The following is a 129,640-nucleotide window of genomic DNA, read 5'->3' as shown; positions in this document are numbered from 1 at the left end:
GGGAGAGGGCAGGTGAGTGGGATTAGCTAAATTGCTCTTACAGTGAGCTGACACAGACTTGACAGACCGAATGGTCTATGCTGTAAACATTCTATGATTCTGTGGACTCCAAGCTCAACAAACGGTGTGCCAACCAATTCTAGTGATTGCTATTAGTAGAGGGAGGCAGCCATCCATCGGAGAGCCATACAGGAAAGAACTTGCACTTAGAATCATAAAATAGCTACAGCACAGGAGACCATTCGGCTTGTCATGCCTATGCCAGCTCTCTGCAAGACCAACTCACTAGGCTCATGCCCCCACTTTTCCCTGTAGCCCTGTAGATATCTTCGAGAAATTATCTAAGTCTGTTTTGAAAATCACGATTGAATCTGCCTCTGCCACATTTTTAGGCAGTCCGCTCCAGATCCAAACCTCTTGCTGTGTAAAAAATGTTTTTCCTCATGTCGACGTTGTTTCTTTTGCCAATCACCTTAAATTGGCCTCCATTGGTTCTCCATCCTTCCAACAATGGGAACAGTTTCTCAAGGGAGAGGGAGGGATAGAAGTAGAGAGGGAATAACAGAGATCACAAGAACGCAAGAATTAGGAGCTGGAGTAGGCCATTCGGCTCCTTGAGACTCCAGTTTATAAGATCATGGCTAATCTGACTGTCACCTCAACTCCACTTTCCTGTCTGCTTCCCCAATAACCCTTAATTCACATGTCTATTAAATTTTGTCAAACTCAGCCTTGAATATATTCAATGACCCAGCCTCTGCTGCTCTCTGGGGAAGAGAATTGCACAAACTAATGACCCTTTCACAAAACCATATTATGATTTTCCTAATGTCCTGCTACTAACTTCGTAATAATAGGTTCTAGCATTTTCCCTATGACAGATGTTAGGCTAATTGGTCTATAGTTTCCTGCTTTCTATCTCCCTCCTTTCTTGAATAGAGGTGTTACATTTGAGATTTTCCAATCTGCTGGGACCTTTCCGAATCTAGGGAATTTTGGAAGATCGCAACCAATGCTTCTACTATCTCTGCAGCCACTTCTTTTAAGACCCTGGGATGCAGACCATTAGGTCCAGAGGATTTGTCAGCTTTTACTTCTAATGGTTTTCCCCAGTACCTTATCCCTAGTGAGTGTGATTATTTTTACCTCCTCCCTCCCCTTTACCTCTTGATTTTCAAGTATTCTTGGGAATAGCAGGGCGAGGGAGAGGGGAAGGGATAGAAATGGAGAGGGAATAACAGAGAAAGAGGGAGGGATAGCAATGGAGAGGGAATATCAGAGAGAGAGAGGGAATAATGCAGAGAGAGGGAGGACAGGAATGGATAGACAGAGTACCTGAGAGAAAGGAGAAGAGACTGGGATGTAGTATGACAGCTGTGGCTCAGTAAGCAGTAATCTTGCCCACGAGTCAGATAATTGTGGGTTCAGGACCCGGGTCCAGGGACTTGAGCAAAAAAACCAAGACTGGCACTCCAGTGTTAATATTGAGGAATAGCTGCACTGTTGGAGATGCTGCCTTTCAGATGAGATGTTAAACCCCATCTGCCTTCTCAGGTGGACCTTGGGGCAGCCATTTAGGATTGAGATGACAGGAATTTCTTCACTCAAAGGGTAGTGAACCTTTGGAATTCTCCACTGCATAGAGTTGTCCATGCTCAGTTGTTGAGTTTATTCACGTCAGAGATTGATAGCTTTTTGGATACAAAGGAAGTTTATGAATATGGGGATAATACGGGAGGTGTAACTGAGGTAGAATATCAGCCATGATCTTATTGAATGGTGGAGTGAGCTCAAAGGGCCAAATGACTAACTCCAGTTCCAATTTCTTATGTTCTTCTGTCATCCCGAATCTCCCACTCTAACCCGCATGGGTTTCTCTAATCTTCCAGAAGGCAGGCTGATGAGCACTAGTGAAATGAGACAACTTGTAAACCAACAAAAGCAAAATACTGCAGATGCTGCAAATCTGAAATCAAAACAGAAAATGCTGGAAATACTCAGCAAGTCAGGCAGCATTAATGGAGAGAGAAACAGAGTTAACGTTTAGGGTTGGTGATCTTTCATCAGAACTCAGAATTATTGTAAGTCAACTCACAAGTTTATTTATTTTAACATACTTAATCTTTGAAGAAACAGTATAAAATTGACAGCGAATTTTAATCTACTCAATAACGTTCCTCATAACATGGAAAATAACAAAGCAGGCAGGATCAGTGGGCTGCAGTTACTTCACTGACTAACCAACCTGTGAAACTAGTTGGCCCTAACTTTAAGGTAATACTCCTTTCCTACCCTTTGGGAGAATTTTAACTGTCAAGCTCATGTGGTTTCGGGTGTGGACGGAGTTTAAAGCACTGGAAGTGACATCATGTTGAAAACCCGACATGAACCCCCACAATTCTGATTGAACGTGGGTGGGTTTGCAGGTGAGCAGGGAGACCCCCCCCACCTACTCCACAACTCTCCATAGAGCTGTCGGCTAAATAATTAAAATATAGAACTGGCCAATTAACTGAAGATTTAACCCAGCATTCTGAGCTTAATGGCCAGCTCCACAGGACTCCCGAGCTGTGTGCAACTTGCCAGGTCAACGAGATGACAGCACAGCAAGAGTCATTGATCAATGAAATAAACAGGCTGAGAAGTCTTTAAAGAGTGAAATTGCCAAGCTTGTGGCCAGGCACAGTGAAAGGCTTGTGTTCACAGGATTGTCCTTAGAGGCTGAATGCACTGCTTTGAAATTCACTTCCAATTGTTTGGAAGTAATTTCTCCTATCTTAGAGTTTACTCACCTTTATCACAATTTCCCTGTTGTCAGCCTTCAATACATAAGAACAGAAGAAATAGAAGCAGGAGTAGGCCATTCCACCCCTCAAGCCTGCTCCACCATTCAATAAGATCATAGCTGATCTGATTGTGACCTCAACTCCACTTTCCTTCCTATCCCCTATACCTTTTGACTCCCTTGAGAGAGTTCTAAAGATTCACAACCCTCAGAGAAAAACATTTCCTCTCATCTCCGTCTTAAATGGGAGACCCTTTATTTTTAAACTGTGTCCCCTAGTTCTAGTCTCTCCCACAAGGGGAAACATCCTTTCAGCATCGACCCTGTAAAGTCCTCTCAGGATCTTATATGTTTCAAAAAGATTGCCTTTCATTCTTCTCAACTCCAATGTATGCAGGCCCAGTCTGTCCAACCTTTCCTCATAAAATAACCCCGACATCCCAAGTACTAGTCACGCAAGCCTTCTCTGAATTGCTTCTAATGCAATTTGTCTTTTCTGAAATAAGATGACCAAAACTGTACATAGTACTCCAAATGTGGTCTCACCAATACCCTAGACAATTGATATATTCCATTCCCCTTGCAATAAGCGACAAAATTCCATTTGCTTTCCTAATCACTTGATGTATTTGCATGCTAACTTTTTGATATTCATGTACCAGGATACCCTGATCCCTCTGTACCTCAGAGTTCTGCAATCTCTCCCCATTTAAATAACATGCTGCTTTTTTATTCTTCCTGCCAAAGTGGGTGAGTTCACATTTTCCCACATTATACTCCATCTGCCAAATTTTTGCCCATTTGCCTAACCTACCTATATCCCTTTGCAGACTCCTCATGTCCTCTTCACAACTTACTTTTCTACCTACCTTTGTGTTATCAGCAAATTTAGCAATCATACATTTGGTCCCATCATCCAAGTCATTGATATAAATTGTAAATAGTTGAGGCCCCAGCACTGATTCCTGTAATACTCCACTCGTAACATCTTGCCAACCTGAAAATGACCCATTTATGCCTACCATTAACTCACCAGGCCTCTATCCATGCTAATATATTACCCCCTAAACCACGAGCTCGTATTTTGTGTAGTAACCTTTGATGTGGCACCTTATTGAAGACCTTTTGGAAATCCAAATACACTACATCCACAGGTTCCCCTTTATTTGCATTGCTTGTTACTTTCTTAAAGAACTCTAATAAATTAGACAAATATAATTTCCCTTTCACAAAACCATGTTGACTCTGCCCGATTGCACTGAGATTTTCTAAATGCTCTGCTATAACCTCCTTAATAATAGATTCCAGCATTTCCCCATGACAGATGTTAAGCTAACTGGCCTGTAGTTTCCTGCTTTCTGTCTCCCTCCTACCTTGAATGCAGGAGTTACATTCGCTATTCTCCAATTTGATGGGACCTTTCCAGAATCTAGGGAAATTTGGAAAATTAAAACCAATGCATCTACTACCCCAGCAGCTAATCCTTTTAAGACCTGAGGATGAAGCCCATCAGGACCTGGGGACTTAGCAGTTTTTAGTTCTAATAATTTTCTCAGTACCCTTTCCCTGGTGATTGTCATTGTTTTAATTTCCTCCCTCTCGCCTTTTCACCTCTTGCTGAACACTTACTTCTGTGAGGTTATTTGTATTCTCTATAGTGAAGACAAATGCAAAATATCTTTTCAATTAATCCACCATTTCCTTATTTTCCATTACTAATTCCCCATTCTCACAAAGAGGATTGATGCTCACTTTACTTACTCTTTTCCTTTTTAAATACCTGTAGAACCTCTTACTATCGGCTTTTATATTTCTATCTGGTTTTCTCTTATAATCTAATTTCTCTCTTTTTTTTTTTAGCCATTCTTTGCTGTTTTTTATATTCTGACCTATCTTCTAACCTGCTGCTAATCTTTGTTGAATTGTACTCTTTTTCTTTCAATTTGATACTATTTCTAATTTTCTTAGTTAGCCACAGATGGTACATCCTTCCCCTAGAGTCTTTCTTTCTCACTGGAATGTATCTTTGCTGGGTGTTATGAAATATCCCCTTAAATGTCTGCCTCTTCATATCAACTGACTTATCCCTTAACCTAATTTCCTAGTCCATTTTAGCCAGCTCTATCTTCATACCCTCATAATTGCACTTATTTAAGTTCAAAATACTAGTCTTAGGCCCAATCTTCTCTCCCTCGAACTGAATGCTAATTCAATCATGTTTCGATCACTACTATCTAGGAGTGCCTTTACTATGACGTAATTAATTAATCCTGTCTCTTTGCACGTTAACAGATCTAGTATAGCCTGCTCTCTGGTTGGCTCTAGCACGTGCTACTCTGAGAAATTGTCTTGAAAACACTCTATGAACTCACCTTGCAGGCTACCTTTGCCAATCTGATTTGCCCAATGTACGTAGATTAAAATCATCCATGGTAATTGCTACACCTTTCTCATAAGCCCTCATTATTTCTTTCTGTATATCCCATCCTACAATGTGGTTACTGTAGGGGGCCTGTAACCTACCCACACAAATGACTTTTTACCTTTAACTATTTCTTATCTCTACTCAAACATTCTACATCTCGATCTTTAGAACTAAGGTTATCTCTCTATTATGCTACTGTTATCCTTAATTATCAGAGCTATCCCTCCAACTTCTCATAGTTTCCTGTCCTTCCAAAATGTTACACACCCTTGAATATTAAGGTCCCAATATGTGTCATCCTGCAACCATTTCTCTGTAATGGCTACCAGATCATACCTATTTATTTATTTCTATTTGAGCTGTCAATTCATCTGTTTTCTTACAAATGCTACATGCATTCAGATACAGAGTCTTTTATTCTGTCTTTTTACCATTTTTGCAATCACTGGCCTTACCTGCTGGCATACTCTTAAGTTTGTATGCTCTGTTCATTCCTGCCATGCTCTGATTATCATTTCCCTTATTATTTCAAAGGGGATGGAGTATAAAAATAAGAAAGTCTTGCTAAAACTATACAAGGCACTAGTTAGACCACACCTAGAATACTGTGAACAGTTTTGGTCCCCTTATCTAAGGAAAGATACACTGGCATTGGAGGCAGTCCAGAGAAGGTTCACTAGGTTGATCCCGGGTATGGAAGGATTTTCTTATGAGGAGAGGTTGAATAGGTTGGGCCTGTGTTCATTGGAGTTTAGAAGAATGAGAGGCGACTTTATTGAAACATATTAGATTCTTAGGGGGCTTGACAGATGCTGAGAGGTTGTTTCCCCTTGTGGGAGAGTCTAGGACCAGAGGGCATAATCTCAGAGTAAGGGGTTGCCCATTTAAGACAGATGAGGAGGAACTTTTTCTCTCAGACAGTGGCGAATCTCTGGAATTCTTTACCGCAGAGGGCTCTAGAGGCTGGATTGTTAAGTATATTCAAGGCTGAGATAGACTGATTTTTAATAAGGTAGGGAATCAAGGGTTATGGGAAAAAGGCAGGAAAGTGGAGTTGAGGATTATCAGATCAGCCATGATCTCATTGAATGGCGGAGCAGACTCGATTGGGCCGAATGGCCTACTTCTGCTCCTATATCTTATGGTCTACTACCTTGCTCTCTTGCGTTGTCTTCTCTGTTTAATTGATCACATCTTCCCACACTTGATCTCTTGTGGTATGGAAAGAACCTCTACAGCAGTAGCGTGGACTTCCGATACAACAACAAATTGAATTCATAGAGCGCCTTTAATGTATTAAAATCTACCAAGGCACTTCATAGGAGCATAATAAAAATATCCGAGACTGAGCCAGATTAGGAGCTATGAGGTCAGATGACCAAAAGCTTGGTCAAAAAGGTAGATATTGAAGAATGTCTTAAAAGCAGAATATGAGGTAGAGAGGCACGGAGGTGACGAGAGGGAATTCCAGAGCTTAACTGTAGGCACGGCCACCAGCAGTGCAGTAATTAAGATCGGAGATGCTCAAGAGGCCAGAATTAGATAAGCACGAAAATCTTGGGTGGTCTTGGAGGTGGAGGGATGAAGAGATAGGGAGGGGTGAGGTCATGGAGGGAATCAAAATCAAGGATAAGAATTTTTAAAATTAAGGCTTTGCTTGACTGGGAGCCAAAGAAGGTTAGCGAGTAGCAGGACAATAGCTGAATGGGACTTGGTATGAGTCAAGACATGGGCAGCAGAATTTTGGATATCTACAAGTTCATGGAAAATAGAATGTGAGAGACAAACCAGGAGTGCATTGGAATAGTCAAGTGCGGAGTGCACAAAGGCATGAATGAGGATTTCAGTATCAGATCAGCTGAGACATGGGGTGAAATCTGGCAATGTTACAGAGGTTGGAAATTGGCTATTTTAATGGTTTCACAAACATGTGGTTAGCAGCTTATCTCGAGGTAAAATATGACACCAAGGTTGTGAATAGGCTACTTTAGCCTTAGACTGTTGCCAAAGGTGGTAGCGAGGGAACAGAGTTTGGAGTGGAGACAGAAAACTATGGCCCGAATCTTCCTGTCTCTGGATATTTGGAGATGGGATGAACGTCAGAAGATGGGCATCAGAGTTAGACATATATGAGAATTGTCCAGGAAGTTTAACCTCCGATGGGCTAATTCTCTGCTGGCCGGGACCCTCCGCGAATGTCTCTGACCCTAAACTCAGGGTTGAGACTTGGGCTAGGTGTGTGGGACTTAGCTGTGTTCTTACCCTGGAAATGTTAGGCAGTTTAATACCTGGTCTAACAGTTGTGTAACTTCACGACCGACCTCCCCAACCCCAATCACCCCCGACACCCGAAGACCCCTGACATGATCCAACGACCCCTCAACCACCCAGTGAACCCCCGACCTAATCCGACTGCCCCCCTCCACCTGACCTGACTACCCCTCAACATGACCCGACTATCCCCCAACATCATCTGATGACCCCCCCAACCACCTCGAATACCCACCCAACCCAACCTCCCTCCTGACCTGACCTGACTACCCCTCCCTCGGTCCTATCCAACAACCCCCCGACTACTCGACTACTCCCCAACCCGACTCAACTACCCTCACGACTCGACTACCCCCTTGAGCACCCAGCAACCCACTTGACTACCACACCCACCGCCCGCCTGTGCCCACCCCCCACCCCCCAACCAGACTACATCACCCTCCTACCCACCTTATCCACCAGCTCACTCACCCATTCACTGACCCACACTTATTCATTAAAAGATTTGGACCTTTATAAACTTACCAGAATATGGCAGCTACTGTCTCTTCTTCTTCCTGACTCTACTATGCTCACTGGACTTACGCGGGAGACACTGCACTGCCTATTTCTGCTTCATGCAGCATCAGAAAATCTCAGATGAAATGGGCAGTATCATCGGGTCAGTAAAAGCTTTGCAGGAGATGGCAATGTGCCCAACATTGCAACTGACGGGAAAATCTAGGCCAATGGCTTTTGTCTTCCCAATATTTAACTCAAGGAAATTTCTGCTTATCCAGTACTGGATGTCGCACAAGCACTCTGATAATTTAGCAACAATGGAAGAGTCGAGAGAGATGGTGATGAGGTAAAGCTGGATGTCATCAGCGAACATGTGGAAACTAAGACTGTGATTCTGGACGATATCGCTGAGATTTGAAATAAGAGGGGCCAAGAATAGATCCTTGGGGGATACCTAAGGTAATGGTACAGGAGCAGGAAGAGAAACCATGGAGCCTGGAACCATGAAACCATGGAACACCCAGCCAGGAGTTAGTGATGACATGGGGAAAGGTTTCCAACTCGACATAGTGCATATCATGACATTTCAGTTAGTAGTGACATGAATTCTACACAAGTGCCTGTTAAGTGCCAAGAGGCATTGAAATAGCTACTGCTGTCACCAGGTCTCTAGTCCACTCACATCTCTCCATCAAGGTGCTCTCCTCCAATGTGGTCACAATGGCTAAGGCTGCAGGGTCACCGCCCCCCACCTCACCCCGATCCTCTACCTCTTCCTGCAGTTGTGAGCTCTCTTGCAATGAGAGAAAGCCGAGAAGGGTTCAAAATACACAGGACCAGCGGCGAATTTGCCCTCGAAAGCCCCCAAAAAGCTTGGGAAAATGCAATCACGGGGAGGACCAATTAGAGAAATGCATCCACGTATGTGGAAGAGACGGAATCTGTGAAGAGCTGCTCTTCCAATCACAGATTCTGTCTCTCCCATGCTTGCTGCTCCAGTTCATCCAATCACAGGTTTACTCCCTCCTGCTCTTGGTGCTCCTCCAGAGACAGAATCTAAGATTATAGGAGCTGCAAGGTCAGGAGGGAGGTAACCTGTGATTGGAGCTTGAGGAGCAATTAACCTGGCTGATCCCACTGCCACCATGCAGGAGACTGTCAGCTGCAAGGAGAAGCAGCAAAAGAAACAAAGAGGGGGGGGATGTAAAGAGGCCAGGCGCAGGACCGGGAGAGCCACTTATACCAAGATGCTTTCCATGGGCAGCAGCCAGTGGAGAGAAGTTACATCTCATTTTAATTTGTTTTTAAAACCAACATTAGGCTATCATTCTGGGAGAGGCCTGTATCTATGGCAACAGAGGGCTAAAATATGCAAAGTGATTCCCATTGGAACTGTGCACGTTAAAACGAGCACACTGACACTGTGGAAATAGAGCCTGTAGGCTGTGGTAGGCCTCAGGCCTGTGATGATGGTGGATAGATGATCACCGGTCACCTTGAGGCTTCTCACATACTAGGAACCCTAGACCCCATATTCGATGAGAAATGATTCATAGGTCCTGTCTGTTTCCCAGCGAGTTCGAGGGAGTGGGTCATGACCTTAGACACTGAGACATTGTCCAGATCCACCACTACGATTGGTCTCTGACCCTCTTTTTCTGTGGAGACTACAATTTAAAATAAAAACAATGATTGTTAATGAGCCCCCTGGCCCCACATGATGCACTTCCAAAATTGCCTTGCTGTTAGAACTTGGTCCAAGCCCTCCTTTATGATGAAAAAGGTTGTGTGGAAGGTTATTGATTTTACAGGAAATTGATGTTCTGCCATTAAGGTTAGTGTGTAAATGTATGCCCATACACCTGTTGGCTGAATCCCACTGACATAGCCAAAGATAAAAGTTGATACGAGGTGATGTTGCACGGCTGAAAAGGACCTCTGAATTGGTTACACTTCATAAGTCATAAACTTTAAAGAAACACTAAACTGGACCAGATGTAACCATTTCATAGAATTCTACAGCACAGGAGGAGGCCATTTAGCCCATCATGTCTATGCCAACTCCATGAAGGAGTTATCCAATGAGTTCTAGACCTCTGCTGCTTTCTGGTGTTTTTTAATTCATTTCCCATTTAAAAATATTTATCCCATACCCTTTTGAAGATTTCTATTGAATCTGCTTCGAGTGCATGAGGAATAAAAGATTTAATAATTATATAATCTTATCCATCTAAAGGAAACTATAAAATAATCAACACAAATCCAGAAGGTAATGTTTCTAAGTGACTGCATCACCTAATAAAAGAATTAGTGAGAATGAAAAAGGAGGCCCTGAAAACCAAAAAGTATACCTTGATAAAATCTCAAAAAGAGCGTTAAAAAAAAAAACAATTTTGACCCCCCCCAAAGTCAAGATTAATGAGTGTGAGAAGTGGAATTTGTGATAAGGATAGAATGAGAACATTTGTGGAGGCAGACTGTGAGGGAGGTGGTGTTGCCAACCCTTCAGGATTGGCCTGGATTCTCCAGGAATGGAAGATCAATCTCCAGGATACTGCTCTGTGCAACTCTGGAGAAAAATCATCAGGACATTCAAAGATGATTGGGTTTTTTTGTCATTTTCTTGGAACATTTCTCTTTACCAGATATAAAAACATTGAAAATGAGGGGAAAAGGCTGTTGACTGACAGTCAAGCGTCATCCAATTGGGTAATGAGTCTTTTTGCTTTCCAATTGGCGTAGGAAGGCAGTCCTTCACAAGGATGAATGTGTTGGCTAACTAATGGCTGGAATGTGGGGACAAGTTATAAGATGAAACCTGCAGGAATACATTTGATATGGCTGGCAACTGTAGAGGGATGGGTGTGAGAGGACAATGGGTTAATGGTGAGTCTGAGTGTTGGCTCTTCAGATGGAAATTTGAGGAGGTATCTGGAGAGAAAGGAGTGTGTGGAACTGCATGGTGTGTCGGTCAGAAGAGTGCTGGACAGGAGAATGTTGGAAAAGGCAGATAGCGATGGATGACACTCACCTTTCCTGGCCTGAGGAGGTCATTAAGCCTTTTCCAACACTGTATTCAGGTCCTGGACACCACACTCTTGTTACTGGCAGTCTCTCAGCTTGCAGCCACGCTGGTTTAGTTTGGGTGGCTGGTCTCTTCCTCCCATCCAGATGAAAGAGCATCACCCTTCTGATCTTCATTGCCTATAGCATCACCTCCAGAGAAGAGGCAGAGAACCAGGGGTCAGTCTTTCGTCCAATTCCTTCACTAACCTTTCCAAACATAGTTTCTTACAGCTATTCTGATCCCTGTACTGGGATTCCCTCAGTTTGGGAAAGTGAGGGAGGGTCAGGCCAGAGGCAACTCTGCGTTTCCATAGCAACAGGTGCAGCATCAGTTTCCGGTAAGCAGCCGGCCGCGGTGCTTACTGGGAGATATAGTCCTCCTCCAGACAGGAGGCCGGGGTTACTATCCCACAATGCAGCGCAGAAGTCTGCCGCTGCGCATGCTGGGAGTTGTAGTCCACTCTGGCCCCCATTTTCCTAAGGCCGGGCGGCGAGAACCCGAGCTCAGGACTACAAATCCCGGCATGAGCCGAGAGTTCGTCGAAGTGGAGCTAGGCACGGAGCGGAGCTTGTCCCACAGCCCGTGGCGGGTGAAGGAGGAGCTGGTGACTGGGCTTAGCCCCTCCTGGTCCTGCCCACTCCTCTCCCCAGCCTTCCCCCGACCCCGGCAGCTTGTAGTCAGCGCCAGGCCGAGCCTCGGCTTCACTTCCGCTTCCCTCCCTCCGCCATTCGGCTGCTGCTTGCCCTGTGTGTCCCTGTCCGCCCGCTTCAGGGGAGTCCCAAGGCTACACAGCCCCTACAGCCGGAGACACAGCCCTGCAGTTTGGGTGAGTTTGGGCCTCCGCCCGCTGAGGGGCACCTCATTTACCGGCACCTGCCCCACTGGTGTGAAAGAGCCCGCGGGTCAGGGAGGGAGGGGAGAGGAAAACCCGGCGCCCTGGCGGAAATTGGAGGGACCGGTCCCTGGAGGCCATGTGAGGGTGCGGGTGTGGGGGGAGAGCGGGTGTTGGGGTGAGGCTTGGGGGGGGTGGGGTAGAGCGGGTGTTGGGGTGAGGCTTGGCGGGGGGGCGGTGGTAGAGCGGGTGTTGGGGTGAGGCTTGGGGGGGGGTGGGTAGAGCGGGTGTTGGGGTGAGGCTTGGGGGGGGGTGGGTAGAGCGGGTGTTGGGGTGAGGCTTGGGGGGGGGTGGGTAGAGCGGGTGTTGGGGTGAGGCTTGGGGGGCGGTGGGTAGAGCGGGTGTTGGGGTGAGGCTTGGGGGGGGGGTGGGTAGAGCGGGTGTTGGGGTGAGGCTTGGGGGGGGGTGGGTAGAGCGGGTGTTGGGGTGAGGCTGGGGGGGGAGAGAGCGGGTGTTGGGCTGAGGTGGTGGGAGTGGGTGTTGGGGTGAAGCTGGGTGGGGAGTGAGTGGGTATTGGGCTGAGGCTGGTGGGGGGAGCGCAGGTGTTGGGCTGAGGCTGGGTGGGGAGAGCGGGTATTGGGGTGAGGCTGGGTGGGGAGAGAGCAGGTGTTGGGGTGAGGCTGGTGGGGGAGAGAGCGGGTATTGGGCTGAGGTGGGGGAGAGCGGGTGTTGGGGTGAGGCTGGGGGGGAAGAGCGGGTGTTGGGCTGAGGTGGTGGGAGCGGGTGTTGGGGTGAGGCTGGGGGGGGAGAGAGCGGGTATTGGGCTGAGGCTCGGGGGTGGGGAGAGAGTGGGTATTCGGCTGAGGCTGGGGGGGAGCGTGGGTGTTGGGCTGAGGCTGGGGGGGAGCGTGGGTGTTGGGCTGAGGCTGGGGGGGAGAGAGCGGGTATTGGGCTGAGGCTGGGGGGGGGAGAGAGCGGGTGTTGGGCTGAGGTGGCGGGAGTGGGTGTTGGGGGAGGCTGGGTGGAGAGTGAGTGGGTATTGGGCTGAGGCTGGGGGGGGAGCGCGGGTATTGGGCTGAGGCTGGGGGGGAGCGCGGGTGTTGGGCTGAGGCTGGGGGGGAGTGCGGGTGTTGGGCCGAGGCTGGGGCGGGAGCGCGGGTGTTGGGCTGAGGCTGCAGCGGGAGGGCGGGTGGTGGTGTGAGGCTGCGAGGGGGGTCGGGTGTTGGGGTGAGGCTGCGAGGGGGGGCTGGGTGTTGGGGTGAGGTCGCGGGGGGGTGGGGAGAGCGGGTGTCGGAGTGAGGCTTGGGGGGGGTGGGGTAGAGCGGGTGTTGGGGTGAGGCTTGGCGGGGGGGCGGTGGTAGAGCGGGTGTTGGGGTGAGGCTTGGGGGGGGTGGGGTAGAGCGGGTGTTGGGGTGAGGCTTGGGGGGGGGTGGGTAGAGCGGGTGTTGGGGTGAGGCTGGGGGGGGAGAGAGCGGGTGTTGGGCTGAGGTGGTGGGAGTGGGTGTTGGGGTGAAGCTGGGTGGGGAGTGAGTGGGTATTGGGCTGAGGCTGGTGGGGGGAGCGCAGGTGTTGGGCTGAGGCTGGGTGGGGAGAGCGGGTATTGGGGTGAGGCTGGGTGGGGAGAGAGCAGGTGTTGGGGTGAGGCTGGTGGGGGAGAGAGCGGGTATTGGGCTGAGGTGGGGGAGAGCGGGTGTTGGGGTGAGGCTGGGGGGGAAGAGCGGGTGTTGGGCTGAGGTGGTGGGAGCGGGTGTTGGGGTGAGGCTGGGGGGGGAGAGCGGGTATTGGGCTGAGGCTCGGGGGTGGGGAGAGAGTGGGTATTCGGCTGAGGCTGGGGGGGAGCGTGGGTGTTGGGCTGAGGCTGGGGGGGAGCGTGGGTGTTGGGCTGAGGCTGGGGGGGAGAGAGCGGGTATTGGGCTGAGGCTGGGGGGGGGAGAGAGCGGGTGTTGGGCTGAGGTGGCGGGAGTGGATGTTGGGGGAGGCTGGGTGGAGAGTGAGTGGGTATTGGGCTGAGGCTGGGGGGGGAGCGCGGGTATTGGGCTGAGGCTGGGGGGGAGCGCGGGTGTTGGGCTGAGGCTGGGGGGGAGTGCGGGTGTTGGGCCGAGGCTGGGGCGGGAGCGCGGGTGTTGGGCTGAGGCTGCAGCGGGAGGGCGGGTGGTGGTGTGAGGCTGCGAGGGGGGTCGGGTGTTGGGGTGAGGCTGCGAGGGGGGGCTGGGTGTTGGGGTGAGGTCGCGGGGGGGTGGGGAGAGCGGGTGTCGGGGTGAGGCTGCGAGAGGGGGGGTCGGGTGTTGGGGTGAGGCTCTGCGGGGAGGTCGGGTGTTGGGGTGAGGCTCTGCGGGGAGGTCGGGTGTTGGGGTGAGGCTCTGCGGGGAGGTCGGGTGTTGGGGTGAGGCTCTGCGGGGAGGTCGGGTGTTGGGGTGAGGCTCTGCGGGGAGGTCGGGTATTGGGGTGAGGCTCTGCGGGGAGGTCGGGTGTTGGGGTGAGGCTCTGCGGGGAGGTCGGGTGTTGGGATGAGGCTCTGCGGAGAGGTCGGGTATTGGGGTGAGGCTCTGCGGGGAGGTCGGGTGTTGGGGTGAGGCTCTGCGGGGAGGTCGGGTGTTGGGATGAGGTTGCGGGGGGGGTTCGGGTGTTGGGGTGAGGCTCTGCGGGGGTGGTAGGATTGTGGGTGTGTCTGCGGTGGGGGGGGGGGGGATTGGGTGGGGGGGGGTGCGTTAGTTGTGATGCTTGGGCCAGGTGGCGTGTGTGAGGGCAGGAGGGACAAAGGATGGGACAGGAGGATGTGAGGTGGGGTTTGGGGAAGGAGATGAAGTGAAGGGGTCAAAGGGGTGTGGTCATGAGTTGGTCCTGATTGTGGCGGTTTGAGGAGTTCTTGAGGTTGGGAAGAGGGCAAACAGACTCTCTTGGTCGTGATGTGGGGCATATTTGGGCTAGGGAGAGCTTGTTTTCTTTGGTGGGGGGGAAGATTGTGTATCGATCTTGGGTTTGGGGAGGGTGTCTTTCAATCAGTGATGATGTTCTGGTGGGTTTTATGTAGGAGGAGCGAAGTGGGGGGTGTCTCAGAATTAGGAGTAAACTGATAAGGTATCTCCTGTTGAGAGGGAGTGAGTTGGTTAGGGACAAGTTAGGGAGAGATTAGAGAAACCGCTATCTCTGCTCCGGTCTTGAGAAACAATTTTGAAATTCAGGTATTTGTACCTGCAAACTGCATAGAATCAGTGTCTACAATTTCCTGACTACAGCACTGGGAAACTTTGAGCGGAAGTGCAATAGAGCTGAGTAGCTGTTTCTTTCTGAATATGAGGAGATGCAGCTTTTGAAACTTGTGCTGAAAATTGTGGCAAGTGACTAGAATTCTTCTAAAGGAAGTGGTTAATATATTATTCAGTGCTGTGTATGTAATAGATATGAAAGATTCGTAGTGTTTAACTGGGATGCCATAAATTTATTTGGTCTGATTGTTAGTGTTTGTAGTTACGCTATCTGAAACATTCACTTTGAAGGGTTGATATGATTTGAGCATGTGCTAGTTTTATCAAGAAATGTGATTTTGATTGAAAGCTGAAGCTGGGAGTAGCAGTCTGACCAGGGGAAGTTCAGGATTTGCCAATACTGTACATGTAAAAGCATTCCTTGAAGGCTGACTGTCTCCCTTCAGCCTGCTAGTCATAGGCAGAAAGTACGTGGTGACTGACACCTTGCTCATTAATCACAGAATCTTAACGGCACAGAAGGAGGCTATTCGGCCCATCATGTATGCACCAGCTCTTGGGCGTGAGTGCTTGAGCTGATAAGCAGGACTATAATTTGTGGCAGCAGGTACTGGTGTTAGGCATGGAGCAAAGCAGAGGTTTCATGTTCAGTCAAGACTCTAATATTTGGTAAATTCCAGCCAAGCCATACAGGCCTGAACCTGCTCTCTTTGAGTTAGTTCCTCAAATTTTCATGGGCAACTTCTCTTCAGAATACAAAGATGTGAAAATGAAGGGGCTGAAATCCCCCATTTCTACTCATTTTAGTGTAAACTGTGACTGTTTATTGACTTGGATTAGAAAGTGTATTGATGCATTGAAAGAACAAATGTTTATATACAAGGCCTTTTGCATCCTCCTGGTCCCAATGAAGAATTTTAATGCGCTGCTTTTATAAATGTTGTACTGAGGTCCTACAGACAACAGTGAGATCATTGACAGTTCATGTTTTCTTCAGTGCTGTTGGTTAAGAGAGTAATGTTCTCCAGGACAACTTTAATAATGAAATGGGGTCATTAATATCCACCTGACCAGGCAGATGGGGCCTCAGTTTAACATCTCACTGGAAAAAAGGCACCTCTGACAGTGCAGCAACCTCTCAGTACTGTAGTGAGGTGCTAGTCTTGATGGTGTGCTTATTTGCTTATAGTGAGGCTTGGATTGTAGCTTCCTGACTCTGCAAGTGGTGCAGACTGAGCCAAGCTGGTGTTATAAGATCATAAAATGGTTACAGCACAGAAGGAGGCCATTTGGCCCATCATGTCCATAGAACCATAGAAAAGTTACAGTGCAGAAAGAGGCCATTCAGCGCATTGTGCCTGTGCCGGCCAAAAAAAAAGAAACCAGCCACTCATTTTTAATCCCACTTTCCAGCAGCTGGTCCATAGCCTTGCAGGTTACAGTACTTAAGGTGCAGATCCAGGTACCTTTTTAAATGAGTTGAGCATTTCAGCCTCGACCACCAATTTAGGCAGTGAATTCCAGATGCCCACTACACACGGGTGAAAAATCTTTTTCCCCGTGTCCCCTCTAATCCTTCTGCCAATCACATTAAATCTATGTCCCCCTGGTAACTGACCCCTCAGCTAGGGGAAACAAGTCTTTCCTGTCTAGGCCCCTAAATTAGGTCACCCCTCAGTGTCCTCTGTTCTCAGGAAGAAATCTGAACCTATCCCATCTTTCCTCACCGCTCCAATTTTCAAGCCCTGGCAACGTTCTTGTAAATCTCCTCTGTACTGTCTCCTGGGCAGCTATGTCCTTCCTGAAATGTGACCAGAAATGTGTACACAATTCCTGCTGTGGCCTAACCAGCCACAGCTACTGTTCCATCATTACATCCCTGCTTTTGTATTCACTATCTCATCCAACAAAGGGAAGCATTCCATGTTTTCTTTACCACCTTATCCACCTGTCCTGCCACCTTCAGGGACCTGTGGACATGCACTCCTTACTTCTTCAATCCCTCTCAATATCCTCCCATTTATTGACACTAGGAAGTTCTGAGGAACAAAGGGACCTTGGCGTGTGTGTCCATAGATCTCTAAAGGTAGAGGGGCATGTTAGTGGGGTGGTGAAAAAGGCATATGAGACACTTGCCTTTATCAATCAAGGCATAGATTACAAAAGTAGGGAGGTCATGTTGGAGTTGTATAGAACCTCGGTGAGGCCACAACTGGAGTACTGTGTGCAGTTCTGGTCACCACATTATAGGAAGGATGTGATTGCACTGGAGGGGGTGCAGAGGAGATTCACCAGGATGTTGCCTGGGATGAAACATTTAAATTATGAAGAGAGGTTGGATAGACTTGGGTTGTTTTCGTTGGAGCAGAGAAAACTGAGGGCGACCTGATCAAGGTGTACAAGATTATGAGGGGCATGGACAGGGTGGATAGGGAGCAGCTGTTCCCCTTAATTGAAGGGTCAGTCACGAGGGGACACAAGTTCAAGGTGAGGGGCAGGAGGTTTAGGGGGAATGTGAGGAAAATCTTTTTTACCCAGAGGGTGGTGACGGTCTGGAATGCACTGCCTGGGAGGGTTGTGGAGGCGGGTTACCTCACATCCTTTAAAAAGCACCTGGATGAGCACTTGGCACGTCATAACATTCAAGGCTATGGGCCAAGTGCTGTTAAATGGGATTAGGTAGGTAGGTCAGGTGTTTCTCACGTGTCTGTGCAGACCCGATGGGCCGAAGGGCCTCTTCTGCACTGTCTGATTCTGAGTATTCCCTTGCTTTGTTTGCCCTCCCCAAATGCATTACTTCACTTTCCCAGATTGAATTCCATTTGCCACTTTTCCCCCCACTCAACCAAACCATTGATATCATTCTGGAAACCTGAGCTATCCTCTTCACTATCAACTGCACGGACAATTTTTGTGTCATCTGCAAATTTCCCAATTATATCTTGCACATTTATGCCCAAATCATTAATGTATACAACAAACAGGAAGGACCCCAACACTGAGCCCTGTGGAACGCTACTGGAAACCGCTTTCCATTCGCAAAAAATCCATCGACCGTTACCCTTTTCCTGTCACTGAGCCAATTTTGGATCCAACTTGCCATCTTCCTCTCTATCCCATGGGCTTTCACCTTTCTGACCAGTTTGCCATTTGGGACCTTGTCAAATGCCTTACTAAAATCCATGTAGACAACATTCACTGAGCTACCCTTATCAATCCTCCTTGTTGCTTCCTCAAAAAATTCTATTAAGCTCATAAGTCACGATATTCCCCAAACAATGCTGACTGTCCCTGGTCAATCGTGCCTTTCTAAGTGACAGTTTACCCTGTGTCTCAGAATTGTTTCCAATAATTTGCCCGCCACTGAAGTCAGACTGACCGGCCTATAATTTTCTGGCCTATCCCTCACACCTTTTTAAAATGTTGTTACAATGTTTGCAGACCTCCAATCCCCTGGCACCTCGCCTGTATCTAGTGAGGATTGGAAAATGATCCTCAGAGCATCCACTGTTTCCTCCCTGGCTTCATTTAACAGCTTGGGATACAATCCATCTGGCCCTGGTGAGTTATCCACCTTCAAAGATGTCAGTCCCTCCAGTACTTTCTCTCTCACTATGCTTATTGTATCTAATATTTCACACTCCTCCTCTTTAACTAGAATGTCTGCATCATCTCTCTACTTAGTGAAGATGGAAACAAAGTACTCATTGAGAACCCTGCCCACATCTTTATCAGAGCACGTTATCATGTCCATCTCTGATAGGCTCTTCCCTTTCCTTAATTATTCACTTGCTCTTAATGTAAAACATCTTCATGTTTCCTTTGATTTTACTTGCTAAAATTTTTTTGTATCCTCTTTGCTCTCCTGATTTCCTTTTTTATTTCACCCCTGTACTTTCTATACTCCTCTAGGCTTTCTATAGCATTAAACTTTTTGTGACTATCATAAGCTTTCTTTTTCTGCTTTATCTTGCCCTGTCCGCCTCTGGATAACCAGGGGGCTCGTGATTTGGCAGTATCACTCCTTTTTTTTGTGGGGACATATCTACACCGTAGAATCTTGCTTTTGAATGCCTCCCACTGATTTGACACTGTTCTCTCTTCTATTAGCTGTACCCAGTCCACTCTCGCCAGCTCACCTCTAGGCTTTGTAAAATTTGTCTTCCCCCATTTTAGAATTTTACTCCTGTTCTATCTTGGTCCTTTTCCATAACAATGCTAAATCTAACTATATTATGGCCACTCTTTCCAAAATGGTCCCCCACTGCTACTTCATCCACTTGCCCAGCTTCATTTCCTAAGATTAAATCTAGAATTGCACCCCCTCTCATTGGGTTTCTGTGCTGGCTAAAAAAGTTCTCTTGAGTGCAGTTCAAGAACTTTGTGCCCTCTGTGCCCTTCACACTGTTCGTAACCAATTGATATTAGAGTAGTTGAAGTCCCCAATTATTACTGCCCTCTTGTTTTTACACTCAGAAATTTGCCGACATATTTTGCTGTTCTAACTCCTTCCACCTTTTGGGGGTCTATAGTACACTCCTAGCCCCTTTTTTATTTCTGAGTTCAACCCATATGGCCTTATTTGAGGCCTCATTTAGTAGATCACTCCTCCTCACAGCTGTAATTGATTATTTAAGCAACAATGCTACATATCCACCTTTTTTCATCCCTCTCTCTATCCTGCCTGAAAACTATATCCAGGGATGTTGAGCTCCCGTTTTTGCCCCTCTTTAAGCCAAGTTTTCTTTATAACGATGATATCATGCTGCCATGTATCTATCCGTGCCCTCAGCTCGTCAACTTTATTTGCTACACTCCTTGCATTTACATATATACCTTTTAACACGTCCAAGATCCTGTGCTGTCCACTTTTTAACCTGTGCTGCTTCTGTCTTTCAGAGTCACTCACTAATACTCCATCTCCTGTTTCCTGCTCTGAATTTGCCCTCAGGTTCCCACCCTCCTGCCAATCTAGTTTAAACTGCCCCACCCCCCCTCCCCCCAACAGCACTATCAAACACCCTTGCAGGGATATTTGTCCAAGTCCTGTTCAGGTGTAGTCTGTCCTGCTTGTACAGGTCCCAGCTTCCCCAGAGCCGGTCCCAATGCCTCAGAAATCTGATGTCCTTCCTCCTACTCCAGCTTTCCAGCCATGTGTTTGATCGCTCAATTACACGTGGGACTGGGAGTAATCCTGAGATTACTGCTTTAGAAGCCGTGCTTTTCAATCTCCTTCCTAGCTTCCTAAAATCTGCTTTCAGGACGTCATCCCCTTTCTTGCCTAAGTCATTGGCACCAATGTGGACCATGACCTCTGGCTGATCATCCTCCCCAGAAGAATGACCTGCAACCACTCCATGACATCCCTGACCCTGCTTGTGTTAGCCATCTGAAGGAGCAATTCACCTAGTGCCACTGCCCTGCTTTTTTCCTGTACCTCTGCAAATTTTTCAATAATTTTACTTCCTGTCTCATCACCTTTATCCTTGTGTTAATCTGTCCTTGAGTTGTTCAACGGTGTGTTTTGAAGGCTTTAGTTTGATACCTGGTCTTGTGCCTCAGTTAGTGAGCGCACTATGTTTGCAAGGCCCAATCTTGGTCTGCCTTAAGTTGTGTGTTCTCAAAAAGGCAGAGGTAGGTTTGCTATGATTAGCCTGAGTATTCATGAGCTGGGTGCGAAGGGAGAATGTCCATCGTGGTTGATGTTTATCTGGCTTTGATCCAAAACTCCTTTTTTAAAAAAATGTTCTGGACAACCCACTTTTTAAAATTGCAAAGCAGACATCAAAAGTCTTCTCTCAATTGAAGTTCTCTATTTTTCTCCACTCCTGTGAACTCGAGGTACCTTTGGTCCCAGCAACATTTATTGTTGCCTGGGAAGGTAAGAATTTTCTGACAGTGTGCGCTGTTATTCTTGGGAAAGGTGGCTGCTACATTTCACATGAGCTCTGGCGGCCTTTTGAAGTACAACATGTAAAGATTCTGCTCAGTCCAGCCTTCAACACCAAAGGTGCATGACCTCTGCCACTGTGTCTGCATGTGTGTGTTGGCAGGGTGGGGTGTGAGGGATCAGCATTGCCTAAGGACTGGAGTGGATTTATTATGACTTCTGCAATCATGGAGCACGGCAAGAGGCCATTTGGCCCTTTATGTTTATGCTGGCTCTTTGAAAGACCTGCAAATGTATTCCCATTCCTCTGCTCTTTCATTGACCTGCAAGAGTCTCCTTTTCAAACAAATATCTAATTCTCATGCTCCCTGTGATCAAAACGCCTGCCATCACTCAGTGGACTTGTATTTAGGTAGGGCACCTGCAGTGATGTGTCCCAGCATGAGTCCTTCCATCAGAAGTTGGGGATGGGGGAAGGGGTGCAGTTGAGAAAGTTGCTACGTCTAAAACCAGAGAGGCCTGGAGAAAGCATCCAGGTTTTTGCCCAGTTGGGACTGGGGATGTCATAAAAAATGCGCCTAATGTTCTACAGATTGAAGGGAAGCACCTAGCTGTGTGGGACAGTCTGAAAGGACGCCGACAGTAGAGATCCCACCACATAACCCAAGCATGGGCACTGGACTGTCAATGCTTGGTATCATGAGCTAGTTAGTCCAGATGGTTGAATCCTGCTTTATTTCTGTCATTTCCTTTATTACAACAGTGATTACAGTTCAGAAGTTTTCCAGTGGCTACAAAACGCTTTGGGAATGCCCTGAAGTTGTGAAAGATACTATATAAATGCAAGTGTTTTTTCCTAATGCAAGAGGAGTGCTTTGGGGCAGTGCTACCCTTGCAGGAATTAGCATTTAAGCCTCTATTTCCTCCTGCCCATCCAATAGCATGATAAAACAATGTGCTGTTCCATTCCTTATGGCCAACTGTGGTTAGTCAACAAAGGTTCACTGGTTGAATTCTGCGATGAAGGGGTGAGATGAGGAAAGGCTTAGCAGGTTGGGCCTATACTCATTGGAGTTTAGAAGAATTAGAGGTGATCTTATTGAAACATCTAAGGTTCTGATGGGGCTTAAAAGGTTGGATCTGAGAGAATGTTTCCTCTTGTGGGGGAACCTAGAACCAGGAGGCACAGTTTCAAAATAAGGAATCTCCCATTCAAGATGGAGATGAGGAAGGATTTATTTTCTGAGGGCCACTAGTCTGAGGAATTCTCTTCCCAGAGCGCTTTGGAGGCTGGATCATTGAATATATTCAAGGCCAAGTTAAACAGATTTTTTTATTGACAAGGGAGTCCAGGGTTATAGGGGACAGACAGGAAAGTGGACCTCATCGGATCAACCAAGGTATTATTGACTGGCAGAGCAGGCTGGAGGGGCCGACTGGCTGCCTCAAGATTCTATTTCCTATGATCTTATGTTCTTGACGATTGTGGTAATGTTGAGATCACTGCTTACAGCACCAGGGTACGGGGGGACTGACTGTGGTAATCAGGTACTAAGGACTGTTTGTGACGAGCAGGCTCATTGGGGTTTTGGTTACATTCCAGATAGTGATGATGCCAGCTGATGGAATTTGGCAGAAGCATGGGGCCATGGAACCGGTGCTGAGCATGTTTCAGTTTGGTCTGAGGTGTTGCAGTTTGATGCAGATGCCTGGAAGTAAATACTGTAATGACACAGCCGATAGTAAATGCTGCGCTGCTCAAATCCCTGAGGGAAACTTGCAACAACTGCCTCAACTTGTTTTACAATTTGTATAAATTTCGAGATCCGTGCCTTGAATTCAGTAGTAATAAGACCACCAAGCCTCATAGGTTTCTTACAAAACTAAATTAAACCTTTATTAATAAAATAAATGATTTTAAATACATAGATCTACAAATTACTACGATGATAACTTCTAAAATCCCCTAATCAATCTAACTCCCAATTACACTTTTGTTGATGCAACAGTAAGGCGCACAGATTTTAAAAGGCCCAGGCAAGGTGACACGCAACACCCTGAACCAGTCAAATTCAAAGTGAGTTTTCTTAAGTGAGTTCTTTGTAAACAGCAGCTTGAGGCGCAGATGCCTTTTTTTTTGAAAAATATACTTTATTCAAAAAATAGCTGAAAGAACATTACAAAACATTTCAAAATGGCCATCACAAAATGTGCAATCGTATTCAAGTTTTCCACATAGATCATGAGGTGCTTCAATACAATCAATGAACATTGCAGACATTTCTTGAGGCTTAGATGCTGGACTTTTCACACTTGTTTAGATCTTAGAAAGCCTAACCTTACACACAGCCTTTGCTCCTGTATACATATTTTCCCCTTTGAATGCAAATTCCCATTGTTTCACTGTGTCTTTGAACTTTACTTCTCTGATAATAAAAATCTCATCCTACTAATGTTACCAGTAATCTTTGGGAAAAATAAACACAGTTTCAGGACTTCACCTGGCTAGGTGACACATTTCACCCCTCCTTTGAAAACAATTTAGTCTGGTTTATTTAAAAATGTAAATGTTCCTTTTACACCTGTGTCCACCTACTTAACATTTCAAACCTAGCTTATCTTTTTTTAAAACCATTCACAGGATGAGGGCTTCACTGGCTGGGCCAGCATTTATTGCCCATCCCTAGTTGCCCTTGAGGAGGTGGTGGTGGGCTGCCTTCTTGAACCACTGCAGTCCATGTGGTGTAGGGTACACCCACAGTGCTGTTAGGGAGTTCCAGGATTTTGACCCAGCGACAGTGAAGGAACGGCAATATATTTTCAAGTCAGGATGGTGAGTGACTTGGGGAGCTTGCAAGTGGTGGTGTTCCCATCTATCTGCTGCCCTTGTCCTTCTAGATGGTAATGGTCGTGGGTTTGGAAGGCGCTGCCGAAGGAGCCTTGGTGAACTCCTGTAGTGCATTTCGTAGATGGTATACACTGCTGCTACTACTGTGCGTCGGTGGTGGAGGGAGTGAATGTTTGTGGATGGGGCGCCAATCAAGCGGGCTGCTTTGTCCTGGATGGTGTCAAGCTTCTTGAGTGTTGTGGAAGCTGCACTCATCCAGGCAAGTGGGAAGTATTCCATCATGCTCCTGACTTGTGCTTGTAGGTGGTGGACAGGCTTTGGGGAGTCAAGAGGTGAGTTACTCGTTGCACGATTCCTAGCCTCTGACCTCTTGTAGGCACAGTATTTATATGGCTCATCCTGTTCAGTTTCTGGTCAATGGTAACTCCCAGGATGTTGCTAGCGAGGGATTCAGTGACGGTAATGCCATTGAACATCAAGGGGCGATGGTTGGATTCTCTCTTGTTGGAGATGGTCATTGCCTGACACTTGTGTGGCGCGAATGTTACTTGCCATTTGTCAGCCCAAGCCTGGATATTGTTCAGGTCTTGCTGCATTTGGACATGGACTGCTTCAGTATCTGAGGAGTCTCAAATGGTGCTGAACATTGTGCAATCATTAACGAACATCCCCATTTCTGACCTTATGATGGAAGGAAGTTCATTGATGAAGCAGCTGAAGATGGTTGCGCTGAGGAACCCCTGCAGTGATGTCCTGGAGCTAAGATGATTGACCTCCAACAACCATAACCATCTTCTAAGTGCTAGTTATGATTCCAACCAGTGGAGAGTTTTCCTCCTGATTCCCATTGACTCCAGTTTTGCTAGGGCTCCTTGATGCCACACTCGGTCAAATGCGGCCTTGATGTCAAGGGCAGTCACTCTTGCCTCACCTCGGGAGCTCAGCTCTTTCGTCCATGTTTGAACCAAGGCTATAACGAGGCCAGGAACCGAGTGGCCCTGGCAGAACCCAAACTGAGCGTCAATCAGCAGGTTATTGTAAGCAACTGCCACTTGTTAACACTGTTGATGACCCCTTCCATTACTGATGATGGAGAGTAGACTGGGGCAGTAATTGGCTGGGTTGGATTTGTCCTGCTTTTAGCGTACAAGACATACCTGTGCAATTTTCCACATAGCCAGGTAGATGCCAGTGATGTAGCTGTACTCGAACAGCTTCACAAGGAGTGCACCAAGTTCTGGAGCACAAGTCTTCAATACTATTGCCGGAATATTGTCAGGGCCCACAGCCTTTGCATTATCTAGTGCCTTCAGCCATTTCTTGACATCATGTGGAGTGAATCTAATTGGCTGAAGATTGGCATCTGTGATGCTGGGGACCTCTGGAGGAAGTCGAGATGGATCATCCACTCAACACTTCTGGCTGAAGATTGTTGCAATTCCTTCAGCCTTATCTTTTGCATGATGTGCTGGGCTCCCCCATCATTGAGGATGGGGATATTTGTGGAGCCGCCTCCTTCCAGTGAGTTGTTTAATTATCCACCACCATTCATGACTGGATGTGGCAGGACTGCAGAGCTTGGATCTGATCCGTTGGTTGTGGGATCACTTAGCTCTGTCTATCACTTGCTGCTTATGCTGTTTGACATGCAAGTAGTCCTGTGTTGTAGCTTCTTCAGGTTGATATCTCATTTTTAGGTATGCCTGGTGCTGCTCCTGGCATGCCCTCCTGCACTCTTCATTGAACCAGGGTTGATCCCCTGGCTTGATAGTAATGGTAGAGTGGGGGATATGCCGGATCATGAGGTTACAGATTGTGTTCGAGTGCAATCCTGCTGTTGATGGCCCACAGCGCCTCATGGATGTCATGGCCCAGTCTTGAGTTGCTAGATCTGTTCGAAATCTATCACATTTAGCACGGTGGTAGTGCCACACAACACAATGGAGGGTATCCTTAATATGAAGATGGGATTTCGTCTTCACAATGACTTTGTGCAATGACCACTCCTATCGATACTGGTTTCATGGACAGATACATCTGCGGCAGGCAGGTTGGTGAGGTCAGGTATGTTTTTCCCTTTTGTTGGTTCCCTCACCACCTGCCGCAGACCCAGTCCAGCAGCTATGCCCTTGAGGACTCGGCCAGCTCGATCAGTAGTGGTCCCCCACCCAGAGTACATTCTGCACCCTTAGTGCTTCCTCCAAGGAATGTTCAACATGGAGGAGCACTGATTCATCAGCTGAGGGAGGGTGGTACGTGGTAATCAGGAGGTTTGACCTGATGCCATGGGGTTTGGAGTCGATGTTGAGGACTCCCAGGGCAACTCCCTCCTGACTATACCACTGTACCTCCAACCCTGCTGGGTCTGTGGGGCATACCCAGGGATGGTGGTGTCTGGGACATTATCTGTAAGGCATGATTTCGTGAGGATGACTAGTCTGTGGGACAGCTCTCCCACTTTTGACAGTAACCCCCAGAGGACTTTGCATGGTCGACAGGGCTGTGATTGCTGTTATCGTTACTGGTTTATATCTGGTTTCATTCCTTTTTTATTGGACTTCATTCCTTGGACTTTGTAGTGGTTTATTACAACTGAGAGTCAATCACATTGTTGTGGATCTGGAGTCACATTGACAATGGCTTCATGGTCATCATTAGACTTTTAATTCCAGATTTCTATTGAATTCCACCATCTGCTGTGGCAGGATTCGCGCCCGGGTCCCCAGTGCATTACCCTGGGTCTCTGGATTACTAGTCTAGTGACAATACCATTATGCCATCGCCTCCCTCTATCACATCAAAGCCTTCAGATCAGCTGCCTTCAATTCAATTAAATCTCACACACACACAGACATAGACACAGACCCCACTATCACGCTACTTGTCATAATGCGATTGGAATTTATTGTTAATTATTATTTCTTCCTGACAAATACCAAGGCAGTGTTTGCAGAATGTGCTGGAACTTTGAGTGGGCAGAGTTCAGGGTCATTCAACAATAGCTTGTATAGCACCTTTAACATAATGAAATATCTCAATGGGCTTCACTGGAGTGTTATAAAAAGCAAAGTATGGCGCTGTGTCACATAAGGAGATATTAGGTCAGATGACCAAAATCTTGGTCAAAGAGGTAGGTTTTAGAAAGAGTCTTGAAGGAGGAAAGTAAGATAGAGAGAGTGTATAGACAGAACTTCAGGGCTTGGGCCCATGCAATTGAAGGCACGGCCACCGATGGTGGAGTAATCATGATTGGGAATGTACAAGAGGCCAGAATTAAAGGAATGTAGATATCTCAGAGGGTTGTGGGGCTGGCAGAGAGTAGAGATAGGAAGAGGCAAGGCCATGGAGGGAATTGAAAACAAGGATGAGAAGTTTAAAATCAAGGCGTTGCTTGACCGGGAGTCAACGTAGGCCAGTGAGCCCAGGGGTAGTTGGGGAGCAGGACTTGTTATGAGTTAAGACACAAGCAGCAGAGTTTTGGGTGACCTCAAGTTTACGGAGGGTTGAATGTGGGAGACCATCCAGGAGTGTGTTGGAATGGTCGAGTCTAGAGGTAACGAAGGGATGATGCTGGTTCGGGTGCTGGTTTGATTTATTACTGGGAATGGAAGGTGTGAATCAGCCTCAGCACATGGCTTGTGAGGGTGCCAAAAGTGTTGTGCCGTTGATTGCAGTCTCTCTGCTGTACCTAATGCAGTTTTGTTGCTGTGCCTGGGCAGGATGTCATTAACAGGAACTGACGGCTCTCTGTGCTGTTGTGTACTCACACAGCTTCCTCTTTGGCCTCCCTTGCACAAGTGGAGAGTTTTTGAGAGTAGGAAGTGAAGTTCAGAAGAAATGTTGATCGTTTACCTGGAGGCAGCCAGAGGAAGTCTGAACGACAGAAACTCCCCTTGGACTTTGTGCAGTTCAAAACGACATGCGTAACTTGCTTGCTTGACTGCCGAACCTCCTCTATTCCTAGCTCTGTTTGAGTGAACAACTTCCTCTTGTCTTTAGGAACCTGCTAATACATATTTTGAGTCAAACTATTCTCCTTGCCAAAGGTCAGTATTTTCTAACAACAGTTTTCAGGCAATGTTTGAAAGAGAAGGACTGTCTAACATCAGTTAGGCCCATATCCTGTCAGCAACAAGCTAATTGCTTACTGATTGTTATAGTTTGTTCCAGTATATTGAAGGTGGCTGAAAATTGCTTTGAGAGACATTTTGTTGCTGCTGTTCTGTAGTGTTCTCAAGCTGTGATTTGCACCTGTATTTTGTTGTTAAAACTCTTGTTTCCTTAGGCTGGTACTCCATTTGCCTCTGAGTCAGAAAGTAATGGGTTTGAACGCCACACCAGGACTTGCAGAGAATTACTGGGAGATTGCAGCACAGAAATGGGCTTTGCCACCCAACCAGCCCATGTCTGTGTTTATTCATTTGAGCAGTAGTCCTAACCCTACCTCCCTTTAATTCCCCTTTTGTTTCAACTGTCCATTTAACCTACTTGTAAATATTGAGATATTTTCTGATTTCAATTGTTTTAAATTAAGCAGTGGTATTTTTTTACTCCTTGAATAAGGCAGTAATATTTCTTTACTCCAATATTGAATTCGGCAGTATTTTTTAAAGTCAGACGTTGATTTGGGGGTGGTACATTTTAGTCTGTTAGCTTAAGGCATATGAGCTTTGTTCTTGTGTTGATGTCACCTGAACCCAATGAATTGAACATTTACCTTCTAAGTCCTCTGAAAGAATCCTGTTATTATCTGCTACCAAGATGTGTAAATGTGGCAGAAGCGAGGTGCTAGATATGTGGCATTATAGCTGATGAAGAGAGACCGAGGGATCCCATAGATGACTGAGCTGAGTCATCTGCCACGTGCAGTTCAGATGTGGTGAAACTCCCCTGAAGTGATCCTGAGAACTTGTAACATCAGCCCTATGTTTTTTTGTTGTTCAGTGATCGAGTCCACATGTGGTGCTCTGTATGTTTATAATGGGTGAGACTTGATTTATTTGGGTTTCCCTGGAAGTTCAGCTTTTCCTTTTGAGGTATCACTTTGGCTACTTTACGCACGCAGGAATGGAAACCTAGGAGTGAGTTTCTGTCTGGAATCTAATCGAGGGGCCCAGGTGGGTTATGCCTGGTGTAATAAATATCTTAGCATGAGATGGCAAATGTGGCAGCTTAGTTCAGTTGGTAGAACTCTTGCTCTTTCAGAAAACTGGGGATTGGAGTGTGCCAGGGTTTTGAGCTCAAAGTAGGCTCATGTTTCTTGCTGAGTACTGAGGGAATGCTGCTGTAGTGGTGGTGCTGTTTGTTTGATAAGATCTTAAAAGCAAGGCCCCAGTTATCTGCTTTGATGACCCTGCAGAACAATTCCCCCTCACCTGCAGCACCAAAAGTTCTTCGTTTTTTGTAGGATGTTTTTTTGTTTATACAGCAACAATCATTGTGCTTCAAAGAAATTTGTGATGCAGCAAAACAGTGTAATTATAGATATAGCCTGGAATTTGGGATTTTCAGTAGAAACCACCAGATGCCTCAAAGTGCTTTACAGCCAGTACTTTTGAAATGTGCTCTCTGTTGTAATATAGGAAATGCAGCAGACAATTTGCACTCTAGCTCCCATAAGCAGCAACATGCTAACGGCCAAATTATATGTTTTTTGTGGTATTGATTGAGGGATTAATATTGGCCAGTACACAGCTTGCCTATCTTCAAAATCAAGCCAGCTGATCCTTTACATCCACCCAAGCAGGCAGATGGGGCCTTGGTTTAATGCCTCATCTGAACGACAGCAACTCTGACAGTGCAGCACTCCCTCAGCACTGGAGTGACAGCCTTGATTTTTGTGCTCAAGCCCTAGAGTAGGACTTGAACCCAGAACCTTGTGAATCAGAGGCAAGAGTGCTGCCAACTGAGCCAATGGTGCCATAAGCCCCACAAGCAAAACTCAGGGTCAGTCTTAGAGTTTGGCTCTTATAGAATCATCATGTAATGGGGCTTGCTGAGTATGGGATGCACTTGCCCGACCGACGCCGGTAACTTTCTTGGATAGCTTTGCTGCTGTTTGTTTAACTTTTCTACACTTTAACCAGCTGGTTCTCTGCTCACTGGATTCCTTGCCTTTGAGCTGTCTGTCCCTTTTTTTGTTCCTTCCAGGTGAGGGACTGGTAGATTGACACTTCTGGAGTTAGAACTTGCCTCCACTTTGAGGGAGAGACTGCTGCATGCATTATACCGTAGATCTTAGATATACCTTGGATTCGGGAATGGTCCCATTAGATTGGAAGTTGGCACATGTTGCATCACTTTTCAACAAAGGAGGTTGGGTGAAAAGGGTGAACTATAGGCCAGTTGGCTTAACATTAGTTGCTGCAAAGACAATGCGCCTTGACAACATCCCAGCAGCAGTACTGAAGGCTTGTGCTCCAGGACTAACTGAGTCCTTAGCCAAGCTGTTCCAGCACCACTACAATACTGGCATCTACCTGGAAAATTGCTCAAGCGTGTCCTGTTCACAAAAAGCAGGACAAATCCAATCCAGCCAATTACGGCTTCATCAGTCCACTCTCGATCATCAGCAAAGTGATGGAAGGGATCATGGACAATGCTATAAAGCGGCACTTTCTCAGAAACAACCTGTTCACTGACACTTAGTTTGGGTTCCGCCAGGGCCAATCGGCTCTTGACCTCATTACAGCCTTGTTCCAAACATGCAGAAACCCTCATAACATTTAAGAAGTATTTGGATGTGCATTTGCGATGCCATGGCATACATGGCTATGGGCCGAGTGCTGGAAAATTAGATTAGAATAGTTAGGTACTTGTTTGACCAGCGCAGACTCGATGGGCTGAAGGGCCTTTTTCTGTGCTGTAGACCTCTGACTCTATGAACAAAAGAGCTGAACTCGAGGTGAAGGTCGAATGACTGCCCTTGCCATCAAGGTCACATTTGACAGAGCGTGGCATCGAGGAGCCCTAGCAAAAGTTGAGTCAATGGGAATTTGGGAGAAAACTCTGTTGATTGGAGTCATACCTAGCACAAAGGAAGATGGTTATGGTAGTTGGAGGTCAAATGCAGTTCCAGGACATCACTGCAGGATTTCCACAGGGTAGTGTCCTCAGCCCAACCATCTCCAGCTGCTTCAATAATGATTTTTCTTCCATCATGGGATCAGAAGTGGGAATGTTCACTGATGATTGCACAATGCTCAGCACCATTCACAACTCAGATTCTGAAGCAGTCTGTGCCCATGTGCAGCAAGACCGGGACAATACCCAGGCTTGGGCTGATAAGTGGCAAGTAACATTCATGCCAGACAATGACCATCTCCAACAAGAGAGAATCAAGCCACCTCACCTTGACATTCAATGGTATTACCATCACTGAATCCCCCACTATCAACATCCTGTCCCGGGGGTCACCATTGACCAGAAACTAAATTGGACTAGCCGTATAAATACTGTGGCTACAAGAACTGATCAGAGGCTAGGAATTCTGCAGGGAGTAACTCACTATCTATAAGGCCTGGTACATTGTGCATCGGTGGGCATCCGGCTTGCTGCCAATGCCATCCATGACCTTGGAATGGGCATGCTCAGCCTGATGTCACACGAGGCCTCGGTGGCTCGGGTGTGTGATGGGCTCCCATCTGAGCAAACTCCTGCTCTGAAGGAATTCCACACTGACCCCAAGCACTGAAACCCTCCCTCAGGAGCAGGAGCCCCACAATGTGAGCTGCCTTGCGGAAATGCCTTCCATACCTTTTAGCTTGGCGCGGAGGGGTTTCCTGTATGGGCTGCTGCTGCACACCCGTCGCCTGCTGCCCGAACATGCCTTCGTGTTCCCTGTTGCTGTCTGGTGGCAGAGGTCCCCATTGGAGGGCTTTCCGAGCAGGAGTGCTCCTACTTAACATCAGGGACCTGGAGTGGAGGGCGTTGCATGCAGCTGTCCCATACAACTATCAGTTCACAGACTCCCAAGAAACCTGTATCTTTTGCGGCCTTGCGGAGTTCGTGGACCACGTGTATATGTAGGCTGCACTCCCTTTTCAGTTATTTTTAAAATTTGTTATTTAATTTTTGGTTGCACTTCAGCCGCACACACCTAATCTTTGGGCACCCAGTGCGGAGCGGGGCGTGGAAGAAGGAGGACCCCCTTGGTGGGCCTGGGCCTGACCAAATTGGCCATTAACAGGTCCAGGCAGTGGGCGATCGAGGGAGTCGTCCAACTGTCTACCTCTCTCCCGCGGCTATGTTCGCAGCTGGGTGTCCTTGGAGAGGGAGCATGCGGTATCTGCCTTCCGTGACCAGTGGGCACCGCGGGGACTGGGGTACATTATTGGCCCCCACAATCACATTTTGGTTTGATCTTTGTAAGTTTCCTTTTTGTTTTGTCTTTTGTTGCCGCCCCCTTTAAGGGGCTTCCCCATTTATTTGTTCATTTGATCTTTTAATTTGTTGATTTGTCCCCTTATTCTATTGGTTTTTACCAAAATAGCATCTACAAGGCACAAGTCAGGAGTGTGATGGAATACTCTCCACTTGCCTGGATGAGTGCAGCTCCATCACTCAAGAAACTCGACACCATCCAGGACAAAGCAGCCTGCTTGACTGGCACCCCATCCACCACCAAAGCAAAGTGACAGAAGTGTGTGTGCCATCTACAAGATGATTTGGATAAAGAGAGAGTAATGTATCAAATTTTGCTAATTTGGTGGAAAGGTAATCTGTGGGAAGGACGCAGGCTGCAAAGAGATATAGACATCTTAAGTAAGTGGGCAACAAGATGGTAATTGAAGTATAATATCGGGAATTGTGAAGTTATTCACTTTGGTCAGAAGAATAAAAAAGCAGAATATTTTTAAAAGGTGAGAAACTCATAAGTGTTGATGTTCAAAGAGACCTGGGTGTGCTTGTACAAGGAAAACAAAGTTAGCATGTAGGTGCTGCAAGCAATTAGGAAAGCAAATGGCACATTGGTCTTTATTGCAAGGGGGCTGGAGTACACAAATAAAGAAATTTTGCTACAGTTGCACAGGGTTTAGGTGAGACCGTATCTGGAATACTGTGCAGTTTTAGACTCCATGTTTAACAGTATAGACTTGCATTGGAGGCAGTACAGTGAAAGTTCACTAATTTAGTCCTAGGGATGAGGGGTTCTCCTATGATAGGCTGAGTAAATTGGGGTTATATTCTCTGGGGTTTAGAAGAATGAGAGACAATCTTAATTGAAGCTGACAAAATTCAGAAGGGGCTTGATAGGATATTGTTTCCACTGGTCAGAGAATCTAAAACACAGGCATGGTCTCAGGATAAGGGGCTGATTATTTAGGACTGAGATGAGGAGAAAACTCATTAACAGTTGTGAATTTTTGCAGTTCTCTACCCCAGAGAGTTGTGGATGTTTTATTGTTGGATACATTTAAGGCTGGGATGGGCAGATTTTTGGTGTCTCCGGGAATCGAGGGATTTGGGGAGCAGTGGTGGGGTGGGTGGGAAAGTGGAGTTGAAGACCATGTTCATTATAAATGGTGGAGCAGGCTCAATTGGGCCATATGGCCTACTCCTCCTATTTCTTGTGTACCTCTCTGCCTGTGACTTACTGTTGCACTTTTACAAGAAGTATATTTAAAATCGAGTAAAGTATGTATTCAACCTGCTAAAACTGCAAAGTTGCATTCCCTAAAGAACAAGCACTTTTGACCGAGTCTTGTGCTTGCTCTCTGTCTGATCCCTGTATTGGGAAGCCTTTTCATCTTGCTCCCTGAAGATGTTGACCCTTGTTTGGATCAAGTTCCACGAGGGCCAGCAGCCCCATTTGTGCTTCACTCAGTCGTTTTTAATTTGGGAGCCGAACCTGTGGCACTCATGGTCGAGCCCAATCCTGTACTCGTCTACTGGCTGCGAGCATATTCCAGCAGAGTTTGGGGAACAGACACCTCGTCTTCCTACCCCTGGAGTGCTGAAGTCAATGGTAACATACCAGCTGCTGCTGAGCTCAGTCTGCATACTGAACCTAGGACCTCAGCACTGTAATACATTGTATTTACCCACTGGTCTATTGAGGGAGTTGATTTCTGTCACCTAGTTCCTCTCTTCTTGAAACACACTTCAGCTTGCTCAGTGAGTGTGTTAACAATGCTGGCCATGGTTGTGCTGAAACTGAAGCTCTTTTATCTGCAAGGGATTATAAGAACATAAGAACTAGGAGCAGGAGTAGGCAATTCAGCCCCTCGAGCCCTGCCCTGCCATTCAATATGATCATGGCTGATCTCATTTCGGCCTCAACTCCAATTTCCCGTCCTCTCCCCATAACCTTTCAACCCGTTGCTAATAAAAAACCTGTCTATCTCCTCAAATTTATTCAGCGTCCTGGCATCCACTGCACTCTGTGCTTTCTGTTGGTTAGCCGATCCTCTATCCAAGACAATATATTACCCCTAACTCCGTGTGGTCTTGTGTATTAATCTTTTGTGCGGCACCTTATCAAAGGTCTTCTGGAAGTCCAGATATACTACATCTACAGGATCCCCATTATCCACTTTGCTTGTAACATCTTCAAAGAACTTTAGCAAATTAGTCGAACATGATTTACTCTTCATAAAACCGTGCTGACTCTGATGGATTGCATTTTGACTTTCCAAATGCCCCATTACTACTTCCTCAATAATGGATGCCAACAATTTCCTAATGACAGACGTTAAACTAACTGGTCTATAGTTTCCTACTTTCTGCCACCACCCCCCCTTTTTTTTGAATAAGGGCGTTATATTAGAGTTTTCCAATCCACTGAAACCTTTCCACAATCCAGGGAATTTTGGAATATTATAGCCAATGCATCCACTATCTCCGCTGCCACTTCCTTTAAGACCCTGGGACATAGGCCATCAGATCCTGGGGACTTGTCACCCTTTAATACCAATAGTTTGCTCAGTACTTTCTCTCTGGTGATGGTAATTGTTCTAAGTTACTCCTTCTCTATACCCTCTGCACCACCTGTTACTATTGGGGTGGTTCTAGTGTCCTCCACAATGAAAACTGAGGCAAAATATAGATTAAGCGTCTCTGCCATTTCTGCATTCCCCACTATTAACTCCCCAGTCTCGTCCTCCAAGGGACCAACATTCACTTTAGCTACTCTCTTTCCTTTTATATACTTATAGAAGCTTTTGCTATCAGTTTTTACATTTTGCGCTAGTTTTCTTTCATAATTTACCTTTGCTCTTTTTATTTTTTTTTAGTCACCCTTAGTTGATCTTTAAAAGTTTCCCAATCTTTCAGCCTGCCACTGACCTTTTGTCTTTAGTATGCCTTAGTTTTTGCCTATGTTATCTTTAACTTCTTTGCTTAGCCATGGATGCTTTTTCCCACCTCTTACCATCTTTCTTCCTCTTTTGGAATATATTTTACTTGGGAGGAATTGAATATCTCAAATATCTTCCACTGAGTACCCTTGGATATTCAACTCCCAAACCTGTTCTCCCTGTAACCACGTCTCAGTAATCGCCACCAAATCATACCTATTTATCTCTATTTGCGCTGTTAACTCATTTGTTTTATTCCGAATGCTACGCACATTCAGATACAAAGCCTTTAAGTTTGGCCTGTTGTCAGTTTTCCCTATTCTTATATGATTCTTTGGTGCAATATAGCGTTCACACACTCTGTCCCTTCCTTTCAATCTTTGGTAACAATCAGCCTCGTCACTAACCTGCACTCTTACTCTCTCAAACTTTGATTTTTTTTATATTTCCATGCAACTGAATTCTCGCCCCCCCCACCGCAACTATTTAGTTTAAAGCCCTATCTACGACCCTAGTTATGCAATTCGCCAGCACACTGGTCCCAGCATGATTCAAGTCGAACCCGTCCGAACGGAATAGCTCCCTCTTTCCCCAGTACTGGTGCCAATGTCCCATGAATTCAAACCCATTTCTCCCACACCAATCTTTGAGCTACGCATTTACCTCTTTAATCTTATTGACCCTGTGCCAATTAGCTTGTGGCTCAGGTAGTAATCCGGAGATTATTACCTTTTTGGTTCTGCTTTTTAATTTAGTCCTTAGCTGCTCGTATTCCCTCAGCAGAACCTCTTTCCTCGTTCCATCTATATCGTTGGTACCTACGTGGACCATGACAACTGGATCTTTCCCCTCCCGTTCCAAATTCCTCTGCAGCCCAGATGAGATATCCTTAACCCTGGCACCAGGTAGGCAACACAGCCTTCGGGACCCTCGATCCTGGCTACAGAGAACAGTATCTATTCCCCTACCTATACTATCCCTGATTACAACTACATTTCTCTTTCCTCCCCCCACTTAAATGGCTCCCTGTACCATGGTCAGTTTGCTCATCCTCCTTATAGTCCCCGCTCTCGTCCACACAGGGAGCAAGAATCTCGAACCTGTTGGATAAGGGTAAGGGCTGAGGCTCCTGCAGTGCTACTTCCTCAATCCCTCTACCTGCCTCACTCATAGTCACACCCTCCTGTCCCTGACCACTGGCCGAATTTAAGGTAGCAAATTTGAGAGGTGTGACTGTCTCCTGAAACTGAATTCTTTCTTGCTGATCAAGACACATGTCAGGTTGAAGTCGGGTGCTGTTAGCTGGGGTTGGAAACTGCAAAGTATGTTGCGCTCGAGTCTGGGCTAATTGAACACATCTCAGGGCAAGGCCTTGCTAGGTGTGGACTGTTTGCTGCTCTCGTTTGTGAACCTGCATTCATTAGAAGTGTTAAGTGGTCAATGAGTCAACCCATGCTGTTCAGTTCAAATGGCACATTGTGCAAATGCTGATAATCTGAAATGTAAATAGAAAACGTGTAAATGCGCAACTCAGTGTCTGTGGAGAGAGCAAACTAATTCATGTTTTAGGTGTAACAGTTGGTGTGATTGACATCCTTTTAAAACACTGCAGATGCTGGAAATGTGAAATAAAAGCATAATGCTGGTAATATTTAGCACACCTGGCAGCATCTGTGGGGAGAGAGGAGCAGAATTAATATTCTAGTTTTGTCGAAAGACCATCGAAGTGAAATGTTAACTGTTTCTTGCTCCACAGATGCTGCCTGACCTGCTGAGTGTTTCCAGTATTTTCTGTTTTTATCTTTTTTTAAAGTAATGTTTTTATTGACCATTATAACCGATGAAAACTTATGTTTGTCAAAGGGGCAGAGCCACAATTCTTTGCCATTTTTTTGATGGGCTGCTCTAGGTAGCCTGGGGCTACCTTGTATGAACTTGCATTGGGTTACATGCATCCAGTTTGCTTGTCATCCTGATGCTATCAGGAGTACAAACCAAGGTAGCAAGTAGTTAATAAATAAACAGCCATGTTTCCCTGATTAGTGTTAGATCAAGAGTTGGTGCAAGACATGTATCTTGTTTTTAATATTGGATTGACCTTTGTGTAGAAGCTTGCAATTATTCAAAATGTATTGCTTATCTAAGTTTTCAATGTTAAGTTAACGATTCTGCTAGTTTATAGCTTGAGCTGTAGGGTTAGTTCTAATGTAGGTGATATTGTGTCATAAAATATGATATAAACCAATAACCTTGAGTGCAATGAATATAACGCAAGAAATAGGAGCAGGAGTAGACCACATGGCCCATCGAGCCTGCTCCACCATTCAATATGATCATGGCTGATCGTGGGCTTCAACTCCATTTTCCTGCCCATGCCCCATATCCCTAAATCCCCTGAGAGACCAAAATCTGTCTATCCCAACCTTGAATTTACGAAGTGATGGAGCATCCGTAACCCTCTGGGGTAGAGAATTCCAAAGATACACAACCCCTTTGAGTGAAGAAATTTCTCCTCATCTCAGTCTTAAATGACCTGTCCCTTATCCTGAGACTGTGCCCCCTTGTTTCAGATTTCCCAGCCAAGGGAAATAACCTCTGTCTCTACCCTCTCAAGCCCCTTCAGAATCTTGTAGGTTTCAAAGAGATCACCTCTCATTCTTCTAAACTCCAGAGAATACAGACCCAATTTACTCAGCCTGTCATCATAGGACGACCTTCTTTTCCAGAAACCAATCTAGTGAACATTTGCTCTCCTGGCTCAAATGTACATATACCCTTCCTCACATATGAGGACCAAAACTGCTCTCAGTATTCCAGGTGTGGTCTCACCAAAGCATTGATAAAGGTTTTCAGTTTGTCTCTTGAGTCTCACTAGGTTTACAAATATATATAGTGCAGGTAAAGGCACGCTCTGGATCATGGGGACCCTGGGGTCCAATGGCAAATGACATTGAGCTCTTGGAGAAAATCGTTTGCCACTTAAATTTACTTTTCAATAACCTGGTTACTTAGCTCTTGGTAGTCTGATTTTAAATGAAGGGATAGATTACAGCCAGGATTAAATATTGTTGCTCAGCGCCATATGTTGAGATGACTCACCTGGCCCTGATTTAAGTGTCTTGTTTACTCCTGTTTACCACAAGCAACCTGTCCCGAGCATCTGATGTTCTCTGATTAGAGGCTGTAAACTACAAATTGCTATATGATATAACCACTGCCCCCTCAATCCTTTCTGCCATGGAGGCATGTGCCTGACCTACAGCCGTCATCTCCTCTGAAACAAGATTTTGGTCTGCAAAGGACTAAACCCATGACTACTTGATCAGGGCAGAGAGAGATAGTTATGAAAGGAGGGTGAGATAGAGGTTAGTGTGAGGGTGGCAGAATAGTCACATGGCATTTAAAGGAGTTTATATTTCAGCTATAATATATAGAAATAAATTGCAGCTGGCTACAAAGAAATCGTATATCCAGAGTAGATTATACTAAGAAACTCTTAAAATTGTAAATTCTGGATCAGTTCTAGCTTAAAGCAGATTGTACAGATTCCTTGAGTACTGAGGAATTACTTTGAGGACATGGAGTGCAGTCGACAGTAAGGAAAGTGGAGACTGTGAGGGATATGTTTAACCCTGTCAGCAGATAAGCTTCGACATGTGAGACAGCTGCAGCCTGACGCACCAGAGCCTAGTGCTGGATGGGTGCCTGCCTGTCTGTACACAACTTTGGGTGTGGGGAAGAAGTATTCACCTCCCTCGGTATGATAGCTGTGAGCTGTTTGGTCAGACATGATGTGTCTTGTTCAGTTGCTTCCTGTTTGGTGAAGCTTTACATCCCACATAATTACATGCCTGGCAGGAATGTTGGAATGTTCTTTCAAACTGCTGTGCAATTGGAGGAATCCAGTGGGTGAAGGAGCTCTGCTGGTTTTCTCCCATCTCTGAAGGCACTGACTCCTGTTGAAATCTGGTTCTGCAGATATTGGCAACTGCCAGTGTCTGGGCCAAGTGGCTATGTATACCTGGATTATGAGCATTAGGTCAAGTCTACAGTGCAGAAGCAAGCCATTTGGCTTCACTAATTTGTGCCAGTATCCATGCGCCAGGTGAGCTTTCTCCCACCTATCTCTTTTACCCTGTTGTACTGATCCATTACTTTCCATTAAATGCACCTATGCTACTTGTCACAACTACTCCATATAGTAGCATGTTCTACATTCTAACCACTTTGAGTGAGGACGTTTCTTCTGAATTTCCCATTGGATTTATTAGTGACTCCCCTGGATTTAACATTTGTAGGTTGGATTCCCCCACAAGTGTAAACATTATCTCCGTCTACTCTGCTGAACCTCTTCAGAATCTAATGGACCTCTTTGACCACCCCTCGGCTTTCTCTTTTCAAGAGAAAAGAGCCTGGCCTTTCCATAAGTATATTCTCGCAGTTATGGGATCATCCTTTTTTTGCACCTATAAGATGGGGGCCAGAAATATGCACAATACTTCAAATGTAGCTTAACTAAGATTCAGGCATGTTTAACGTAACTCCCGTGTTTTTCAATTTTCTCCCTCTAGGCATCAACTCCAGTGCTTGGTTTGTCTTTTCCACGGCCTTATTTACTTGCGTCACTACTTTTAATGATTTGTCGATGTGTACCCCCAGATCCTTTTGTTCCTCTATCCTATTTTGGCAGTTACTATCCAAATAGTATATGGCGTCTTTATTTTTTCTACAAAAATGCACCATCTAACATACCACAAAAATTAATCTGCCAATTGCACGCCATTCTGCAAAATTTATTATTGTCTTATTGTACTTTGCCGCCTCCTGTGAGAGCTCTCACCCAAATTTGTTGTTACCCCCATCTTTTGAAGTTGTGCTGAGCGTTGAGGTTATTGACCATGAAAGACCTCAGAGTTAAGTTTGACCCTATCCCAGCGGGTGTCACTGGATTTCCCCTCTCTGTCTCGAGGTACTGAAGCCAGTTGTGGCATTCTGACCACAGCCGGCTCAGCACAAACTAAGGTCAAACGTAGATCGTTGGTCTCTTCTCTCAGAATCATTGGAAGTGTTGGAAAGCTTTGGCCTTAGATCAATTTTGCTGTGCTTTTTGGGCCTTTAATATGTACCTGAACTTGTAAACCTGTTTGGAGCCATGAGTTAAAATTTCACCTGAAGAATGGCAGCTCAGTGCGCTCATCACTATATTGGGTTATGAGCTGAAACCATGAAGTGGGGCTTGAACACAACCATTTGACTTAGAACGTGGGCTGATTCTTCATACACGCTTGTAATTGGACTTGAGAAGACAGTTGCCTCTGAGATTACTAGACAGCCAGTGTGTCTCTGCATGGCAGATTGCCTGTGGTCAGCACTCAATCCCAGCAAAGAGATAACACCTTCTTCAGGAAACAAAGGGAGATGATGGGGGAGGCAAAAAAATGCATACGTTGGAGAGGGCTCTGATTCTCTGAGGCCATGGGCCTTGTGAGGGCTCTGGCTGAAGGGGCCATGGGCCTGGGGCAAAGGCTCTGGCTCAAAGGGCCATGGGCCTGCGGTGAGGGCTCTGGCTCATGGGCTTTAAAGGAAAGGGTCAATTACAGCCAGGGTTATAATCAGTACAATTCAGGATAACGTGTGACATGGAGGGGACACTGAGCTGATGCTGATCCCAGGCACCCACCGCCCTTGTCCTTTTAGGTATTGTGCTCATGGGTGTTGGGGAAGAAGCCATTGAGTTGCAGCAGTGCGTCTTGTAGATGGTACACACTGTTATTGTGTGCCAGCAGTGGAGGGAGTGAATGTTTATTGATTTGGATAGGTTGCTGATCACGCAGGCGGCTTTGTCTGGATGGTTGAGCTCAAGTTGTTGAAGCAGCACTCATCCAGGCAAGTGCAGATTATTCTATCACAATCGTGACCTGTGCTTTGTTGGTAGTGGAGTGGCTTTGGGAAGTCAGGAGGTGAGCAACTCAACTTAAAATACCGCAACCTCTGACATCTTATAATAGCCACGACATTTATGTGCTTGGTCCAGTTGCCTTTCTGCTCGTTGGGGACCCCAGGATGTTGGTGAATTTGGTGATTGTATTGTCGTTGAATGCCATGGGGAGGTGGTTGGGGTCCCACGTGTTGAATATGGTCACTGACGCTTTTGGGAAGTGACGTTTAGGCCGCAATAATCAGCAAAAGTCTGGACATTGTCCAAGTTTTGTTCTGTGCACCCATGGGCTGCTTCGTTATTTAAAGAATTGCAGATGGAGCTGGACATTGCAATCATTAGTGAGCTGCCATACCTGTGACCTTATGTTGGAGGGAAGGTCACTGGAGCAGCTGGAAGGACACTACCCCAAGTAACTCTGGCAGCAGTGACCTCAGCTGAGATGTTTGGCCACCAACAAACAAACAATCTTTCTTTGTGCCAGGTGTAACTTCACTGGAGAGTTTTCTACCTGATCCCCATTGACTTGAGTTTTATTAGAATCTTAGAATAATACAGCACAGAAGGAGTTCATTCAGCCGATTGCGCTTGTGCTGGCTCAGATACAGTGATCCACTTTGTCCCACTCCCTGGTCTTTCCCTATAGCCCTATCAATTTTTCCCCTTCAAGTATTTATCCAATTCTCTTTCTAAAGTTGTTGTTGACACTGCTTCCACTGCCTTTTCAGGCAGTGCTGCACTGTGTACATTTTTTCATCATTTTGACTCTGGCTCCTTGGTGCCACACTTAGATGTTGAGGGCACCACTCTCACCACACTTTGTTCTGTTCAGTATGCAAGGAGAAAGGAATTGAGGTTGATGCTGATAGTCAGATGGGGAAGGGTGGGAGAACGCTTGAGTGTAGCTTGGAATGCCAGCATGAATTGGCTGGGCGAAGTGGCCTGTTTCTGTGCTATATATTTTACATAACCCAAACTGACTAACATTAAGCAGGTAATTGTTGAGCAAGTGCTGCTTGATGGCACTGTCGATGACTCCTTCCTGATGATGGAGAATGGCATGATAGGATGGTATTGGCTGGGTTGGATTTGCCCCGCTTTGTGAGGGCAAGACAGACCTGGACAATTTTCCACATCAGGTAAGTACCAGTGTTGTAGCTGTATTGGAATGGTTTGGCTAAATCTGGAGCTCAGGCCTTCACTACAGCTGGGATGTTATCAGGGCCTATATCATTTGCTTATCCAGTGTGCCTAGCCATTTCTAAGTTGGTATGTGGAGTAAACCTAGACGGCTGGTGACTGGCATCTGTGATGGTGAGAGGAGGCCAAGAAAAGAATGATGGCGTGTTTATTTATGTAATGCATTTCACGGCCTCAGGACATCCCATTGTGTTTCAAGCTAATTAAGTACTTTTTAAATTGTAGTCACTGCTGCACTGCAGGAAACATGACAGCCAATTTGCATGCAGCAAGAGAAAGAAATTAGAGTATGAGAGAAAGCTAGATAGAAATGTTAAAATGGGTAGCAAGAGTTTCTACAGGTATTTAAACAGGAAAAGTGTAGGTAAAGTGAGTGTTGGTCCCCTGGAGAGTGAGAATGGGGAGTTAATAGTAAATAATAAGGAAATTGTGGATGAAACAAACAAATATTTTGCTTCTGCCTTCACTATAGAGGATACAAAAAACATTCCAGTAATAGCTGTAAATCAGGAGGTGGAAGGGAATGAGGAACTTGGTGAAATAACAATCACTAGGGAAGCAGTACTGAGCAAACTGATGGAGCTGCAGGCTGACAAGTCTCCGGGTCCTGTTAGACTTCACCCTGGGTCTTAAAAGAAGTGGCTAATGAGGTAGCAGATGCGTTGGTGTTAATTTTCCAAAATTCACTAGATTTTGGAAAGGTTCCATCAGACTGTGAAAGTAGCAAATATAACCCCCCTCTTCAAGAAGGGAGGGAGGCAGAAAGTAGGAAACGAGAGGCCAGTTGGATTGATATCTGTTATGGAGAAGGTGTTAGAATCGATCATTAAGGAGGCTATAGCTGGGCACTTTGAGAAGCTCAAGGTAATCGGGAAGAGACAGCATGGTTTTGTGAAAGGGAACTGTGTTTAACCAATTTATTGGAATTCTTTGAAGGAGTCACATGCGCTGTGGATAAAGGGGAGCATGTAGACGTACAGTACTTGGATTTCCAGAAGACATTTGATAAGGTGCAGTGTCAAAGGTTACTGCGGAAAATAAAAGCTCATGGTGTAGGGCGTAACATATTAGCATGGATAGAAGATTGGTTAGCTGGCAGAAAGCAGAGTATGCGTAATTCAGTCTTTTTCTGATTGGCAGGATGTGACGAGTGGAGTCTCGTAGGGGCCTGTGCTGGGGCCTCAACTTTTTGTAATTTATATCAATGACTTAGATGAGGGGAGTGAAGGCATGTTAGCTAAATTTGCAGATGACACAAAGATAGGTAGAAAATTATGTTGTGAAGAGGATACGAGATTGCAGAAGGATATAGATATGTTGATTGGGTGGCCAAAAATCTGTCAGATAGAGTATAATGTGGGAAAATGTGAAGTTGGCAGGAAGAATAAAAAAAAGCAGAGAAGAGTTGCAGAATTGAGAGGTGCAGAGGTGTTCTAATGCATGAGTCACAAAATGTTAGTATGCAGGTACAGCAAGTAATTAAGAAGGCTAATGGAATTTTATTCTGAGAGGAATTGAACATAAAAGTAAGGATGTTATGCTTCAGTTATACAGGGCATTAGTGAGACCAGATATCAAATACTGTGTGCAGTTTTTGTGTCCTTATTTAAGGAAGGATGTAAATGCGTTGGAGGCAGTTCAGAAGAGGTTTACTAGATTGATACCTGGAATGAGTGGGTTGTCTTATGAGGAAGGGTTCGACAGACTGGGCTTGTTTCCACTGGAGTTTAGAAGAATGAGGGGTGACTTGATTGAAGTATACAAGATCCTGAATGGTATTGACAAGGTTGATGTGGAAAGGATGTTTCCTCTTGTGGTTGAGTCCAGAACTGGGGGCACTGTTTTAAAATTAAGGGTTACGCTTTAGGGCAGAGATGAGAATTTTTTTTCTGAGGGTTGTGTGACTTTGGAATTCTCTGCCTCAGAAGGCAGTGGAAGCCGGGTCACTGATTATTTTTAAGGCAGAGGTAGATAGATTCTCGTTAGGCAAGGGAATCAAAGATTATCGGAGGTAGATGGGAATGTGGAATTCAAAATACAAACAGATCAACCATGATCTTATCGAATGGCAGAGCTGGCTCGAGGGGTTGTGTGGTCTACTTCTCCTATTTCATATGTTCGTATGTTCTGTAATGATTAGAATTCCTTTTTAGTTATATGGTTGAGGCCTTGAGGGATAAATATTGGCCAGAATACTGCAATGAACTCCCTCTGATATTTGAAATCATGCCCTGGATCTTTCAAGTTCTCTTGAGGGCAGATAAGGCCTTGGTTTCATCTTTCATCTGAGAGATAGCATCTCTGACAGTGTAGCACTTCTTTATTGCTATTGCATGGGAGTGTAAACCTAGATTCTGAGTTCATGTCTCTGGAGTGAGACTTGAACCCACAACCTTTTTACTCAGGTGAGTGTGTTACCAACGGTGCCATGGCTGACCAGGATCATCCACTACATCTGCCTGAAGACAATTGCAGGCTGTTCAGCCTTGTCTTTTGTACTTGCTTCGCACTCTGTCATTGAGGATGTTCATTAAGCCTGCTCTTCCCATTAGCTATTTTGTCTGCTACCAATTGCAGTTGGATGTGGCATAACTGCAGAGCTTTGACTTGATCTGTTGGTTGCGAGACCTCTTAACACTGTCTCTCGTACTGCTTCCTCTGTTTGGTACAGGTTACTAGAGCAATAGCATAACTAGTATGCTGTGGTACCTGCACAGAAGCAATCCTAACATAGCCAATCACTTTGCAGCTTGCTGGAATGTGCATGTCTGGTTGATGCAGTGGGACAGATGCCACTATTCTGTTAGCTTGCTGTCAGTACCAAAAAAGGCTGGTTTGGAGAGTAGGCTGAGATGGGTACACTTCAGTGAAACCCCAATTGGCTGCCTCCTCTGTGTTCTTGTTCAGCGACTGTACAGGAAAAGCAGTCTTCAGATGTGGTTAGGCCTTTGTGGGTAGCACACACTTGACTAACATTTAGTGACAACAACATCAGCAGTGTGTGGAATACTTGGAAACAGGACCCATTCTCGCGCTGTTGAGATGGGTCATTTTTGCACTTTTTAACTAATCTGACTTGATATTTTAATTGTCTTGATTATTAGTACAGTACTTAAATTTATAAAGTACCTGGCCATAGTTAACATTTTGAAGCACCCCCCCCATGGAGCTAATTTTTAGGTTTTTTTTTAGTGTTCCTGTTTCCTAAGGTTTTATACACTACTTGTCTAGACTTGTACTTAAAATATTTAAGAACATTTGAGATTACTGTCTGTCTTAAAGTAACTTTCGAGCAAATGTAAACATTTATTTATAGTGGATCTCCCCAGGTATTGCTCAGTGGTTACAGGATAGGGGAGCAGTTTGTGGAGACCATGAATATCAATCATGGCTATGAGCAACTTTGAGCCATTCAGGAAGATATGATCATTTTTCATCTCTTGGGGAGATGGAGATGGTGGTGTAGTGCTTATGTCACTGGACTAGTAATCCAAAGGCCCAGGCTAATGCTCTGGGGACATGGGTTCAAACCCCACCACGGCAGTTGGTGGAATTATAAATTCAATTAATAAATCTGGAATTATAAAGCTAGTTTCAGTAAAGGTGACCATGACAGCTATCATTGATGTGAAAACCCACCTGGTTCAACCTGCCATCCTTACCTGATCTGGGCAATGTGGTTGACTCTTAATTGTCCTCTGAAATGGCCTAGCAAGCCCCTCGGTTCAAGGGCAATTAGGGATGGGCAACAAATGCCCACATCCCATGAAAGAATATTTTTTTAAAAAGCTCATGTGAGTGCCCTAGTGAGGAGAGCAGATGAGGACGATTAAAGTTCCAACACCAGATGCTGTGTCTGACAGGAAAGGTGCATTAAAGCTGGAGATTTTGAGAAATTTTACAACCCAGAATACCATGGGATATGCATATAAAATTCAGTGACTGAGAGAAATTGAAACCTGAATGTGTTTGAGCAGATACAAATTTGACAGCACTCTTTTCTCCACCCTGCCCCCTCCCCAAAAAAAGCAATTCTTGTCTTTATGCAGCTATGTAGAAAGTTGAGGCAGCTATGTTCTTCTGGATCTGCCTTTGCTCCCATTGAAGTTTGACTGGTTATCAAGTGCACCCAGAGAATGACTCACTGCGGCTCCTTGAGAAATGAGGAACACCTGGACCCAGCCCAACTGGCTGATCTGCTCCTCACCTCCCTGGCTTAGATAGGGAATTTTCCACATGGGAGGAAGTGAATTGGAATCTGCTTTCCTGTGAGATAGCAGCTTATGCTTTAAAAATATATAGTGTGGAGAAGATGCATCACACCATTCTTTATTCTGAGGACATGGCTTCTGATTGAACTGTAATTACAGGGATATGGCAGATCAGTTATGGAGCTGCTGGATATCTAGCTTTTTGAGGTAGGTTTGTGCACTAAGAGCTCAGAAAAGGATATATTCAATGGACCCTTGAGGGGGTTCTTTAACCAGCTTCATTGCAAGATGACATGCCAGATAAGTGTCACCCTATAAATGTGAATTGATCACAATGGGGGAAAGGGGGTTTTATCATACATGAGCATCTGCTTTCTCAATCAACAGGTTCTGGAGTACTTGGTCATTTCTGTATTGCGAGCCTAATACCTGTTGCTGTAGTACTGGCTGTCGTGGTAGTGTGGAATCTTGATGCAACAGTGGTAACGTTGAGAGTGAAGAGGTTAATCAGTATTAAAACCCAGTCCTTTTGTAACTTGAACATATCCACTTTCTTTGGCTGTCTTTGTAGTCAATGTCTGCTGCTGTTGACAAGCTACTGGTAGCCAAATGTTACCCTGTGATGGGTCCAGTGACAGGGCTGCAATTGTTGATTGTCTGCATAGACAGATCCATCACGTTTAATCTTGTGCTGTTACTCACTGCCATAAGACAATGGCATAATAGCGCACCTCTGAGTATGATAAACTAGCGCTTTATAGAGGCAAGGTGGCAATCACGTGAGAGTCCTAGTGATTGTGACTTTTCCCTTTATAAGGAGCCAGTATTTGCACAGTGTGATCTGCATTCCAAGCAATTTGAATGCACCGATCTGACCCTGTCCATTTTGTAGATTGAATGAAAGTAAAAGATGGCATTTCCCACTGCTGGCAGAGGCACATTTACATAGCACTGCCTCTTGCATCTTGTGTGTACTTCATCCTGTATAATATACTGTAATCACAATTCACATTGTAATGTAGATTTTATGACTACTTTGTTGAACAGCTCTGTTCTGTGTACAAGTGTGGCTCATACTATAATTCCCACTTCCATTCTCTTGGGTGTGGTGTAGTCCTCTGAATATTGAAGGGAGACTTTGCATGTGTGGTGGATCTGTTGGGGTTTTTGGTAGTAATCGACCCTTTGTATCCCTTACCCAGGCCTAGTTGGATGATGGTAGACAGAATGGGGAAGATGCCTCGGGCTGTATTTGTTTTTTTTGGCATGGCGGAGTTATGTGTTTTAAAACATGTATTTACTTGGATTGTGTCCTCTCATGGCCCCTTCTCCCATGAGTTCTGTACTGGCCAAGTTTATTTCCATGCGGTCTGATGAGAGGCACACATCACAAATGTAATAAACATCAGAATGCTTGTGCGCTTGAACTGCCAGAGTTTTGAAAGTTTCTGTTACGTTACCAACTAAAATTCAGGACCATGTCAAGGAAGCACACTCCCTAGCATCAGGGACAGTGGTGCAGAGAGGATTTTCCTGTCACTACTGGATATTTGGGATACTGTCAACGGAAGACGTTCCCTAACATTACTGGATATTGGGGATAGCGTCAATGAGGTTGTTATGACCGATGCAGGTGGTAAAAAGCGGAGCTATTTAAAAAAAAATCCCAGAGGGAAACTTTAAACAACTGTCATAACCAATAATTTTAAGTGTTATGTTTGAGATGCGACTTTAAACTCAGGAATCAGACCACTAGTTCTCGAGGCTTTACATTAAACTAAATGAAACATCTATTAATTTACACAGGTTAAGCTATATATACACATGGCTACAAATTACTATTATCATAACTTTTAACAAATTCCTGAACTAACCCCCATTAAGGTAACAGCAACATAGACTTAACCAAACACCAGGCAAAGCATTTTCACCTTACGAATTCAGGATGAGGATCTTTTCACTGTGGAGCCAGTTGGAGGCTTGCAGTTGCCTTTTGATCGTACACTGCCTCTGCCTGCACACCCGAAAACTACTGAAGTTATACCTACCAGCCCCATTGAATGTTAATTCTCATCTTATCAACAACCTCTTTGATTCACCTTTTAACAATGAAACCCCATTCATTGTACCAATTTTATTAGTAATATAAACATATTTCTTGGCAGCTGCTGGAAAGGCGTCAAGTTTTCACCCCAATTCTTGAATGCTCTATTCAAAAAATGCAAACACATGCTATCTCCCATATCAAAACTAATACCCCTCAAAGCACCCAGACTAGCTGGCTTTAATCCAATTAAGACAGGCTCACAGACTCAACCTCTATTTTAAAAAGAAAAATGTTTTCCAAAATATTATATACATTGTTTCATGACAGAGGTGCATTCCTAGAAGCACCAATTTCTAGCGTTGACGCAAGTTGAAGAGTAATCTTCATGTGGGGGGCACTAAGCAATGATTAACTCCATATAGCAAGAGTGTTCAGTCCATTTGAATCTCCAAGCTGTGTAAATGCAGCGTGATCAGCATCCCTGTGATTTCCTGGCTTACACCATAGAACAAGCTTTTGTAGTAAACTTGTTTTAATGAATTGGAAATGGGTAGCCACCCCTTGATTGAAGAGGAATCACAGTAGTTGTGTGATGCATACCAATGGTGTTATGGAATGTGACTTTTTAAAATTCGTTCAGTGTGATCATTGTTGACATGGTCGACATTCATTGCCCATCCTTAGGAATAGGGATAGTGAAAGGTAGTTATCTATTGGTATTGAGCAGACATTTCACTGTGTTTGGGTTTTTAAAAGTCTTTTTAAAGAAATTTGAATGTTGCACACAGTACACCTTACTACAGACCATTCTAAAATCAGCTGTGTATTTTGATGACTCTCAGTGACTTGAGATTCCATTGTTGTCCTGTTTAAAAAGGATATCCAGGCCATTTGGCCTAACCAGTCCAAGCCAGTGTATATGCTCCACTCGAACTTCCTCCAAACTTCATCTAAATCTGCTATCCTAATCCTCTATTCTATTTCCTTGTCCCTCACAAGCTTCCCCTTGAATGCATCGATAATGTTCACTTGAACCACTCCTTTCCACATTCTTTGGGTAAAGAAGTTTCTTGATTCTCTATTGGATTTTTTGGTGGCTATCTAATACCGATGGCCTCTTGCCCATGAAAGGAAGCATTCTTTCTAACCACTCTATCAAAACCTTTCATAATTTTAAAGATCTCCATTGGGTCACCCCTTGATCTTTTTTCAGAAGAGCCACAGCCTGTCAATCCTTTGCCGATATCTATACCCATGCATTTCTGGTGCTATGATTGGCCATTTACTATATGCACCCATCAGCTGTGAATATATGCCAAGTATAGGTCGCACATAGATTTATGTGGCTGGTGTTGCCTGTGATGGCAGAGGAGGGTGGTATCCTTCTACCTAGACTTTTGAGGGGGATTGGGAAGACGGATTTGAATGCTGGCTGTTGTACATCATTCTCTTTTCTCGACCCCCCCCCCCCCCCCCCCCCCCCCCCCCCCCCCACCCCACCCCGGAACCTGACCAAGATATTCAGCAGAAATAAAAACGAAAAATTCTGGAAAGTCTCAAATCTAGCAGCATCTGTGGAGAGAAAAAGAGTTAAAGCTTCGAGTCTGTATGGCTCTGCACCCAAAGTATTTTGCTTTCATCAAGATATTCAATCATGTGTCTTGATCTGAGGCAGATTAGAGCCATAATGTCATGGAAGCAATGATGCCTCCAAGGTCAAACCACCCTGGCTTGGACATATGTTGCTGATGTTTCGTTGTTACAAAGTCTTGGAAATCCCCATGTAAAACATCAAGGGACTACCAACCTCAAGATTGATAGCATTTCAAGAATCTGGCCCATCACCAACACCATCATTTTGAGGCAACTAAGGTTAGATTTTTAAAAATTCATTTACGGGATGTGGGCACCGCTGGCTGGGCCAGCATTTATTGTCCATCCCTAACTACTCTTGAGAAGGTGGTGGTGAGCTGCCGCCTTGAACTGCTGCAGTCTCTGTGGTGTAGGTACACCCACAGTGTTGTTAAGGAGAGAGTTCCAGGATTTTGACCCAGTGACAGTAAAGGAATGGCAATATATTTCCAAGTCAGGATGGTGAGTGACTTGGAGGGGAACTTCCAGATGGTGGTGTTCCCACCTATCTGCTGCCCTTGTCCTTCTAGATGGTAGTGGTCATGGGTTTGGAAGGTGCTGCCGAAGGAGCCTTGGTGAGAATTTGCAGTGCATCTTGTAGATGGTACACACTGCTGCTACTGTTTGGTGGAGGGAGTGAATGTTTGTGGATGTGGTGCCAATCAAGCAGGCTGCTTTGTCCTGGAAGGTGTCAAGCTTCTTGGGTATTGTTGGAGCTGCAGTCATCCAGGCAAATGGAGTGTATTCCATCACATTCCTAACTTGTGCCTTGGTGGACAGGTTTTGGGAGTTGGGAGATGAGCTACTTGCTGCAGGATTCCAAGCCTCAGACCTGCTCTTGTAGCCAGAGTATTTATATGGCTAGTTCATTTCAGTTTCTGGCCAATGGTAACGCCCAGGATGTTGATGGTGGGGGATTCAGCTATGATAATGCCATTGAATGTCATGGGCGATGGTTAGTTTCTCTCTTGTTGGTGATGGTCATTGCCTGGCACTTGTGTGGCGTGAATGTTTCTTGCCACTTGTCAGCCCAAGCCTGGATGTTGTCCAGGTCTTGCTGAATTTGGGCATGGACTGCTCCAGTATCTGAGGAGTCGCGAATGGTGCTGAATAATGTGCAATCATCAGTGAACCTCCTTGCTTCTGACCTTATGAGGGGAGGAAGGTCATTGATGAAGTAGCTGAAGATGGTTGGGCCTACCCTGAGGAACTCCTACAGCAATGTCCTGGAACTGAGATGATTGACCTCTAACAACCATAACTGTCTTCCTTTGTGCTTGGTATGTTTTCTCCCTATTCAAAATCTATCCCATTTAGCATTGGTAGTGCCACACAGCACGATGGAGGACATCCTCAATGTGAGGGCGAGATTTCATCTCCACAAGGACTATGCGGTGGGGTGGTCACTCCTGTCATGGACGGATGCATCTGCGGCAGGCAGGTTGGTGAGGATGAGGTCAGCGGAGAGTTTTCCCCCTGATTCCCATTGACTCCAGTTTTGCTAAGGCTTCCTGATATATGGTCAAATGCTACGTTGATGTCAAGGGCAATCACTCTCACCTCACCTCTGGAGTTCAGCTCTTTTATCTATGTTTGAACCAAGGTTATAATGAGGTCAGGAGCTGAGTGACCCTGGCGGAACCCAAACTGAGCGTCAGTAAGCAGGTTTTTGCTAAGCAAATGCAGCTTGATAGCACCATTGATGACCCCTTCCATCGCTTTACTGATGATGGAGAGTGGACTGATGGGGTGGTAACTGGCTGGGTTGGATTTGTCCTTTTTGTGTACAGGACATACCTGAGCAATTTTCCACATTGCTGGGTAGATGCCTGTGTTGTAACAGAACTGGAACAGCTTAGCTAGGGGCACAGCAAGTTCTGGAGCACAAGTCTTCAGTACTATTGCTGGAATATTGTCAGGGCCCATAGCCTTTGCACTATCCAGCGCCTTCAGCCATTTCTTGATATTACATGGAGTGAATCGAATTGAAGACTGGCATCTGTGATGCTGGGGACCTCTGGAGGAGGCAGAGATGGATCATCTATTTGGCATTTCTGGCTGAAGATTGTTGCAAATGCCTCAGCCTTATCTTTTGCACTGATGTGCTGGACTTCTCCATCATTGAGGATGGCGATACTTGTGGAACCTCCTCCTCCAATGAGTTGTTTAATTGCCTACCACCATTCATGACTGAATGTGGCAGGACTGCAGAGCTCAGATCTGCTCCGTTGGTTGTGGGATCGCTTCGCTCTGTCTATCATTTGCTGCTTATGCTGTTTGGCACACAAATAGTTCTGTGTTGTAGCTTCTTCAGGTTGACATCTCATTTTTAGGTATGTCTGGTGCTGCTCCTGGCATGCCCTCCTGCATTCTTCACTGAACCAGGATTAATCCCATGGCTTGATGGTAATGGTAGAGTGGGGGATATGCTGGGCCATGAGGTTACAGGTTGTGGTTGAGTACAATTCTGTTGCTGATGGCCCACAGCGTCTCATGGATGCCCAGTCTTGAACTGTGAGACCTGTTCAAAATCTATCCCATTTAGCAAGGTGGTAGTGCCACACAACGTGATACAGGGTATCCTCCATGTGAAGGCGGGACTTCGACTCCACAAGGACTGTGCGGTCACTCCTACCGATACTGTCATGGACAGACACATCTGCGGCAGGCAGGTTGGTGAGGATGAGGTTGAGTGTTTTTCCCTCTTGTTGGTTCCCTCACCACCTGCTGCAGACCCAGTCCAGCAGCTATGTCATTTAGGACTCAGCCAGCTCATTCAGCTCGTGCTACCGAGCCACTCTTGGTGATGGACATTGAAGTCCCCCACCCAGAGTACAATCTGCGCCCTTGCCACCCTCAGTGCTTCCTCCAAATGGTGTTCAACATGGAGGAGTACTGATTCATCAGCTGATTAGTCAGGAGATTACCTTGGCCATGTTTGACCTGATGCCATGGGACTTCATGGGGGCCGGAGTCAATGTTAAGGATTCCAAGGGCAACTCCCTCCTGACTGTATACCACTGTGCCACCACCTCTGCTGGGTCTGAGCTGCTGTTGAGACAAGACATATCCAGGGATGGTGACAGTGGTATCTGGGATGTGATCTGTCAGGTATGATTTTGTTAGTATGACTTTCAGGCTGTTGATTGACTAGTCTGTGAGACAGCTCTCCCAATTTTGGCACCAACCCCCAGATGTTAGTAAGGAGAACTTTGCAGGGTCGACAGGGCTGAGTTTGCCATTGTTGTTTCCGGTGCCTAGGTCGATGCTGGGTGGTCTGTCTGGTTTCTTTCCTTATTGTTGATTTTGTAGCAGTACGATACAACTGAGTTGCTTGCTAGGCCATTTCAGAGGGCATTTAAGAGTCGACCACATTACTGCGGATCTGGAGTCACATGTAGGCCAGACCAGGTGAGGACGGCCGAGTGAACCAGATGGGTTTTTACGACAATCGACAATGGTTTCATGGTCATTATTAAACTTTTAATTCCAGATTTTTATTGAATTCAAATTCCAACATCTGCCATGGTGGGATTCAATCCCAGGTCCCCAGAGCATTACCCTGGGTCTCGATTACCAGTCCAGTCACAATATGCCACTGCCCCCCCTTGTCACAGTCTTCAAAAAGCTTTCAGTAAGGTGTCACACAGGCGGTTGTTAGACAAGATTAAGGCTCACAGGATTGGGGTAATATATTAGCTTGGATTGGAGATGGGTTGGCAGATGGAAAACAATGGGAATAAATGGGTCATTTTTGGGTTGGTGGGTTGGTATGTTGCAACTGTAAAGGGGAGAACAAAGATTGGTCATTGGGCTTTGTCAATGACTCTGATGAATGCATCCAAGTTTGCTGCTGATACAAAGGTAGGTCGGAAAGTAAGCTGTGAGGAGGATGTAAAAAGGCTAGAAAAAAGGTTAAGTGAGTGCACACGAAAGTGGTAGATGTAATATAATGTGAAGAAATGTGAAATTAGCCACTTTAGTAGGAAAATGGAAAAGCAGAATATATTTTACAAGATGAGACAGAAATAAATGTTGGTATTCAGACTCATTTGGGTGTCCTCGTCTACTAATCAGACTGTTCAAGATACAGTAAGCAGTTAGGCAAATTACATATAAGCCTTTGTTGCAAGGGGCTCAGTGAATAAGAGTAAGGCTGCCCTGCAAGTATATAGGGCTTTGGTGCAACCACACTGGATTATTGTGTACAGTTTGGTCTTTACACCTAAGGGAGGAGATGCTAAGCTTTAGAGGTGGTTGGGGGGAGCCATGGTGGGTTGGGGGCAGGTTGGGTTGGGGGGGGCAGGGGGGACGGTGGGGGGACAGAAGTTAACTGGATTGATTCCTGGGATGAGGGGATTGCCCCCTGAGAAGAGATTGAGTAGAATGGCCTATATTCCCTGGAGTTTAGAAGAATGCGAGGTGATCTCATGGAAATATTTGAGAGGGCTTGACAAAGGTAGATGCTGAGGCTGTGTCCTTGGCTGGAGAATGTTGAACTTGGGGTCAGTCTCCGAAGAAGGGGTCAGCAATTTAGGACTAAGATGAGAAATTTCTTGAGAGGGTTGTAAATATTTGAAATTCTCAACCTGAGAGAGCTGTTGATGCTATATTGTTGAGTATATTGAAGTCTGAAACCAATAAATTTTTGGGCATGAAGGGAACCGAGAGATATGGGGATAAGGTGGGAAAGTGGAGGTTTCGAAGTTCAGCCATGATCTTGAATAATGGCGTAGCCTCGTGTGGCCTACTCTTGCTCCTATTTCTTATGTTATACAGCGTCAGAGTTTCAGCTGTCCTAGATACTTATCTGGCTGTGATCTTATTTCCTTTCTATCTCTTAACTTTCTGGTGAGTTAAAGAAGCCAACTGATTCTTTGAGATTTTGCAATTGAAGGATGTGGTATGAATTCTGTGTATGCAGTTTGAGTAGAATGTACAACTGTCACCAGATGATGTAGTGCGAATACTTATAAAACAGGTGCAAGCAGGCTTGACAAAGGTTAGGTTTGAGTTTCAGGTTCAGTGGGGATTCATGCAAAAATAACCTGTGTTTAGTACGTGGTAAACTGTTTGCCTTTCCACTCCTTCCTATCCAGTGGAAACACTCGTGCAGTTCTGAGGGAGTACTGCTCTGTCAGAGGTGCAAACTTTCAGTTGAGAACTTAAAATGAGGCCACATCTGCCTGTTTGGTTGTAGAAGACCCTATGGCATTACTTCAAAGAACGGGGAATTTCTACCTGCTGTCCTGGCCAATATTTAGCCCTCAACCAACATCTCGAAGCATATTATCTGGTTATTATCTCATGACTGTTTGTTTGTTTGTGGGAGCTTGCAGTGTGCAAATTAACATTATAACATGTCTATACTTTAAAGGTATTTCATTGGCTTTAAATATCCTGGTTTTGTAAAAGGCACTATAGAAATGCAGGTCCTTTTGATAAATTCCTGTGCCTGCACTTATAGTGGAAACTGTCTGTATAACTGCACCATTCATCAACTGACTGTAGGCATGATCAATTTCCTCATACATGTTTCGACATCAACTGTAGTTTGTTTACTTTGGAAACAATTGCTCTAGATTGGTATAGCTTATTCATTCTCTGCCTGACCCTGCTATTGTTAGCTTATAGGGCCAGTGACAGCTGTTGTAACCACTCTTATTCCATGAATTTGAGCCTGGTGACAAAGAGCAGTGAAAGACTTGGGCAAGGTTGGGGAGGCAGAGGGGTAATGGTGTAGGTTGAGAGTTGTTTTGGATCCAGTAGCCATGGCCAAATCCAATTTTCCTATAGGGAATTCCACAGGGTCAAGTGGCATGTTGATCATTGGTATTCCGTACTTATGGATTTGCGGAGAATGTGTGCATATTCTTGGCATAACATGGATTAAATGGCACTGCTTTGGCCATGCTGAATGCAGCTTGCAGCCCAGCCACCCTTCACCAGAGAGGTAGAGTGCACATTCTGATGAAGAGTAAAGGTAGAACTACCTTATAACAGTGATGTGAATGGTATCCTGAAACTGAAGCAAAGTAGAGTTAGATTCCCTGCAGGAGAGTGTGTGTGTGTCTCATTCCGTTTTAGTGTCAGCTTGGGACTTTACACTGTACAAGTCTAGTATCTGTGCAAAGACGAACACCTTCACTAAATGTGTAGTGCAATGCACCCTAATCCATCTTCATCTAATTGGCTCGAAGCATGAAATGGGTTACCTCAGCAGTAACGATATTATGTAATGAGCAGAACTTGTCTTTGTGTACCACCAGAGAGTGTGACGGTGAGTACAAGGACTGAGTTTTCTTCAGGGATACCCACTGTTCTTTGGTTGAAAGCAACCCTCGCTATTTATTTACCTCGGGTGTTATTGGATAGAAATTCCAAACCAGAGAGCAGAATGTTTGTCCAGCACTTGCTGGTTTTGTATCATGGAGATGAATGGGTAACATCATGGAACATCTGCCTTAGTTAATGGTTTGGTATTCTCTCCACAGGGTCTGATTAAACCATCTGCCAATAGTGAGTTTGGTGTTCAGGCTGCCTGTAATCCTCCAATAGGTGCTGTTAGCAGCAAAGGGAGTGTCGTCTTTGACATTAATTCATTGAAGGTTAAACAGAACAACTATCAGTACCTTAAACCCCAGCCTAGGTGTTTGTGATCAATTTTCCTTGCAGTAAGAAAATTGTGCTAATATACCCCAAGTGTGACAAAAATGAAGTAATTTGGCTGTCTTTAAAATTGGCTTATTTATTATTGGCCACAATGCTAATACAGCTTTGTGGACTGTTTCAGCAAGATACAGGAATATATTATAGTTGGCTGTTTTAAAAGCATTAAAAATGCATCTGTATCTAAAGGGAGTTTGTTATTGAAAAGAGGGGTTAAATTTTCTGCTTTGCAGAGTTGTTCGTCTCAATCAGTTAAGTAGTCTCTTTGCTGTCTGGACTTTACAGTGCTAGTCAATTATCAGTTCAGAAACCAATAGGCAAATTTAATAATTGGAATGTATATTAATTAATGTGACAAATATGAGATTGTCACATCATGCGATGTATTCCAGCAAGTCAGAATACTACAACATGTGCTTTGTTTGATCTGGGTCCTCATTACTTTTGCCTAGATATTGGATAGTTGAAGACATGCTCTGATTTATATAATCTGCTTGAAGGAGTGGTCATCAACATTGGATCCAAATAACATATCTACCAGAAGAAACCAGCTTCTCAACAAGGCTGAAGTGCTAGGCCTTGGTAAATGTTCTCAAAATGTTTCTCTAACTTTGTGCCTAGCACAGATTGGTCTAGAAATGGAGCCATTACTTTGAAAGCTGCCGCAGGCTGCCCCTTTGGGGTGTTGCGTTGACCTCTTCTGGACAGGTGCAATGTTTGAGACTCTGTCCGCAGCCAGTACCAGTTAACCAGGCATATAAAATGGATAAGCCAAGGAAGCAACTGTTTTCTGCCCGGTGCTCAGTTGCACAGTGCCATTTGGGTCAGTTGTTAATCCAGGATTGGAAGAGACGTTCAACTTTCTTATGGTTGATCTTGTTTTGGCTCAGATGTGTTACTATGCTCTAGATACAGAATTTGGATTTCGGGTGATTTTCCTTTTAAATCTGAATGGAAACCCCCTTGTCTGTAGCGGTGTGAGCTGTGCCAGTGTTCTCTGGAACAGAGTGGTGGTGGTGGCATTGCACCCAATGTTGGAAGCAGTCTTGATCGTCTTCCCTTTTTTTTTAGATGTTGCGTTTGCCTACACAATAATAGTCGCTACACGCGGAAAATAATTTATTGTCGAGCGCTTTGAAGTGTATGTGCATCTCTTTTCTCCTTTTAAGAAGCTCCTTAAAACCTGCCTTTTTGACTAAGCTTTTGGACACTTGCCTTAATATCTCCTTATGTGGTTCGTCTGCAGATTTTGTTTGATACTGTTCCTGTGAAGTGCTTTTAGATATTTTACAACATGAAAGGCGCCATATAAATGCATGCTGTGAGAAGGTGCCACACAAACTGAAGCACTTGTCTTGCCTTCTACTGATCTGTAGATCCTGACTGAGGATACCATATGGTGCAGTTAGATCCCCTCTTTTGTGCTTCTGGTATACTGATGACTGGGTCTTGTCAAGTTGGTACACTGATATGGTTCAGTGTCATCTTGACCTCCCCACCCTCTGGCCCCATTAACAAATGGAGTAGGTAGACTTGGCTCATGTTGCAGGATGTCTTTTTTTTAACTGAATCTGGGTAGTTGCCAGTGGGTTAGCTACATTGATACGGTGTGGTGCTATTTGATATGAGCAGGATGGCTAAAGAGTCAAATTGATATCCAGGATTTTTGCTCAAAGAATTGGAGAAGTTGGGACTGTTTCTCTTGGAGAAGAGGAGGTTGAAAGGGAACTTAACAGAGGTATTCAAAATCATGATTGGTCTGGACAGAGTAGATCAGTATCTTCCCATTGGTGGAAGTATCGAGAACAAGAGGACACAGATTTAAGCTAACTGGCAAAAGAATCAATGGCAACATGAAAATCTTTTTCACGCAGTGAATGGTTAGGATCTGGAATGCACTGCCCGAGAGAGTGGTGGAAGCAGGGTCAATCAAGGCTTTTAATGGTTTTAAATGGTCTGTACTGTAACAATTCTCTGATTCTGTAATTGTGATCTGTGACTGTAATTGGGGTCTTTGACTTACACCAACTGAATGTGAAATTCAGTCTTTAATAATATGGGATTCATTGGTGGTCAAATTTTGATTACATCTAATGTTTCCAGGGCCGTAGGTTGATGGCCTTGGAGCTCAGACTTCACAGTTCAGTGAATCTTTTAGTAGGTGGGTGCTGGCTAGAGGTAGCAGCTTCCCCCCCAAGTATTTTCCAATTGGCCAATCATACAGTTAAACTTAGCAATTCTCCCTCCAAGTAAGGGTTTTTTGGCTGCAGGCCAAATGGTGACTATGTGCCAGTTGGTGTTTTCTCCACACACACTGGAGTATAATCCATGTTTGTCAAAAGTTGACATGTCACTGGTGAGATGATCACTCTGAGCTCCATATGTTCTGAGGTGTTATGCAACAGAACTTTTGCGTGTGTTGGGGGAAAGACTGTGGTTGTGAAGACTGGATGCAGTATCGGGCCTGAGATGTGTGGAGCGCAAGATTGGGTAATGGAATTCAGTACTATACCCAACAATTCCCGCATTGCATGCTGATTGAAGGCTCTCCTAAGCTATGAAAGAAGGTTAACTCCCTGAGCCATTTCCTATTCTGTAATGCTCCTGCACATCCTGGGCACTTGTTGGAACTGCAGTTATATCATCTGGTGTGTGGATACATGTGATTGTGAAGCAGGGACATGATAGTATGATCTCCTTTTGAATCCTGATAGTCACTGTTTGTGCAAAAGTTGGCCAAGGCTGTTGAATGATGTGTGGTGTTCCTGTCTTCCCCAAAACTGAGGGAGGCTGGGGACAATTCATTAATACAGGCTGAAGTGTTTAAGTCATTTCTTGCCATCAGCTCAAGCTGGACAACTTGCTTAATTTTTTTTGTCCCAGGTGTATGTTTTTTTGGTGCTCACAATTATGCATTGCAGTGTGAATTGGTTAATGAAGCTGGTAGGGGACCATTATTGCCTTATTCCTATTGCCAAAATTGGCCCACATTTTTAGAAGCATTTCTGTTAAAGGTATCTGCATCCAATCTGGCACACCACATGAGTATGAGAAGCCCCACAGTTCAAACCATAGATCCCAACCTGGGATTATGAATTTGACAGCCATGTGTGGTACTTATTGAGAGAGAAAGACATTGTTACCTGGTATCATCTGCAATAATGAGGTCAGCGTCGTGCTCTCTCAATGCTGTCTTAGGACAGGCCGCCTTTACAGGGCATTCGGCTTTCAAACTTGCAGCCACTTATAAGGCTGTGTGCCTAGAGCCATGCTGACCTAGGGAGCTCGGCTAATGTTTGTTTCTACTAAGTGGATGTTCATTTCTCTGCACAGGGCAAGGGGGCATGACCTCAAAATAGAGCCAGGCTGCTCAGGGGTGAAGTGCTTCTTCTCTCACAGGGTAGTGAAAACTTGGAACATGATTGATTGGATTTTGTTGGCAACAGCAATGAGGCATTTGGAACCAAGCTAGGTTAATGGTGTTAAGGTGCAGATAGGCCAGGATCTAACTGAATGATGAAACAACAGGCTTCAGGAGCTGAATGGCCTACTCCCATTCCTATGTTCAAGGTTCAAATTTAGAGAGAAGGCAAGCTGTGTCTTTGTTTTGTGCAGTGTGTGGGGAAAGGTCACTAAATGTTTATCTGGTGTAAATAAAACCACTCATTGATTCAAAGCCTAAATATGAGTTAGGGTGTTTATTCAGTTCACCATGGGCTTCTTGGGGCAGCACCTGATATATTACAGAATAAGGGGCCTCTATAATTCATGGGTGTTGCCTGTTTTTTTTTAGATGTTGTACACGGATAAGTGCACTCTATAGGAAATATCGGGTCCACTTACTACAGAGGTCTACTCTGTATTGCAGGGAATGTAGGGTCTGCTTGCAGTTGATGCTGAATCTGAAGATATCTCTGGTGCAAACTCAAAAATGTGACCAGTCCAAAGAGAACATCTGATCCCAAAGTTGAGTTAAAGGGTCATAAGCGTTCCAGCAGGAACAGCAGAGAGGGTTTAAATCTTGCTTACTTTTTAGTTCAGTAATCTCTCTGAAAACTGTATTTGTTCAGCTGCCGTGTGACCTTGTTTGTAGAGCAAGACTGCGATGAATGTTTAAGATTCCCAAATGATGCAGATTATTGCAGAGACTTCCGCACTAGTTTGTGTTATAACAGTACCTTGAAGCTTGTCAGACAGACGAAGTATGAAGTGCAGGGCTGGGACAGGTTTCTCACTGTTTTATGAATCTGAAGGAGCTTGTATATAGCTGACTGTTTTTTTAATTCATTCATGGGCATTGCTGGCTTGGCCACCATTTGTTGTCCATCCCTAATTGCCCTTGAGAAGGTGGTAGTGAGCTGCTGCCTTAAACTGCTGCAGTCCATGTGGTGTAGTGCTGTTTGGGAGGGAGTTCCAGGATTTTGACCCAGTGACAGTGAAAGAATGCTGATATATTTCCAAGTCAGGATGGTGAGTGGATTGGAGGGGAATTGCCAAGTGGTGGTGTTCCCATGTGTCTGCTGCCCTTGTCCTTCTAGATGGCAGTGGTCATGGTTTTGGAAGGTGCTGCCTAAGGCACCTTGGTGAGTTGCTGCAGGGCATTTTGTAGATGATACACACTGCTGCCACTCTTTGGTGGAGGGAGTGAATGTTTGTGGATGGGGTGCCAACTAAGCGGGCTGTTTTGTCCTGGATAGTATGAAGCTTCTTGAGTGTTGTGGGAGCTGCACTCATCCAGGCAAGTGGGGAGTATTCCATCACACTCCTGACTTGTGCCTTGTAGATGGTGGACAGGCTTTGTGGAGTCAGGAGGTGAGTTACTCGCTGCAGCATTCCTAGCCTCTGATCTGCTCTTGTAGCCACAGTATTTATATGGCTGGTCCCGTTCAATTTCTGGTCAGTAGTAACCCCCAGGATGTTGATTGTGGGGGATTCAGCAATGTCATTGAACATCAATGGGTGATGGTTGGATTCTCTCTTGTTGGTGATGGTCATTGCCTGGCACTTGTGTGGCTCAAATGTTACTTGTCACTTGTCAGATCCAGCCTGGATATTGTCCAGGCCTTGCTGCATTTGGACATGGACTGCTTCAGTATCTGAGGAGTTATGAATGGTGCTGAATATTGCGCAATCATCAGCGTGAACATCCCCAGCTCTGACTTTATGATGGGAGGAAGGTGGAGGGAGAGAGATTCAGAAGAAGCATTAACAAAATGGGGCCAACCGCCACGCTTAATAAGTCAATTAGAATGGATTGAGCTGCACTTAGATTCACTCCGGGTGTTTGATATCAGGGAATAATGTTGAAGCCTGCTAGAGAGAATTGGCAGCAGCCCCTTGCTAAGTTCAGAAGACTAGGGATGGGATGTCAGCCTGGAATTTGTATAGGAGGATGACACTCAGACAGCTGATGGTGCTCCTCTTTGTCGCTTACTGCCCCATCTACTTTTCCAGCCTTCTGACATCTTTTCTGTGTGACCCAATGCCTCTGTGGTATTTCGTATCAGAAATGGATGACTTGGACAAAAAAAATGGAGCAACTGTGTTGACAAGTTACAAAATGAAAAGGACTTCCTCCAGCACAGTTCTAAAATTAATTTGTTTTTGAATATGTATGTTTAAGAATGTTACCTCCCCTAAGCTGTCTGACTTGCTACACCTCACTGTTGGCCTGCAATGACGAGTTGTTGTTGCCAGTGTGTGAATTAGTTCCTGCTGATGATGCAGTATTGCCTAACTGCCACCAGAGAGCAACAGAGCAGCTTTCTTTTATTCTTCCGTGGAATGTGGGCGTCACTGGCTAGGCCAGCACTTATTGCCCATCCCTAATTTCCTTTGAGAAGGTGGTGGTGAGCTATAATTAGGAATGAACAATAATTGCTGGCAATGCCTACATCCCATGAAAGAATATTAAAAACTTGGCTTGCTGAACCACCTAATATTGTGATCTTTGCTTTTTATTTAAAGCTCTACAGCAGGGATGTTTGGACCTGTTGTAACTGTCCAGGGCCAGTAATACTGTCTTATTTTCACAAGTCCCTTGCTCTTCTACTTTGGAGTTGCCTATCAGTGCTAACTATTGTCTCCTTTTCCTAGGATTGCATAACCTGAAAGTATGTCCAATAACGGAGAATTGGAGGACAAACCACCTGCACCCCCAGTACGTGTGAGTAGCACTAGCTTCCCTATGGGCAGTAAGGATGCCCTGTTGACCAACCACAATGCCAAGCCACTGCCATCTGTACCTGAAGAGAAGCAGAAGCGGACAAAACTCAAGTCTATTTTCTCAAACACTGGAGAAAAAGGTACAGCAAGGAATCCAGCAATGGGGCAACAAGGGGGTGGGGGTTATGCTGGGGGCTGATGTGGTGGGCGTGTAGTCATTGTGAGCAAGGATACAGTGTGGAATGTGCAAAATGGATGTAGGATATAACAATATGTCATATGGCACGGGAGTTGAGGAATGAAATGTGTATGCAATGAATGGTAATGTGTTTGGGCATGCAGCAGATACATGGAGGAGGCAGTTGTACTGTGTGTGATAAGGGGCAGAGGTGGTGGACAGAGCGGGTGGCCGTTTATTGCATGCAGTTACCATGGCTTTAGGGGCCTAGAACTGTATGGTGCAACAGGCAACTCTGTCTTCAAAACCCTTGCATCACGATGCACTTTATCCAAGTCTTAATCCCCAGTTTTCAACATAAGCCAATAGCTGTCGGAATTTCTCTGGAAAAGGGCAGTGCTGAGATTTGTTTTCTTCTCCTATGGCCTGAATAACGATTGTGGTGTTGGCTTGACCTGTGAGTGGCTAAAGCCTTTCTGTTTGGTGATTGTGCATTTGAAAATGGCATTGCTGGATTAAATGTAACAAATGGTGCGCCCCTGTGCGATAATGTCCGGTAAGGGACTCACAAACAGTGTTAGCGAATACCGACAGTGTTGGTATTCAGTGCCCTGGCTTTTATTGTGATCTTGCTTTAGTGAGGGGGTGGGGAAGAAGGGAAGATGAACTTTCAGTAGCAGACAGCTCAGGCAGTGTCTCCATCTACACCACCCAAACAGCCAATTATTGGTTTTTTCCATGATTCTGGAATCTTATCCCATGATTTTAGGACAATGAACTGTGTGTGCTGTTCCTCTGCTTTATTCTTCTCAAGCTTTAATGAAACCTCTGCAGTGATATGCTAGTAGCCCCTTATGGCTTGAGATTGAGTGTGATCCGAGTGTAAATATTTGAGTCACAGCCTAATAACTAGTAGTGAGACCTCCAGGGGAGACTGAGGAATTGATAAAGCCCATCACAAGCTCTATGTTGCCGACAATTTTATGATTCAGTATGACCTGTATGTGATGTTTGCCATGCACCCTGTTTTTTAAATTTTATTTTTGTGGTGCGCACATTTTGTCCTGCAAAGAAAGCATTGAGAATCAACCATGTAATGTGATACTGAAGTCAGCTGTAGACCAGACTGGGGTGGGATGTTGCATCAACTACCCTGAATGATGATGAGCTGGGTGAGTGTTACAGCAATTACAATGGCTTTTCAACAATTTTTCCCCCTGGTGCCAGCTCACAAATGACTCTGCTTCACAACTCGCTATGCGGGACATGGTGTCTGAACTCTCACCTCTTTGCCCCTAGTTCAAGATCATAACCACTACACCACCACCATGTCTGTTCTGCTGTGTTGTGTACTGGGATGACCTCCATATGGAATGTGAGTGACTGAGTTGTGTTCCATCGGTTGGATCAGAGGGAATTTGTCCATCCACCTATCATCATTCAGAATTCTTTTTCTTTTGAATTGGTTCCGCCTGTGTGTTAATTTGGTTGATTGACAAGTGCTCAAGGCTTGTGTTGTTTGTTTAGGGAATAAGAAGAGAGAAAAGGAACGGCCAGAAATATCTCCTCCGTCTGACTTTGAGCACACGATTCATGTTGGGTTCGATGCTGTGACAGGGGAGTTCACGGTAAGTACATAATGAGACTTACAATGAATTATTTCATTGTGATAATTTTGACTTGACTGTCAAACAACTTGGAATTGGCCCTATTCCAATGATTGTGCTGGCAGCCGCCTCCTATTGCATCAATCTGTGTGAAGGCCACATTAGTCCTCTGCTTATAGCCTTGGGAAGCTTGTGGTAACAGCCACCAAGTGCTTTTGTCCTGCCAAGCTGGTTCCCAGCTTGCTGCAGCATGGCTCACAGATTGCCATTGAGCATTCTCAGATGTTCCTCATACCTTTTGACAAATTATAACCCTTGGTTCTGGATATGATTGCACTAAAGAAGGTACCGAGGAGATTTACGAAGATGTTGCCAGAAATGGGGAATTTTAGCTATGAGGAAAGAGTGGATAGGTTGGAGTTGTTTTCTTTGGAATGGAGGAAGCTGAGGGAAGATTTAATTGAGTATAAAATTGAGGGGCCTAGATACATCCTTCCTATCCACTCTCTCTATTAGCAGAAAGATTAATGACCAGTGGGCATGGATTTGAAGTATTTGGTAGAAGGATTAGAGGAAAATTGAGAAATCTGTTCACCCAATGGGATCTGGAATTCACTGCTTGATTTGGGGGAGGGGGGGTTCGAGGGAGAAACTCTAATCACATTTAAAACGAATGGCCAACTCCCATACCATAATTTTTCTATATTTCCATTCTCCACCAGAGCAAATAGTAAATGGATTTCCTTTGATAAATAAAGCTCTTTTAGCCACCTTGGTTAGATTACCCCTCAACAATCCAAGCACAGTGGAATACAACTCAAGCTTAAGGAACCTGTCCTCATAACCTCGTATCATTCTGGTTATTTTAAACTGCACCCCACCTGAGGCCAATATGTCCTTCTGAAGTGCAGTGTTTAGTACAGAAGGCAGTGCTCCAGATGGGGTCTGAACAAAGTTCTATAAAACTGAAGCATTACTTCCTCCCCTTTGTATTCTAGCCCCTGAGATAAAGACTGACATTCCATTAGCACTTTTGAGTGATATACTTATGTCAGTGTAACCATTCAAATTTATCTCCTGAAAGAGGCAAATAGAAATTTTCAGTCAAGATTCACATCCTCTTTGACCCTATTTTGCAGTGGGTAGGTGTCGAATGATCGTAAGATCATGAGATTTAGGAGCATGAGTAGGCTATTCAGCCAGTTGAGCCTGCTCTGCCATTCAATAAGACCATGGCTGATCCAATTGTGGCCTTAACTCCACTTTCCTGCCTGTCCCCCATAACCCTTGACTCCCCTTGCAGATCAAAAAACTGTAACTCAGCCTTAAATATATTCAATGACCCAGCCTCCACTGCTCTGAGCAAGAGAATTCCAAAGACTAACAATCCCCTGAGAAGAAATTCCTTCTTGTCCCTATCTTAAAAAGGAGACGCCTTATTTTTAAACTATGGCCCCAGGTCTAGATTCCCTCATGAGGTAAACATCCTCTCATCATCTACCCCGTTGAGCCCCTTCAGAATCTTATGTTTCAATAAGATCACCTCTCATTCTTCTAAATTCTGATGAGTATAGGCCCAACCTGCTCAATGTTTCCTCAAAAGATAACCACCTCATCCCAGGAATCAGCCAATGATCCTTTGCAAGTACACCCTTAAGTAAGGAGACCAAAACTGTACATCGTAATGTAGGTGTGGTTTCACCAATACCCTATACAGTTGTGGCAAGACTTCCCTACTTTTATACTCCATCCGCCTTGCAATAAAGGCCATCATTCTGTTTGCCTTCCTAATTATTTGCTGTACCTTCATGCTAACTTTGTGATTCATGTACAAGGACACCCAGATCCCTCTGTACCGCAGCATTCTGCAGTCTCTCTCCATTTAAATAAATTATGTTTTTCTATTCTTCCTGCCAAAGCAAACAACCTCACATTTTCCCACATGGTACACTATTTGCCAAATTTTTGTTCACTCATTTAACCTATCTATATCATTTTTCAGGCTCTTTGTATCCTCCTTGTAACTTACTTTCATACCTCTCTTTGTATCATCAAATCTGGCTGCAATACAGTTGGCTCCTTTTTCCAAATCATTAATAAATATCATAAATGGCTGAGGCCCCAGCACTAATGCCTACGGCACTCCACTAGTTACAGCTTGCCAACCTGAAAATGGCTCACTTATCCTATTAACCAACCCTCTATCCATTCCTACATATCACCCCCAACAGCATGAGCGCTTATCTTGAGCAGTAGTCTTTTTATCTGGCACCTTATCATATGCCTTTTGGAAATCCAAATGCACTACATTTACAAGTTCCCCTTTGTCCACCCTGCTTGATACATCCTCAAAGAACCCCAGTAAATTTGACAAACACCACTTCTGTTTCCCAAAACTATATTGAGACACTTTTAGCAAATGTGTGAGTGGAGACCAAGCATGAGCTCTTCATGGTGGGGGATTTGGTGAGAGAGTTCTTGGCATGTTATTCTTATGCACAAATTTCTTTATAGCCAACTGAAGCATTCCATTGGCAGAAGCTCAGGAGCTGGTTGAACGCTAGCTCCCTGGCTGTAAAAAGTATCTGGCCACAGAATGGAGGAGCAAATGTGTGAACAGCACCCCCAGCACATATTGGGCAGCGTGACCTTTTTGTGTATTCACTGAACAGAGTTGGGTTCATTCCTGGGCATAGTGCAATCTTTCCGTATTCCAGTCCCCACAGATAGAGCTTTATTTGAAGTTGGTGTGGTGGTGTTTTACAGGGGATGCCCGAACAGTGGGCTCGACTATTACAGACATCCAACATCACTAAACTGGAACAGAAGAAAAACCCTCAGGCAGTGCTTGATGTGCTCAAATTCTATGATTCCAAAGATAAGGTGAAACAGAAGTATCTGAGCTTCACAGGTAAGGCAACAGAGCAGAGACCAAAAGGGTTGCCTCCCCGAGGTCTTGATTGTTCAGACCAAAATAATCCATGTGGACAACATTGGGCCTTCGGTTTAAACTTGTTCCTTTTCTTTCTTTCAAACAGAACAACCAGATGGGTTTCCTGCAGTCACACCTGCGGTGAGCAATCTTGTATTTGTAGTACATTGTTCTTGCATTATGTCGCACCTAGCTACCTCCGCCTGCATATTTTCAGCAGGCTCCTGCACATTATGGACTACTTGTTGGTCCAGTATGTGAAAGATCATTGACTCAAAAGATCAGGTATTATGGTTCATTTAAGAGAGAAGTGCTGTATATGTTGTAGAAACAGAATACAGGGCCTTGCATTGATTAAATGAGGGAACACTGCATGGAATTTCGATTGTAAATATTGGTTGCCTGGTTAGGATTTGGAGAGACAGGCTTGCCCAGCATCTGCATCTCCCTCTCAAGCTTATAGAGTGAATCCAGAGGAAAAGAGGGAGCCCCCACGTCTGGAGTCTACTCGATTGTAAGAGTTGCCAGATGATGCTTGCTTAAAGGGATCATGAGCTGCCTAGAGGACTCCATTCCAGTGCCTTTGACTCTCCCAAGCCGGACCCTCGAGGCAATGGGTACTGTTTGACCCATAGCTAAGACCTGGGTGATAGACGCCAGGATGTGTCCACACACCAGTGGGCTTGTATATCACCTATCTGGAGGCCTCCGATGTCGCCTGCCGTTCAGCTGAGGGGCATGGACTGCCTAGTTACCATAGGGGTCTTGGTGATGCAGAAGTTGTGTACTGGCAGGGTGGACTTATGGAATAATGAGTGAGATGCTGTATAACTTTTATGTGGTGGAAGGGCACTTCATGTGTAGAGGTTGGAGGGACTGATGTATATACATGACAGATATGATGGAGAGGAATGCAATGTAGTTTGTATGAGAATGTTATAAAATGTCATTCCTTGCCTTTAGCACAGTACAAAGGGCACAGAGCCATCAAGTGTGCCAACTGTCCTGGAGGAGGATGACGATGATGAGGCCCCACCTCCAGCCATTGCACCACGGCCAGAATGCACCAAGTCTGTGAGTATTGTTGAACCAGGAGTTGCAGCATTGCAGGATTACTGTCCCTGTGCCAGTGAGAGCTCCCTTTAGGGGCTGTCCACCTAATCTTAACACAAAAATAGATGGAGGGGCAAGTGGTGAGGATGACAGAGTCGACAGAGGGATATAGACAGGTTAAATGAGTGGGCAAAAACTTGGCAAATGGAATATGTGGGGGAAATATGAGGTTATGCACTTTGGCAAGAAGAATAGAGGAGCTGAATATTATTTAAGTGGAGAAAGACTAGAAAGCTGCAGTGGAGAGGTATTTGGGGGTCCTCATGCATGAATCACAAAAAGCTAACATCAAGTTCAACAGGTAATAGGGAAGGCAATGGAATGTTGGCCTTTATTTCAAAGGGAATGGAATATAAAAATAGGGAAGTCTTGCTAAAACTATACAAGGCACTAGTTAGAACACACCTAGAATACTGTGAACAGTTTTGGTCCCCTTACCTAAGAAAAGATATACTGGCATTGGAGGCAGTCCAGAGAAGGTTCACTAGGTTGATCCTGGGAATGGAGGGATTTTCTTATAAGGAGAGGTTGAGTCAGTTGGGCCTGTACTCATTGGAGCTTAGAAGAATGAGAGGCGACCTTATTGAAAGATATAAGATTCTTAGGGGGCTTGACAGGGTAGATGCTGAGAGGTTGTTTCCCCTTGTGGGAGAGTCTAGGACCAGAGAGCATAATCTCAGAGTAAGGGGTTGCCCATTTAAGGCAGAGACGAGGAGAAATTTCTCCTGAGGGTAGTGAATCTCTGGAATTCTTTACCGCAGAGGGCTGTAGAGCCGGGATCATTAAGTATATTCAAGGCGGAGATAGATTTTTAATGAGTAAGGGAATCAAGGGTTATGGGGAAAAGACAGGAAAGTGGAATTGAGAATCATCAGATCAGCCATGATCTCATTGAATGGTGGAGCAGACTCGATGGGTCAAATGGCCTACTTCTGCTCCTACGTCTTATGGTCTTATCCTGCTTCACAGCTTTTTCCATTTTATTTTGTTTGATTCTGTCCTAACTATCATGCTTGACTGACTAGTTATTAATAAGAATGCATTCAATTCTATGTCAACCCATTGGAGGAAAATGTATCTGCTGACCACCTTCATTGTTTCTCACACTAATCCCAAATTTTATATCCCCTCCATTACTGATTCTTCAACCTGGTGGAAATGATTCTTCACTATTTACTCTCTCAGACACTTCTGTTAGAACCCCCTTTAACCACCTCATCTCCAGTGAAAGCAATGCTAGATTTTTGATCAGTTCATTATAACCGTGTTGCTTCATCCCTGGAATCTTGGTAGTGATGCTGTATCACTTCAGTGGATCTGACATCCTTTCATAAAGGGATGGTCAAAACTGCATAAAATGCCTCTTCCTTCATCCACCTATTCAATCTAATGTTCACATTCTTTATACATCAATCATGGCTCAGCTGCCTCTGAGGTTCTAGGTTCAAGCCCCACCCCAGGGCTTAAGCACAAAAATCTATTGTCATGTATAGAATTTGTGTTTTCTTACTGCCTGTGATCAGAGTGTTTTGTATGTGAGGGGTGGTTGTTTTCTTATCCTTTGAGTGATTGTCCCAATTTGAATAATTCCCAGCAGCAAGCTTTTTGTGAGTTTTAAGATAGAGGTTATTTATTATCACACTAGCCTCAGAAGTTTAAAATGTGACGTCTCACTTGCTCGACACTCTCACTATCGCACACACAAAGATGAGATACAGGTGAAGAAAAAGCAATACACTTAAAATGTATCATTGTTTCAGTCCCTTTCATAGCAGGCCTATAGTTTCTTTGAGTTGAAGTGAAGGTCATGTAAAGCAGAGGATTTTCAGTAAGCTGCAAAGCTTTTTGTAATTGAATTTCCAGGAGGCTGGTTCTTAGGTGAACTTGAAGTTGGAACAGGTTGGGGAGAGTCCTTCTCCTACTTTAAAGGTATTGCTGCTTATTACCTTGGCTGCTTAGTTTACCTGCAGCCAGTTTGATGGCTTTCTGATGGAACTCTGCTAACAAACTTGCTGTTATTTTTAAAAGCAGACCACAAAATGGCTTCCTCACCATTTGACTTATACAAGTTCCAAGTCTTTATTCCAAAAAGGGTGATGTGTTGATTATGCATCCTGTGTTGTTGTTTGACACTTCAAAATTCACCTAGTCTAGTTTTGGATGAGGGGCCACCATAATGCAATGGAAGGTTGATTCTTCTAATGCATGTTGAATTTGATGTTTCTTTTGTCCGTGGTGAAACAGAAAAGTGAGCCAGCTGGAAAGCTATAGTTCTTTTGTTGATCCATCCTTAAACAAAGGGACGTGTGAATTCCCGGATGGCATTGAATGTCCATATTTTATTAGGTATTTGCTTGAAATTCGGGTCTGCCTAAAGCTCAAAGCCAAAGGTCACATGATTTGCAGGGGTCATTTTAATACTATGTTCAAACTTTTTAAAGTATTGACTGAAAGTTCATAATATACTAGAACATGACACTACGTTGACACTCCAGTACAGTACTAAAGGGGAGGCTGCACTGTCAGAGGTGCCATCTTTTGGATGAGGTGTTAAGCCAAGGCCCCATTTCCCAGTTTGGGTGGACATAAAAGAGTTCATGGCACTTCAAAGAAGAACAAGAGAGTTATCCCCGGTGTCCTGGCCAATATTTATCCTTCAGTTAGTATCATGAAAAAAATTATCTTTTCACTATCACATTGCTGCTTGTGGGAGTTTGCTGTATGCAAATTGCCTGCTGCCTTGCTTAAGTTATAATAGTGACTACACTTTGAAAATACTTCACTGGCTGTAAAGGATTTTGAGACATTTGGTCATGAAAAGCACAGTATAAATGCAAGACTTTCTTTAATCAATCTTCCTCCATTTCTTTCAGTATTTTGCTGTTTTGGGTATATTTTTCATCTCTTCCCCACAATGTACTATTTGAGTTTATTTACATTGAACTGCATTGCATACCCTGTGTAACTTGCCTTATTTGGCATATAACAAAGCAATTTAGTAAAGAGTCTTGAAGGCTATCTAGGAGCCTCTCTCCCATTTCGATCACAATTAATAGTGTTATCCCAGGATGTCTCAGGGTGAAGCTTCCATTATTACAGCCCTGTTGCTTACAGAAGCCCCTTCGACTTGCTTTCAGATTTCATCCTTTATTTTTTTTCCCACTGCCTAGCAGTCCATAAAGGGCACCTGTTATTCCTGCAGAATTCTTGTTTCTTAAGTCAATCTGCAGAAACTTGATCTGAATGATATATTTGCTGCTGTTTCTTTGTACTCCAACTGAAACCTAGGTAATGCCTCAGTAATATCTGATAGGACGTGCGGTGAGACAAGACTGTCTAATATCAGCATTGCTGTTTAAAATCTATATAGAAGCCATGATAAAAGAAGCACTAGATGAAGTAAAAATAGGCGGTCAGTTGGTGAAGGGAGAGAGATTTGCAGATGAATAGGCCCTTGTGACTAGAACAGCAGAAGATCTACAGATACTAATGGATAGAACGAATGAAGTATTGAAAGCTTACAGAATGAAAATTAATATTAAAGATGAAAGCTTTGAATATTGCAGAAAATAATAGTGGGACGTCGAACATGTCAGTTGGAGAGAGCATGAGCCACGACAGATGGTGGAGTTGGAAAGATTCTTGGTGAATATCAAGAAAAGGCAACATGGTTGGATTGGCCATATTCTGAGGCATGAGAACTTGCTGCAGGAGGTGATTGAAGGAAGGTTAGAGGGATGTAGACTAAGAGGGAGAAAGCGAATGATATTAGACAAATTGAAATTAAAAAAGGAAGATTCCTGCAAGCAACTGAAGAGGGAAGGATAAGATTGTGAGGCATGGAAAAATGAGCTGAGGAGGCCACGTTGTGTCTGATAGCTGGAGAGTTGTATTATTATTATTATTATTTTATTATTATTAGCAGCGACCGTGTCAGGGCTAGTACTTTAAAAGGGGAAAGCAAAATACTGTGGATGCTGGAAATCTGAAACAAAAACAGAAAATGCTGGAAAAACACAGCAGGTCTAACAGTATCTGTGGAGAGAAAAACAGAGTTAATGTTTCGAGTCCGTATGACTCTTCAGAGCCTCTGAAGAAGAGTCATATGGACTCGAAACGTTAACTGTTTTTCTCTCCACAGATGCTGTTAGACCTGCTGAGTTTTTCCAGCATTTTCTGTTTTGGTTTACTTTAAAAGGGGTATTGGTGAGTCAAAGTAGTGGTTGTCAGGGCTGCAGTCCAGATAGTGGAGTGGAGTGGGGTGGTGGTGGAGGGGGGGGGAACAACAAATGGCACAACAGAGCAGTATAAAGAGAAAAGACTGGTTATGATGTAACCTTCTGAATTTCTATCCTGCATATTCTATGTTAATTATTAACATCAGATTTTTCTGTTTTATTTCATTGGTCACAAGAACGAATGAAAGGGCGAGGTGTTCAAGGGTAGCCGTGACTGAGTATTGTGAATGGAGTTTTGGTGACTCCATGAAACTATGATGTGACTTGGTTATCAGTATCTGACTGCTGTCCATTAAGGCTGTGGATGAGTTTTGGAATCATTGCTATCACGTGCATAAGGAACAGATGTCAGTTATCCTAGGTAAACGACTGACCTACATGGACCACGGAGGCCCCAGGTTCAATCCCCAAATTAGTTAACCTTCTAACTAAGGCAACTGGAGAGACACTGCATTTGGCCTCAGTGCCCTGATCTAAGGGGGCAACAATTCTGTCAGTTGCCATTTCTGATCATTATCCAGTGACGTGCTGGGCAACAGGAGAGGGCAGCATTAGACTTAGCTGCAATGTTGTCCCAACCCTGACCATCAGTCCCTGCTTAAAATTGCAGGCAAAGAACACTCACTCAGGTGAGGTGTTGTACAGAGTGGTTGGGAGCCATACAGGCTATATTCCAGCATGTCAGCATCTTTAGAAGAGATGGGCAGTAAGTTGAATAAAGGTTTCAAAAAGGGAGGGTGTGTGTCTACATGTGCAAATGCATGTACTGACTTTGTTCCACTGCGCACGTGTGTGGACATTAGCACGATATTACAGTTTGTGTGTCTGTATATCCACATCACATTGCACTATTTTCATCTCAGGTTTACACGCGGTCTGTGATTGATCCAATCCCACCTCCTGCTAGCAGAGAACCTGATGGCGATGGCACTTCCAAGGGATTGGATAAAACAAAAAAGAAGGCAAAGATGACAGATGATGAGATTATGGAAAAACTAAGTGAGTGCTCAGTGTTTAACTCACTGTATGAAAACTTCTGCATCAATCAGGTCTTGTTACTGCAGTTGACAGGTGTGGGTATGAAGCAAGATGTTTAGCAGCAATGTTGAACTGGTACTGATGGTGCTGATGTTGTATGAGCCAGATTGTGGTGGGGGGGGTCTCACTCCATTCAGTGTGGCATTTCTCAGCTTGTGGAATTCATGGAAAGCTTACTATTTAGCACAGAGCTTATACAAGTTGCAGAGTGTGCTGTAAGTTTGACCAGCAAGCCAGCATAATGGAGATAACGTGATCCAGTAGTTCTGGCTTGAGATGAATTCAATGTTGGGTGAGGGCGACACTGACTGTGACCGATGTAGAAGAAACAAGTGACATGACCAAACTGAAGCAATCGACCTTTGGAATTTCAGATATAAGATAAAGCACTGATTGACAGATTTTACTTTTGATTTTGAGTTTTCTTTTCGAATTAATCAGAATTATGAAAACTTCTCTGGTGCCCTGTTTTAATTACTTGGTTTGTTTAATATAAATGCAGAATTATGCAAATGGAATTTGAGTATATGCTAAAGCTCACACCAATCCATCCCCAAGCATCAATTCCTATTGAAGATTTACTCAATATACTAGCTCGGCACAATCAGAGGACCACCATGATTTGTAATTAGCAGCCACCATCTCAACTCTAGTTCAAATGCAACAAACAAGGTCTACGTTTTTAGTAAAATTGACACAAGGCATTGGTGAGACCGTACCTCGAATACTGTGTGCAGTTTTGGTCTCTTTATTTAAGGAAGGATGTAAATGCATTGGAGGCGGTTCAGAGTAGGTTTACTAGATTGATACCTGGAATGAGTGGGTTGTCTTATGAGGAAAGGTTGGACAGACTGGGCTTGTTTCTACTGGAGTTTAGAAGAATGAGGGGTGATTTGATTGAAGTATACAAGATCCTGAACGATCTTGACAAGATGGGCCTGGGCCTGGAAAGGATGTTTCCTCTTGTGGGTGAATCCAGAACTAGGGGGCACTGTTTTAAAATTATAGATCGCCCTTTTAGGACAGATGAGGAGAAATGTTTTCTGAGGACTGAGAGACTTTCAAACTCTCCACCTCAGGTGGTGGAGGCGCGGTCATTGAATGTTTTTAAGGCAGAGATAGATTCTTGTTCGGCAAGGGAATCAAAGCTCATCGGGGGTAGATGGGAATGTGTAATATGAAACACAAGATGATCAGCCATGATCTTATTGAATGGCGGAGCAGGCTCGAGGAGTCACATGGTCTACTCCTGTTCTTGTGTTCTTGATTTGTAGTTGATTTTAATCTACTGGAAAGATGTGGAGATTGACCCTGACTGTGAGTGAGTTCTCTGCACTTGGGTGCAGATGGCAATGTTGATGCTGGCTGCAATTTGAGTGCTGGGCTTTGGGAAGATTGACTCTGATTGTATTTGAAAGCTGAGAGATGGGAGAAGGCAAACTAATGACTAATTTGAGTGCTGAGAGTTGGGACAGTGAAAGTTCTGGTTCAACTGCGTTGGAGTATGGCATTCATTTCTGGTCACTGCACCTCAGGAAGGACATGTTGGTTTTGTAAGGGGATCATTGGAATGATACCAAGGCTAAAAGGGTTAAATTTGAGAGAGGTTTTGAAGGTTAGGTTTGTATTTCTTTGAATAAAGTGTGACCTAATCCAGCTGCTTAAAATGTTTACAGGAGTTAATAGAGAGAAATTATTTCCTGAAGCTAGATCAATTGACAATTTAAAAACTGAAGATGAGTAGATTTTTATCAGGCAATAGTATAAAAGAATATAAACCCAAGTTGGCTAAACGGAATTATGATACAGATCAGCCACGACCTAATTGAATGGTGGAACAGGTTCAAGGGGCTGATTGGCCTCCTGTTCCTATGATTTTGACTAATTGAGAATGTTGGGGAGATTTATGGTGTATATAATAAGGGGAGGGGACAGAAATTCCTGAGTACACCGAGTGGTGCAATCTCTGTGGTGGGCTAGCTATTTTCAGGGTGGGAGATTGACTTTGATTATACCAGAGGGCTATACACTCTCAGGAGATTAAACAATTTGTCATAACTATCACGGAGTATCATCTGTGGGCTGTTTGAAAACTTGAAGCTGTTATTTTTTTTTTTACATTAACCGCACTGTGCATCTTTGTTGCAGGAAGTATTGTGAGTGTTGGAGATCCAAAGAAGAAATACACCAGATTTGAGAAAATCGGGCAGGGGTGAGTGCTGTTTCTTTACCTCCTATGTGAATCATTGCCGGGTTGGATGTACTAGTTTAATGTTCGAAGGTGAGTAGAGCACCTTTGAACACCTCAATCTCTCTTAAAAGGTTTCTGATCATAGTTGTGCTCCCGTTTAGTACAGACCTTTGGGGACAAGTCCAGAATCCAGTTTGTATTTTCCAATAATTGATATTGAAGCCATCTGTGATTTTTATCGCTATATCTGTTTCTTTACAGTGCTTCAGGGACAGTATTCACAGCCATCGACGTAGCAACAGGACAGGAGGTATGTTACTGCTTAGGGATACTAAACTCAGGAGCTGTCATACTGAACGCTAAGCTAAACTTGACTGCCAGTTCCAAGGGCAAGGTAGATTTGGGGGATGTTTGTTACTGAGCACGAAGATATATCATACTCAAGAGCTGAGCGTTACATATGCTGGAAAGGTGCTTCACTTGGAAGTTGTCTGTCACTGTTCTCTCGGAAGCTGCTGCATTTGTGACCTGTCATTCATTGCCCATCAGGAGTGAAGTTGGCTCATTACTGTTTTATGGGTGTTGTGAAGAGTTCTGTAAAGCCACAAGTTCTGCTGGGGTATACAGTGTTCTGCAGGACCTCATCAATGGGTCTGAGCCTATCGTCACGTAGGTCTAAGTGACACAGTAACTACCTCATCATAACAAACCAGTTCTTTGAAGAGTTTCCATTAAGTTCTTTTCAGAAAATTGTCACAACTGTTCTTCTTTTGCCCCTCCTGTAGTCAGCCAACAAAGTCTACATCCATCCATTTTGGAAAGCTGTAGCCATGAGAAGCTGAAAAAGACCAGCTATATTCCTTTTTGTATATCAGTCCACTTAATGAATGGATAGTAAAAGAACAGAGGGTCTGCTGCTGTCGAATTGGAGCATGCTTTTTGTGTCTGTATTTGTAACGACTGAGGTGGGACGGTGGAGGAGTCAGACAGATGCAGTATTTGCATGTTGTGTGTTTGCTTTACCAGGTGGCAATAAAACAGATCAACCTGCAGAAACAACCAAAGAAAGAGCTCATTATCAATGAGATTCTGGTGATGAAGGAACTGAAGAACAGCAACATTGTCAACTTCTTGGACAGGTAACTAGGAGAATTCAGGGCTGTGTGTAGACCTCTGGTCAGAATCTGCTTTGGGCTTTGCACCCATGCCACTTGGAATCAATAAATGACCAACTCCTGAGATGCCTCTGTCCAATGGGCTCATCTGAAACCAGAGCCTTGTATATGGTAAATCTGTACTGTTGTGTCTCCATTTGCCAGTGTGGTGCACACAAGGAAAGACGGGTGTATCCAATGTTGACAGTACAATGAGGAACTTTCCCTGCCTGTATTGTACTCTTGGTGTTGTAGGCAAGTGAATTACCAAAGCTTTCTTTTATTTTTCCCTAGCTACCTGGTGGGTGACGAGCTGTGTGTTGTGATGGAATATCTGGCTGGCGGTTCACTGACTGACGTTGTTACAGAAACCTGTATGGATGAGGCACAGATTGCTGCAGTATGCAGGGAGGTAAGTGCATGATTGAAACCCCTTTCCAATTCTTTCATAGATGCCTTCTTGGAAGCTTCCAGCTCCTACTAATTCTTCATTTGTAGTCCTACTTAAAAAGAAATGTTGACTGTAATGGTAAAAGTTGCTTGATCTTCATTTGTTTACAAAAACCAGTTTTTGGCAGGTCAGTTAGCTCCTGAAGCAGGTTCAGGTGAACTATTATATCAATCCTGCATCGTGGCGTTCAGCTTCTCTCCTTGGTTCCTCATTTTGAAAGCCAGACGCTGACTCACCCATGTCATTCCAAAGTTTTCAGTTCTTATTGCCGAGTTTCCATATTTGTAGTACTTGATCTCTGCCATTGACATTTGCCAAAATCCATGGAACACTATCTTTACTTTGCAGGACATCCTGTGAAGTGTTTTCCCATCCTGTGTTTTGTAAAACCTACTGATGCCCATTCATCTACTCTCCCTCTTTGAAAGGCTCCTCCTTGACTGTCATCAGTATATCTAGCTAGAGTTGGAGCTTTCTTTCCACCCAAATTTGTGATGTTGAAAGTTTTCACCATTCTCCCTGCTGTGGCCGCTCTCTGTATTTAATGGCAAGAATGGAACACATTTACTAGATTGAGGAAATTCTGTCTCATGCTGTTCTGAAGGCTGCCTGAATTTTGGACTTGAACACTGTCCTCATTCTGTTTTGAAAAATTAGCTCGTTTGTGAATTGCAAAAGACAACATTTGTAAAACACCTTGGAAAATACCAAAGGATTCTTTATGTTGGAAAGGAAAGAGCAAAGGTGGATTTTAAAGGTGGAATGAGGAAGGGCCTGGGCTACTGAGGGGTCTTCCACTGGTGGAAAAGATAATATTCCGGCAATAGTACTGAAGACTTGTGCTCCTGAACTTGCCACGCCCCTAGCCAAACTGTTCCAGTACAGCTACAACTCTGGCATCTACCCGGCTTTGTGGAAAATTGCCCAGGTATGTCCTGTACACAAAGCAGGACAAACCCAACCCGGTCAATTACCGCCCATCAGTCTGCTCTCCATCAGTGAAATGGTGGAAGGGGTCATCAGCAGTGCTATCAAGCAGCACTTGCTTAGCAATAACCTCACTGACACCCAGTTTGGGTTCCGCCAGAGCCATTCAGCTCCTGGCCTTGGTTCAAGCACGGACAAAAGAGCTGAACTTCAGAGGTGAGGTGAGAGTGACTGCCCTTGACATCAATGCCGCATTTGACAGAGTGGCATCAAGGAGCCCTAGCAAAACTGGAGCCAATGGGAACCGGGGAAAACTCTCCACTGGTTGGAGTCATATCTAGCACAAAGGAAGATGGTTGTGGTTGTTGGAGGTCAGTCATCTCAACTCCAGGACATCACTGCAGGATTTCCTCAGGGTACTGTCCTCGGCCCAACCACCTTCAGCTGCTTCATCAATGACCTTCCTTTCATCATAAGGTCAGAAATAGGGATGTTCACTGATGATTGCAGAATGTTCAGCACCATTCACGACTCGTCAGATACTGAAGCAGTCCATGTCCAAATGCAGCAAGACCTAGGCAATATCCAGACTTAGGCTGACAAGTGACACAAGTGTCAGGCAATGATCATCTCCAACAAGAGAGAATCCCACCACCTGACTCCCCAAAGCCTGTCCACCATCTACAAGCACAAAGCAGCCCGCTTGATTGGCACACAACCACAAACATTCACTCCCTGCACCACCAGCGCACGGTAGCAGCTGTGTACACCATCTACAAGATGCATTGTAGGAATTCACCAAGGCTTCTTCAACAGCACCTTCCAAACCCATGACCACTACCATCTAGAAGGACAAGGACAGCAGATAGATGGGAACCCCACCACCTGGGAGTTCCCCTCCAAGCCACACACCACCCTGACTTGGAAATATGTTGCCGTTCCTTCACTGTCGCTGGGTCAAAATCCTGGAACTCCCTCCCCTACAGCACTGTGGGTCTACCTACACCACATAGACTGCAGTGGTTCAAGAAGGCAGCTCACAACCACCTTAACGGCAATTAGGGATGGGCAATGAATGTTGGCCCAGCCAGCAAAGCCCACATCCTGTGAATGAATAAAAATACAAAAAATCTTTCTGCTGTAACTCCACTAATTCCTCTGAGCTAAACACTTCAGCCCCACCCTCGTCAACCTTCTTCTCCCGGACAATCTTTTCAAAGACAGATCCAGCTAACTGGATGTGAGCAGCCTTCTCCTGTCTTTTGGATTCTTCCTCTTCCTGTTTCAACATGTGGGTTTGTGATTTTGTTACTAGACAACCTGGAAACAATCCAGGATGCACTTTCTGCAACATTTCTGTTGATTGTGCTGCCACAAGCTGCTCAACTACAGTAGGCATCACCAACATTTGTAACCCAGCTATTTATTACCGTGGATGAATTGAACCCCTGCAATGGGCAGTTTGTCCACTACCCCAACAATCACCTCGCCTATTCTCAATTTAACTTTTAAATTTACCTTACACAAGAATAGATTTCGCATCTCCATAAATTCCACTTATTAATACCCTTTCCTGCAGTACCCTCTCTGGACAACAAATGGCACTATCCAATAACATTAAGGACTGACAAGTCCCCATGTCCCTTGAAATTTTGATATCTTTGCCTGTTCCACCCTGTACGCATGGAAAGCCTTTCCCTTTAACCTTTTGTAGCCTTCCCTGCAGTACTCTCTTGGGTAAATTGTGAACACATTCCCACTTCTTTACTTACCACTGATTCTTCCTGCTCCACTTGTACACCAAAACACTGCTTTTTCTTGCCTCTGAACCTCAGAACTACAGTACTCTGATTTCCTGAACTTTTCTGTGTTCCAATTACTGCAACAGGTTTTCCCTGTAACCTCCAACACATTGACTTTGTGTACTCAACCTTATTACAATGGTAACATTTAAGTCTTCAAGTGTCAATTCTACCTTTAGCACCTTCCTTTCAGGCCTGAGGAGAAATTTCCTGAGAACTCCCAACTGTCCCTTCTCTTCCCTGACTACCTGCCTTCCTTTCATCATCCCGCTTCCTGCCCTTCTCTGATTTAAAAGGGTGACGGAAAAATGTTTTGATCTATGAACCAGTTCATAATCATCAGCTATCTCCGCTGTTTGCCTAGCCGTTTTAACCTTCTGTTCTTCCGCATGAGTTCTAACTACTGAGGAAGTGAATCTTTAAATTCTTCTAAAAGAATTACTTTTCTAAGAGCTGCATATGTTATCTCTACCTTTAATGCCTATATCCACCGGTCAAAATTACTTTGTTTTACTCTCTCAAACTTAATATAAGTCTGTCCATATAATGTTTCATTATATTCCTAAATTTCTGCCTGTAAGCCTCAGGAACCAACTCGTATACACTCAGAATAGTCTTTTTTAGTGCATCATAGTCCACAAATACCTCTGACAGCGATGCATATACCTCATGAGCTCTATCTACCAACCTAGACTGTGAAAGCAATGTCCAGATTTCTTGTGGCCATTTCATTTGCTTAGTTATCTTCTCAAATGAAATAAAGAACGCCTCTACATCCCTTTCCTCAAACTTTAGAAGAGCTTGCACAAAATTAAACATCTCCCCACTGGGTTTTGGGTTGAAGGTGGTAGTTTCACCATCAGAACCTTGCTCAGCCTCCAAGGTCTCTTTTCTTTTAAGGCCCAGCTTTTTAAGCTGGTATTATCTTTCTCCCTCCTTTTCTCTTTCCTCCATTGCTAACTTCTCCCTCTGGAGGTCAAGTTTTTGTATTTCCATTTCTCTTTGAAATGCTCTCTCTTTCCTTTCCCTCTAGCCTTTTCAATTCCAATTCTTTCTCTTTTGCCTCCAAGTTTTTTTTTCATTTGCAACTGAAGCCTCACTACCTCCAGCTGTGCTCACAAGTTTCAGGTTTCCCTTCCAATTTCAAATGCTGCACTATTACTTCAATCTTGTCTGCTTTCTTCACCCCTGCGGTTAATCCTAACTGCAACTTATCCGCCAATTCTGTTTACTGAACCTTAGTTACTTTTTGCAAATAAATCAGGGTTACCTCTTCCACTCCCAGAAAAGTCTTTGCAATTGTTAAAGCCATATTTGCACTTTAAAATCCCTCAACACCAACTCATAATTCACTGTTCTTCTCGCACTCTTAGCCTTCGGGTTCACCAGCTCCAAGCCAATCAAGGAATTTTTAAAATCCTGCAAAGAGCCCCCAGTTTTATTATGATATAGCAGGTGGTATTTGCCAGTCTGACCAAATACCAAAGGGAAACTTAGCCAAGCTGTCAATGATTTTGCATTTTGTATTTATAATGAGAAAATGTGTACACTCAGGTCAGAAGTAGATTCCACTACCACCTTTGGAAATTTTAAAGATTAAATTAAAGCATTTATTAACAAAAGAAAAAATTAAACACACACAAACATAGACACGCAAGCCTGCTTCAGTATCCCACAGTAATATTAGGGGAAAAAATGATATTTCCTTTACAAATTATTGAGTGCAATGCCATGCTCAATCTGTTATTCCTCTGGCAGTGCCTACAAGCATTGGAGTTCCTGCACGCAAACCAGGTCATTCACCGAGATATCAAGAGCGATAATGTGCTACTGGGCATGGATGGATCTGTGAAGCTCAGTGAGTGACAGTTTAATCCTCACCCTTGTGCTGAAATTCTCAGTGCTGTGATTAGATTGAGGTAGCATTCATAAACTGAAGTCTTAAGAACTGACCATAAAATATATTATAACCATAATTTGTAATTTCATTTTTTTTCAAGTGTTGATGTTCTCTGTTTGGCTGCTCCTCCAGTGTCGCGTATTCATGAATGAATGAGACAGCGATGTCACAATTGGCATTCATAATGAAGATTAAGACTTTAGCAAGTGTAGATGAAAGAAAATTACCAAGAGATATTAACAGATAAAGTGGGCAAAGTTATGGCAAATGGATTGCAAAGTAGGCCAATGTGAGGGCATTCACTTTGGACCTAAAATTAATAGAGCAGGGTACTTTCTAAACAGAAAAGCTAGAAACAGTGCAGACCCAGAGATTTGAGGTCCAGGTACATGGATTACTAAAATATCACGTACAAATACACTGTACAGAAGATAACCAAAATTCTTGCCTTTATCCCTTGAGGACTAGAATGAGGGTAGAAATTATGCTTCTGCTGTTCGATCACACCTGGACGACTGAACAGTTTTCTCAGTTCCACACATTAGGAAGGATATACTGGCCTTGGATGGAACGTAGTGTGGATTTATTAGAATGATACCTGGACTTGAAGGGTTAATTTACGAGGACTGATTGCACACATTGGGACTGTTTTCACCGAAAGTTAGAAGGTTAAAGGGTGACTTGATCGAAGTTTGTTATTAAGGGGGACAAATAGGGTGGATAGAGAAAAATTATTTTCAGTGGTTGGGGATCCTAGGCCTAGGGGACATAGTCTAAAAATTAGAGCCGGGCAATTCATGAGTGAAATTAGGAAACACTAATTCACACAAAGAATGATAGGAGTTTGGTACCTCTTCCACAAATTGCAATTGTAAGATCAATTATTAAATTTACATCTGAGATTGGTAGATTTATGTTAACTAAAGGTATCAAGGAATGTGAGTCAAAGACAGATTTGTGGTGTTAGGCCTTGATCTTATTGACTGAACAGGCTCAAGGGGCTAAAAGACGACCACCTGTTCCTATGTTCCTGCATATTATAGGCTTCATTTGTAAATCCGTGCAGTTCCTGTGTTTTGTTCCTCACCATTCCACAAATTGGCTACTTTAAAAGAAATTGCATCTACAGAGGTAGCAATAGGAGTACCCCCACAATTACTATGAAAGTAAGCAACTCCAAGCTGAGCCTCAAACAATTTTCTAAAATCTGCCAAGTTAATGCTAAATTAATTACTGAAGCTATCCAAATGCTTTAATGTTAAAGCCATTGTTTATCTTGTGTCCGTACAGCTGACTTTGGGTTCTGTGCCCAGATCACACCAGAGCAGAGCAAGCGCAGCACCATGGTGGGCACACCTTACTGGATGGCACCTGAGGTGGTGACGAGGAAAGCATACGGCCCCAAGGTTGACATCTGGTCACTGGGAATCATGGCCATTGAAATGGTGGAAGGCGAACCCCCTTACCTAAATGAGAATCCGCTGAGGGTGAGTGTACAGCCTTGCAATCTGAAGTCCAGATGTCAGGAGTCAGAAGTGCATAATACCAGGTTGAAGGCATTTGAACTAAAGTGGTTGAAAAGCCTGTGATTGTTTATTCTGGAGAGCAGAAGGCTTGGAGGTATTTCTGAAGTAATGTGTGAGCTTGCTCATACTCCAAAACAGGGAATCATGGTTCTGCGGAAACCAGGACAGTTTGGATTTAACTGTATTAATCAGAGGGTAATAAATATGAGGAATAGACTGCACAGAGGGGTAATGGAGACAAATAGTTTTGAGAAAGATATTTGAGGGAAATGATGGGTGTTTGTTATTGGACCAAGCCAAAGGATTGTAGGATCTTCTCCGAATGTGCACCTTTCTCTTCCTGCAATCTCCTCTACTTTCCCTTGAAGTGTGAGCCAAGATTACGCGAACCTGTGTGGGATTTTCATCAAATTCAGGGGGCTGGGGGGTACAGAGACTGCTCTTTAGAAAGAACCTGAGGCTCCATTTCATCTCCGTTGAGACTCTGCTTCCTTGCTGATGGCAGTGCCATAAGGGAGGGGTGGGGGGGGGGGTGGGGGGTATGGTTGGGTGTGATGTGATCAGTGTCTCAACACATCAAGGTTAATCTGAAATCTTTCATTAATATAACCATACTATTTTAACTTATTGATTCAAATGTGAAATTCGTTTTTCTCACCTGACCGTCTGTAGGAAACCCTTGGTGGTGTTTTTGCTCTTTCTGCATCAGAAATGTTCAGCCTGTAGTGTAGATGGGAACAGGAAGTTTCAAAGGGACATTGAAATGAATTGAGTGGACAAAACTGATGTTATCTGCATTGGATCTCAGCAAGATGGATCGGAGTATTTTCCTAAATGATAAGAAACTAGGAACTATGAAGAGACAGAGATTTGGGTGTCCAAGTGCAGAGATCGCTAAAAACAAGTAGATAGGTACAGGAAATAATATAGAATGCTAACGGAATGTTGGCTTTCATCTCAAAAGGACTGTAATACAAAAGGGATGCAAGTTATTTTACAGTTGTATAAAGCACTGGTTAGACCACATCTGGAGTAGTTCAGTTCTGGTTGCCGCATCTCAATAAGGATATCCTGACCTTGAAGGAGGTGAAATGCAGATTGACCAGAATAATACCGAGGCTGAAAGAGTTAAATTATGAAGACAGTTCGCATAAACTCAGCTCCTATTCCCTTGAGTATGTAAGATCAAGGGTGATCTAATTGTGATGTTTATGATGATTCATTCCTCTGGTGGTGGAGCCCAGGATAAGGGGGCATAACCTAAAATTTGAGCTAGTCTGAATGTGGAGCTCTCTCCTCCAACAATCTGTTCAGGCTGAGGGTTAGTTGAAAATTTCAAAACTGAGGTTGATCGATTTGTTAGCCAAGGGCATTTAAGGGTACAGAATCAAGGTGGGCAACTGGAATTAAGATATGAATCAGTCATGATCAGGTTAGCTAAATGGCCTACTTCCTATGTTCCAGAGTTCTCCAATTTTCCCTCTATTCTCATCTTGGAGCTGGTTAATCTTGTTTTTGGTAAGCTTTTTGTGGAGGATAGCTTTACCACATGGCTGACTGTTTTCTTATTACCCAAATTACATGACAGATGTTGAACCAGACTGTCCACTGAATCTTTATGCCTTAGATCTTAACTAAGTGGGAGCCCTGGCAGACACTAGGAAGAGGCATGGCAAGACTGTATTAAACTATTAGGTTGGACCTATAGCAACTCTAGTTAACATTCGCTCCTTCATTTTATCTGTCTACATTGCAGGCCTTGTATCTGATTGCCACTAATGGCACTCCAGAGCTGCAGAATCCAGAGAAGCTCTCCACAATCTTTCGCGATTTTCTGAATCGCTGTTTGGAGATGGATGTGGAAAAACGAGGCTCTGGAAAGGAGTTACTGCAGGTATGGATTGTCCCTTCACTTGAAATTTCAGGTCATGTTTTTGTTCTAGGTTTATATAAGAATTCGGATCAATTTGTGCCTGCGCCCAAATAAATTTGCTGTAACTAGTTTGCATGTATTTGTGTGTGTCTGTTCGTGGTGCATAGATACTCTTTATTCACACCTGCTATGATGCTGCATTTCATGGATATACAGGGAGGATCTCTCTGAACTCTATCCATGTGTAAAGACTGGAAGCGGGGTTTTGGTTTCATGGTTATCTTCCCATACCCCCAAAAATGGGGAAACTGGTCCAGAGGAAAATGGAGTCCAGAGTTTTTCCCTCCATCATTGGGAATACATCACTCTTCTTCCTCAGTGTGGAGACCGGTTGCTGTATTATGGAGTAATGTCCTAGATGGAAGTTCATATTGGTATTTGCTGGTATTGTTGTTGTTGTATCTGGTACTGTTTTAAGTTAACCACAGTTTTTGGATCTCTGAGCACTCTCACTTCTCTCACTCTGTCTCTTGCAGCATCCATTCCTGAAACTGGCCAAGCCCTTGTCTAGTTTGACGCCACTGATTCTGGCAGCCAAGGATGCGATGAAGAGTAATCGCTAGGATCTCCTCCTCTTTCCCCTTGACTCCTCTCCTTGCCCCTCCAAGAATCAGAATTGAGTATCACGGTCTGCATTGACATGGCAGAGCAGCTGCTGAGATCCACATGGGGAATTGCACGCCCCTGTTACCGGCCACCCACGCAAGCAAGGTCGATGCTGCTTTTATATTTTTTTTCCAAGAAAATGTGGTCCCTCTTCCCTCCCTCTACATTTCAATACTTGAATTGCAGATTGAAAGACAGACTACATGCCTCCACTGTGGAATCTGGACTATCCCCTGGATGCGGTTTGCTCTGCCAGTTGCTTATCTCTTCTTATGAACATTATGTACTGTATCGGGTGAGCAGGGCTTTGGGATGTTTTGCTTGATGCCTCTTTTTTTTGTATATTATGTATCTCAGTGGCAGATTGCATTGTTAGAATTCAGGAGAGAAGTTGGTTAGCTGTCTTTTTTAAAAGTACTTTTTATTGTTTGTACTAACAATCTGGAGTTCTGCCTGGTTACCTGCACTGGCAATTTCTGGGATAACAGACTCCAGCCTCCTCCACACTTGTGATCAGTGTGGTTTCTTTTTTTGTTGTTAGCCTTTGTGAGTATTGCCTCAATGACTGGTGTGTGCCTTCAAAGGAGCAGTAAGATCCTGTTGATTTTTTTTTTCTCCATGGCCTTAATTGCCCAGGAGTATTGCTGGATTCAAACTTGCATTAAGACACTTGGCCTAATTTATGTTAACCTTGTGATTTGTTTTTGCAATATAAACTGATCTTTTCTGCATCGGCTCCCCAATATTTGCATTGTAGTCAAAGCATTGCATTACCGTCCTAACATTGGATCCATTGATAGTTGCTTCACTGAATCCCAGGTCCCAGTAAGGCTTCTGCTTATCAAATGGGTTGAATGTTTCGTATAAGAACTGGCTTGTACATGAGCAGAGTTGTCAGGCAGCATAATAAAGGAACGGTTTTCCCATCGGTGCTACATCAGGATGGCACAACCCCCTGTGCCAATCAGTACCGAGAGTCGTATTTATTTTCATTGCCAAGTACGTTGTTAATGTGGATGTTTAAAAATTGCCATCTACTTCGAATCACTGCATTAATGCTTCAGGTTTTTGTAGAATGCAACCTCCGTGCATGAATCACCAGAGTCACCACACCTACTATGTGCAGCATCTGATATACCTATACCCCACATTAGTCTATACTGTACTCCATGCAAGGTCTACACATGCAGCACTGTGTGCACCCTCCACACAAGCACACACACCTGCACCACTCTGAACTGCACCCAATCTCCACAGATGAACTGACGTAGATTCGTGTTGCAAATTTACCACTTCATTACACCCCATTATGTCAAGCCACACAGCATGCAGGTGCAGTGCATTTATCACATTATCTTTCACATCCTATAGTGCCTGTGTATGACAAAACAAAATTCAAGTGCAGCAATTGAGGTACATGTGGCTAGTAGATAGTGGGGCACAAAGTTCTGGTGTCCAAGCACTTGGTGTGGGAGTTGTGAAAGTAGCCACAATAAGATATTGTCTCCAAGGGGGTGATGGCTGGCTTTAGGTGACTGAGATTGCACTCCCACCTGAGCTTGTGGAACTGTTACCTTTCAGAACTCTGTAAACCACCACAAGGGAGTGATGTACAAGCATGACTGTTCAATGCATTGTGACTACAGCAGTACTGTCAGATGGAAAGTACTCAACTCTCAAATGGTTCCCAAAGCAGTATGAGTGGTGAATTTTGTGCTTGTTACTACAGTATTAAAAGAAGAAAATCTAACAAAAGGCTGAACACATTTCTGAAAGTGCCTAACAGTCGAGCCTGATATAATTGGGGATTTGAGGTTTTGGACTCTTTTTTCTAATTAATACTAAGAATAAAATTTTTAGAAAAACCTGTGCAAATTTTGTTTGTGTTTAATATATTTATTTACACTGGTGAGAACACGGTTTTGTGGAAGCAAGATCGCATCTGTCAAATCTATAGGACTTTGAAGAGATTGGCAAAGTCAGTGGGCATTATATATTTAGATGTTAGAAAAACGTTTGACAGTCTGGTGTACACAGATTTGAACAAGAGATTGGTCCATAAGGATGGAAGGAAAGTTGGACTGCAACAAAAATTGTGTTTATATGGTGTCTTTAATGTATAAAATGTCCTAAGATGCTTCACAAGTGTGTTATCAAACAAAACTTGGCATTGAGACACAAAGTACTGGGAGAGGTGAGCAAAAGCTTGATCAAAGAGAGATGTTTCACCTAGAGTGGTAGAGTTTAGGGAGGAAATTCCAGACCTTGGGGCCTAGGCAGCTGAAGGCATGGTTGCCAATGTGAAGAAAATCAGGAATCTGCAAGAGGCTAGAACTGAAGAAAGAGATCTTGGAGGGTTGCAGAGCTGGGAGAGGTGATGCCATAGAAAGAACAAGGCTGAGAATTTGAAAATCAAGACATTGACCTACAGTGGCTCCCGGTAGGCAGCTAGTACAGGGATGGTGTGTAAACTGGACTTGTTGCAAGTTAGGCTATGGGCAGAAGAGTTTTGGATGCGCTCCATTTTACAGAGGGTGCAAGGTGGGAGGTCTGCCAGGATGGCATTGGGAGTAGTCTGGTCCAGAGGTAACAAAAGGCATTGGTGAGGGTTTCAGGAACAGATGAGCTGAGGTAGGGCTGGATACTGTTAACGTGAAGCTGGAGTCAGCAGTCTTGGTGATGGAGAGGATAGTAGGTTGCAGCAGAGCTGCAGATCAGATATGACATCAAGGTTTTGAGCAATCTAGTTAAGCTTTACAGTGGCAAGAGAACAGAGTTTGTGGCAGGGACTGATGATGGTTTTGATCTTACAAAATTTGACTGAAGGAAGTTTCTGTTGATCCATTATTAGATGTTGGGCAAGCAGCATGACACATGAGGCAGTGGAGTGATCAATAGGGGCAGAGCTGGGTATTTCCAGTGCTCGTGTGGAGCATATACCATGTTTCTGCATGAAGTCTTTGAGGGATAGTGTGTAGTTGAGAAGTGAGGGGGTTAAGGTTAGATCCGTGGGGGAATCTGGATGTAAAGGTGAGAGAGCAGGAAGAGACGCCATTGCAGCTGATTCTCTGGTTATGAATAAATAGATCAGAATGGGTCCAAGTGAGTGCAGCCCCAGTCAGCTGGACGACAGAGGTGAGCTGTTAGATGGGGATGGTGTGATCAGCCATGTCAAAGGCTGCAGACCGGATGAGGAGGAATAGTTTATCGTGGTCACAGCCACATAGGATATCACTTGTGACTTTAAGGCCATTTCAGTGCTGTGGCATGTGTTGCTACAGCACTCCTGATTGGAGGGATTCAGAAATTTTGAGGAGCTGGGTGCTGGCAAATTTGAAGGAGAAGGGACAGGACGTGTAAGAGAATATCAGCTAAAATGGGCACCAGAAAGGGAAGTTGTGTGCTTCAAAGTTTGAGAACAGGATTGAAGGAGCAGGACAAGATGAGCTTGGCAGAGGCCTGAGGGGCAGGAGAGAAATAGAGAAAGATGTGAGTTCGAGGTTAGGGTAGGGGTGACCTTTGAAGAGTGGGCTAGGGGAAGGGAGGCTGTTGAATGGATGGACTCAGCCTTAGTAACAAAGGCATCCATGAACTTGCAATTGTTGGAGGGGGCAGAGGGAGGGGCTTAAGACAGTTTGTAGTGAAGTAAAGAAACCAGGGATTATCTGCATTCCAGGGTTCCTGGAATAGAGAGCAATTTTGGCAAAGATGAACAAAATCTGGGGAAAGCTGGCAGTGTGGAGTAGAATTTAGTAAAGTCAGAGGGTAGTTTTGCTTGACAATGCAATTGAATTGCATGGTTATTTTTGAAGTTTGTGTTGAACAGTTGCCCACAATGGTTCCTTCCTCATTTGTGTACTCCAGATGCTTCCTGTATAATCTGGCCAGGACACAGAAGCCTGATGTGCCAGAATACATTGCTGGGGCTTTCTCCATCTACCCTGTAGCACACTTCCATCACACTATATACCAAGTCAACATTCCTGATTCCTGCTGTTTCAAACTGATCAATGACAGAAATAACAGATGGGGAGAAGTAATTGCAGGCAATGTACCTTTTAGTTTTGTTGGGTACCACGTGTTTATTCCACAGCATGGTCCCTCTGAGATTGGTGTGTCTGTGCATGTTTTAACGTGAATGTTGGTTGTGCACGGTATGTTGCGGAGAGCTGCATAGCTTTGAGAATCTTGATTGCAGGACTCTGCAGTAAGAGCAGGGGAGTGGGACTAAATGGAGGTGGGCTTTCAATGAGCTGGTACAAGCCTGATGGGCTGAATGGTCTGTGCATAAATGCATTTTATGGCAAATTCTGTTCCTTTTCCTACATTACCTGAAAGCACAGTGCAATGATGGAAGCAACTACACAGGCTGTGCCTATTACTGCAATGAGAAAGGTGAAGTCCCTTTGTCACTAGCATTAGGAATGCTTTCCTTTCTGATGAATGGTTTTCAACGTTTCCTTCTAACTTTCTGAAAGACTTGGCCAGGGCTTTCATTGCAGGTAAAATAGATGGGAATGCTTCTTCCCTAAAAATGAGTTTGTGATGTTCATCAATATATAATCCTCCTCAGACAGTTGAGGAGAGAGAGTAGGCAGATGCTGGAATTGTTGAGAGGGAAGAGAAACAGATGTACAGAAGTGCTCTGTAACAATTTGTTTTCTCTGCTGCTGACAGACCAACCACAACACAATGAGGAGTTCGAGCGTCAATAATCCAATCCAAGTGCATGACTGTTAGTTTGTTTTCACCAAGCAAACAATAACTCATTTAATCTCATTTTTGATTCTAATTTAAACTGCACTCACTGATACAGCCTCTAATTTGTTAAGTTCTTTTTGTAGTTTTAACTTTGTACAAGAACTAATGAGCCAATAACAGTTTTTTTTTGTTTTTCTTGCTGTTGCTGTTTTTATACATTGCTGATCAAGCTTGGATTCTTTAGATGGTCTTTTTAGTATTTAGAATTTTTAGTGAGGCAACAAACCCAGAAATCAATTAGCAGGGATGTAAATCTAACCAAGGGAGACTGAGGATTGAGTGACCTCACTTTGTAAACTCTTTTCTGAGATTTGTCATTCAAGGTGTTCTGCCTCATGCTCAGGACTTGGCATGAACAAACTCTCATTTTGCCAAAATGAGTAACTCTTGTAAAAATGAGCAAAATGATCAGACAGTATGATCTTCATGAGTGAGAATAGTGGAAAGCTCAGCTTGGCTCTTTAGGCCTTTCACTGAGCGTCATGGGTGTTACAACTGCTGGCTGGAGTAAAACGATGGAAATTATCTCGAAAGCTGAAAGATTCTGCTTCACGCCCACAGCTCAACCAACTGTGTTGGACAAGCCCAAGTCTGACTGATTCTTCATCCTGTCTAAGTTACCCAATGATCCAGCTCTAAAAGTAAGGCGAAGGCAGCTGATGATGATGATTGTAGTGAACAGGATGTTGATGGGAAGATTGCCAACACAAAAGCTGAGTGCAAAATAATTCTGATTTCTGACATAGTGGCACATCATGAATATCGATCTTATTAAAAGCTTGTTCATATGTTTGACAAGTTTCAACGGAAGGTTGGGGTGGCTAGTGGTACATGACCCTTCCTGAGTGGGCACTTGACCACAACTGAGTGCTTTGATGAGAAGATTGATTTGAGGCCTGGGTTGGAGGGGGGTGGGGGTAGAAACTTGTGGCCATCATGCTCTTCGGACTATTTTCCATCAGCATTGCATTCGTTTAGCTGATTTGTGCTACCATCCTTGACCTGCTTCAGAGATCACTCCATTACTAAAGCTTTAAGATTCCTTTCAAATACCAGACCTCTTTTGGCTTTGGAAATATAAACTCCTTGGGCGATGAGCCCGTTTATTATTCAAGAACGGATTCGTCACCTTGCCCTGCAGGAAATATAGAATGGACAATTGCCACGGCCAGACATTCCATTGTCACAAATATATACAGCAAATGCTGGAAATACACAGCAGGTTAGGCAGCATCTGTGGTGAGAGAAAGGGTTAACCATTCAGTTTGATGGCTTTTCGTCAGAGCTGCAGAATGCATTGACTTTTCAACTGTAAACGAGATCTTGCCATCAGTGGTTATCATGATGGTTCTTTGACTTGTCTCGCAAGATCTTAAGAAATAAGCAGGCCATTTGGCCCATTGGGGCTGCTCTGCCATTCAATAAGATCACAGCTGATCGGATTGTGGCCTTAACTCCACTTTCCTTCCTGCCCCCCTTAATCCTTGCTTCCCTTGTCAATCAAAAATCTACCTCAGCCTTGAATATATATGCAGCCTACACTGATCACTGGGGGAGAGAACTCCAAACACTAATGACACTGAGAGAAGAAATTCCTCCTCTGTCATAAATAGGAGATCCTTATTTTGAAACTATGCCCCCTAGATCTAGATTCCCCCACAAGAGGAAACATCCCCTCCGATCCACCCTGTTAAGCCGCATCAGAATCTTACGTCTCAATGAAATCACCTCTCATTCTTCTAAACTCCAATGAGTATAGGTCCGACCTACTGAGCCTTAACACATAAGACAAACCACTCATCCCAAGAATCAGCCTCTGTGCTGCTACCAATACATGTTTAGCCCTCCTTCCGTGAAGAGACCAAAACTGTACACAGCCCTCCAGGTCTGGTCTCGCCAATGCCCGGTAGAGATGTTGCAAGACTTCCCTACTTCTGTACTCCATCCCCTTTGCAATAAAAGCCAACATTCTATTTGTCTTCCTAATTACTGTAACTGCATGCTGACATTTTATGATTCATGTACAAGGACACCCAGATCCCTCTTACCACAGAATTCTGCAGTCCCTCTCCCATTTAAATAATCTGCTTTTATCATTAGATATTTTGACCACTAAGGCATCAATAAGACTGAATTTTGTACTCCGCTATAGAGCAGGATATAGGTTTAGATGAGATTATACAATGTCACGGGGACTGAACCAATACTGGCTCATCGGTTTTCAACCTGGTGCCTTTTGCCCTCATGGAGAAACTCCCAGGAGTTTGACATGGCTGCCGGTGAGGTCAAGATGCTGAAGTGCTGACAGTACAGGATAGACTGGATGGACCAGTTGCCCTTGTCCTGTCCATCATTTTTTATATAGAATGAATATGCCTTCATCAGAACCTTTCATTTTGTAATAACACCTCAACAGTCTGCTTTCTGGACAGCTGTAATTTAGGTTTCCTGATGGTTTAGTTATTACTGATATGGACTTTTTAAGGTTGGCAGTGTGTGTTGTAGATGTGGAATGGAAAGAAGGGGTGACATGTGATTAGCGGTACTCTGTCTGAGACAAGTCATTTCCGAGTTAGAGGTTGAATGATACCAGCTTGGACATCCTGGAGAGTGGTATTTTAGCCATCTTAGGGAATTAATGATTAATAATTGAATTTCTTTGTCTTGTGCATCAACAAACCCAACCCTTTGAAGTGATAGGAGGAGAAAGCATAGCCTCTCTTCTGCTTTTAGTGTCTGAGTGTTATAGATGAAAAGTACTCGGTGCAAAGAAATAAGTGTGAGTAATGAATCAGCCATGATTTAAGGTAGTGATCTTCACTATTTTTCAAGCAAGGGCCACTTTAGCAAAAAACCTGCAATGTGAGAGTCACATTGACCACTATAATGGAGGCCATTGCCTGATTCGCTCCTGCTTGTGATAATAAAGGAAGAAAGGACATTAATCAAAAAGCAGAACACATTGTCCTTTCTGGAGAAATGGAGGTTTGAAGTGGATTGACTTGGCTGCACCTCAGTGCTAGGGTGAGGGATTTACTGCAGAATGTGCTTTTCTCTCCCAATGAACTGGTGGCGCACTCCTGTACACATCTTACTTCGATGGCAGCTGCCCCTTGAACACTTCCATCATAATGTCAGGTGGTGCCTTCCTGGGTGGAGGCTGCTGTCAGAATCAGCTCACTCCTGAAGGAGCGGGCCTGTTTCCTGGATACAAATAGATCTCCCATGTGTGTGCACTCGCAGTCCCACACATACTCACTCACTCAATCACTCTCTTTTTCTCTTTCTCTCTTTCTCTCTCTCTCTCTTTCCCTCCCCCCACCCCACACACACTCAGCACCCCACGACCTGGGGCTCCACTCTGCAGTGGCTCACTCCTGGACCTCGCAGCCAGGCCCCGCTCCCCAAGACCCTTGCACTCCGTTCTGCTCTCTGGGCCCTGGTTGGAGGTGCCGGAGCTCTGCTCTGGCAGCACTGCACCACTGGTCAGGGTGCTGCACTTAATGTCGATGGGAGCTGCCACTGTCTTGTGGGCCTTCAATGAAGAATGCTGATTTAAGGTATGACTTCAGTGACTAGGTAGTAGATATAGACTTAGGGATTATTATAGTATAGAAAGGTAATGGTTAATAAAGCTTGATCTTTAAAAAGGATAAGAAATGTAGAGTCAAGAATTCTTGTTTAACAGAAGTAGCTTTGGAGTAAAGAACTACAACTGTTCACATGAACAGGTTCTAACTGTGACATCTACCTTTATAGGCAGAATATTTTGTATAAAAGAACATGGTTTTCAATAGTTTTACAGAGGGCTCAAAAGATGGAATTTGAAGCCATAAGCCACTCTGATCTGCATTGAGTTGATCATCCCAGCAGTCAATAAATTTTGTCCATATACTACATTAGTGCGTTTTTTTGTGCTTGGTTGAAGTGCGTTATTGTGAATTCTAGAAGGAAGGAGATTGACTGCTAACGTTGTGCAAAGCTCAGCAGAGAAATCACTATGGACCTATTTATAGATAAATACACTACATTTCCTTATTTGGACATCATTCTGTTAAATCTCTTGGTGATAATTGATAGGACTTCCCCATTCATAGTCCTGCCTGTAGCTGCACATTTCGATCCCTAGATGGCACTTCAGCATCTCTAACGCACTGTGGGAAATTCTCTATCCTCATGTTCTGGGCAATGCCATGGGAGGTTTGATGGTAACAAAAATTATGTTGGCTACCAGCACCTTGCAGAATGGGTGTGTAATTGGCAAATAAATTCAAATATAGATAAGTGAGAGGTTCCCGATTTTGATGGGAAGAATAAGGGGATCACGTGCTACTAAGATCAAAATGGGGGCAGGGGAGCAGAGATCCCTGGGTTATACGGTCATTAAAAAAAAGTCAACCAAACGCTGGGGTTCACTTCCAGTTGGTTCCCAAGTTTCATGATTTTGACGGGCATCTCACGACACAGACAATTCGTATTCTGAGCATTTCCACTGGCAACGTGGGAGAATGGTTCCTTTGGAGATGACCTCCCTTTTGCTGCCCGTTATTTTATTTGAATGGTGTGGCAGTCAGTCAGCTCTTAGTCCCTGCTACGCTTTGCCTCTGTGTGCATGGCAAATCTGGAGCAGTTCTAGCACGTGGAAGGATGGACAGGGAGTCAGCGCTGGTCTGGAAGCAGGAGAAGCCATATTGAGAAAGTACTTCTGCAAGGATTCAAACCAGGAACACCCGCAACTTCCTGAAGTTAAAGGGAAGTTATCTCGTAGTGGCAGGGCCATGCAGCATGGTTACTCTCTGCTTTTTTTTTCTGGTTGCATTATTTTTGTGTGTTGATATAAATTGATTGACCTCTGGAACACTGGTGAACATAAACTCAGGAGGAAAAAAAATCATAGGGCAATAAAAACTATTGCTTTTTAAAAATTCTCTTTGAACAATTTTGTTTTATTGCTGTGAAAAGAGACATGGTGTTGAAGCTTTTCATCCTGCATGCATCAAGACAGATGCAAGAATGCCAAATCTCAAAGGGAGCAGCAATTTATGCTGCATGAGAAAAGAGTGCTGATTGGTTGGCAAGTCAACTTTGGTTGAAGCGTTGCCATGAAGAAGGCACCAGTTCAAAAAAGGTGCAATGCCTGGACATGCTCCTTTTGTCTGCAGAGGACCAGTCCCTACATATAAATATATGTAGCTACTAGCAAATGTAAGTGAGCTACATTGTGAGCCTGACTGATGATCTTTAACTAGTTAGTATAATTAGCACAATTTTGTTTTTAGTAATTGAAAATCTTGGAGATGGGATAAAGGCTATTTGGTTGAAAATGAAGGATCAGCCAATCGGGTAATAAATCTGCTTGCTTTCTGGCTGGTCGGGTAAGGTGATGTCATAAGTATAGGCATGTTGGTTGCCCAATCATGGGAGAGTGGTGGCAGTGTAGTTGGAAGTGGAAGGCAATTGGACAATATCTCCAGGGAAATGCTCAATCAGAATTGGCAACCCTATTTTCCAGAGGGAGAGAACTGAAAAGTGGGAGAGAACTGAAAAGCAGAAGTTATGTTAAACTTGTATTGAATCTTGGTTGGACCACATGGCACACTGCACATAGTTCTGGGTTCTATATAAAAAGGATATCAGGACACTGGAGAAAGCGCATAAAGGATGGATAAGAATAATAGAACCAAGATGCTATATCAGGAAAAGCTGAACAAGCTGGAGCTCTTTTCTTTGGAGGAGAGAAGACTGAGGGATGACCTGATAAAGGTGTTTTAAGGTTATGAAAGAATTTGATAGGGTTGATGCAGAGAAAATATTTTCACTCATGAAAGATTAAAACGAGAAGCCATAAATATAATATAGTCACTAATAAGGGAATTCAGGAGAAACCTCTTTATCCGGTGTGTGTTGATATGTGGAGCTCACCACCACAAGGAGTGGTTGAGGCAAGTATCATAGATGCATTTCAGGGAAGCTATGTCAGCCCCTGAGGGGGAGACACAGCCACAGAAACACAATTATAAATTATCCAGTAGAAAAAGTTAACTTCTATGGCCAAATTAAGATTCAATGATAAAAGGTAAAAAAAAAAGGTCACTTTGAGTCCTTTTCTGTTGTTCATGACTGAGGCAGATTTTTCCATGCTGGTCTTGAAATCCCAATGAGGTTTCGGCAAACTGCAATTTCCGGAGATGGTTGCTTTTAAACCATTACCTGTCTTTTCCAACAGTTGATGCTATTGTACCTCAAGTTCCTTTCAATTGAAATTCTCAATCTCTCTGGTGGATTCCAAAATGTGACAGAGTTAGGGTCCTGAACTTGGGAGAGAGAGGTTGCAGACTTCTTCTGGACTACGCAAAAACAACCAGACAGTTGTAATAAAAGACACCTCAAAAATGGCTATTCTCCCAAAGGGAGTTGGGTGTTCCACAGGTGTTTATTGCTTAGCTCATGTCTGGACAGATCTTGGCTATTGTGTTATGGTTTCTCTTTAGTTCTGATGAAGAGACATACGGACTCGAAACATTAACTCTGTCTTCCGTTCCACAGATGCTGTCAGACCTGCTGGGTTTTTCCAGCAATTTTTGTTCTTGTTTTAGTTTTTTTAATGTCCCAGCCATCACTTCTGAATGGACCATTCTTCCCTGTGATGAAGTGGGAGGATCATATAAACACACATAGCCATTGTCCTGGTAGACTTTCTGACTCTGCCTGAAAGGTAGCTTTACAGAAATGTAAGTTGGGAGAGCCAGTTCATCTTTGAGATAATTCTTAACATCAGCAGATGTGAAATTCCAGAGGTGGTTTGCCTTGGTAGGTTCTAACTTAATCCACATTGGAAACTTCCAGAAATTGATTAACTTGTAATACCAGATGTGTCAGGTGACTTTTGGCAGCCATCTTAAGTCAGTGTTTTTACTTGTTTTTAAAAAGTCCTTTTAAAGAAGTTCAATACATATTTGACCAGCCAATGAAATTAAAGGTTAATATTCCACGTGCACATGTCATATTGTGACAATATGTTTAAAGGCGAGATGAAGTGGGAGGAGGCTTCTATGGAACATAAGCACTGGCATAGAGCAGCTGGGGTACATTTTGTGCTGTAGATTTGAAGTAATTCTATGTAATCTTTGATTCCAGATAAAGGCTTTTGTTTATTGTGATTCCCACTTCCTAAGTTGAAATTGGTCATATGCAAAGTTTCTTGTCCAATGGAGGCAAAAAATGATCCACATAATGATTGTGAGCTCACAATAAGCTGCAGTCTCTTTACTTGTGTCACATACAGCCATACCACAGGAAGGATTGTGAAAAGCGTTTCAAAATCATGGTGTATTCTACCAAGTCAGATAGTGTGGCTGAGTCATTGGTCAATTAAGATGCTGATAAACTGCCTGTGACATTGTTCCCTCCTAGACTGCAACAATAACTAATTTGGTACCTTATGCCTGTAATCTATAAATATCAAGCCTAGCCTCGCCAGCTATTTGCTCGACATAGCATTGGAGGGGATGAAGAAGCGCTTGTGCCAATGATGCAAGGTTCATCCTGGGTCACGGGGATGCTACTGTAATGTCCCTGGGCTATGCAAGTACATCTAGGGCACTGCTAGCCTGTTCCAGTAAAAGTATGGACTCCCTTATAGGAGCAACTAACACCACAATGCCAAATCGGTATCTGCATCAGACCCTTGTACATCGTTTGCATCACGCTGATGCATCAGTATTTTCCACTGGCTCCTGTGGCTTCTCCATATTTGCTATTTTCCTCTCTCCACACATTCCATTGTATAATTTACAATCTTCACTCTTCAGCTGTTGAGACCCTAAGCTCAGGAGTACCCTCCATAAACCTCTTCATCGCTCTATCTCTCTTAATTTCCTTTAAGACACCCCTTAAAATCTACCTTTTTGGCCACCTGCCTTAATATCTCCTTAAATAGAAACAGAAAACGTTGGAAATACTCAGCAGGTCAGGCAGTGTCTGTGGGGAGAGAAATGAAGTTAACATTTCAGAAGAATGACTTTTTGCAAAACTTGGAAAAGTTAGAAATGTGACAGATTTTAAGCAAGTACAGAGGCAGGAAAAGGGGGCGAGGGGGTAAAAGGGGAAGGTGTCTGATCGGGTGGAAGACGAGGAGAGATTAAATGACAAAAGGGATGATGGTGCAGGCAAAAAGGAATGGTAACAGACGAGGTGTAAATGGTAACAGCAGAATCATTAACAGCAGCTGCCTGGGGGAAAAAGTGAGAACAGTAGCTGTGATCTTAAGTTGTTGAATTCAGTTTTGAGTCTGGAAGGCTATAAACTGCTTGATGAGTTTCATTGGAACAGTTCAGCAGGCTGAGGACAGTGAGATCAGAGTGGGTGTGGGGCAGAGAATTAAAATACTTCATTAAAATGGAAGTTTGGTGTCACACATGGACTGAATGGAAGTATTCTACAAAGCAATCGCCCCACTCCCATTCTGCCCCCTCTCCTCTCGGCCTTTTACGATTTTTTAACCTGAATCCTTAACTCTCTTTCTCTTTCCATAGATGCTGCCAGACCAGCTGAACATTTCCAGTGTTTTCTGTTTTTATTTCACATTTTCAGCAGAATTTTGCTTTTGTATTAGTATCGACCATTACCATTTATAAGGACAGCAGATACACGGGAACACCACCACCTGCAACTTCCCTTCCAAGCCACTCACCATCCTGACTTGGAAATATATCACTGTTCCTTTATTGTCACTAAGTCAAAACCAAGGAACTCCCTAACAGCACTGTGTTAAATACACAGTGTGTACTTACGTGGACTGCAGAGGTTCAAGAAGACAGCTCACCACTACTTTCTCAAGGGCAATTAGGGATGGGCTATAAATACTGGCCTAGCCAGCGAAGCCCACATCCCATGAATGAATATGAAAAAAAAAATCTCCTTATACATGGCTCTGTTGAATTTCTTTCCTGTGCTCCTTTGAAACACCTTGAGATATTTTACTGAATCAGAAGAGCTATATAAATGCAAGTTACTGTATCGTCGCACAGTTTCCTCCTGTTCCCAAGTGCAACAGGGACACCTTGATTCTCAATCCCTGATCCCTTTCTCAGTCCCCTTATGTTGCACCTACTGTGGCCCCACTAATATCCTGCAGCTGTCTGGTGCTGGATGAATGTTTCAATACAATTTGTAAATGATAGGACCTTACTAAAGTTTTAGCTCTTGATTTTTTTTTAAGCACAAAATCTACTTTCTGGGGGGAAAGAAAACACTGTTACACTTGCAGTAAGATGCAATTATTCTTATTTGGGGCCAGGTGTAAGTATTCAGTTGATAATTGACCAGCTCTTGCTTGGTTCTGCTTTGTACACGTATTTATTTGTAGTGTCCTTGAGTTCATGTTAATGTACACGTTACTATATAATCTGTTTTAGTGACAAGGTGTTTGGAGCCACACAGACTCTGGCCTCGAGCACATTATGGCTGGGCTCAATATCTCCTTTGGGTATTTCTTTGCTGTCATAGCTTTCTGTGAGGTGATCAGGCGGATTTCCAAAAACCTTTTGCCACTTCAGATCTATTCCAACTTACTGGTGGAGCTGGTCGCCTGCTTCCAGCTGGCTGCCTGCTGGTTTGAGCTCAGGATGTTGGTGGTTATTGGTCCCTGGGGGGGTGGGTTTGGAATGGATGTGGTTATGACCCTGCTCTTCCTCCTATTTCTGATTCACGAAGCCACGTTTGACGGAGCTGCAGCCAACCCGCTGGTCACCGCTCAGGAATTGCTCCGCGCCAACTCTCCTGTGGTGGCCAGTGCACTGAAGATCTTGGCCCAGTTCGGGGGGACGCAGTTGGCCAACACAGTCACAAGACTATACTGGTCCTGGGAGCTGACTGATTTCCATCTTATCCAGAACATGATGGCAGGAGACTGCAGCTCAGCCATCCAGACATCCGTCAGCCAAGGGGCCTTTGTTGAAGCAGCTTGTGCCTTCCTTTTCCATCTGGTTGTGATGAAGTTTGAGGGAGCAGCTTTTGGATCCAGGGTCCTGTCCAAAGCCCTAACCATCACTGCTCTGGTCCACGTAGGTGAGTCTCCATTCCACTGTTCATTGTGAGAGTTTCTCGAAACAAAATAATGTATAATCGCCTATCGAATTGCTTATAGTTTTTAAAATTCATTTATGGGATGTGGGCATCGCTGACTAGGCCAGCATTTATTTCCCATCCCCAATTGTCCTTGAGAGAGTGGTGGTGAGCTGCCTTCTTGAACTGCTGCAGTCCATATGGTGTAGATACACCCACAGTGCTATTAGGAAGGGAGTTCCAGGATTTTAACCCATCAACAGTGAAGGAACGGTGATATATTTCCAAGTCAGGATGGTGAGCGGCTTGGAGGGGAACTTGTAGATGGTTGTGCTCCCATTTCTCTGCTGCCCTTGTCCTTCTAGGTGGCAGTGGTCGTGGGTTTGGAAGGTGCTGCCGAAGGAGCCTTGGTGAGTTTCTGCAGTGCATCTTGTAGGTGGTACACACTGCTGCTACTGTTCGTCAGTAGTGGAGGGAGTGAATGTTTGTGGATGGGGTGCCAATCAAGTGTACTGCTTTGTCCTGGACGGTGTCAAGCTTCTTGAATGTTGTTGGAGCTGCACCCATCCAATCAAGTGGAGAGTATTCCATCACACTCCTGACTTGTGCCTTGTAGATGATGGACAGGCTTTGGGGAGTCAGGAGGTGAGTTACTCGCAGGATTCCAAGCCTCTGACCTGCTCTTGTAGCCACAGTATTTATATGGCTAGTCCAGTTCAGTTTCTGGCCAATGGTAACCCCCAGGATGTTGATGGTGAGGGATTCAGTGATGGTAATGCCATTGAATGTCATGGGACAATGGTTAGATTCTCTCGTTGGATTTGATCATTGCCTGGGACTTGTGTGGCACGAATGTTCCTTGCCACTTGTCAGCCCAAGCCTGGATATTGTCCAGGTCTTGCTGCATTTGGACATGGACTGCTTCAGTATCTGAGGAGTCGAAAATTGTGCTGAACATTGTGCAATCATCAGTGAACATCTCACTTCTGACCTCATGATGGAAGGAACGTCACTGATGAAGCAGTTGAAGATGGTTGGGCCGAGGACACCACCCTGAGGAACTCCTGTAGTGATGTCTTGGAGCTGAGGTGACTGACCTCCAACAACCATAACCATCTTCCTTTGCACTAGGTATGCCTCCAACTAGCGGAGAGTGTTCCTCTGATTCCCATTGACTCCAGTTTTGCTAGGTCTCCCTGATGCCACACTCGGTCAAATGCTGCCTTGATGTCAAGGGCAGTCACTCTCACCTCACATATGGAGTTCAGCTCTTTTTTCCATGTTTGTACCAAGGCTGTAATGAGGTCAGGAGCTGAGTGACCCTGGTGGAACCCAAACTGAGCATCAGTGAGCAGGTTATTGCTAATCAAGTGCCACCAGGTAGCACTGTTGGTGACCCCTTCCATCATTTTACTGATGATCGAGAGTAGACTGATGGGGTGGTAATTGGCCAGGTTGGATTTGTCTTGCTTTTTGTGTACAGGACGTACCTGGGCAATTTTCCACATTGCCAGCTAGATGCCAGTGTTGTAGCTGTACTGGAACATCTTGGCAAGGGGTGCGGCAAGTTCTGGAGCACAAGTCTTCAGTACAATTGCTGGAATATTGTCAGTGAGTTAGAGGGTGGGGAGGGGAAGCACAGAGAAGGTGCAGGGATTGGATGTGTTTCCGTACATCCATCAGTGATATTGTCCTGAAATGTATACACTATCGTCATTCTTTTTAGGAGGCCTATAATCCTGTGATTGGGAGGAGTAGTGAGGGTGCTGGAGGAACAGATGAGTGAGATCCAACATGGTAGGATTTGGAAAGGGCAGGTCCAGGTTAGGGTTGCCAACTCTGATTAAATGTATTCTGGAGGTTTCACCTCATGACTTGGCCCCACCCATCCCCACACTCTAGCCATTAGTGAGACAAAACATCCAGCCTTCCTACGCCAATTGGAAAGCAAAAAGACTCATTGCTCAGTTGGATGATGCTTGATTGTCAGCCAAGCAGCCCTATTTTTTTTCCCATTTTCAGTATTTTTATATCTGGTAAAGAGAAATGTTCGAAGAAAATGACAAGCGAAAACCCTTTTTTTAATGCCCTGATGATTTTTCTCCGGGGTTGCACACAGCGGTGTCCTGGAGATTGATCTTCAATTCCTGGAAACTCCAGGCCAGTCCTGGAGGGTTGGCAACCCTAGTTCGGGTGGATTTATTTATTTAATTAAGCTTCGGAGAATGGGCACGATGCATTTGAAATAATGGGTGCAGATGGGCAGTGGAACCCATGATACCAGCGGAGGCAGTATGGTGTCAAGTGGCCGAGAGGTGTAGGTGGATGTGAGGGAAAAGTGGACCAAGGACTTGCATGAGGAGCTGAACATTAATGCTCTGCCTGCTCCTTGCTGCGCCCAAACCATGATCTCTCCCACTGCTACTTGCAAGATTTTCTCACCTTTCCTTCCCAGTTGCTGTGAATCCACAAGCACCTACTTCAAACTTGGTATAAGTGATTATCTTGGTGTAGTTCCAGCTTAAAAAAAAATCAAGGGATGAAGGTTGAGCACTTGGGTATTAATGGTCAAGACCACTAATTTAGTTTTCACAGAAAAATGGACGGAATTGCATAATTGCTGCAAAAATGTAATGAAAACAAAATTTAACTCGATCAGTCCCTATCAATCAGTGGTGTTAATAATAAAACATGGATGTTATATGGCACAACACCCCTGGTGTTGTAAAGCTCTGTGTCACACTCAGTAATGGCATGAGAGCTCTGGCATACACCTCTGACCATTCTACCATAGAGTCATAATGGATATTAACCTGATTGACTCAAGTTTCATATTAGTCAAATCGTAGGAACCACAGCTGCACAGGTAGAGAATGCACTGGTCAAAAGCAGGCCCATTAGTTTCGATTGAAAACTACAAATCAGCAACTGGCAGTCAGCTGAAGGTACCAATCATAAAAGGAGAAGGCGAGCCAATTACATTTAATTTGGTTGCCATCTTGCTTTCTCCTCCAATGGGGGATTTACTATTGGAAATGTAGTTTGTGACATAAGTACCCAACAATTACAATACTATACTTATCTGGATGTGATTAACCCCTCTCTTCCGCCCCCGCTCCACCAATACAGGAGTAGTTTTGGGAAACTGAAGTTTGCACATCTCTCAGAAACCCAGGGCTCGAGTTCTGGTGCTTTACAGAAGTATCAACATCACTTAAAACATAATGAGTTCTTGGGCTGTTGGTAACTTGAGCAATGGAATCCAATGGTATCTATGCTCCATCTCTTATTTCTGAGGGCATTAGGTGTCACTGATATCGGTGATTCAGTTAGGTTTTTATGGCAGTTCTCATGGACGTTATCTGGTGCTGGCCCACAAACAACCAAATATTTTGAGGTTGATTTTTGCAATTCATCTGAAGTCATGATCTCTGGGTTCCTAGTACTGTAACCAATAAGCTACTGTATCCTGAACAGAAACAGAAAATGCTGCAAATACTCACTAGGTCTGACAGCATCTGTGGAGAGAAAAACAGAGTTGACGATTCAGGTCAGTGACCTATCATCAGAACCTGATAAAAGGTCATTGACCTGAAACGTTAACTCTGTTTCTCTCTCCACAGAATCTGCCTGACCTGCTGAATATTTCCAGCATTTTCTGTTTTTATTTCAGATTTCTAGGATCTGCAGTATTTTATTTTTTGTATCCTGGACAGACTTGGCAACATAGAATGCTGCATTTCCCAGTATGCAGTTGTACCTACAATTTGCATAATTGTGCATAGTTGGCAACGAGTGACCATTCACAATTATGAGGCTAAATATGTCTGATTGATCTAAGCATGATCTTTTATTGATTTATGTGCCTGCCTGCTCATGATCCATGTGATTGGATGGTGGGTAATAGGACAGGATGCCATTTTCCCTGGTGAAGCATTTGACAGAAGAATTTTTAGCTGATTTTTTGTTTTGCTTTTGGTTGGTGGGTGCATTGGTCGGGGGGTAGGGATGGGTACAGTTCTCAGAAAACTCATTGTAACTGATGTTTTGACAGATGTGTTCATTTGGGAGCCGCTCGGGAGCTATAGGTTGCCAACCCCTGGCTTAAGTTATGATCTGCTGGAATGGTTATTCCACAGCCTTCCCAAGTAAAGAAGAATGCGTGTGACATACTGTATCAAGTGTCCACACTATCACTAAAACCACCTTTCTCCACCTTCATAACATTGCCCAACTTCACCCCTGCCTCAGCTCATCTGCTGAAGCCTTCCTTCACACCTTTGTTACCTCTAGACTTGATTATTCCAATGCACTCCCAGCCAGCCTTTCAAGTTCTACCTCCACAAAGTTGAGGTAATTTAAAAACTCTGCCCCTGTCCAAGCTCATTTCAAATCCTGATCATCCGCCTTCCCTGTGCTCGCTAACCTACACTGGCTCCCGGTTAAGCAATGCCTGAAGTTTAAAATTTTCCTCCTTGTTTTCCAATCTCTCCATGTCCTCCCCGCCCCTCACTATCTCTGTAATCTCCTCCAGTCTTACGGCACTCCACTAATTCTGGCCTCTTGAGTATCCCCAATTTTAATCACTCCACTGTGTGTGAGCACAGACTGTGATGAGAGAGCTGAGCGCGATGAGGTATGAGTACTAACTTGGGAATTTGCAAAGTTGGAGGGGAAGGAAGTGCTGCTTTTTACATTTCCTTCAGCTTCAAGAAGCTGGTGAATGTTCACAGCTTTAGTTAAGTGAGCAGGTAGGTGACTGGCTGGTGAGTTTTCAGACTTTATCCCTCCAAACATGGGCAGTAGTTTAAACCGGTACTGGGGAGATATACATATTGCATTAAATTTATAGCTTAGCTAATTAAACTAATTGGTACAACTGCTGGCAACAGTTGACTGATATTTCCAGACTTGAAGCCTAATTCGTTAAATTAAACATAATAAAGATGACAGGGTAGGTGTTGCAATTGTAGCATGCGGGAGCTGGTATGTGATCCATAGTGATCACATCTGCAGTAAGTGTCTGCAGCTCGAGGAACTTCGGCTCAGAGTTGATGAGCTGGAATCAAGCTTTGAACACTGCGACACATCAGGGAGGGACACTGTTTCAGGAAGTAGACACACCCCTTGGGCTCGGTGCTTTCGATTTGGTCCATTGTCAGGGGCAGGAGGATGTGATTATGAGTGAGGGCAGGCATTGGGATCCAAAAGGTAACAATGGAGGATCTTCAGAAGAGTCTTGCAATTGTCCAACAGGTTTGAGGTTCTTGTAAGTTGTGGGATTGAGAGCAGGGACTGCAGGGATGATAAGCAAATTGACCATGGTACTGTGTGCAGAGAGGCATTTGAGTTGGGGGGGTGTATAAAGGAATGTAGTTGTAGTTGGGGTCAGTATAGTTAGGGGGATAGATACTGTTTTCTGCAGCTAAGAGTGTGAGCTCTGAAGGCTGTGTTGCTTGCCCAGCGCCATTGTTAAGGACATCTCTTCAGGGCTGGAATGGAACTTGGAGTAGGAGGGGAAGGATCCAGTTGTCATGGTCCACGTGGGTGGGACTAAAAAAGAGGTTCTGCTAAGGGAGTGTGAGCAGCTAGGAACAAAAGTAAAAAGCAGAACCAAAAAGGTGGTAATCTTTAGATTATTGCCTGAACCACCAGAAAATTGGCTTAGGGTAGATAAGGTTAGAGAATTGAATGTGGAAAGATTGGAAAGATTGGTGTGCAAGAAATGGGTTTCGATTCATGGGGAACTGGCACCAGTACTGGGGAAAACGGAGCTGTACCATTGGGATGGGCTTCACCCGAACCGTACTGAGACCAGAATTCTGGTGAGTTGTATAACTGGGGCAGCAGAGAGGACTTTAAATTAAATAGTGGGGTGGTAGGGGGAGGGGGAGAGTGAATGGTTAATGTGGGGGGAGATTTGAAAAGTTAGACAAAGGACAAGACCATAGTGCAGATTAGTGATGTGGGTAATGATAACCAGTGTGTGACAGGAAGGGACAGAGCATACAAATATGAGTGCATCATTAAATAGGCTCATAGTAGTAAAAACAGTAAAAAGACAGAATTAAAGACTCTTTATCTGAATGCACACAGTGTTCTTAACAGGATAGATGAATTAATAGCACAAATAGAAACAAGTTAGTATGACATGGTAGCTATCACAGAGACGTGGTTAAAAGTGACAATGGCTGGGATCTGAATATTCAAGGCTATTTGACGTTTTGGAAGGACAGGAAGAAAGAAAAAGGAGATTAGGCAGGGTGGCTCTGTTAATCAAGTGTAAGATCATTACAGTAGTGATAAATGATCTTGGTTCAAAAGATCAAGATGTAGAAACAGGTTGGACGGAGATAAGAAATAGCAAAGGAAAGAAGTTACTGATGGGAGTAATTTATAGGCCCCCTAACAGTAGCTACACTGTAGGATGGAGCATAAATTGAGAAATAATGGGGAGTTGTAAGAAAGGTACTACAATAATTGTGGGTGGTTTTAATATTCATATAGATTAGACGAATCAAATTGGCAAAAGTAGCCTCAAAGATGAGTTTGTGGAGTGTTTTCGGGAGTTTCTTAGAGCAAACGTTCTGGAACCAACCATGGAACAAGTTACTTTAGACCTGGTAATGAGACATGATTAATTAATGACCTCAGAATAAAGGATCCTTTAGGTAAGAATGATCATAACATGCTATAATTTCACATTCAGTTTGAGGGTGAGAAATTTGGATATGAAACTAGTGTCTTAAACTTAGACAAAGGCAACTATAAGGCTTTGAAGACACAGTTTTCTTAAGGGGACTGGGAAAATAGGTTGAAAGGTAAGATGGTAGAGAAACAATGGCAGACACTTAAGGATATTTCATAACTCTCAACAAAGATATGCTCCATTGAGAAAGAAAGATGCTATGAGAAGGATGTACCATCTGTGTCTGTCTAAGGAAGTTAAGGACGGTATCAAACTGAAAGAAAAGATGTACAATGCTTCAAACATCAATGGTAGCCCCGAAGATTGGGTACATTTTAGTAACCAGCAAAGGGTGACTTTTTTTTAAAAAAGGGAGAAATTGGATGGAGTATGAGAGAAAACCAGCAAGAAATATAAAAATAGACAGTAAAAGCTTCTACAAGCATATAAAAAGGAAGCTAAAGTAAGTATTAGCCCCTTAGAGGGTGAGACCAGGGAATGAATGGGGAAACAAGGAACTGGGAGAGACTTTGAACAAGTATTTTGCATCTGCCTTAACAGCTAAAGACACAGCACCAGAAGAATATTAGAAAGTCAAACGGCAAAAGGGAGGGAGGAAATTTAAACAATCATGATCACTAGAGAAAAAGGACTAGGAAAACTAATGGGACTGAAGGTTGACAAGTCCCACGGACCTGATGGCCTGCAGCCCAGGTTCTTAAAGGAAGTAGCTGCAGAACAGTGGGTGCATTGGTTGCAATCTTCTAAAATTCCCTAGATTTTGGAAAGGTCCCAGCACATTGGAAAACCACAAATGTAACTCCTCTATTCAAGAAAGCAGAGAGACGGAAAGCAGGAAACTATAGACCAGTTAATCTAACATTTGTCATTGGAAAAGTTGCTGGAATCCATTATTAATGAGGTAGTAACAGAATATTTATCAAATCAAAATATAATCAAGCAGAGTAAACATAATTTTGTGAAAGGGAAATAGTGTTTGACAAATTTATTAGGGTTCTTTGAGAATGTAACAGTGTGGATAAAAGGGAACCAGCAGATACAGTGTATTTGGATTTCCAAAAGGCATTTGACAAGGTGCCACTTAAAAGTTTACTGCAGAAGATAAGAGCTCATGGCGTCAGGGGTGATATGTTAGCATAGATAGAGGATTGGCTAACTAACAGGAAATAGAGTCAGAATAAATGAATCATTCCCTGCTTGGCAAACTGTAACTAGTGATATGGTGCAGGGATCAGTGCTGAGGCTTCAACTATTTACAATCTATATTAATGACTTGGAAGACTTGTAGCCAAATCTACTGAGGGTACAAAGATAGGTAGGAAAGCAAGTGGTGAGGAAAATACAGTCTGCAAATGCATATAGATGGGTTAAGGGAGTGGGTAAAATCTTGGCAGATGGGTTTTAATGTGGGGAAAATGAGAGGCTGTTCACCCTGGCAGGAAGAATAGAAAAGAAGAATATTACTTAAATGGAGAGAGACCACAAAATGCTGTGGTACAGAGGGATCTGGGTGTCCTCTTACATGAATCACAAAAGGTTAGCATGCAGGTACAGCAAACAATTAGGAAGGCAAATGGAATGTTGTCACTTACTGCAAGGGGAATGGAGGGATATAAAAGTAGGGATGTTTTGCTTCAGCTGTCTAGGGTATTGGTGAGACTACACCTGGAGTACTGTATATGGTTTTGGTCTGCTTACTTGAGGAAGGATATACTTGCATTGGAAGCAGTTCAGAGAAGGTTCACTGGGCTGATTCCTGAGATGAGGGGGTTGTCTTATGATGAAGGATTGAGCAGATTGGGCCTATACTCATTGGAGTCTAGAAGAATGAGTGTGATCTTATTGAAACATATAAGATTCTGAGGGGACTTGACAGGGTAGATGCTGAGAGAATGTTTCTTCTTGTGGGGGAATCTAGAACTTGGGGGCACAGTTTAAAAATAAGGATCTCCCATTTAAGATGGAAATGAGGGGAATTTCTTTTCTCAGATGGTCCTTAATCTTTGGAATTCTTGACCTCAGAGAGAAGTGGAACTGGGTCATTGCCTTGAATATATTCAGATTTTTGATCTACAAGGGAATCGAAGGTTGTGGGGGACAGGCAGGAAACTGGATTTAATTCCATAATCAGGTCAGCCATGATTTTATCAAATGACAGAGCAGGCTCAGTGGGCCGAACGGCCTATTCCTGCTCCTATTTCTTACGATCACCATTCATAGTCCTGTTTTCAGTTCCCAAAGCCATAAACTCTGAAACACGCTCCAAAATCTCTATGCTTCTACCTCTCTTTTTCCTCCTTTTAAGACATTTCTTAAATCCTACCTCTTTGATCAGCTTTTGACCATTGGTTCTAATATCATCTTATGTGGTTCGGTTTCAGATTTTGTTTGATAATGCTTGTAAAGCTCCATGGAACATTTCGCAATGTTATAGGCCCATATAAATGCAGCTGGTTCCGTATCCAATAACCTGAAGTGTGTGAAGGATTCCTGCTGTCAATTACTGAAATTAACAGATATTGAGCAGAGAAAGACATTATTACAAAAGAAATATTACAAAGGTTATTATATTACAAAATATTACAAACACGGATTACAAAAGAAATTAGGGATAGTGTTAGATCCAAAAAGGAGACAAATAAAATTGCCAGAAAAAGCAGCAAGCCTGAGGATTGGGAGCAGTTTAGAATTCAGTAAAAATGTACAAAAAGATTGATCAAGAAGGGGAAAATGGAGTATGAGAGTAAAACTTGCAGGGAACATAAAAACTGACTGTAAAAGCTTCTATAAATATGTGAAGAGAAAAAGATTAGCAAAGACAAATGTAGGTCCCTTACAGTCAGAAACGGGGGAAATTATAATGGGGACCAAAGAAATGGCAGAAGAATTGAACACACATTTTGCTTCTGTCTTCACAAAAGAGGACACAAATAATTTCCACAGAAATGTTAGGGAAACAAGGGTCTAGTGAGAGGGAGGAATTGAAGAAAATCAGTATTAGTAAAAAAATGGTGCTAGAGAAATTAATGGGGTTAAAAGCTGAAAAATCCCCAGGGCCTAATAATCTACACCCCAGAGTACTAAAAGAAGTGGCCCTGGAAATATTGGATGCATTAGTGGTCATCTTCCAAAATTCTATAGACTCTAGAGCAGTTCCTACAGATTGGAGGGTGGCAAATATAACCCCACTATTTAAAAAAGGAGGGAGAGAAAAAACAGAGAATTACAGACCAGTTAGCCTAACATCAGTAGTGGGGAAAATGCTAGAGTCTATTATAAAAGATGATGTAACAGAACACTTGGAAAACATTAACGGGATCAGACAAAGTCAGCATGGGTTTTTGAAAGAGAAATCATGTTTAACTAATCTACTGGAGTTTTTTGAGGATGTAACTAGTAGAAAAGATAAGGGAGAACCAGTGAATGTGGTGTATTTGTATTTCAAGAAAGCTTTTGATAAGGTCCCACATAAGAACCTAGTGGGCAAAATTAAAACACATGGGATTGGGGGTTACATACTGGCATGGATTGAGAATTGGTTGACAGACCAGAAACAGAGTGGGAATAAATGGGTCTTTTTCTGGATGGCAGGTGGTGACTAGTGATGTACCGCAAGGATCAGCGCTTGGGCCCCAGCTATTCACAATATATATATAAATGACTTGCATGAGGAAACCAAATGCAATATTTCCAAGTTTGCTGACTGCACAAAACTGAGCGGGGTTATGAGGAGGATGCAAGGAGGCTTCAGGGTGGTTTAGACAAATTGTGTGTGTGAGCAAACACATGGCAGATGCAGTATAACATGGATAAATGTGAAGTTATACGCTTCAGTGTGAAAAACAGAAAGGCAGAGCATTATTTAAATGGTGAGATATTGGGAAATGTGGATGTACAAAGGGATCTGGGTGTCCTTGTACATCAGTCAATGAAAGTAAACAGGCAGGTGCAGCAAGCAATTAGGAAGGCAAACAGTATGTTGGCCTTCATTGCGCGAGGATTTGAGTTCAGAAGTAGGGATGTCTTACTGCAGTTATACAGGGCCTTGGTGAGATCACACCTGGAGTATTGCGTGCAGTTTTGGTCTCCCTACCTAAGAAAGGATATACTTGCCATTGAGGGAGTGCAGCGAAAGTTCACTAGGCTGATACCGGGGATGGCAGGACTGTCGTATGAGGAGAGATTGGTTCGACGGCCTGTATTCACTAGAGTTTAGAAGAATGAGATGGGATCTGATTGAAATGTATAAAATTCTAACAGGGCTAGACAGACTGGATGCAGGGAGGATGTTTCCCATGGTTGGGGAGTCTAGAACCAGGGGCCACAGTCTCAGGATACAGGGCAGGCCATTTAGAACTGAAATGAGGAAAACTTTCTTCACTCAGAGGGTGGTCAATTCTCTACCACAGAAGGCTGTGGAGGCCGGGTCACTGAGTATAGTCAAGAAAGAAATTGATAATTGTTTGGATAATAGGGGCATCAAGGGGTATGGAGAGAAAGCAGGAATATGGCGTTGAGATAGAGGATCAGCTATGATCATATTGAAAGGTGGAGCAGGCTCGAAGGGCCGAATGGCCTACTCCTCCTAGTTTCTATGTTTCTATATTCTAGTTGTAATTAGCAAGGGCTTGGCTACAAAAATGTTCTTTGGTGTTGGGCACAAGGAAAAGCCCAAATAGATAACTTTCCCCTCCTGAGATTTTAATTTATGTAACTGGAGTTAGTGAGGAGAATACAATTCTTCATCAACCTGTGATAAAGCTAACAATCTTTTCCAGAAACAAGTTTAAAGGTAATTAACTTTGTAGTCTTTAAGCAAGAACTCATCTTTCCAAAATATTCTGATGAGGATATGTTTCTCTTCCACCTTCCTCACTCCCATGTTGCTATCCTCTCAACAGCATATCCTCCAACTCACTGTGAACTACACATCCCAAGATCTGTTCCTATATAATATATACAGAAGTACTCACTACATCCATGGTAGAATCTATTCTGTTGACTACTTTGAGACATAACATTTACTAAATGTAGCCAACTTCAAAGGATATCCAACTCACAAAGTTCTCCATTACTAGGGTTTTCCTCATGCCATGTATAAAATTCTGACAGGGTTGGACAGACTTGATGCAGGGATGTCTCCTCTGGCTGGGAGGTCTAGATAAAGGGGTCACAATCTCAGGATACGGTTAGGACATTTAGGACTGAGATGAGGAGAAACTTCTTCACTCAGAGGATGGTGAACCTGTGGAATTTTCTACCAAGGCTGTGGAGGCCAAGTCACTGAATATATTTAAGAAGGAAATAGGTAGCTTTCTAGACGCTAAAGGCATCAAGGGGTATGGGGAGAGAACAGGGGTATGGCGTTGAGACAGAGGATTAGCCATGATCATATTGAATGGCATAGCAGGCTCAAAGGGCCGAATGACCTCCTCCTGCTTCTATGTTTCTCTATGTTTCTATGTCTGGAACTGTGGTAAATTAATTGAAAGAGTTAATTGCTGTGCCTCATCATTACCATTACCAACATCATTATCATTATATTAGACAATTTCCAGTTTGGTAGTAGGTGAACTTGATATACTTTGCTCTTTTTCAGTCTGGCAATTTTTATATTACTATATTTTTATGATCACCCCCCCAATTTTAACCTGTCTTTTCCTTTTATGGATGCTGCTGGCTCTGTGTTTCCATAATTTCCGCTTTTACATCAGATTTTCAGTACCTCAAGTATTCCTTTATGTCTGCGGAGAGGTATAAATCAGAGAAACGGGTTATGTGTGTAGGATATGATCTGGAGTTTGATTAATTGACTTGCAATGTTGGCCATGTCCTGTGATGGACCCTATGAAGGAGTTGAATTTATAGCTGCATCTGATGTCTAATCTGTTGCTTTGATCTCCTCTGCAGCTGGCCCATACACCACAGCTCTGTTTAACCCAGCACTTGCATTCTCAGCCACATTTCACTGTTCTGGAAACACATTGTCAGAATACATGGTAGTCTACTGGCTCAGTCCATTTGTTGGTGAGTAACAGCAATCCCCTTCCTTATTCATAAAGGCCGTGAGGCTCAATACTTGAATTCAGCCTAATGGCACTGTATTCATTATGGTCAATCCATCTGGACTATTGGTTTGTGTGATGGTGATTTTAACATTGTGTGTCATTCATGTGTCTTCCTATGCATTGACCTGGTTTCAGACTTACGTGCAGCAATAGTCATCATCCTATCTCTGTGACTTTATCCATGTATCTATGATTAATACAACTGTAACTGCATTACAGCTGTATAACTGGCACTTCAGGCTGTCATTGTACATGGTCTTATGTATAAATGCATCATTATGTGCATGTTAGCCACACTATTTGCAATACTACAGAAACAAAATGCAGAGGTCAATAATTGGGGGATATGGTGGAAAGAAGTTACCAGTAGTTACTGGTAAAGAAAATACTAGTTTCTAAACCTTCCCAAGAATTTACTAACTGTGAAATGGGTTCTTTTAAATCCCTGCAGAGACACATTTTAAAATACAGTTGTTTACCTTTCTAATGGTTACTTTAGGCTGAGCCACACTCACCAGGTTAATCTTTGATCTATGAAGTGTTTGCTGATCTCAGTTGGAATAATGGGAATGACATTACAATTGACTGCAGTGTATCTGTTTTGGGAGGGGAAAATTGGTCGGTGTTCACATTCCCGATGACCATGTGGGCGAGCGTGTGTCTGCGTGGCGAGCGTCCATCTGGACGATTGTCTGGACTAAGACCTGAACAATGGACACTTGGATTATGTACTGGGACTGCCTGGCTCTCACGGATCTGTGCCATCTGGTGGTCAACACCTTCAGGGAAGTGGAGCATATAGTCAGAAAAGGAGGAAAAATAATTTCAAGTGTTTCTTGTGGGTTAGATTAGGAATTTGAACTGACCAGTGGGAAATCCTGATTCACAAGGAAGTGCAACGTCTCGATAATTGAGGTTAGCTTGCTGGACTTCTAGTGGATAATGGATATCTCAAGTCATCACAGATAACTGATGTGCTTGACTGGCTTTTTGTGATTATTTATGAGGTTGACAACTCCCTATTGTACCCATGATGCCTTTGTTAATTCTCAAACTGATACCAGTCCCCTTTGTTACAGCAACAGTTCTGGCCATCTTTCTGTTCAATGGAAATATCCCTCTACTTTTCTCCAAGAACCTTCTCTACACACAAAGAACAAAGTACAAAATTCCCAAAGGGAAATCAGTACTGGATCAGGAAGAGAACAAGGCAGTCAACAGACAAGGAAAGGAGACTCCTGGAAGAGCAACTCAAAGATGATCACTGGGACAGAAAAAGATGAGAGACCGGAGAGGTTTGATTTGAGGATGCTGTGGGTAAACTCTGTTTTATTTAGTCTAATGATCTGGAATGCACTGCCTAAGAGTGCAAACAAATCCAATAGTGGTTTTCAAGAGGGAATTGGCTATATACTTGGAGAAACATTACGTACAACAGGGAAAAGACAGGACTAATTGGATAGCTTGTACAAGGAGTTGGCACAGAAACAATGATGACTGGCCTTCTTCAGTGCTGTAAGACTCTATGATTCTAAAATTGGTATTTTAAGTGAGTGGAGTTTTAAAATCCTGTATTAGAGCTTATTCCAATGTGTACACTCATTATATACATTCTCTGCACCCATATTATTTTAAGTGTCTCCCCTTGTATACAACAGTAGAAATTGGAAACTCCCTTAAACCCTGTTCACATATTAAGAGTTTATAACTGGGAGGACTGATAAATGTGTAATGTGGTGCTGGTAAGAGGTGTCCTGATTTCTCCAAATGGTTGTAACCTGACTGTCTCATATCACTGACAATACCAGAATGATGTCAAAACACTCTTTCGGATTAAGAATAAAATAATTTTAAAATGATTTGTGTCAACATTATTTTCTAGACTGCTTTCAAAGTTTGGTTGATTTCCTTCTGTAGCTCAGTTTTGGCCAGCACAGACATAATGGGCGGAATAACCTCCTGGGCTGTAAATTTTCTACATTTATGGAATAAGATAGACTGGGGAAATCTGGCTTTGTCTGGAAGATGGTACAGTCTGGGGTGATCTGTGGGCCAGGCTCTGACCTCTATTATGCTTCAAACAGAAAGGGGAGGTGGTGATGGTGGTGGAGTAAGGCTGGGGCTGGGAGTCCCAAGGACTCCTTGCAGGGCTCTGAGGACACTGGCCATTCTGTAACTCTCGCTGTGATTCAGCTGTCAAGATGGGCTCTTCCAGACGTTTTGAATCCAGGACTCTAAATGTCATCGCAGACACAGTGACATCGTTAAGAGGTGAATTTTTGATATAATATTGGATTTTGCATAATTCAACATAGATAGTAACAGTCCAATCACACAGATTGAACTCAGTGTAAGGGATGGGGCCCCAATCACAGAGATTGAAAATGATGCAAGAGGGACCAGCATTATTTTTGGGACTGGTTACATCCAGTGCACTACCTAATCAATTTCATGGAAGGGACAGAATTGTTGGCTGTAATGCTGAAAGTACCAGTTGAAAATCCCAGAGTTGACCTATTTGATGCGTACAGTTTCCATTTGTGCCAACAATTACTTTCCTATTTTGAGCTGAACTGCATCTTATCAATTCTCAGCTTTACAACAGTCTATTTCAATTGCTCCAAAATCATTCACAATCCATGGGCAGTCACTTACACTAAACCAGAAGCTATGCAATGCAGGCTTGAGCATTGATTCCATTGTGAAGCTCATTGTGAAGCATACTTTCCAGCAGGAAGACTGAGTGAGACAGTTCTGGTGCCATTGTGGAATTTGGCACTGCCAGGCTGTAATTTTGCCACACTGGAAGAATCAGGGGTATTTGTACTCCAAGGTGTTTTACATAAGGTAAACTCCATTAGACATGAAGGGAATTCCTTGGAATGTTTTAATGCTGCAACTTGAATAAAATAATAAAATGCATGTTTCAGGCATCTCATAGAAAATTTAATGCAATTTGTGTCTCTGGAATCTAATTAGATGATACTGGCGGATTGGGAATATAGTTGAATTTAATATGTTATAAAGATGGATTGGGCCTCCAAGGGGAGGATACTTACTTATGAATGTCATGTTTTTTAGAATGATACAAGGGCACCAATCACTCAAGGATTTGGGTGAACACATTGTAGGTTTATTTATAAAGACTAGGCACATGAGAACAGATATACAGGGACAGAAAGCTTGAAAACACCAGCAGAGCTATCTGTGCTGTTTTATGCTTAAAAACAAAAGCGAAACTAAAACTGGATCATGACACACTTCCTTTCTAGTGATGTCATGCTGCAAATCCTTAAAGGCATACTACAACAATAAAACTGTTGGAAGTCATTGCTGGCAACTATTTGGTAAGCAGGAAGGAATGGTTGACATGTATTAGGTGCACTCAGGCCTGAGTTGGGCCCAGACTGACCCTTGGCAGTTGTTTCAGGTCCCCTGGGCAACTGGTAAAATCAGATTCTGTGAAAAAATTGGAAGAGCTAGGGTAGTATTGTTACCACGGGGGTTTGAATCAGTGATCCAACATTGGACGGAAAACTGTGCAGAGTGAGGCAAGATCCAGTTGGTTGTGAATTATTATTTTCTCACTCAGTATATAAGAGATTTGAGCCAGAGGTGAAGGAAAAAAGGACCTGCATTTATATACCACATGTCATGTACTTGATACCTGCTGTCTGGTCAGGTAGGTTATTTGAAATCAATGAGCTTTCCTTTATTATAAGGACAGAAGTGGGGACTTTTGTGATAAATTGCAAAGTGTTCAGCTTCATTCGCCTTTCGAATAATAAAATAGCCTGTGCCTGTAATATAGCAAAACCTGGACAACATTCATGCCTGGTATGATGTGTGGCAACTAACATACCACACAAGTACCAGGTGATGACCATCTCCAATAAGAGGGTACCTAACCATCTTCCCACAATAAGCGAATCCCTCCTAGGAATGGATAAGATGAAAAAGATTATGTGCTAGGAGGCATTTATTTTTCCAGAGAGCCCGTCCTCTTGAACCAAACATCTTTGAAATCTGGGCTGTTGATCTGTTTTAAAAGGGGGATTTGTCAAGTTTCTGAAAGAAAAGGATATCCACAGTTCTGGGCAGCAGGTAGTCAGTTAGTTCGACTGGTGATGTATTATCTGTAGACATGGTGTCCTGGAACTTATAGGGAGGCAGGAAGGAGTTTCCCAGAGGTTTCCTGAATAGCCTGCAGCATTAGCGTTCCTTGTGAGAGGGGAAGTACAGTGTACAATGTTACACCATCTGCTGGAGGGGAAAGGCTGAAATTGATGGTCTTTTCCCATATGTTTGTGCAGAAATGGGAATGCTTATTTTATAAAGGAAGGTAACACTGTCACTTGGAGTTTGTCCAAGCCCAAGTTCCCTAATTAGATCATCTCATGTTTTGAGTGGGTTTAAGTAGTTGGGCAGCTGGACTTGTCCACAAGAATAGTAACCCATAGTAATTAAATCATTGCACATTCTTAGAGAAGCTATAATTTCAAATGGTGATCTTTGTGCTGTATCATCTCTGAAGCAATCTGACTGCAGTTTCTCCTTGTGGTCCCTCTTACACTTTGCACGCACGCACAGACACTTTGAACAAGGTAGAGGATGAATTCCAATCGCATACTGTTTTAGATTCCTTACCAAAACTGATCTCCAGCAAAATGAAATAATGTCACCTCAGCAAACGCACAGTAAACCAAGCCTGTTACCTGTTTCTTATCCTGGTCTTTTAATCCCTGCATGCCCTTTATGCTCCCTGTCTCTCTAACCTCTCCTTAAACATTACAACCCTTCCCATCTCTCTGTCCTCTGACTCCTGTCTCTTGTACATACCCACCATTGACAGCCATGCCTTTAGCCATCTGGGCCCTATGCTCTAGAATTCTCTTGCTAAACCACCTTGCCTCTGCACTGGCTTCTCCTTTTAAGCCTCTCTGTCAAACCCATCTCTTTGGTCAAATGTTTGGTTGTCTCTCCTAACATCTCCTATGAGCTCAGAAACCATTTTCCTTTTGGTAACTCTGCAGTGCACAAGGACATCTTTCTGTGTCTTTTTATTCATTTGTGGGATGAGAGTGTCAGTAGCAAGGCCAGCATTTATCGTCCAGCCCCAGTTGCCCTTGAGAAGATAGTGGTGATTCACCTTCTTGAACAGCCACATTCCATATGCAGTGCTGTTGGGAGGGAGTTCCAGGATTTTGACCCAGTGACAGTGAAGGAATGGTGATGTGTCCCAAGTCAGGGTGGAGTGTGGCTTAGGGAAATGGCAGGTGCTGGTGTTCCTATGCCTTTGTTACCCTTGTCCTTCTAGCAGTAGAGGTCACAAGTCAAAAGGTGCTGTTGGAGGAGTTGCCACGAGTTGCTGCAGTGCATCTTGTAATTGGCATACATTGCTGTTATTGTGCACCGGTGGTGAAGGGAATAAGTATTTAAGGTGGTCAATGTGGTCCTAATCAAATGGGCTGCTTTGTCCTGGATGGTGTCAAGCTGCTTAAGTGTTGTTGGACCTGCACTCATCCAGGCAAGTGGGGACAGTATTCCATCACACTCCTGACTTGTGCCGTGTAGATGGTGGACAGGCTTTGGAGAGTCAGGAGGTGAGTTAGTTGTTGCAGAATTCCCAGCCTCTGACTTGTTCTTGTAGCCACAGTATTTATATGGCTGGTCCAGTTCAGTTTCTGGTCAATGGTCACCCCCAGGATATTGATAGTGGGGGAATCCAGCAATGGTAATGCTGTTGAATGTCAAGGAAAGATGGTTAGATTTTCTCTTGTTGGAGATGGTCATTTCCTGGCATTTGTGTGACACAAATGTTATTTGCCACTTATCAGCCCTAGCCTGAATGTTGTCCGGGCATGCAGGCATGGGTTTCTTCATTACCTGAGAAGTCGCAAATGGTGCTGAACACTGTGCAATCATCAGTGAACATCCCCATTTCTGATCTTATGATGGAGAGAAGATCATTGATGAAGCAGTTGAAGATGTTTGGGCCTAGGACACTACCCTGAGGAACTCCTGCAGTGACGTGGGAATGTGCAACGAGACTTGGGTGTGGCCCAAAATGAGCATCAGGGTGAATAAATTGTTGCTGTGTTAAGTGCCACATGATAGCACCTTATCCTCCTATTTGTGGACAGGAGATATTGTGGCAATTTTCCACAGTGTTGGGTAAGTGCTAGTGTTGTAGCTGTACATCTGGGGGCGGGCTACTTCTAGAGCATAAGTCTTCAGTACTCCTGCCATTAGCCTTTGCAGTATCCAGTACCTTCAGCCGGATCTTGTACCGGCCGAAGACTGACATCTGTGATGCTGGGGACCTCAGGAGGAGGCCAAAATGGACCATCCATTTGGTACTTCCGGCTGAAGATGGTTGCAAATGCTTCAGACTTGTCTTTTGCACTGGTGTGCTGGCCTTCTCCACCATTGGGGATGTTCCTGGAGCTGCCCCCTCCCATTTGTTGTTTAATTGTCCACCACCTTTCACAACTGAATGTGGCAGGACTGCAGAGCTTTGGTCTGATCCATTAGCTGTGAGATCACTTATAGCATGCAGCTTCCACAGTTTAGCATGCATTGAGTCCTGTGCTGTAGCTTCACCAGTTTGGTACCTCATTTTTTGTAAGGTATGCCTGATGCTGCTCCTGCATTGCTTTCCTACGCTCCTATTGAATCAGAGATGGTCAGCTGTCTTGATGGTAATGATAGAGGTAATGATGTTAAAAGTGCTACAAAAATACAAACTGTTATTAATGCCTGGCCAATTTGATGAAATGGTGTTTGAATAATTGGTTTCTGACTAACTTCTACCGTTCTTTCAGTCAGACTAAATTAGCTTAGCAGGACTAGGCTGGTTGGTTTGAAGTAACATTAACCCAAAGTCCTACAAAACTGTAATGTGCCTTTCCTCATTCAGACCAGCTCCACAATGACCAGAATCTTGCCATCAAGGTAGAAGATAAAGATGTGTTTGTTTAGCTATTTAGTTGAAGAAGAATTACTAAATAATGTGACCCATTTTCTGTACAAACACAGCTGTTTAGTATAAAGGCACAGTGATAAAACAGAAGACCACAAATTACAAAAAACTTGTACTTATACAGCACCTCTCATGACCCCTTCATATCACCAAACACTTTACAGCAATGGGTTTTCAATGTTTGGGCTCTGGTCCTTCATTGGGTTTTCAATGTTTGGGCTCTGGCCTTTTATTGGGTTTTCAATGTTTGGGCTCTGGCCTTTCATTGGGTTTTCAATGTTTGGGCTCTGGCCTTTCATTGGGTTTCCAACGTTTGGTCTCTGGCCCTGTGTTAGGCCAGTGTTTAATGCACAAACCTCCAAAATAGTGAAAGTGACCTCCAGGGTAGCTGAAATCAACTGTAACATAGTCATAGAGACCTTACAGCACAGAGGGAAACCATTCACCTTCTTGAGTCCATACTGGCTCTCTGTAGAGCAATCTAGTCAGTCCCATTCCCCGCTCTGTCCCTGTAGCTCTGTAACTTTATTTCCCTCAAATACTTATCCAATTTCCTTTTCAAATCATTGATCATCTCCACTTCCACCTCACTCTGTAGGCAAAGAGTTCCAGCTCATTGCCATTTGCTGCATAAAAAGAATCTTCCTCACATGGCCCTTGTACCTCTTTCACAAAACCTTTGAAAGTAAACTCTCAGAACAAGTACTGTGAGCAATGACCTTTCACCCAATTAGGCAAGGAAGCAGGTGTGAAGTTTCAATACTTATGGGCACTTCTGCCTCTTGTCATGTTCCAGAATATTATGGACCTTTAGTTCATATTTTTAAAAACTGAACTAAAGGCTGCAAAAGATGGCTGCTGGGGAAACTTGACTTCTTTTGTAGATTGAAACTACTTCTCCATCTCAAGAGGGAACCAAAGGAACCTTCCAGACTGATGTTGAATCAATGCCTTTTCCTGAAACTAGTTCAAAGGGGTCAAATGAATGGGTGATTCAAACACAAGGCAGGCTCAAACACTCATGGTGTCAAATGACAACACAAAGTGTATAATCATCATTGTTTGGAAAAAGGACTTTGAACTTGTGGAAGTCACATGATAAGAAAGCCACTTTGGTTGTCTGCTTTAAATTCAGCAAAAGCTGCTTATAGAAAGAGACCTTCACCAAAAGCCATTAAACCAGTTGCAAGTCATCAAAGCAGCCAAGGTAATACAATACCTTGAAAGTGGACTCCCATAACCTGTTCCAACTTCAAGTTCACCTGAGAACAAAACTTCTTGAAATTCAGCTACGGGAAGCCTCACAGCTGACTGAGGGGTTGGGTGGTCAGGGAGGCGGTCAGGTGATCAGGGGTAGTGATCAGTGGGGAGGTGGGGGGGGTTCGATCATGGGGGGGTTTGGATGGTCAGGGGGTGAGGCCTGGTTGGAGGGATTGGTCAAGGGGGTCAGGTGGTTGGGCGGTCAGCAGGGGTGTGTGTTCAGTGTGGGGGGAGTATGTTTGGAGTGTTGGTCAGGGGGTCAGTCGGGGGTTGGGGGGGGGGGTCGGGTGGGTATTCAGGGATGGAGGTCAGGTGCTTGGGGGAGGGTCAGTGGGGGGTGTCAGGTGGTCGGGGGTCCTATGAGGTTATTAAGGGGGTGGGGGGAGTCCCGTGAGTGGTTGGGATGGGGGTCAGTACTAAAGTGACCCAGGAGTTAGAAGTGTTTTTAATTCTTCTAACTTTTCCTGGGTAACTATTGCTGTAAGGCAGTCGGAACCATCCAAAGTTTGCGATTTTCTGATGGTTCAGATTGCGGGGCAATTGTCCAATGGAAATTTGAACTTCCCGAGCAATTGCTGGGCAATCCTTACCTGGGGACTTCCAGGGTGGGGGGCTCCCCAGTGCATCTTTGGGGCACCCCCAGTTACAGTTCCCCGGAGCCCGGTCTTGACCCTGTGTTCGAAAGGATGTTGTTATGATCCCCAAAGAGATCAATAACTTTTAAAAAGCCATGAATTCCATGGTAACCAATAGAAATGACCAGACAAGATTTCATGTTTTACTGTGGCAAACTAAAATCAACATCAACATCAAAATAAACATTACTTAACAGGCAACTAATACACCAAACTAAAGAAAAGGTATTTCCCCAGTAACTAACAAACAACCAAAATATACTTTAGGGCACATTTTTACTTTACGCCACACTTCCAGCAGATGGATAGCAATACCAGATTAAGTTCCCAGCTCCTCACAGCTTTTCAGCACCTTCTCCTGCTGCAACAGGTCAAGTCTTCGAGCATTCTTTGAAAATTGTTCCACTCAGTCTTCTGAATATTCCCCAACCAACTTCCAACAGCAAGATAAAAGCAAAAAACTGCGGATGCTGGAAATCCTAAAACAAAAATAAAAAAACAGCAAGACCCACTTTGGTGATTCCTTGTTCCTTAAATCTTCACAATCCCATCTATTCGAACACAGCACAAATTCTCACCAGCATCCCGCTTGATTGATAACACAAAAACAGTTCATCCTGCTCTTCACAGCAGCAGTACCAGTAATACCTTTTTTGTCTCTCTGTGTGCAATAAACAGCTGTGTCAGCTCTTTTGTGTCAAGGTGTGAAAACTGTCACTTGATTTTTCAATAGGTTTTGTTTGAGTCTCTTTCTCCAATGACAACCAGATCACATGGTACTGTCTTTGGGCAGAATTAGTTTGATCACCATCCCCATTCTAGAACATTCCAAAACAAAAACAAAAATACCTGGAAAAACTCAGCAGGTCTGGCAGCATCGGTGGAGAGGAGAACAGTTGATGTTTTGAATCCTCATGACCCTTCAACAGAACTAAGTAAAAATAGAAAAGGGGTGAAATATATGCTGGTTTAAGGTGGGGGGCGGGGTTGGGACAAGGAGAGCTAGGTAGAGGGCCAGTGATAGGTGGGGATAATCAAAAGATGTCACAGACAAAAGGACAAAGAGGTGTTGAAGGTGGTGATATTATCTAAAGGAATGTGCTAATTAAGGGTAGAAAGCAGGACAAGCGAGGTACAGATAGCCCTAGTGGGGGTGGGGTGGGGGGAAGGAATCTAAAAAGGCTAAAAGGTAGAGATAAAACAATGGATGGAAATACATTTAAAAATAATGGAAATAGGTGGGAAAAGAAAAGTCTATATAAATTGTTGGAAAAAACAAGAAGGAGGTGGAAAAAACGGAAAGGGGGTGGGGATGGAGGAGAGAGTTCATGATCTAAAATTGTTGAACTCAATATTCAGTCCGGAAGGCTGTAAAGTGCCTCATCGGAAGATGAGGTGCTGTTCCTCCAGTTTGCGTTGAGCTTCACTTGAACAATGCAGCAAGCCAAGGACGGACATGTGGGCATGAGAGCAGGGTGGAGTGTTGAAATGTCAAGCGACAGGGAGGTCTGGGTAATGCCTGCGGACAGACCGAAGGTGTGCTGCAAAGCAGTCACCCAGTCTGCGTTTGGTCTCTCCAATGTAGAGGAAACCGCATTGGGAGCAATGAATGCAGTAGACTAAGTTGAGGGAAGTGCAAGTGAAATGCTGCTTCACTTGAAAAGAGTGTTTGGGCCCTTGGACGGTGAGGAGAGGGGAAGTGAAGGGGCAGGTTTTGCATCTTCTGCAGTTGCATGGGAAGGTGCCATGGGAGGGGGTTGAGGAGTAGGGGGTGACGGAGGAGTGGACCAGGATGTCATGGAGGGAACGATCCCTACGGAATGCCGCCAGGGGGGGTGAAGGGAAGATGTGTTTGGTGGTGGCATCACGCTGGAGTTGGCGGAAATGGCGGAGGATGATCCTTTGAATGCGGAGGCTGGTGGGGTGATGTGAGGACAAGGGGGACCCTATCATGTTTCTGGGAGGGAGGAGGTGGTGTGAGGGCGGATGCGCGGGAGATGGGCCGGACACGGTTGAGGGCCCTGTCAACCACCGTGGGTGGAAAACCTCAGTTAAGGAAGAAGGAAGAAATGTCAGAGGAACTGTTTTTGAAAGTGGCATCATCAGAACAGATGCGACGGAGGCAAAGGAACTGAGAGAATGGGATGGAGTCCTTACAGGAAGCGGGGTATGAGGAGCTGTAGTCGAGGTAGCTGTCAGAAGGCTTGTAATGGATATTGGTGGACAGTCTATCACCAGAAATTGAGACAGAGAAGTCAAGGAAGGGAAGGGAAGTGTCAGAGATGGACCATGTGAAAATGATGGAGGGGTGGAAATTGGAAGCAAAATTAATAACTTTTTCCAGGTCCCGACGAGAACATGAAGCAGCACCGAAGTAATCATCGATGTACCGGAGAAAGAGTTGTGGGAGGGGGCCGGAGTAGGACTGGAACAAGGAATGTTCCACATACCCCATAAAGAGACAGGCATAGCTGGGGCCCATGCGGGTACCCATAGACACACCCTTTATTTAGAGGAAAAAGGAGAAATTGTTCAGTGTGAGAACAAGTTCAGCCAGACGGAGAGAGTAGTGGTGGATGGGGATTGTTCGGGCCTCTGTTCGAGGAAGAAGCGGAGAGCCACCAGACCATCCCAGTGGGGGATGGAGGTGTAGAGGGATTGGACGTCCATGGTGAAGAGGAGGCGGTTGGGGCCAGGGAACTGGAAATTGTTGATGTGATGTAGGGTGTCTAGAACATTCCATTTCACTTTAAATTAAAGGTGACATTTTAAAACATGTCTTGTAAAGCCTCACATTCATAACAATGTTATGTGTGTTTCAAGTTAAATCCCAATTTTCATCAAATTATTCATCCCCATTCTTAAACTCAGAAATATTCAATACCCCTTCTTTTATCAACTCCGGTACAAGTGTTAAAACAGCCCAATCACAAGGTCAAAGTGTTGTTGTCAGCTTCCTGATGACTATTCATTGCCAAACTTAACCCATCACATTGAGGCTGAATTAACAGTTGTAATTTCTTTAACAGAACAAAGCTAATGAGACAAAGTAGGACTGCCTTAAATATCCTTAGGGTTTTGCAGCACAACCTTAAATTGAACACCAATAATGCTTTGTATTTCATTGAACTTCCTTAGCTATTGACTATAGTCACTTTGTTCCAATATTCACCTAACAACTCCAGTTACCTTATGTACTCTCAACAATTATGTAAAGCTTAAATTGTTGATTATGGCTCATGAACTCATAAGTGCCAATTGTTACATGACAGACCCATGTCGTGAACTAGAGATTGTTCACATACATGACATAACCTAAAGTTGTCAGTATTCATAATTTAATAATTTGATTAGTCAGTTACTCTGTAAACTCAGGTTACTCAATTAATCCTATTTGATCCATAACGAAAAACAAATTAATAAAATTTGGACAGCATAGCCTCGTAGGAAATGTAGCGATTAAAATGCTTATACTACTCCTAATATCAACGACAAGGACTGCAGAGAATTAAGCTGTTTTCAGTCAGTGAAAAGGACTGGAGCCAGCTGTGGTATGAAACTACAGACAACAGCCCACAGCTAAACACACAGATGTCCTGAAAAGATCAGCATTACTGAAAATTGGTAAGTCACCTGGTCCAGATGGAATGCATCCTAGGTTTCTGAAAGAGGCAAAGGTAGAAAATAGCAGAGATATCGGCCACAATCTTTTAATCATCATTGGATACAGGCGTGGTACCAGCTGACTGGAGGGTTACTAATGTTATACTGCAATTCACAATAGGGATGAGGAATAAACCAGAAAATTTTAGGCCAGTCAATCTAACGTTGATGGTTGGAATGTTATTGGAACCCGTTATCAGGGACAAATCATGCTGATTAAGGCAGTTTTAAGAATCTGGGTTATTTCACTCAAAGGATCTATCTTTCCCTATCATGAATCTTTAAAGATGGCCTGTTGTGTCACACTGAGTATGCATCTACATATTCATTCAGATCTTCCATATTTCCTGACTCTGCTATATTATTGAAACACGTAAGATCCTGAGGGGTCTTAACAAGGTGGATATGGAGACTTGGAGTTACTATTTAAAAATAAGGTCTCGCCCATTTAACACAGAGATTAAGAGAATTTATTTTTCTCAGAGGGCTGTGAGTATTTGGAACTCTCTTCTTCAGAAGACGGTAGAAGCAGAGTCTTTGAATATTTTTGAGGCACAGCTGGATAGATTCTTGATAAGCAAGAGGGTGAAAGGTTATCGGGGTAGATGAGAATGTGGAGTTGAGATTACAATCAGATCTTATTGAATAGCAGAGCAGGCTCGAGGGGCTGAGTGGCCTACTCCTGCTCCTAATTCGTACGTTTGTATGTTTACTTGTCCACCTAATTTAGAGATGACCAATCCCCCCGTAAGATACTCTACTTAAAACGCCCAATTGTCTCCTGCCTCTGCTGCCAGTTGCTAATTAATGTTGGTTTATATATGATATTGTCATATATTCCGATTGCCCTTAAGTGAAGATAATGTGGGATCATGTCATACATCCTTTATCTCTAATGTACTTTCAAGGCATGGGAAACACTAAAAACATCTAGATCAAATTCTTTATTCAAACAAGTCAATGAAATTAATAACATACAATCCCTTGTTTGGAACATATATGAGATATAGGTACCAATCAGGGTCACATGTACCAAGAACTCTTTCAGAAGATCACAATTCTTTGGTCTTAGCTACTTACGTTAGTTTCAGCAAAACTAGATGGAGATTTCCAAGGAGGTCCAGTGGGTTGTAACTTTTATCTGTTTCATTATGTAAAACAAATGTGGATACCATTTTTGTCGTCACATTGTGTGTGTTGTTAATACAGATGCTATTACTTAGTGTTAAGATTACCTTTGTTGCGCATGTGTTTGATGTCTTATCTCTTCCAATCTTCATTGTAAAAGGCCTCACCTACACTGGAGTCCTTTCAACAATTGGCATTCTTTCTCTTGCTGGGCTAAAAGCCCATCTGGTACAGCTGTTTATCTTTCTTGTGTGTTTTAACCCACCTTAATATATAATACTCTATAATGCCAATTGGACTATTCTATTGAATACTCTCAGGTAACTTGGCCTTATGATGATGGCACACTGCCTCTGCCAAAAGTGGTGTGCACAGAATGACAGCAGTGCCAAGTGCCACTATTGTTTCCTGCTCTGCTATTGGCTGGGCCAATCTCAGCTTCTTCCACTGATAATGTGTCTCTCACCCATTGAGAGCAGTGCTCACTGGCTGGCACCCTGGTAAACCATCTTGTCCGACAAACTGAGCCAAGAAGGAGTGGCAGCTCTTGACAGCTGGAAACAAAGGTCGTGATAAGCTCTACAGTTGTTCCTGCCCAAAGGCATCTTTAGCAGGGTACGGACATGGTTACTGGCTCAGCACTGTAATGATGACAATGGCACAAGGTGTCGGAATATGCCAGTGGCAGCCCATTGCAATCGATGGTCACTATTGTACGTCAATTCAGCTGGCATTGTCCATTTGTGTGCCTAGACATTGAAGCGGGGATTTGCTGCTCTCTGCTCACCAATTTTTAGGTGGACCTCAGGTAGGAGGTAAATAGGCCAGGTAAGCACTATTTCTCCATGTTCCTAATTTCCTTTGAGCCAAGCCTAGCACCATACAACATGCTTGCCCATATATAAGAACATGCAAATAAGGGAACTATGTCCTGCAACATATTTCTTGTTATGTGTGCCATAGGAGTCTTGGTCACTGGCATTGACTATTGCCAGAGAAGAAAATTAACATTTTTTAAAAAACAAAACCATCAGTTCAGAGGTTCGTGACATCATTGCACAAGGATAGGAAGCTGAGGTCAGCTGTTGTTAAATTTCTCTCTCCTTCCGTGTTCTAATGTTTCCACCCCTCCTTCCCTTCCCCATCTTCGCCTGACACCACCATCCCCCACACCCCTCCCCCACACCAGGGGAAGCAGTGGCCAGAAAACCACCTTACAATATGCTAATAAGTCAATGCAGTAATAGCATACAATCTCTTATATACAATGTGTATGAGGTATAGGCACCAATCAGGGTCACATTTACTAAGAACTCTTTCAGGACATCGCAACTCTTTGGTCTTGGCTACTTACATTAATCTCAGAAAAACTAGATGGAGATTTCCAAGGAGGTCCAGTGGGTTGTAACTTTTATCTGTTTCGTTATGTAAAACAAATGTGGGCACGATTTGTCCTCACCATTCTGTGTGTGTTGTTAATACAGATGCTGTCTGTATTAACAGCATGTGTTGTAGCAGTTGGAAGCCCCATCGCACCAAAGATGTTTCACTGAGTCACAGAAATGGAAAATCTAGGTCTGAGCAGCAACAATTCATTGATCGTTGATTTGACTCCAACCCAACCCAACCCACACCATAATAGCCATGCACACACACTGCAGTTGAGACCACTAGACAGGTTGTGTTTGTTTACGTTTGTCCTCCCCAGCACAGGGAATACCAACGTGAATAGTCCATGCTCTTTAAAGTGACTGAATTTTGTCAATTGCTAGTCAGACAGGAGCTTTGG

The 129,640-nt window shown here is 43.9% G+C and overlaps 2 protein-coding genes across 7 annotated transcripts; both read left to right on the top strand.

The window, feature by feature from the left end:
* Positions 1-11,626: 11,626 nt before the first annotated feature.
* Positions 11,627-88,449, top strand: LOC144693634 (serine/threonine-protein kinase PAK 2-like). Of its 6 annotated transcripts, none has more exons than XM_078563472.1 (16): positions 11,684-11,875; positions 32,317-32,466; positions 62,916-63,124; positions 64,690-64,790; positions 67,536-67,680; positions 67,808-67,842; positions 68,665-68,775; positions 73,916-74,051; positions 76,239-76,302; positions 76,543-76,591; positions 77,308-77,420; positions 77,730-77,847; positions 82,374-82,473; positions 83,806-84,002; positions 85,798-85,935; positions 86,451-88,449. In XM_078563472.1, the coding sequence occupies exons 3-16, from the start codon at positions 62,935-62,937 to the stop codon at positions 86,535-86,537; spliced, it is 1,584 nt and encodes a 527-aa protein (XP_078419598.1). In that variant the 5' UTR covers positions 11,684-11,875; positions 32,317-32,466; positions 62,916-62,934; the 3' UTR covers positions 86,538-88,449. The 6 variants fall into 6 exon arrangements, with proteins under 6 accessions (XP_078419595.1, XP_078419598.1, XP_078419596.1 ...); XM_078563470.1 differs by having other exon boundaries at positions 11,685-11,875; positions 32,317-32,506; XM_078563469.1 differs by lacking the exon at positions 32,317-32,466 and having other exon boundaries at positions 11,627-11,875.
* Positions 88,450-100,802: 12,353 nt separating this feature from the next.
* Positions 100,803-116,002, top strand: aqp12 (aquaporin 12). Its single transcript, XM_078564629.1, has 3 exons — positions 100,803-101,409; positions 113,999-114,142; positions 115,263-116,002. Exons 1-3 carry the CDS (start codon positions 100,803-100,805, stop codon positions 115,442-115,444), a joined length of 933 nt encoding a protein of 310 aa, XP_078420755.1. The 3' UTR covers positions 115,445-116,002.
* Positions 116,003-129,640: the final 13,638 nt, after the last annotated feature.

The sequence above is a fragment of the Cetorhinus maximus genome, chromosome 19 (genome assembly GCF_964194155.1).
Source record: "Cetorhinus maximus chromosome 19, sCetMax3.hap1.1, whole genome shotgun sequence".
NCBI classification, from domain to species: Eukaryota; Metazoa; Chordata; class Chondrichthyes; order Lamniformes; family Cetorhinidae; genus Cetorhinus; species Cetorhinus maximus.
This window is presented reverse-complemented; position numbering and strand designations above follow the sequence as displayed.

Coding starts and splice junctions, on each gene's coding strand:
- LOC144693634 (XM_078563469.1), top strand. CDS start 62,935: ATGTCCAATAACGGAGAATTGGAGGACAAACCACCTGCACCCCCAGTA. Junction 63,125..64,689: donor CTCAAACACTGGAGAAAAAG/GTACAGCAAGGA, acceptor TTGTTTGTTTAG/GGAATAAGAAGAGAGAAAAG. Junction 84,003..85,797: donor TAAATGAGAATCCGCTGAGG/GTGAGTGTACAG, acceptor TCTACATTGCAG/GCCTTGTATCTGATTGCCAC.
- aqp12 (XM_078564629.1), top strand. CDS start 100,803: ATGGCTGGGCTCAATATCTCCTTTGGGTATTTCTTTGCTGTCATAGCT. Junction 101,410..113,998: donor CACTGCTCTGGTCCACGTAG/GTGAGTCTCCAT, acceptor CATCTGATGTCT/AATCTGTTGCTTTGATCTCC. Junction 114,143..115,262: donor CTGGCTCAGTCCATTTGTTG/GTGAGTAACAGC, acceptor CCTTTGTTACAG/CAACAGTTCTGGCCATCTTT.